The following is a 144,179-nucleotide window of genomic DNA, read 5'->3' on the forward strand; positions in this document are numbered from 1 at the left end:
CTCTGAGGACCATGAATGTCTGTACTGAAATTTATAGCAAAGCAGCCAGAAGGTCATGGGGTCTCAAAAATGATTAGAAATCCTTTATTACAATTAATATTAACACCGAATGCCATGATAGTGCTGCATAAATGGATAAGCTATTGCTATTCAATACCAATGACATGACATGTCCTTACATGTGTACTTTGGTCATTTCTCCAGCAGTTGAAATTTCTTTACAACCACAAAAGTCAAGAAGTCCCACAACACCACTCTGCAACAGCCTACAAAACAGCACATTTGCATAAAAATCTGAGTCATCTTCCTCTGAGGCGCCAGATGTTCTTCTTCTTATTATTGTTTTTTTGTGGCAGTAAGCATCCATAATGTCGCATTACCGCCATCTACTGGATTTAATCTAAAATCTCAACTGACTAAATAAAATAATAACCTCTACCCAACTTCTACTCTGCCATAACTTCTCTATTTTTAGATGTTTGAGAGAAACTAAAAGCTTCTCTCAGCAGCTGCTGCACACCTTTTCCAGAAACTCCCACAACACCCAGAAATCTCCTCGCTGCATCTACAATTATGTCAGTTTTCTCAGATTTTCTTTCTACTCCAGCAGTACAGTTAATTGCCGTTGCCAGAAACATAACCTGATCCGTGCAAAAACAAAACACATCATGTCTTCTGGCTGATTTGTCCTCCTTAGCCTCTTGTCTCACATCACAATATATCTTACCTACTCCCTCATGGTTAATTCTCTTCTTAGATCTAACCATGCTGCATGATTCCCTTTGCAAAGAAGACACTCTGGATCTTTCTCACAGTCTTCTTCATCAAAATCACTCCCACATACAAACAACCTATGATCAAACTTCCAACAATTCTTGCACTGCAAAGGTTTAGGAACATACTGCCTTACTGGGTATAACACGTGATCCAAGAACACTCTATCAGGCAAGTACTCCAAACTAAAGGGAAGCATAACAGATATGGTTTCATACCTTTCATTAACTACTTAGTCACACCTCTTCATTCTGTAGCTGTCTGTCCCCTCTTTACACTCTTTAAATCTCCTTGCATTCACTCTGTGTGAGACTCCATCAACACCTTTTATTGGAGCTTTCTTGCTAAGCAGAAAACATGCCACTGGGAACATATCCATACCAGAACCCAATGCCAAGATTTTCAAGGCTTTTTCCACTGGTACCTTTAACATACACTCAACGACTATCAAGCCGGAGCGTTTCATGTCGATCTGTTAAACTTCCCAGTGAGCAATTTTTCCACTGAAAAGATGTTTAAAAAACAGCTATGGTCACCGGTGAAAGGACGTTCAAAACAGGTTCAAAAGTGAAAGTTTTTTTTACCGACTATTTAAAGACGTTGATTAAATGTTCACATTTAGACCATATTTCACCGGTATTTGAAATGGTGGCTTTCAACTGAGAAATTAGGATGTGGGATGTGGTTTCTTAATTAGGCTCCATGATGATGATAGACGATTATTTTCACATTGTAGAGGATGAAAAATTTCACTGTTACAAATCCTGGTGAAATATGGTCTAGCAGAGGATGGTTCCTATGACAGGTCTCAAATTCCCATATCATAGAGAACTGCACTGACCAGTCAGACAAAGGTCAGCTGCCCCAGACACACAGACCGCTGCTATTTTTACATCCATGACACTGAGACAGACAGCAGAGCGGAGCAGAGGAGAGGTCCATAGACAGCTCTGTAACCTTGCTACACAAGTCCCACAATGTTTTGTTTTGTTTTTTTTCAAATATTTGTACGAAATAAGTATTTGTACAAATCCACTATTTGAACTTTTCTGAATACTGTATTCGTACTCAGGTCCACTCTGACTATATAGTTCAATATTTATGATATTTTATATGAAACTTTAAATGTGTTGAAATTACTTCTTCATGTAGACCACATTTCTACCAGTGTAATATGACTTTAGATAAATACCTTCACACAAATCAATATCCTCTCTCTTTAAAGCTACAACTGAACAAATCATCAAAATGATTAAACAAATTTGTGTTTTGTGAAACGTTGGTGTTTTAATCACATTCTAGCTGGTTGAAAAGAGGGCAAAAAGAGGTCGACGTTCAGATCGAATATCACACAGTTTTCAACTACAAATCAATGTTGAAATTCCGGTTGGTGTTCACTAGTTTCGCCCACATTCTTAATCCATCTTGCCACAGCGTGCTTTTCTGACAATCCAGCACCTTCTTTCAAACCCCGAATCTTCATTCCAACCATGTAGGTTTCTTTTTCATGTTCACTCTCACTATGACTCATGAATCAACTTTCTTCCTCTTCCCTGAGGCTCTCCCGCTTCTAAACTTCAAAAATTCTCATCTTCCATTTCCCTTGTTCCCTCTCCATTTTCCGACTCCATCCCTAAAGTTCCCCCAACGACGAGCCAGATGCGTCCTCTGCTGTCATCTTAAAGTTACACTGTATCCCGGCAGCGCGCGTCTCGGCTCTCTTATCTCTGACCCGCTGGAAACACAGCATGTTGTGATGGGACGGGCTTGGCGGAAAGCAGCCTGATTCGCTGTTGTCTCCGGATGCTGAAAGCGCTCACAGTACGTGCCTGTCTGTCCTTTGTTCATGTCAGTGTCTGTGCGTCCGGGCAGCAGCAGTCGGCGCTCGATTGGTCTAGTCTGGTGCAACCATGGCAGACCAAGAGGATAATGTTACAATTCCTGAGTTCGACAGCCTTCTCCAAATGGATCCCTATCTTAAACCGTACGAGAAGGACTTCAAGAGGAGGTAAAAAACGGCTCAAACGACGGTTTTGTGCACAAATTGTCGCCAAAATCAGTCCCCGGTGGTTCGAGCTAATGCCTGGTTTACGCTGGCTTTTGTGTTTTTTTAAATAAAGATACACATATAACAGATAAAATGAGATGTTTACAACAAACAAGACAGTCCTCTATGTGTCCGGTTTGACATTCTGAATGACCAGAGGTCGCACAGACCTGCGTTTCCCTGTCTTGCACAACAGATAGCTTGTCTTCCCCCCTTCCTAGCCTGCTGAATAACAAGCGCTTTAGAGGATGTTCAGCTTATGCAAAATTAATGAACAGCTACTAGAAAAGTCTTCTTATTTTAGGTGACAAGTTACAGAAGAAGGCGAGTTGTCTCCCAACTCGTTTGATAGTTAGGGAGTAGGCATGTTTTCCGAGTCAGCTGACGTCACGTCGCATGGTGAGATGGTGCTATCAGGTGAATGACTGTTTTGTTTTCAGGCTGCTTGTGCATCACTGTGGCCCAGCATCACAACGCACTTTCCTTACTGCAGGCCCTTATTATAAGATATTTTAGTAATGAGTTTTCTTCTTAATTCTCTGCAGTTGTTATCGAGGCATCACTTGCTCTAAAATGTGTTTTGTTTTTTTTAAAAAAAAAATGGGATTAAAGTCTGGAGTTAGTTGGAGGCTTCCAACTCGCAGCACATACTGTACAGTAGTTGATTGGGTTGCTTGCAGTGTGAAATGCCCTGAAATATAAATAACCCCTCAGACATTAATTGACTTTTTGCGGTACTCATATGCTGCATGATTTTGTTCCCCCTTCAGCCCCGATTTGGCCCCCATTCAAATTAATTATAGGGTGGAAATCTTACTCTGTTAGAGTGTGTGGGACCAGTGATTGTGCTGTGTGTGTGTGTGTGTGTGTGTGTTTGGGCTAGTGCATTTATTAATCTGGGATTATGTCCAGCACGTTTTCCAATCACACTTTTCCTGCAGTAAACAACAAGTATGATGGTTGATAGTAGGCTATCCAACTACACAAAGAAGTAGATTCCAAAATTTAATGACCAGATTAGAGTTTTTTTGCAAGATGCTTCCTCTTAACTGAGTCATACATTTATGCTCAAACCAAAGCAGGAAGTTATGATAAATGAAATAACGGTCTTTTCGGTTCACTGGAAGATGTCTTAACAGCTGTCTTTGAGATTTATATCACTGCCAGGGAGGGCCTTTCATTTGACTGCAAAATGCATGGTTCTCTCTCTCTCTATCAATCAATCTGTATTCTCCTTTTGACTTATTTATTCAAGGGCTGCAGCTAACAATTATTTTCATTATTGATTAACCTGCTGATTATATTCTTGATTAATTGTTTAGTCTATGAATTGTCAGATAGTGAAAAATGCCTGCTGTAATTTCCCACAGCTCAAGGAGATGTATTCAGATGTCTTTGTTTGTCTGTCCAGAACTCAAAGATATGAAGTTTATTGTCACATATGATGAAGAAAAGCAGAAAACCCTCATATTTGAGAAGATTGAGCCAGTATATTTTTGGAACTTCCACTTAAAAAGTACTAAAACAATGAATTGATTGATTGAATTTTCTATTGATTAATCAACTAATCATTGCAGCTTTAAATGGGACATTGTTCTAGTTCCTTGTAACTTGATTTTGAGAGCATTATATGGATAAGTGTTGGTTCACCAAACATCTCCCAGGAGAGATTAAAACATACAAAGTGTTTAGTTTAATGAACTTGAATTTCATAAGGCTCTTAGGTCTGTTTATTGTCTGTCACTTCTATCACTCAAAGGCATCTGAACTAATAAAGTGAATATTTACAGCTAATTATACAGTGAATACTTGCTTATTTTGAACACTGAAACCAACATGTTTATACACTATATGCTTAAATTAGTGCCGTGTTGCCTCACAGAGACCTGAAAAGAACCACCTGGTGTCCTTCAGTAGTAAATGCAATGACCTTGAGTCCACACTAATCTTCAAAAGTAAATAGACAGTCTGGTTGTAAGTCAATAGACTGTCGTCTCACAGTTTATTTTCTATAAAACTCCATTTAATATTCATTTTTTTTTGGTCCTTGTGTCTTTTTAATTGCTGTGAGTTCTGGTTTTAACCTGATAAACAGACTGGACTAAAATGAAGAAGTGGACTTTTAAATAACTTCATAATGGCTGAGTAACAACAAAATGTTCGAGTTAATAACACGATGTTGATTTCATAATGGTTTCTCTGTCTTTCAAAAGAACTGTAGCCTCATTTCTGAATGCAAGGGCGAGTGACTCACAAACTGACAGTGTTATTCCTCAGCTCCATTCTCCAGCTCATGTACAATTAGCCTTACCTGCTGCTGGATTTCTTTATATTTAATGAGTGTAATGTTTTTTACTTAAAATTCGACAGCGATAATGACTCACGTTGATGCGGTATCAGGTCATCGTCGGGTCGTCTCAGAAACTAGACCTTAAAACTCTGCTTAGTGGCCATATAGTTTCATCCATTTTCATTATGTGTCAGATCTTGTCTCTAATGTGGCAGGTAAGGGACCACCTGCTTTGTATTTGAAGCATGTGAGCAGGGCTCTAGCCTTGCAGAGAGATGAGCGTGTCAGTTCCATCTCAGACACAGCTTGGGATTGCTAGGCTTCACCGAGCCCTAGACGTGTCTCAAACGCTTCTCTCGCTGATGAAAGTTACACATAAATTATTTTACATATAGGAGCACTGCTGTGTGAAGGTTAATTTTTGATAAGCCCCCCGTGTTCTAAAGCCCACAGTCCAAACACCATATCATGAACACAGGCATAGAAATCAAGAGCTTTCTCAGGCTGTGGTGTCACGCTGAGTTCTCGCACCCAGCTGCACAGTGCTAAGAATTCAGCTGGCTTATCAGAAATAGACCTATGACCACACAGGCTGATTCTTTAGATTTCACCACCATGTCATGGATCAAGGCTACCCACCATCTCAGGTTTGTTGAACTTTTGCTCACACCAGGTACAGCCAGTTTAAATAAACAGGGCACTTGATATTCCTGCAGTTTTTGCAAGTCTCCCATTCTAATTAGCTATTCCATGGTTGCAGGCGGCTTATTTTATGTTATCAGGATGCTGGTTTCAGATTGATTGTGAAAACAAGCGTTGATGGTGCACGCAGGTTACAGCCCCAGTGAGCAGTGCTCTGTTGACATGCTTCATTATTTACCCTTCCTGTTGTGCAAGTCTGCAGGAAGTGCTGCTAGGATTGTGCAGCTCGTTCCACCATGTGTCTCGTAAATTGGACCAAATGAAAGAAGGGAGCATTGGGACTGTTGTTTATTATGGCAATGGGTTCTTGCAACGATTTTAGAATGTCATTACAACTTATTTCAATGTGAATATGCAGCAATGTGTCTTGAGTCTTATGCTTGTGATGGTGATGCAATATATTTGAAGCAAAACTGATTATTGACTTTGATGCAATGACTACCAATGCATGAGCTCAGATTGAAAAGAAATGCATGCACCTTGCATGGCAGCCGCTGCCATCAGTGTATGAATGTGTGTGTGAATGGGTGAATGTGGCAGTTAGTGTAAAGCGCTTTGAGTGGTTGGAAGACTAAAAAGGTGCTATATACAGTTGTATGCAAAAGTTTGGGCACCCCTCGACAAGTAACACATTTTGGTGATTTTTTTTTTTAATTGAAAAGATGTAAACACAACCTCTCTAGGATATGCAACATAAAACACAATATTTTCAGCAAACATTATTGCATTGATACTTTCTATGTCATGAATTGAACAAATATAAAAACATCATTGTGGCATGTGCAAAAGTTTGGGCACCGCAAGAGTCTTGAAGTCTCAGATTCTTTTTACAAGGTCTCAGACCTTAATCAGCTTGTTAGGCCTGAGCCATGTGAACAATTGTCATTAGGAAATGTCAGCTGGTGCCAAATTCAAAGCTTTACAAATACTCTGACTCTTCAAACCTTGTGTGAACACTCAGCAACCATGGGTTCCTCTAAGCAGCTCTGAAAATTAAAGTTATTGATGCCCACAATGCAGGGGAAGGCTACAAGACGATAGCAAAGCGTTGTCAGCTTGCAGTGTCCACAGTGCGAAATGTAATTAAGAGATGGCATTTCAGGCCAACTGTGGAGGTCAAGATGAGATCTGAAAGATCAAGAAAACTCTTGGAGAGAACTCCTCGTATGCTGGTCAGAAAGGCAAATCAAAACCTCCATTTGAGCAAAGGTATCATCAGCAAAGGTATGTTTTGGAGAAAAAAAAGGAACAGCATTTCATGAAAAGAACACCTTGCCAACTGTTAAGCATGGGGGTGGATCTATCATGCTTTGGGGTTGTGTTGCAGCCAGTGGCACAGGAAACATTGCACGGGTGGAAGAAAGAATGGATTCCACTAAATACCAGCAAATTCTGGAAGCAAACATAACACCGGCTGTAAAAAAAACTGAAGCTGAAAAGAGGATGACTTGTACAACAGGATAATGATCCTAAACATACCTCGAAATCCACCATGGACTACCTCAAGAGATGCAAGCTGAAGGTTTTGGAATGGCCTTCACAGTCCCCTGTCTTAAACATAATTGAAAATCTGTGGGTTGATCTTAAAAGAGCTGTGCATGCAAGAGGTCCAAGAATATTGCAGAACTAAAGCCTTTTGCAAGGAAGAATGGGAGAAAATCCCAAATACATGAATTGAAAGACTTTTAGCTGGCTACAAAAAAATGTTTGCAAGCTGTTATATCTGCCAGAGGGGGTGTTACTAAGCACTGACTATGTAGGGTGTCCAAACTTTTGCACAAATGCCACAATGATGTTTTTATATTTTTGCAATTTATGACATAAAAAGTCACTAATTGCATTAATGTTTGCAGAAAATATTATGTTTTTTTCCCATATCCCAGAGAGGCTGTGTTTACATCTTTTCAATTAAAAAAAAACCCCACCAAAATATGTTATTTGCCCAAGGTTTGTATATAACTATAAATGCAGTCCATTTAATAGAGCTTAAATACAGAAATTAAAGTTTGGTAGACAAAAAAGTAACTTATAGTTTCTTGGTTTTCACATTTGGCACATTTGCACAGAAGACAAACTTGAGGGAATTATTAGAATGACTGGATCACATATATAAAACTAATTGGCCTTATATGTTGTATTATAATGAGTGGATGTTTTATGCATATTCTTCAAAGGTAGCTTTGGCAGCATTTATTTTCCTGTCACCTTGCTTGAGGGTCAAAGGTATGAGGTTAGCACAGAACTTTAGCTTTCATTAATCAACCTCCCCGCAAATGTTCAGGTCCCTATTTAGCCTCATTAAAGCACTCAGTCAAAGACGGACATTAATGACAGTATTTGAAAGTCAACTTGCCGCTAGGCTGTATGGAAGCCCTTAAGGGTAGATGAGATCAGAGGGAGTAAAGCCTTTTCTTTAACTTGTTTTTCTCCTGGCTGTTGCAGACTCTCCTAAAACCTCTGTGCTTCAGCTGTCACCATCAGTCACACACAACACAACAGACCTCAACACTCACCCTAAATTTAGATGCCCGATTGTCTAACAGTCGGTGTATGAAAGGTATTAAGTTCAGCTGCTCCGTGGGGAGGATTTTAAATAAGCAGATGATAAATATAACTGAAGATTTAGAATTGTGACCATAATTTAGATTAGTTGTAGTTTATGTATGACATTAAAATGTCAAATGCTAAATGTCAAATTGAGATGTATGTCATCTTTTTTTCTATTGAGATCATCATGTAACACTTCATATGGCCTTACCATGTCTAATACCTTAATTTAAAGGTTTTAGTGCACATTTGAACACTGAAAGTTCCAAATAATTCCTTTAATTGACTTCTCTGATTCATTCAGCTGTTGTTCAATCATTTATTGATGACTGAACAACATTAATTATTTGGTGATCCCATGAAACTGCAAAAATATTCTCAAAATGTGACTCAACTTTGGCCTGATGGTGGCGCTAAAAGGATTGTCAGAAAATACACATGCATATTGTACAGGTGTTTTGAAAACACATGTATCTACTTGATTGTGAACTTGAAAGAACTGTATGCCTCTCTTCTTTTGTCTGCGTCTTATCAACCAGGTTATTTGCACATTACAGCCAAAGAATCAGGATCATTTAAATTATTGTCTCAAAAAGGTTTATTAAACACCTTAAAATAATGACATCCCAAAGATTCCTTTCATATATGTTGAAGATTGGATCAACTTTGTAGAAAAGGAAGCACAAATGTGTTCATGGTTAAGACAGGCATCCAAATGAATTGGCTGAAATTGACCAGAATATATGGAGGGAACTTGTTGACCTGAGGAACTCTGGGTAAATCAGAAGTTTGTTGAGTGTTACAGTGGAAAAAACATGTTTTAGCTATTGGTTGTGTTAGATATATTAACTGCAAAATTAGGCAGAACATCATTATATTACTGGTCCACTGTGACTTGTTTATGATACTCAATAGTATGATACCACCTTTTGTTTGTATATTTATCAATTATGGATGCATCTATATGACCCATATGTCCAACAAAATTTTGTACTTCCTTTCCTGCATTGTCTCTGTACAGCTGGTTAACAAGTGATGCTCTGACAGTCTGGTCAGGTATTTTCCTGACCTTGACATCATCCACACAAGAGCTTGGCTATCAACGTTTTCTTCTTGGACTTTTTGCCTCCAGATCATCCAGTCTGGACTTCATGCTGCTCTGTCTCTTTGCCCCCTTTATTTCTCCTGCAGGGTTTTCTCTTACCTCTGCTTTGGCCCTGAGTTAGTTGAGATCTCCTTCTGCCACTGGAGATGATGGATCATCTGCTGCTCCTCATCATGCTTCAGAGCTTAAGTCATAGTCCTCCAGCTGTTTTTGAGCCCCTGTCCTCTTTTTCAGGAGAGCCCCCCCCCACCCCTCCAAGTGTTCTTCTTTTTTGAGCACCCTCCGACCCTCAGCTTTCTCATTAACAAGATCTTTCTCCAACTGACTCATCTTCTCAAGGACCTTCACCTTTGTTTATCAGGAGAGCTTTCTATAACTGATCCACTTTCTTTGGCAGCTCCTGAACCTTTTAGGAGAGTTTTCTATAACTGAACAACTTTCTCCATTACCTTCTGAGACTTGCTTTTCTCTTATTTACTCTCAGGAGATGTTAAAAAATGTCATTGTACATCACTACTTCAAATAGAAATTTTTCGCTTACAAAATCATGAATAATACAACAGGGGGTATGAACTAAACACAATCCCATTTGAAGGCACAGAACATCTCAGAACTAATACTTCGCTTCTGCAACATTGCCAAGAATTTACAAGTTGTAGGGAATATTAAGTTAACCAGATAGTTTTGAGGAGAAGCAGAAAATGGTCTGATTTCAGTTATTTGTCAGGTGGTTGATGTCTGTCACTTACAATGATGCTGTCTGCAATAAAATCTGTAGGAGTAATTTTTCAGTGGTGCCATATGATATTTTCTTCAGTATCTTCGAAGATAAAGAACAGTTACCCAAACTGTGAGATAAGAGAGCCAGGACTGTAATCTGTGACTCACATCTATAATCGCCTGCTGCTCTATTACCACTGAACAGGGGACAGGACAAAACTCCTTTGTAATTTCTGGCTACAAGGGTTAGTAGTGTTTCTTGTCGTGTACAACCCACAGTAACAAAGAGCAGCAGGGTTTCATAGTGCAAAGGAAAATTAGAAATGATGCAATATTGCTTTGTTCTATTGAGAAGACTGGTCAAGTGGTAAAATCTCCAAAGTGGCCAAAAAATCATTCAATGCAGGTTTAAGTTTTTATTATTAAGAGAGAATGTCAAGTACTAATATTAATATTATAATACAGTACATTACAGTCTAGACATGCACCCACCAGTCTCCATATAGCACCTCTGTAATTCATAGGATATTGCAACTTTCCCAGCTTGGTATAACACTTAAATATTTTAATGTTTAACTTGCAATCGGGGAATATATTTGAGTGCAATAGAATGCAGCATTATGTGAGGAATAATACATTCTCACATAAAAACTCCCATTTTACTGAACGACTTGATACTTTAAAAATATTTCTGTAATCTTAAAGCCTCAATGTGAAGGATTTGACCATTTCTGACTGTGATGACTCCTAGTAAGATGCTGTAGCTGTCAGCAATGCACACCAAACACACAGCAGCAGAATCATTTTAACGATGGTATAATCACATGGAATTTCTACACTTTTTCATAACTTACCAAGAAACGTGACAGTTTTAGGTGAAGACAGGGAAACAGCATGAATTTAGCTCCAGTTGTGCTGTTCTAACACTGACTTGCTCGTATTAGGAATTCAGGGCCAGTACTAGAGGGAAAAAAAAGTGTTGCCATATGTGATGAAATGGTCACACTCGGAGGCTTTGCTCTTTGCAGCTTGATGAGAGAGTGTTTTACGGCCAAATGTTGCCCGTGGATATTATGTGCAGTCCCGTAAACTGAAGAATATTGTAGTAAACATGAAGAATTAGCAAATCACAAAAAGGGGACAAGATATAGAGATGTGGCACCAGTGCTGGAGGTAGAGATGAGTTCATATTCACAAACATAAAATTTTGTAGGAAAAGGGCACAGGGGAGGGGAAGGATGCTCGCAGAAAGTCTAATTATTGATAATAGCCAAATAAATCAAAGTTTTGATTTGGCCTATAGCTTCAACTCTATTGATGACTTTCAGAAATTAAGTTTGCCTTTTTTGCCTCTTTCATTGTCTGATTGTGATGTGTGGTCTGCTCTCGCCTCCTCGCTGTAATCTCAAGTGGAAACAGGCACAAGAGATGTGCAGAGAATGCTGCTTCCATACAGGATTTTGGATCACTATTCCCACTGGTCCAACCCCCCTGGAACTCATTTGTTATAATCATAGGCATGACTTTCATGCCTATTAATACTGTGGCAGTGGAGCTCTGCCCTCATGTGAATCCTCCCTTTGTCCTTCCTTTCAGTGTATTCTTGAAATGGTGACAAAGTGGCAAAGGAGGCATGTGGCAGCATTGGTTGGACTTTAAAGGTTTACATTTGGCAAGCACTGTCTGTATCCACTATGCTCAACACAGGGAGCAGCTGCTGAGAAATCGCGCTGTTAACTTCAGCCCATCATCACTAGCCCCAGGGCCTTCACAGGCCAGTCTGAGCTTGGCTTTGGGGCTATAGGGGAGAGAGTGCACTTAACTCAGCTGGCTGAAAGTGGCTTTCTGTACCAGGGGGAATCTGATATGGACACCAGCTGGCTGCAGGAACTTAAGTGAGATAAATTGCAAAGTAGTTAGTCTATCCTTCCCAGTTGAAGGTAACAGACAGAGGTTTATCTCTCAGGATAGGCCTGTAGTCACACATTCTTGAGGGAAAGAGGTAGGTTTGCATCCTGAGGTGGGACCTCAAAGAGATAAGGTTAGCATGGAAACATTAAGATGCAGTACCATGCACTGCTGCACTGTATGTACTACAATATTTGAGAAAAGTTGTACATCTGTAAATCATTTGCAAATGGAACATTTTTAAAAGCATACTGACAATACACAAATAATTAAACAGTTAAATTTGTCTCAAAATCATTCGTCTGGAGTGTGAGCACTTTTCCACCCTAAGACACAAAATGTCATTTTACAGTGGCTGAACAGGTAAAGTAAAGAAACATTCATATTAGAGTGCATATTTATGTTTGTACTGCAGCTGGATTGTATTGATTGAATTTAAAGTGTCTGTATCCGTTCACCATTATTCAAGATGGCTAGTGTTTAGTGACTCTGTATGTTGTGTGTGATCTTATTAATATCTTGTGTTGCTATTGTGAGTAGAGAACAAAAAACATTAACATCATATAATTTCCACTGTATTATTCTATGACCTGTAAAGTGTAGTAGCTGTTGGTTAATGAAATGAAATGAAGACGTGGCGCACCGTGTCAATTACGCTACATGAATATTTTACATACTTGATAATTGATCTGAAAAAGCAACGGTTAACAGAAGGTTTCGAGTCAGTAATTCAGAGTCAAGCAGTGAGTACACGTCTTCCTGTACTCACCGTATTGACAATAATGTTCATCAGCAGTCACACTGGAGAGAAAGCTGGAGAAACTCAGCCTCTGTCATCCCAGTTACTATTGTTATTTCTGTCCAACTGAATGAAATGCCAACTGAAGTACAACCTGAAAATAACTGAATTGTATTTAACATTACAGAATGATGATGTATAACAGTGTGCAATATGTATCTGATAGATTTTCAGTCTCAAGAGTAGATTTTTCATTGAATTCTTATTGTGTGCTTTCCTGTTTTTTTGCAGGTATGAGCTGTTCCATAAGCAGCTCTTACTGCTGGAAGATGCAGAAGGAGGCTTTGACAATTTCACACGCAGCTACAATTCCTTCGGTGTGCAGCGACTGCCTGACAACAGCCTGTTCTTTAAAGAGTGGGCTCCGGCTGCAGAGGCCCTCTTTCTCACCGGTGACTTCAGTAAGTGGACTGATCCTCCTCAACATCATATCCGCATTGTGATGTCCAGGTCCAGGTTGTTTTCTTAGAGTTTACAGAGTTTTATTACTGCTCATTTATTATCCTCACTTGCATTTTCTGTGTTTAAAGGTGCTAAAATTCATATAAAACGGATTCAGTATGGATGTGAACACACTCGAATTAAAGCTGAAAGTTGACATTTGTAGTTATGCTATCAATTCATTTGTAATAAGTAATCAGTGATCACTTCTTCAAATAGTGAGTCTTTCAGTGTATTGGGAAATCTTTTTTTTTGGCATGACAGCAATTCTCATTGTGTTTTAAAGAAGCGTGCAGCAGGCTGATAGATGAAAGTATTTTTCACTAAGTTCTGTAATAACAATCGAATTGCAATTATAAATCGGATTACTAAAAAGAAATGACACTGTAATATAAAGTTACCTTCACTGTTGGGACCAAAAAGGAGAAGAGATTTCAGTGCAAACAGAGAGGTTGCATATCTTCATGGTGCATTAAATAAGATATTTGACATTTCTGTACTTCTGAACACAAAAAGGCCAAAAATTAAGAAAAAGTGGAGTCAACCATGGTACAAGGGTATCAGCCCTTTTGATCAACCAACTTGGGAGTAGGAAATGTGGAAAATATTGATAACACAGGATAAACTTGCATACTGAGGGGGGTTCTTTTGAATGTGGGAGTGTTAATATTTTAGTAGCTGGTTATTTCATCATTGCCTGGAAAGTTGTTGAGAGTGCAACCTCTGTGTTTGCACTGAAATCTCTTTTCCCTCCAGTACAAACTTTGAAAGTCATTTCAGGTTAATAGCCTTTTGAGTTTTATTTTCGGTTAATGTGGGCTGTGGAAATACAACAAAGTTACTTATTTTGATCATCATTAACAAGATTAAATGAGACTTGTTCTCATCTATCAAATAGATATACAAGGAGTATGCTCTCAGTGTCAATTTGTTTCTTTTTTTATATCTTTTTCTTTCCTTGATCAAATTTATTAATGCATTGCAATCTCATTACACACACCAGCAGTATATTACTCTCCTTGGAGATACAAAAAATAATAGAGAGAATAAAAAAAAAAAAATAGACTTGTGCATGCAACTCAAACACAATTTGCCAGACCACACCACAGCACAAACACTTCCCTCTGTGCCAAAGCCATTCTGAATTAAGTAACACCCTGCAGGTAATGATAAAGGAAAGCAAATGCTAATAGTAATACCCTCAGATTGATACTGTGTGCAAAACTGGAGATTTATCCATTTGTTTATTGTCCCTACACATTTTATGGGCTAGTTAGTTCTGTTGCTGCCATTTCCTCTTCCCATATTTCTCCCTTTCCTTCTTAATTATCTTCCCAGGACCTTGGGCAGCAGCTCAATTCCAACATTCAATTCTGTGAGAGATTACATTTTGACACGGCTCAGTCATATTATTTGATTTCAATTTCATAGTAAATGTGGAAACAGCCCAGCAGCCCTAGCCATGAATATGGTGCAGGTTGGATGCATAATGCACAGTTTTTTGTAGAGGAGTTAAAGCAAAGGGAGATAAATAAATTGTGAAAAAAAAAATGACTTGGCCTGCCGATGAAAAGTGCTGGTGTTGTGCCCGGTCACTTCTGGAGCATCTCCTGTGATTCATTCTCTATCCTGCCGTTATTTTTTGCTCATGAATAGCAAGCAGATATGGATTACTGAATAAAAACAGCGTCCTAAATTGACATGCCAGGGTGGTCGCTTTATAATAAAAGTTTTGTGTCCTAATATATTCTGTCAGTCAATGACAACTGGTAATGTGGTATCAGCAGGTTATGAATGTCACACCTCAACGTTGTACCCGCAGAGATATAATTCACTGAGCAGTGAAGTGGTGTTTTTTCAGTTTTTCTTTTAGATGACTGAGCCTGCTGGTTTACTCGCTGTTACAAAAGTCACAGGATACAGGAGAGCAGTTCAGAGCACAAAAACAACAACAGGAAAGAATTATATAAGAGGTTTTAAAAGGAGAGAGAGGTGTGAAGACTCGAGTATAGAAATTATAAAAACAAAGAAGCCCTGTGACCACGGGGAATATTCAAATAGAGCAAAAGCCATAGTGGTGACTATCAGCTACAAGCTGTTTCAGCACAAGGCAAAGTGGCACCACACTGCTGTAATTAGGTTCAATGTAACTGTTAATTGTTTTATTTGCAATCAAAAATAATTAAAGCCCCTGTAGTTGGGTTTTAAAATTCCCGATGTCGGCAACTCCTAGTGGTGGTATCAAAAAAGACATTGAAAGAAACACATAGATGGCACCAATTATCACTCTTTTTTTATTGCTATGAACAAAATTGTATGTCGTAACTTTATAGGATGCAATAATCACACACATATGGTTCATAACAAAATAATAGGTAGATATCAGAAAGTAAACTGCAGGTCTGTGATCATTTTATGTCAAAGAATACCAAAAAGACAAAAAAGATTCATGTACTGACTTTGGCAGTTCAGTCATAGGCATTTTTTTTCTATACATACTGTCTGTCTTTGATCGGGCCTCATCAAATCAGAACTGATCTATGTTGTAAACCAATTATTGTTGATATGATTTGATATATTTAAATCTTCTCTGTCCACCCTTAGATGGCTGGGACAAATTCTCCCACCCTTACACCAAGAAAGAATACGGCAAGTGGGAACTGACTGTACCGCCCAAGTATGACAAGTCTCCAGCTGTGGAACATAACACCAAACTCAAGGTAGAGAACAGAACATCTTCACGCCTATTTTCACGCCCTCAGTAGGTGCCATCTTGCCTCTGCGCTACAGGTACTTGTCACTGTAATATGAGAGGGAGATTCCCTGTCATGTGTGGTGTCTTATGAACCAAGTGAAAACCTGGCGTGTCGCCGTCAACAACATGTCATACTCACAGCGCGCAGACGGGAGATTACTGTACGTACACAGTCTGCACAGTGGAGGGTAAGATACACCTGAGGAGCCCAACCGATGGCTTTTATTTCAGCTCCCATCTGTGGCAGGTATCCCTCCGGACAATGTGCCGTGTTTGTTCTGTGCAAAACATAGCTCACAGTGGGTGTAGATGATTGGTTTTTAGCTCTAGTAAATAATTCATCAGGGTTAAATGTAAAAGACACACCTCCCATTATGCATTGTCTCCCAAGCAAACAGTGTGGATGAGAAATAATCCTGAAATGAGATGCCAGGCGTGGAATGGATGGCATCGCAGCACCACTCTCCTTGGGACCGGGTCATCTTTGGCACACTCCTGCGCCCTGGACAGGCTGCCCAGCTCCCATTGTCAGCGGAGGTCAGTCTAAGGACGATAAGAAGCAGATGGAAACGTTGGCACCTGGCCTTTCCTTGTGCACCCCTGCTGCCCATGAATAGCTGTCTTGCTGTGAGCTCCACTTTAGAATTAGTTCCACAGCACTCCCTCGTGGAAGCACAAGCCTAGCTCCAATCTCTCTCCTGTAGAGCAGCTTGCCCTTCATCCCCTTTGTTCGGGGCCCAATTTGTCTCTATAAACAAGCAGTGTCCTTTTGAGTGTACAGTATTTACAATAAGCTCTTGATGCCGCGAGTTTGCGAGAAGTGAACTGAAGTGTTATCGAAGGGATCAAAAGCCGATTTTTTTCATCCACACACCTAACTTCTTGCATATCGCCTGGTTCTTAGTTGTTATTCCTGTTCATGCACTCATGCTCCTGCCTAGCAGTCTGATTTTTTTCTTTAATGTGCCTAATGCTTGCCAATTTGTCTGAAGGACCACCGCTCTGACAGGATTAATGCCAGTCCACTTATCCAACTATCTTTTCCTAATCCTATAAACTGTGAAGCATGTCATAAGGGGAGCCAGGCAGCTAACCCCCAGGTGGTCTGGCCATAATGAAAAAACCCCAGAGGGGGGTCTGGCCAACGGCTCGCAGGTAGGTGGCATTGGAACAGTCATTACTTCACAACAGTAGCCAGAATTAGTTGGGTTCTAATGCTCGTTTCTGCAGGGGACAAAACAGGGTGAACACATACTGTGGCTAACACTACAGGATCGATTTCTTGGTGGGTTTTTTTCAATTCTCGCACTGGCTTTCTGCTTTCTTATTTGAGTGATGGAGGCAAAGTAACTTGCCAGTTAGATTTCCTAACTATGCTTATTTGACCCCCTTCCAATCCTGAATTGCAGACATAATAGATAAAAGATAATGATTTAGATTTCCTGTTTTCCTAAATTGCTCCCTAGCTCAAATCTCATCTCAAGATGGGCCAGTCAGTGGCTGTTACAACCCATGAAGAGGTTGCACCCCTCACAACATAATTACCATCGAATCCAAATTCACCGCAACAAGTATTCCGATCAATACTGGAGCTTTTTGTCCACTACACCATATTATGTCTTCAGTGCTCTCTGAGAGCCCTGTACAAGTAGGATATAATCGTTTTAAAGCTGTGAGTTTTACATCGGAGAGCATTGAGCTGCTCTCTGGAAGAAGGACAGTTTTGTTGTTGACATATTGAAAAATGTTTGGTTTATTGGTTGAACAATCTGCACCATCTTTTTTGTGTAATGGATGGGGAGTAACAGCATGGTTTTATGATGTACAGTAAGCACTTCATGCCTGGAAGATGCAAATAAATGCTGACTTCAAAATCGCATACATCGAAGGAGAGAAACAGGCAGGAGTCACAGAGGCCCTTGTTGATTTGTCGCCAGGCCTCGAGGACTGGTATCTTTTGCAGCACTTTTTTCCATTTTACTTAAGTTTGGCTACTATTATCCTTCATCCTTTCATTAAGTATTTGTTCAATCCAGATTTATCATATGATCCATACCTTTTGTCTGCTTATTATACAACATATATGTGTCCTTCACTCAACTTATGTAAAGTCTTTTTGAATGTCCCCTCTCTGTGTCATTGTTTTGAGTGCCCTTGCTGTATTATAATACTCATTTGTCTTATTTTCCCAGGTGGTAGTTCACACCAAGGATGGTAAGCGGCTGTACCGGATCTCGCCCTGGGCAAAATATGTGACCAAGGAGGATAAATATGTCATCTACGACTGGATTCACTGGGATCCCCCACTACCTTATATCGTAAATACGGCTTATTATTATCATTGTTTATTTCTTTTTAGAAAAGCAATTTTTTTCAGTGTTTATTTCGATTAATTAAATACGTTATACATTTGAAATCAGTCTTACATCTGGCCAAGCCACAGCTGCTCTGGTTATTCTTAATAGGGGTACTTGAAGCTGCTGATTTGAGAGGGTCTGAATGTGTCTCAATGCTACTTTACGTCGTTAGTACAAGTGCACACGAGCAAAACAATAAGAGGCTATTAAAGACCACCTTGCTTTCTTTATCGCTTGTTATTTTGCACCATTTTTAATTAGAGGAGACCTCTCACTGGCTGTATATTCACTTTATTTACAAGTGGCTCAATCATGTACTTCAAATAGTGGGTTCACAAGAGTGGTTGGTAGCCATCAGGAAATCTACTCTTTGTTTAAAGCAAATCCCTTCTCCGTTGTGTAACACAGACAGTGTGAATCATAGATCTTTTAATATTTAACAGCCTCTGTGGTAAGATATTGGTGGAGGGACTCAGAAAACCCACACTTTGTCTTTGACCTTATGGTTCATAATTACTCACCAAATGTATTTTTAGGAAAATGGATTGGACTCTCATATGATATCTTCTCATATGAATTTTGATTTCCTCTTCAGCACGTCCACCCTCGGCCAAAGAAACCCACGAGTCTGAGAGTATACGAGGCCCACGTAGGCATCGGTTCTCCTGAGCAAAAGATCGCATCATACACCAACTTCATGCTCAACGTTCTGCCCCGTATAAAAGATCTGGGTAAGACCTCTATATGTTTATTCTCTTCCCCTTTGGCCTCTTTGGTATTTTATTTGCTACTCAAGTCTTCAAAAAGTACTCAGCAATCACCCTGCTGCGATTCTCGTCATTTTAAGTGATTGTCAGTCAGAGCTTTTGTTGACTCAACTTATCCAGCCATGTACAGAGAGGAAGTGAAGCATTGAGATGATGTTTGTATACACGTCCCTACACATCAAATCTGAGCCAACAATGTGGTTGGAAAAGCAATAGTCGAGGGCTTTGAGAGTTTTTCTTTTCTATCTCTCGGTGTCCATCTCTGTCAACACTGGTTCATACCCCAGCAGACATGCCATGCTGCTTTGAGTGCCACTGTTCCTCCAGTACCAGTATTTTCACTGGCAGACCTGTCACACTCCCTCTGCACAAAGCCACATCAGCAAGTCAGCATCCTGTTTACTGGCATGACCTGAAGGGATCACTGACCGTTGGACAGTGTTTTGTTAAGGGGGCTCCACAGTCTCAGTCACACTCCTCGCAGCCGAGAGCGGGCTGCAAAACTGACAACTTGTTTCGGTTTCCATTATCTTGCTCTATATAAGAGAGCCAATAGTGGAGAAAAAGCCATCCTTTTACACTTTGCATCATTCAGTAAAAAAGATATCATACAGACTTGTATGTACAGGCTGGACAACATGACCTAATCTTTATATAATGATACATGTTTCCAGTAACAGTAAGTATTTTTTAAGTACAGAATGATGTTTTTTTATGTTATAAAAGAAATTAAGAGGCAAACACAACATTTTTGACACAACAAAACATTTAAAACAAAGTATGTTGAGTTTTTTCAAGTGTGATTTTTATATTTGTTGAGTTTTTTCAGATGCATTTTTTTTTGTCTGTTTTCTATTTCTGCTGGTTTCTTGACCAAAAGTGTGCCTTGCCATGATGAAAATTCAACAAACTTATATCATAATGCTCCAGTCTCCAAAATAACACAGACTAAATAGTCTTTTCCCTGATGGTGGCGCTATAGTGACCTGATGAAGTTCAAAACAAATTATTGAGGACTTAATTTTCTATCAATGAATTCTGAACAATTGCTAAAACTATACATCGCCATTCTTCTTTCGTGACTAACTTGCTCGCAGCTTTGATTAAGATTATTCATACCCCAAAGAAATGACAGTGTGTGTTGCTATCAGGCAGCGTTTGACATGTTCTCATTACACATATGTCTCAATAACTGGGACGTGTGATTAATTTTCATTAATCTGATTCATAATAAAGCGCAGGATTCAATTGTGACTTTAACCTTATGGAGCAGATCCTTGTCTTGGTTTGAAATTTTTCCTCCTTACCAAATGATATGAGATGTGGCATTATTTTTGCATTCAAATACAGCCTGCTGCACTGACATTATTAAAAGACACAGATATGACTGGCATAGCAAACCAGGAGCGATCTGATAAATGCTGTTTCCGTGGTCGTGTCATCCTGTTTAGTTGGGGGAAAAAAAACCTGCCAGAGTAAATGCTGTCAAAGAATCTACCTGCAGCAGCTGAGGGAATCTGCACAATAGGATTCTCCAGGAGGCTAAACTCTACCGTCTCTAGTGACGGCTGCCTTTGCCTGCCATTTCATTTTCTTGACTGTGGAGAGAGTGTGTGTGTATATATATATATATATATATATATATAAATATAAAAAAGAGAAACTTCCTCTCACCCCAGTGCTTTGTCACACTCCTTCAAAAGCCAGAAGTTTTTTTTTTTTCTCTCTCTCTCTCTCTCTCTCTCTCTAGCCTGAAAAGAAGCTGTGATATAAATAAATAAATCCGCTCCACACAACAGTGAAAAACTGCAGGGCCTCCTTCTGGAGTGCTCAGTGGCAGTTTAAAAGCCTGTTGTTCTCTTTTTCATAGAAGCAGTTTTCGTAGGTCGTTTTGAAATGTTGTACATGACCTCCTGACTCTGATAGCTGGTGTTTCCCTGTTGCCACAGCTTGTCTGTAGGATACCAGAGCTTGTGTCAAAAAGGAAATGCCTTAGAGCTCATATATACAGTTTGACTGACACGGGTCTAATAGTATTACAGTAAGTCGTAATATCTACGGATGCTTGCTGCACCAAATTAATGTGGACAAACATTCAGATAATGTCAGTATTCATAAGAATTCAAAAATATTGTATCGTCTATCCTGCGTAGCCAACCAACCCAAAACATCACAATAATTTTTTGCAATTTTTCCTGAGATTTAGTGTATGATCCAGACAGCTAGTGTTATTTTTAAGAATCATTAAAAAAAAGAGAAGATGGCAGGAAATAATAATCCCCTGCAGTTATTGCAGGAAATGAGGCTATCCAAATACACAGGATACAAAGCTCCCCATAATAAAGAAGCACCAGGATGTCAAGCAACATTGAATCATGCTGCCATACGTATCCAACACATATTTTTTTATCATACATAATTTATTAGTTTACTCTCAGCTAATATCTGAATGGTATTAACATCAGTTAGAAAAAGTTACTTTTGGAAAAATCCAAAAACATGACATAGAGAATAATCTTTTTTGAAATATAGATATGTATTTTTCTACTCCCTCTCCTCTGTTTCCAGGTTACAACTGCATTCAGCTGATGGCTATCATGGAGCATGCCTACTACGCAAGCTTCGGGTATCAGATTACAAGTTTCTTTGCCGCTTCCAGGTAAATGTTTGACAATTTCAGTATGATTTATGTATTTTTCATGTGTTTTTATTATAACAAATCATTTTGGAACTCTTTACAGTCATCCTTTTTTCAACAATAGCCATTGAGTGTATTTGCAGTCTGTAATTATCTCTCTGTTTAATACTTTTCATTGTAATTGGCCGAGGATTGAAGCAAAAAAATCATTATCTTTTATATGATGTCAAAGGCAAAGCTGATGCATGTGCAAATGTCACGTAATGCGGAGGACAACATTTAATTGTGAGTTTGTATTTCTGTGTCAGAAGACACTGCTGACTGTCTTCTTTGGTTTTCTTTATCAAAAAAAACATGATGCAATATTTCTGTCAGCCCAGAATTGGTTGGCTGTACTGTAAGCGGATACACCACTTGTTCTTTCATTGAGTTTCTGACAGCAAAGCCCCTCAAGGCATGTTTGCTGCTTTCATTAGTGAATACTTGTGCCATTGCAAAAAAAACCTTAAAAAAAACCCTCTTGGTCCTGCATTATCAAAACACACTTGTTATCAAATCAGACACCTTTGCAGTGTTTCATATGTACGCCACCTTACCTGCCTCATCTGCCTTATAATACAAATAATTTTAGAAAAAAAAGATGTTTATTCTGAGGGTTGAGTAACTTCACACAGTCATTAAGACAAAACTGTGTGAGCAACTATCCACTTCATAAAATCAGTCACCTCAAATAAAGGTTAGGAAGCCTGACAACAGTAATAATCTCTCTGTAAATACATTTGCTGCTAATCCAGAGAGTGGAGGGACTCCTAGATAAAGTGGACGGTGGACTAGTCAGAGTGTTTATCTTCTTTCAGAGGTCCCCTTTCCTTGCTTAGAGTTAGAGCATAAACTGTATGTAATGTATATAGTGTAATTTCACCCATGATTGATCTCTCAGTGTCATTTAAAACCTGAGCGGTCGAATACTGAGAAGCGGGGTAATGCTGTTATTATGTGTCCTGTTTTGCAAGGGAGTTGATATAATGATAGCTGGAAGGACAGATGGGATATTATTGGACAATATGGGGAGTATACACAAAGATGTGCTTACATGGAGGCGTGCATTCATACATACAGTCTGTGGTTTTCTGTTTGTGTCTTGGGTTCTACAGTGTCCTCTTTACAGCACTTTGAATGGTAATAAAGAACTGTAGAAGAGTTATACTGTTCTACAAAATATATTAAATTACAAAGATTGTTGGATAGCTTGTTTCTGATGGACCATTTTAGACAAATGGCCCAAGGAAGAGATAATGTTTGTGAAATAATATACTGTTCAATACTGTCCTGGTTATTTTGAATTACAAACACCAAAAAACCAAGGCTTATTGGTCATCAACTTGCACAAGCCAGGTTTATTTTTGGGAGGGGGGCACAAGTTTAGGCCTTGGACTGAAGTTAGGAATTAGATTTACAGTAGGAGAAGTAGACTGAGAATCATAATTAGGGTTTTTTTTCAAGGAAATAACATTGTAACACACAAAATAGAAACAAGCAAATAAATAAATATGCTCGTATGCAAGTACTGTCTGTAATGTACTGTGTACTGTATGTAAGTATTGCATTTGTGTAGGTATATTAGGTTCACATGGACACAAACAGAAAAATTGGTCAGATTGTCCTAAGTTAGGACAGTGGTTTGATCAATCAATAAAGGATCATTTTAACATTAGGGCTTGAATGTAGAGTTAACAACAGAATTAAGGGTAGATTTAAGTTACACTGAGTTTATTTCATGAAGTGGAAAATCGGACAGGGTTAAGATGTAGTGAACTAACACATGTGTTTATGTGACCGCAGTCGCTATGGTACCCCAGAGGAGCTGAAGAAGCTGATTGATGTGGCTCATTCGATGGGCATCATGGTACTGCTAGACGTTGTTCACAGCCACGCTTCCATGAACACAGAGGATGGTCTCAACCAATTTGATGGCTCCGAAACGTGCTTCTTCCACGCACCTCCCAGAGGGGTACACAAGATGTGGGGCAGCCGCCTCTTCAACTACGCCAGGTACTCCTTGTCTGGCTGTGGTGTACTGTACCTCATCTTTAAATGAGTATTATCATTTCCTCACGCTGCAGTACATGTATTGATTTGGCTTGCATGTTTAGAAGGTGCATTCATTAAAAGTTAACTCAAAAGCGATCAAGGGCATATTTTTAAAAGAGATATATTTATAATTCATCGTGAGAATGTCTCCAGTTTTATTATGTTTTATAAACTGTATATTTGTCAGTTTTAAATTGGACATTTACCGTACATTACATTCTGCCACACATCAAGATGTATGAACAAAACAAGCTGTTTCATTTTAGCATAATTATGCATGAAGTTTATTGGCATCTTTGCACATCGTAGTTTAGATGTGCATTGATGCATATGGTAAAGGCATGGTGTTTAAGTCAATTTGATGCATTTTTATTGCAAATCGCAATTTACATTTTCAGTGTCAGCAAGGAGGGAAAAAAACTTTCTTAGGGAACATTAACAAGTTATTGGGAACAAGTTACAGGGGCGGCTATGGCTCAGGAGGTAGAGTGGGTCATCCACTAATCAGAAGGTCAGTGGTTTGATCCCCAACTCCTCCCATCTGCATGTCAAAGTGTCTTTGGGCAAGATACTGAACCCCAAATTGCTCCCAGATGGTTGCACCAGCACCCTGCGTGTTAACTTGCAGCCATTGGTGTGTGATTGGGTGACTGAATGGGTGAGTGAATGGGTGAGTGAGCAGCAGAAACATTTTAAAGCTGTTGGGATAAAAGTGCTATGTAAGCAGCCATTTAAGTCTTTATGGAAGTTGCAAGAGCCTTGAAGAGCATATTCAATACCGAAAGCTGTGCTTTATAATTAAATCACAATGCAATTACTTACTGATGTACAGTAGTAGTGAAAATGTACCTACTATACATTTTGTGCAGTAGCTCTGCATTTAATCATCACCATGGGACTCCTTTACTTTGACTTTATATTACTGTAATTTTAATGTAATTAAATCTGACATTCTGTTTTATTTTTCGGAGCCTTTTAGTACTGTACCCAATATAAAGGCAAAGAACTGCCCACTGATTACTGCGATTTCAACTCAACTCACATTATGCTCTAGCTGTGGAGATAAAAAGCTGCACATAATATGATATGTGACACCAAACTCATGAGACAGAGGGCTCCTGCTAACATTTAAAACCTGCCATGGCTGTATCAGATATATAAATGTTTACCTTTTGAAAAACAAGGTTGATACATGAGCACATCAGTTTTAGTGCTTTGAATTGAACTAAAATGTATAAAGACCATATGAATAGATTGATAAATGAGGCCAAATAGGAGCTGACATACAACTCTTTATTTTTTCCCGAGACTATCTGGTACGACATGATATGTTCAAGGTCAAAAGCAAGACAAATGACCATGCAGTCAGGTTCAATGTTAATCTCATATTCCTAAGGCGGAGAATGGGCCATTAATGGTGAATTTAAGTTTCCTCAAATGCTCTTGATTTCTACCTTTTACACATTTGGCCAGACAGGTGTTGAATATTAATGTGTTATGAGTAATGATTTGATGTTACAGTGCTGGCAGTCTTTGGTAATGTTCATATTTTCAGCTAATTACAAGTGTGAGGAAAAACATGAAAGGCCTAATGTCGGCAGGCTGTTTTTTTGACTCTGCTGGTGCTCAGTGTACACCAAAACTATTGATTGGTGTTGTTGTAGGCCCTGTTAATTAAGTGTCTCTCCTCTCGCCTCTGTAGCAAGAAAATGATCCCAGCACACATTAAAGAGGAACGGGTACTGTTGAGTCTATCAAATGCCTTTTTTGAACTTTCTTTTAATAAGTGTGTGTGCGTGTGTGTATGCGTGTCAGTAGTTTCCAATACATTATACAATGCTTAGTGTCAGGCATGGGGGCTGTAATAAGAGAACAAGGTTCTTCTTTCATTAGTTATTGAACTCTCCTCATATCTGAAGCACTCATTAGACACGGTGCAGACATATGCCACGGCTGGGAGGCATATGAGGAGTCATTTGTAAAAGCCCAAAGGAGCTCCGGCAATGTCATAGCCAGTTCATTTGTCTTCTCTGCCTCTCACAGGTTGTTTGGACGTGTCGTTTGTGTCAAGCTTTTCTGCTACTCCCTTTGGAAGGAAATGAACCTCGCAGGGTAGCCACGAACCTAGTGTGAAATACAGCCTGTTTTTTATTAATCAAGCAGCCCTGCTATCAGCCATCAGAGTCTGACCATGATTAGGTTGACAGAAGCTGACTGATACAAGCTATCGGAGCAGAGATATATTCTCCTAGTTGCAGCCTCTTCTGCTCAGCTTCCACTTTTTTTTATTTTTTATTTTTTTGTTGGTATGGGTCTCTCTTCAACTTTTCCTCATAAAACATTCAACTCAGTCTGAAGAGAATGCTGTTTAGATAGATGCCTTGTGTCCAATTTGTTAACTTGAGTTGCCTCGGAGTCAAATGCGTCTTCATTCAGTATTAACAATGTCTGGCTTTGCAAATATCAGTTCCAGGCTGTAGAAACGCTAGAAGTGGTTTTGCAGTTGCTGAATACCAACTTGATAGAAGAAAAAATGGGCTGCATTGAAACTATGTAAGGTCACATACTGCAGATGCTTGCCCTAGCTGACGCTATAGCTGGTGGATGTCAAGAGGTTCTTGGCATCACTTTCTAGAGAATCGTTTGTACTTCTGCCTTATAGAATTAGATGAATTATTTGAGTGTAATGGTGGAAACTTGCTTGAGCGGAAATGTTCCAAATGCCCTTGAAACATCAGAAGATGATATTCTTATTTTTCATTGAACCACCAGATAAAGACATTTCAAACTCCTTAACTTATCAGAATGTATAGTATAAATAAATACAAGTACATGTGCCTTACACCTGCTGTGATGAGCAGAAATGAATAAGGGCTACTGTTTCTTTTATAAACGTTTTCAAAGACGTCAAAGTCACCTTGAGACAGTGACCGAGTAAATGGAGCCCACGGTTTGGCGTGTCGAGGTTGGCAGCCAGAGAAGCCAAGCCTATTTGCAGATCAGGGCCTTCAGATGTGAGAGTTCTGAGAAGCTTGATGTTGGCTCGTTCTGTAATCCCCCCCACCTCTCTCAGGATCATTTGCATCCATTTTTCATCAATCTTTGTGTGGATTCTTAAGATATGAAAAATAGGCCGAGGGCCAGGATTTTGAAAACTCTTTTTAACTCTTCTTTATGCTCTCATGCTGAGCGATCAGCCCTGTGTTTGCAGACCACAGAGTGATAATTCTGTCTTTGACAAGATTATTCTATACATATGTTTTTATTACGTTCAAATATTTGTTAATTATGTGTGTATGGGGCAATATAAGTAGTGAATTTATCTGTGCCTCTCTGCTGCTGTTGATCCTAAATGAATGGTGACAAAAGATAGCTTTTAGACATTCACTAAATGAGATTAACACTGCTTGGATTGTACTATAAGTATATTCTATGGGAGCTTAAATAAGGCAGAATCAAATCACATGGGTTCTCTGATATGTAATATAGTGCTAAAACCAGTGATCAAGCTATGTTTTTAATCCATAAGCTTAATGTCATGAAACCTTAAGGATTCATCATTACAAGCTACTGGCATGTATAATGATATATTCTTTGTATTATATAACTGTTACACATGGTGTTTTTAAAAGAGCAATCTAATGAAACATGGGACTGGTATCATGTTCTCAGTATGACTTTTGTAAAGTCTAAAATGTGCCAGCATTTAAACTGCAAAATAAAGGAATATCAGAAGTTTACACAGGGAAGACATGGAGGCAAGCAAAGAATCTTCCTGCTGATAAAAGACAGGCTTTTATTTTAAAGAAACAGAGCAGAAACAATCACAAAAAAACAAAAAAATCTATTCCCCCTTGGAGCATTTATGTTTTTACATTGTCGGACCTACTTTGGACTATAGCTGAGGCCAGGCTTCTGTCTGATCGATCAATGAACTCACACTTGAAGTATCAACTCAGTCCAAATTCAGTAATTTCAGTATTTAGTACCCTTGAGTTATTCCCCCTGCCCCATCAACTCACACAGCAAGGGGAAAAGCTGTTTTTCCCCTCTGGTGAGCTTCAGCTAATGAGCTCAACTTGGCTGTAGGTGTGCATGGCGGTTGGTTGGAGCTGCCTGTAGTGCTTCCAGTAGGTGCTGGATGGAGCCAGTGGTTAGGAACGTATAGCTTCTCTGCACCTTCATGCCCCTCAGCCCCTTAAAACTATCTGACAAATACCAAAAAAGTTTCATGGCCGAAAATCATCTCGATCTTAAATGTCCATCTATGTATTATAAAACAATACATTCTTACAAAATCTTGTTAATTAGAACTCTCAAAACTCAAATTATGTGAATCATAGAAACATAATACACACAATATAGGCAAGTTACAGCATGAAAGTTCATTCTTTAACTTGGAAATAGTAGTTTGACAAAATTATTTTAACTTGTAAAGAGGAAAGGTGTTTTTCAGTCATACAGGAAATGTTCATTAAGATCAAAGTTGAGGCAGCTTGTTCACTCAGACACTCTTGGTTTCTCACGTGATAAATAGACATGTTTGTATTGTTGGTGAATTGTTTCATTTGCAACTAGTTTGAGCGAGCAAGCCTTTTTGTAACATATTCTGAATTCCATACTTATAGCCAATACTAAGCAAGCAGTACGTGCTCTTTAAGCCGCCTATCACCAGTTAACAAATAAACAGAGTATTTCTCTCTCAGTAAAGCCTGTAAGGCAGTGCCCTCCCTCAAGCCTGGCTGCCAAGTTCTGCCCAACCTCTTTTTGTAATTAACCAATCTCAGAAGGTGAGTGCATTGGAACACATGTTGGTGCTATTAGCTGGCTAGCTAGAAGATTCAAGAGATACAAGAGCTTTATTGTCATATTCACAGCAACACAGCAGATGGCAACATTGAAGGCAGTGAAATTTGGCTTTTCGAGCTCTAGTTCCAATTAGAGTATATAATTGAAACAGAATCAATATTTACAATGTTAAAATGCTCTGATGCTTCTATATTGTTGGGGTCCGTGATGATTTTTCCAGCTTTCCTCGTGCTCCTCTGCATGTAGAGGTCCTGCATGGATGACAGTTCAGACCAGGTGATGCACTGAGCAGCTCTGATGACTCTCTGCAGGGCTTTGCAGTCCTAGTTGGAGTTGCTCCAATACTAGGCCGTGATGCAGCCAGAGAGGACACTCTCAAAAGTGCATCTGTAAAAGTTGCAGAGAATCCTCCTGTCCATGCCAAACCTCCTCAGTTTCTTGTGGAAGAAGAGGTGCTGGTTCACGGTCCTTACCACCGACTCAGTGTGAGCTGACCACTTCAGGTCCTCGTTGATGTGGATTCTGAGGAACCTGAAGCTGCTTACTCTCTGCACAGGCGCCCCCTGGATGTAGATGGGGAGTGTGTGCTTCCTGTACCTTCCTGAAATCTAACACCATCTCTTTAGTCTTGCAAATGTTGAGATGGGTGTTGTTGTTCTGACACCATGATGTCAAGGCTCTTACCTCCTCTCTGTAGACTCATAACTCCCGGTGTTCAGGCCGATGGTGGTGGTGACGTCTGCGAAGTTAATGATGGTGTTGGAGAATAGCTATAATTAGCTGTGATTTTGGAGACATGCCTGTAATTTACATGCTTTCTTGGTCATTAAGGTCATATCGGTTAGTGACTAAGGGTGATTGGGCATTTGCTATTAGAGCTCCCACACGATGAAACTCTGCCTACTGAACTCACACATACTAATTCACTAGCTTCTTTTAAACCTTTTCTTAAAACTTTTCTCTTTGTAAAAGATTTTAGAAATTTTTGTTATTATTATTATATCACTTAAATAACTTAAGTGATTATACATGAGAACGTACTGTACACATTTAGAGGTATTCTGCCACTGTTAAAATATAGCTCATTGGAGAAAACTCCTATGGGGCAGCTTTGGCCTGCCAGACTGCAATTGATTCCTGAAAGGCAGTAAGTACAAGGTGATACTAATTACAGGCTGCTAAACGTACAAACAGTCTCACAGGCAGCAGAATATCCCTCCTAGGATGCCAAGCAAGAGCAGCTAGCTGCCAGGCAGCCTAAAGAATGCCAGACAAATGGCAGATATCTGACACAAAGCACAGCAATACAGGGACAGTCTGTCACACAGCTAGATGAGTTTACCTTGCAAGGCTGCCAGCATCACCAGACTGCCTTGAGGGCCGCTTAACAATGCGGTGAGAAGTATAAAGACATATTTCTTATACATGTCCAGCACAGACCACAATTGTGCATTTTAAGACATACCTAATTCTGATGGGTCATTGAACCATTTGCTGAACTCTGTTGTACTGGACTGCAATTTAGTTGGTATTTTATGGAGGGATTGAGAATGTGTAACAACTAAACATGATTATTTTTGTTACATTCAGACACAAAAGAAACGCAATATAAGGCATACCCTTCAAGAATTTACTTTGCATATGTGTTTGTAATTTATCCATAACTGATGTGCTTGATGAAAAATTCCATGATTCAGTAAATAAATAAATCAGGATTCAACCAAGAAATGTGAATTTATTGCAGGTGTCACTCCTGTCAGTGTCTCTGTCCTGGACACATTAATGGCTGCAGGGACTGGAGAAAAGTTTGAAATGCGTTAAATGAGGCACCTTATTTGTCCTTTTTGGTCCAACAAATGCACACCATCCATCAGGCTGTCTAGCACCGTTGTTTGAGCATCACACTTCTTGTGGAATGACCTGTCAGCTTCTTAAATTTATTTGGTCTTATCTACAGCTTACCTGTGATGTTGTGAAAACAGGGACTTAAATCTTTCTCTCTGCCATCATGACAAGTTGCCTTGACCCCTTATGCAAAATTGACTTCCAGAAACAGAGCATTTTGATATCTGCTCTGCTTGCAACCAGATGTAAATTCCATAATATGGTTTTCTTTCATTTTCAGCTAGAGGAGGAAATAAGCTCTGATAAGAAGCAACTAAGCATGAAGATGCTCTGGAAAAAAAAAAAAAGTCTGCTATTTGAATTTGCTTGGTGAGTTTTATAGCGGTGTGTGCTTGCAGGTAAAACAACAGCACATATGATAGATTACCTTATCTTACTCTACAAGCAGCAATATTAGAGCTTTACTCTATTAGGGCTCCCTAACCAGGTTTCACTGTCACTGCTGAGCTTTAGTATGAGGACAGTGTAATATGCAATTTGCTTTTGTATTAACACCACAGACCGAGTGATAACTTCATTGAACTGCATAGATAAGCGGTGTATTGCATCGGGTATAGAGATCTAACTTTCTCACTGTAATTGGACTTGATGATGAATGGCATTGTGGGTCCTAATGTGGCAGTATGGTTTCATCCCGAGCCTCTGGCTCTCACTGGCTATTATCTCCATCCCGTGAGGATACATTGTGTCTGAGCCTTTGTTGGCTCTGCGCAGTGGAGTGGAGGACCTAATCTATTTATCACAGGGTCTGCGTGACCACCCAGCCAGGCTGCTATATCGGATCATACCAGGCTCCCTTGTGCTCTTCCTCAAGGGAAGGAGGAAGCACCGATGTAACATGCAGCTTCACACCTGTCAAACAGTGCCGGGGTTGGTCGTCCCTGAGGGATGGAGCACAGAAGGCAACGCATTTAAATGTATTTTGTGTCATGGCTTACTTGGCAGTAAAAAAAAAATCTGGGATTCTATCTTTTGCCATGGAAGATGTAATCCTCAGCATTTAGTGTTTGAACATGCATGGGATGAATCGGTACATTTTAAAGAGGACGTATTATTGAGAATGAGAATTGTCAGGTGTTTGGATGGTTTTGCCGTTTGAGATGTTATTGAAGTTCTGTTGAGGCATGAATCTATGACTCATCACTGCTTCAACGACTTTTTGAAGGGAGGAAATTGCATCATTCAAGCAAAAAAATGTTAGAACTGCTCCTCAGTGTGGTGTCACAACTGGAAAAAAACTCTAACAATATTCAATATCTAACTTCTCTAATTCAAGGTCTGAATCAGGTTTGCAAACTGCTATGTAGATATAAAGAGCTGACCCAAACCAGAACTACATTTTTATATTTTTAATAACACAAATCACTAGAAATCCAGCCCTGCAACATAACCTTACTCAACAGTCATGTTGTGTTTTTGTTTTGGTAACTCAAATGTCACCAGCTCATCATGCTGAGACTAGTCGAACGGTGTACTATTGTCAAATTTCACTTATCCATCCACACATGTAGAAGGGTATAACAAAAATAGGCATAAATGTTTTTTAGACTGCAGTAATAACTCAGAACTCAACATTTGGACATTAGAAGACATTGATGACTTGGATGATATCAGAAAAGAACGTTGGTACATGTAGTGTCTTAACTTTATTGCAAATGTTTTTGAATAGCATACATTGGTGAAGAAACTGTTACAACAATGTATTATGTGTGCTGCCATGCTGGTAAAACTTGGTAGGAACAGTAATTTTTCATATTTTCTAAAATCCAGTACATCTAGGGGACCATTCTCTACTGCTGGTCCATAACACTATTATTACCCAGGTTCATTCTTACAAATACTTGAGTGTACATATTGACTGTAATCTGTCTTGGAATGTCCTTGTGAGTATATGCACTGGGCTCCAACAGTGACTCTACTTTTTGCGCAGACTCAGGGTGTTTGGGAACAGGCAGAGGGTAATGATGTTCTTTTATCATGCTGTGATAGAGAGTATATTATGTTATGGAATCTCAGCTTGGTTTGGTAACATATCAGTTAAGTTAAAATCACAAATAAACAGACTGATCCACACAGCAATGAAAGTGATGGGGGGTGAGGGAGCATCCCTCCCTCCAAATTCTCTTTGAGAAGACTTTAGCTAAACAGGCTAGGAAAATTATCGCTGACCCCTCTCATGTCCTGTCCTATCCTCCCATCACGTAGACGCTACAGGGCTCCAATTAAATACAGGAAAAGATGCCTGCATCGGTATAAAAAATCACTTTGATCGCTCCATCAGTGAATCTTCTAAACTCAGGACTTAAGGAGGTGATGAAATGAGGGGTTGTGTTGCACGTATTTAAATGCACTTTATGTTTGCACTTGTCTGTGTGGTGCACTTTATGTCTGTTACTGCACTATAATTTTATATATTTTTTATGTGGCAGCCTTTATGTCCAAGACAAATTTCCTCAGGGACAAATAAAGTAATGTTGACTCTTGAGAAATCATAAAATATTCAAATTATATAGCAAGTGCTGTAGTAGATACATCCCAGAAATATATTTTTTTAGAAAGAACAATAAAAGAAACCCTTAATGAAAAACAACCTCAATGTTCTTTAGCTATGGAAAGTCATGGATCGTGAATTATCTTTTATTACATTCATTAACCTGAAACCATCTCTTGGCCATCATTAGGTTGGTGAAACCAAATGTTTGATAAAGAAAAATCTCATCATTGTTCCTCATAGACATACAATAGATACCAATATATGCAAAATAATAGTAAATAATAGGAATACGTATTATGTACATTTGTTTATAGGTACATTACACATATAACCTCACAGCCATTGTTGGAGCTGAGTATACAGAGAGCATCTGAGATGTGAATTTCAGCCTAAGCAGAGACAGCAGCTCACGTTTAATCAGTGTCACAAATGTGTCATTCGCCTCACATCCTCAGTGCTTTGCCGCTGCTTTCCTGCATGGCATCCATGTGTACAATGTTTCATTTGGTGCTCATTACGCACACCACATAGAGACAACCAATCTAGAGTTTTAAGTGACGTTTCCATGGCAACACACCACTGAATGGGAAGAGGTGAGGTGTATAGTGTGCTTCACCTTGAGTGGCTGTTCAGATCCGGATGACTTTCCCATCGCTCAGTCAGGAATGGGGACTGGGGCCATTTATGGCATCCACCTCCTCCAGCTTCCACCAACTCAGTCCAGTCAACAGCACCGAGGGCTACAATACACAGCCAGAAGTTACACTTTCATACTCAGATAGTTTGTTGGTTTCCCCCATTTTTTTTTTTCCCAGAGTATTTGCCCTCCTGCTTGTAGGACAGAGGAGCATGTCATACATTGAAGATGGAAGCCAAAGCGAGAAGAAGCGTATGATTTATCTCAACCTCAGGAGAGGGAACTCAATTCCCCTGCATGGTGTTTGTTTACCCAAGTGTAGCATGAAATCCTATCAGTTGAAATACACAGGGATGGGCCCGGCTAGACTAAACGCTTGCCCAGTGGTCATGCAAGTGGTCTGATAGAAATCAGAAAACTTCTCTGTGTACTGTAAGCAGCTGATTTCTCATCCTGACAACTGGATATGTGAAAGACAGCATCTCCTCTGCGGTGTACAGTAGTTAATGAAAACACCATCTCCAGTCAGTGACACTCCATCTCCAACATAATGAAGCTTTGCTTATCAATATGTGAATGTCCTGTAGCTGTGAAAATTAATCTGTGGTGCCTAAAGTGCATGATGAGATGTGTGAATAATTCACAGCTTCTTGTTTATCTGACCTTGAGAGTGTGTGTATGTGTGTGTGTGTGCCTGCATGTTTGTGTGTTTTTTTTCTAGCTGGGAAGTGCGGCGGTTCCTTTTGTCTAACCTGCGCTGGTGGATGGAGGAATATCGCTTTGACGGCTTCAGATTCGATGGCGTTACCTCTATGCTGTACCATCACCATGGCATCGGTAAGGCTGGTGTATGTGCATCTTGCATTTCAGGACTGAGTAGTGTGTGTAAATGTACATGTCATCCCCTTCTCCTGTTAACCCCAAAGTGCAGTTTGACTTTGAATTTACGTTAAAGAATAAGGCCAATAAGAGTTTAAATGAGAGGTCCTACTGATCTCAGCCGTTTATCATTTTTTTATTATCTACACAGGATGTGCCAATTAAAAAAACATATGGTCACTATTCTGCTAGTGGCATTTTTAGTTGTACAGTAGTGTAAATGCGGCCTCATGAATTAACTTCACATGAAAATGTTTTCAAAAAGCTCAAGGTGAAAAACATTTTTACAAATGATGACAAATACATTTTAGTTGAGTGAAAACATATTTATTGAATTTAAAAATGAGACCCTCGCAGGCAGAACAGCCGCTGGTCGGTTGACAAAAACCAGCTCCTCTGTTTTAAATGAAGTAAACCTTCTGAAAGGAAGTGTTATTTTATGTGATACAGTGTGGCTTGTTAGGAGAGATTTGACGAATTATTTAGAGAGGAGTGTCAATCAACTTTAGCTCAAAAGTCGGCCGAAAATTTTTTATGAGGATGGAAATGCGTTTGAAATATTAGTCAGGGCTCCAGGATACACACAATGAGCCTCATGCAAGAATGTATTTTGTATTCTTATCCTAAAACTCTTTTTTTTTTTCTGTGAGGTGTTGCAAGTTGGAGCAGGCTTTTTTAACTTCAACAAACGTGTTGTAAATGGCTTGTTTCAACCTGATGAATGCCAACTGTTCATAAGCAGGGGCACGTTTGTGAGATGTGATCATTAGCATGATACATGTCACTAAAATGACTACATAAGGTGACCTGTTCTGCTCTGTTTGTGCAAGTTTCATTCGCAAAAGTGTTACCAAAGAGTAAAAAGAAGAATTTTACAAATACAAAAAAATCTATATCAAATAATATTAACTGAAGGCAAAATCATAGAAGTAATATGGGAATAGCATGCAATACAATATTGACTGTGTAACAACACAAAACACAAACATAAACTTATGTATACCTGTCATCTTTACAAATGTTATTGAACAATTACTTTTTTATTGGAATGGACACGAAAATGAGAAAAATCCTTATAAATATACATAAAGGATAAAAAATAGATTCAACACTGTTACTGTTGTAGTTGTCACACAGTCTGCAACATATTATATTCTGTTGAATCTCACTGAGTATATTACTAATGCTGGTATGTGCTACTTTGCAGTCCTTGAAGTGGCATCTTACTGTGTACCTTTTGTACTTGTGAACAGGAAATAGAAGTATATGTGTATATAGTGTCTCTGGCTGTATCCGATATAAATCCTACCTATTATTATTATTTTTATTACCTATTATCACCTATTATTGAGTGTGAAATACATGCTTTATAAAGTGCCCTCAAAAAAATTTCAACAATGACACGAAATATGTAGTGTTAATGGCATTGACACCACTTGCTGATAACAATCCCACAATTCAGTACATCATATTTAAAGATATAAAAATTACCTGTGTGTGTGACTCATACCTGTTAGTGATTAAAATGGGGATTTATACGTGTCTGAAGTCTCAAGTTAGGGCTCACTAAAGAAACCTATTTACTGTATAAAGATTGAGAGAGTGACTTTGGAGGCAGCCGCTGTTTTTGCACAATACAATATTAATCCAAAGGTTAGAACAGTGAAATAAGGTCTTTATAAAAATGTAAGTGAGCATTGTTATTATAAAGTACATTTATGTTTTAACATTGAGTATAGTACAGAAATGTGTCATACTGTAGATTTGAGTCAAAACAGTAGCAGCACTTATAAACAGAGGAGTGAAGGATTTCATAAGTTTAGTATGGGTGGAAGACATGATGTGTGTTGACTGTGGATGTTTTTCTCCTCAGGCATTTCCTTTTCAGGGGAATACAGTGAGTACTTTGGCCTACATGTGGACGAAGACTCTTTGGTTTTCCTGATGCTTAGCAATCACATTCTTCACACCCTTTATCCTGACTGCATCACCATCGCTGAGGTAAAAAAAAATAGACTCTGTCACACACACACATTCAGCATCCTTTTACTTTGCAATGACACTGCCCACAGCTACTATTAATTAAAAGCACTTATTCATTAGGCATAGCTTACTTACGTATTCATTGGTGCAATTAAGAAGTAATGCAAAAGGAAATGGGATGTCACTCTTTTTTTGGCCTGTGGTGTTGGATTTTCACCTGATAATATGTGAGTTGTGGAACAGTATTGATGTGATCTTCGCTGACTACTGGAGAAAAAAAAAAACTGTGCGCACAAAGAGAAAATGTGATATGACATGTTGTGACTTCTCTGCAGGATGTGTCAGGGATGCCTGCTCTCTGCAGAGGCGTGCAGGAGGGAGGACTTGGTTTTGATTACCGACTGGCTATGGCCATTCCCGACAAGTGGATTCAGGTGAGATGATTTGCCTCTTTTTTTTAATCTACCTCTTTTTTTTACCCCCAACAACTTAATAGACTCTTAACTTTAGGTATGCTCATACTAAAACTTCTGCAACAAATCAAGAGAAAAGTGAAAGTGTTTCATTTCAAAACGGGGATGAAAAACAAAAAGAGAGACAGGCCATGTTAGGAGGCATTATACACTCTTGTGCTATATTACAGCTGTAGATTGTTGCGAAGCTTTTGAGCCGTTTAAGAAGCTTGTGAAAGTTTAAAACTCACTTAACGATATACAGTAGTGACACGAGGATCTGACCTTGTATTTTCCTAGAAGAAAAAGAGGAAAACACGAAAAACCATATCAACAGACATCTTGCTTAAAAAAGTTTGTGCTTACATTCACTGACTAGAAAAACTACAAATGCCTGCAAAATGCACTTCACGATGTACTTAAATGTTATTCAATACAAAGATGATCTTTTTGAGGCCTATAAAATTTGTTTTTTGTTGATTTTGTGGTATAAAGGTATTTATGTAATATAACTTGTGGGACAGCAGTTGCTGGTGTTTTTTGTATTAGATTGCATTATATTAAGAGGGTTAATGTTGCATTGTACACTTTTCTGGTCACTTAATGTATATGCCAAAAAATTGACTATAATACTTGAATTATTTTACGCAGCCATAGTCTGATTTTCCTCAGCATTCTTCTTGCATGCTGTAGTTAATTTGGTTTTTGATTTGAACATAATAGTTGACAGATTAACTGTATCTGTAATACCAACAATACTATACAATAAAAAGAAAAGATAATGCAATGCAAATCAAAGTGCTTTGCATAAAATTTATTTAAAATATCCCCATTTTTAATACAATACAACAAAGTAGAATACATTTTTCAATAAGCAAGGCTGCAAAAATGTAAATACCAAACAAACTACTTACTACAAAGATGGATTAAATGGCGATAATATACTGTATTATTTCATATTTTTAAGCTATAGTATTCAATTCCTATGAAACGGGTAACAGTTAACATATTCCTACAGTTATTTTCAATTTAACGGTCACATTCACATGACATTCAGAGAGGGACACATAAATATAAACAGGTCACATTGTTTTCAGAGAAAAGCGGTCTAAAGTCTCTTCATGTGTGAAGAGACTCTGCACTTGAGTCTTGATATCAAGCCAGAGCTTTGAGAGCAGTTTTTTTTTTTTATCAAACTGAAGAAGGTCTTTGTGCTTTTTCTAAAGCAGCACTAATTTATTTTTCTTTTTTTTTCCCTCTTTAATCCTACCTACTGCATGAATGAGAAGGTCATTATTTATCCCCTCAAACACAGAGTTATGAATAAATGATGGAAGAGACATAATTGTTACTGAAAATAAAAGTATTTGACATATTTATTCATGATGACCTTTTTCTTAGATCAGTAATTATTCCGAGTCCTTTACATGGATGTACAGTGGCGTCCAAAAGTCTGAGACCACATTGATATCTAATATTTTTACGTAAACCACGAAATAATCAGATTCGGAAACATTTAAAAACACAGGAAGTCATGACATGGAAAATGAAGAAGAAATATTTAAGATTATGCACTATTTTAGATCAGTAATCAAATTTGTGGTACTGACCAGCTTAACTTCTTTGTACAAAAGGTAAGATTTCCTTGAGTTGTATCTCTTTCATTAAAGCATGTATTCAGATGATACTTAGAGGCTCGTTCAGGTAACTCAACTTGCGGCCAGTGTTCACCTATTATAAATATGGCTGGGTCTCGAGATTTCAGCAGATGATTGATTAGTAAGTAGCATTGTGATAATGGGAAACCTGGCATCAGAACTAAGTGAAAGTAACAGAAGTCAAATTGTTGTTCTTTGCAAAGAGGGGCTAGACTAAAGGTTTCTAAGGGGGCAGTGCATGGAATTCTAAAACACTTTGCAGAAACTGGATCAGTTGTATCCAAAGCATGATCAGGCAGACTAAAAGTGAATACACCATCAGAAGATCAATACATCAAGCTTAGTTCCCTGAGAGATAGAAAAGCAATTTCATCACAGATACAGAATTTGCTAAATAAAGAACGACTCCAATCAGCAAAAGTACTGTCAAAAGAAAGCTGTATTGTGGTGGTCTCAGAGAACGAGTAGTAGTTTCTAAACCACTTCTCAGGAGGGGAAACAAGGCCAAAAGCTTGGGGTGGGCTAAGAAATACCAGGATTTCACAGTGGATGACTGGAAAAAAGTCCTCTTTACTGAGAAATCCAAGTTTGAGGTGTATGGAAGTAACAGAAGGGTGTATGTAAGGAGACGAACAGGACAGGGATTGAAACCGCAGTGAAACATGGTGGTGGGAATATTCAAGTCTGGAGGTGTTTTGCCTACTCTGGAGTTTGACACCTGTACCACATTGACTCCACCTTGACCAAGGAGAAGTAGCACTCCATTCTCTGGTTTGCATCTTTGTGGAGAAGTATTCATACTGCAGCACGATAATGACCCCAAACACACCTCAAAGCTTTGCAAGAACTACTTGAAGACCAAAGAAGACAAGGAGTCCTGACTGTCATTGACTCTCCTCCAGAGTCGTCTGACCTCAACCCCACCGAACATTTATGGAGGCACTTGAAGACTGAGAAAGCCAAGCATACTGTGACATCACAAGAAGCTCTTTTGAACATTGTTAAATCATGCTGGGATAAAAATGGGTCATCAGGTTTTGCACAAACTTTGGGAGTCCGTGCCAGCTCGAGTTCATGCTGTCATTAAAGTAAAAGGAGGACATACCAAATACTAAGATATTCTGAAATTCATGTACATTTAAGATACAAGATGCAACTTTTCACTCAAATTGTTAAGCTGATATTATTATTTGTAATGAAAAAATATAGTATTATAGTCAAAACAAATGTAAAATAGAAGTATCTTGACTAGTGGTCTCAGACTTTTGGACCCCCGCTGGTAAATTTTCATTTGATGCGAGCGGGAAGAAAGACAAGCTTTAATAATGCTATCATGAAGGTCATCTATTCACTGATCCAGGCTGAAATGTCTTTTGTGATGTTTTTTTTTTTTCTTAAGTGGAGCATTTGAATAGGTTGACAGTCAGCTTAACATTTCACTTTGATTCATTATTCAGTCTGAAATGTCTGTCCTTGCCATAGCTTTATATGATATCAAAGCAAAGGTTATTTTTAAGTTTGAATTCAATGCTCTGTTTATTCTCCCCAACCAGTCAGACAATCTTTATGAAATCAAGAACATTTCATCCCCAACAACAAATCCTCGTCCTCGCAGGTTTATCATCATCCATTCAGTTATAGGGAAAGTACAGAGGATAATTTCAGCCATAATAAACAAGAAGAGGAACAGGGACAAATATTTTTCCCTACTTCTGGGGAGAGAAAGCAGTAAAGAAATATAAAACAAATGTAAGTTTTAAATTGAAATGATGGGATTTCCATGAATAAATTTCATGAAATGGCAACAGAGTGTCACAGTTTATGGTCATAAAATTGGCCATGAGCAGTGAGCACCAGATTTCTGATTCTTTTTCAAGCTTTAATGACTCAACAATGCTATTTTTGTTAATTATGGGTGAGGTTCTAATATGGTAAACTAAAAATGTGTTCATTTGTGAAGATTATCTTGTAACAAATTGAAAAAAGTAGAGAATAGTGCTGTGTACCAACATATTATGACTCTAAATATTTCAATTTTTCCATGAAATGTTCTTTTTTCATATTTAATTTTAGTTTCATTACTCCTACTGTAGTAGAAGGGTTAAATCACTATTATTACACTTATTATTATTACATATTAACCACCTTGTTTTTAACCTTGGTTTTTGTTTTACACTATGCTGAGAAAAAGCTTGTTTGGAAGAGTGATGTCTCGTGGGTAAATGTCCTGCTGGGCAGACCGGTTTTCTCGCCCACTGTCAGAGCTTTTGAGTTTTTCCCATGTCTTGGTAAGGTTACTATCAGTCATGCTATACAGAGTACGGTGTAGATATTTGCTCTGCTGTCTTTCACACGAAACGTGTGTGTACAGTCAAACACAAAAAAACATATAGACAAACACCTACTGAACTAAATACACTGAACAGCCAACATGGCAAAGTGCAAAAGGAATTGTTGTACATGTGTTCACTTGGGGTGTGTATTTATCAGGACTGACACACTTAAAGTGTATGATATGCTGATAAATGTCAAATCACATAAAATATTGCTTCATAATGAATGTCCCACTGTTGACTTGCAGCAGTGCATGCAAGAAGTTAAAGAGTTATGCTTGTAACCATTTCTGGGTTTACGGTTAATGTGACACTAACTACCTTTTACTATGTTATTATTTTATTTAATCTCTATAATAACAGCAGTTATACTAAATTATTATTACAGTTATTCTCCTGTCCTTCCTTCAGTTTCAGAAATTGGATATCTTTGAACAGTAGTAGCTCAAAAAGCCAGCAAGAGGAGACTTGAGAGTTGTTCATTTTTAACTTAAATACGTAAAAATGATATAATGTGGCTTTACTTAACAGCGCATACAACATTAAAAGGAAAACCTAATCTCTGCTCTTTGCGTTTATCTTATATCTTACATTTAATACGTACTTGAAACCAGAATTTAATTTGAGCACACCTGCTGGAAAAGGTCTTGATCAGGGAGGATGTGACTTTTTCTTTTTCATTCAATGGGGCTATGAAGTGGAGCTATAACATTAGATTTACCATATAAAATACACCGTCACCCAGAACAACAAATGATGAGAAAATGAACATGTTTTTTTTTTGCTCATTTAATCTCAGTCATACAAATTTTGGAAAGGTGATAATAAAATCAGAAACTTGACTTTTTAGAAGGGTAACTTTACAAAAACAACTTAAATATTCAATATCAATACTGAAATAGAAACGGCACTTTCTACCACCGATCATAACTAGCAAACATGAAAACATCATTGAGTGATGTGTTACCATCCAGTACTGCTTCAGACTGGATGGGAAATTCTGGGCACCAAATATTCTCCATCCTTCCACAACAACCGTTGAAGCACCCTTTAGCTTGCCACTTCAGCCCAAACTGCCACTGTGAAAGTACTTAATGGCCCACAATGGGAAAACATTGTTTATAACAGTGTAGCCATCAGGTATGAAAGTCCATAACTGTATCATGTTGAAGTCTGCGTAGCACAGGGAAAGTGCACGCCAGCCATCCATCCAGAGATAAATAAAGGCTATTATATATATATGTCTTTACCTGATAGTTTGTTTTTTCTTCCTGTCTGTTCTGATGGCACCAACATCCCTCTCAGAAAGCTTTGTTGCAACCCTGTTCTGGTGCAATGTTTACTTCTTCTGGAGAACTTGGATACATTCACTGTACTTGGAATCTGTACATAGCTCATAATTTATTTTATTGCCCCCCCCCCCCCCCGGTGTTTTCCTCAAAGCCTTTATTGATAAAGTTAAAAATTAAAAATGCATTCATTGTCAGTATGCGACAGCGTTTTTATGGAATCAGCAGATATTATTTTAGAAAGTACATTTTAGGGCAGCATACAGGCCGAAGGTGATCTCTGGGGGATGTGTGTGTGTTTGGGTTAGCTGGTGGATGAATGTGGATTGTTTCGTGTCCTGTCTTTGTGTGTGCATGTGTGTGCGTGCAAAAAAAAATGTTGTTTTCAGAATGCCTTAAGAGGTTATCTGTTGCAAGATTCATGTAAAGCTTTGCCTTTTTATCCATCAGCCCAAACTGAAAGTTATATTTACTCATATTTTGGTGAAAAAGCAAATCAGAGTGTGTGACCTCGGCACCACATGCATCCTCTCACACTACAGTTTCTTGTGTTTCTCGATGGGGGAAGTCTATGCATCGTTAATCAAGTCTGTCTCTCACAGCAGTGGGTTTTACTCAGTAGCCGGGATGGAGGGAGGAGAGGAGAGGAGCAATAGAAAGGAGGGAGGGGGAGAAAGAGAGATAGTCCCAGACTTGACCTTCCTCGGTGATGCTTGCACTAGCTGTGCGGCAAACAGTGCTGTACCGCTGAGACACAGCCTCCTCCACGGTAAGCAGAGGTTTCACAGGATTATTCTCAGGACGCCTCTGGAGAGGTTGTTGCTGCTTTTACTTTTCAAACAATATTGCTTGCAATGCGATATTCGCTTAGATACTTCTTCTGGTTGCATTTTTTCAATTAAATTTGTTGCCTCCCTGAGGAGACTTGACTTGAATCGTAAAGCTGAAGGAGAGCAAGTGAGCAGCGAAATTCATGTATTTCTGTGCAGGGGAGCATTCATATGAACATGCCTTGGTATAGTCAGTGAAGTGCACTCAGGGCTAGCCTTGCCTCTTCTCACAGAGTGTCAATTAGGGAGGGATTTGAATGGACTGAAGTGGAGCCTCCAGTTAGGTGTGTGTTGCAGAGAAGGAGACATGGAACAGGGAGGACTGGCATTCAGGAAGATAGACAGACAGACAGACAGACAGACAGGGAGAAACAGAAGGAAAGAGAGACAAAGAGTCAGAGCCACAGAGCTGTGAGCTTATTTATAGATTCACATGTGTGCACGAATGAATCTCTTTCGGTTCCTCGAGCAGGGCCTCACGCTGTGTTTTGTCCTCAGCATGACTGATTGATATGACTCATTTACTGGCTGCAGAAGGCTGTTAGGACCAACAGGCTGTGAAAAATTAAGATATCCTAATGAGAGGACCAGATAAGGCGCACAGCACAAGTTTGGATGATTCAATCTGATTATAACCATAAAATGCTGTCACTCCTAATGGATAATGTTACAAAAGCCCTCTAATTTAACAAGCACCCTTCCCTCCAGCTACAATGGATTGAGATGTAATTGAAACAATTAGAGGCGGAGGAGGTAGAGGGCTCGCTGGTCGCAGCTAGAAAAAGAGAAGGCGATGCAGAGAATTCTCCGGCATCCCTCTGCTTCTCTTAGCTCTTCAACTTGAATGACCTATGAGTCAATTGTCCCATTTTTTGTTTCTTTTCCTCTGTTTATTTTAATTGAATGAAAATATAAGACTGCACAGTTCTCTCGTTATTAGTCTGAGAAATCCATCTCTGGTCCAGATACTTTGCTGTGTCCATCATATTGGAAACGCTTTCAATTAACATAATTTAATGAAATTCAGGCCTCTGGCAAGTGATGATGGACTACAGCTTGTTTACGTAAACATGTCAGCGGCTTCACCGCCAGTCTTTAAAGGGCGCCCACTCTCTTTGACCCCCTCGCCTGGCGTCACCCGCCGCTCGTCTCCTTTAACAGCAACATTACAGCTTCATCTTGCTTTATTTTATCAGCTAATTGCCCTCTAAGGCTTTCCTGTATGGTGTTAACCGGTATGCAGGATTTAGACGGCACGCGCTACTGCAGCAAGGCTTATTACAGGAGAACTGAGGTGAGCTAAAGAGTGCCTTTCAGCTGAGTGAAGACTCCGGCAAAGACATTTGTGTGGGCAGAAAGTTCATTAATTTCCAAAACTGTAAAAATATAAATATAGGGAGGCATTAGCTTGATCCATGGGATTGAGCATACACCTTGGTTCTCTACTCACCTCTGGGGGCGGCGCTGTATGTGTAGAGAGAGGATGTCCCCATAGCAACACAAACTCAAACACAGTGTTTGCAAAGACAGGAGAGGCAGGATGCTCAGGCAAGAGCTTTACACTAAACACATCTCTGCCTCAAAGTCCTTCCCAGCAACATGTGATGGTAGTAGAGAGGCTCTTGAATCAGTCACAGCATGTCAGTTTGCAGTTAGATGACCTCATCTTGCACTGCGAGATTTTTTAAATTTTATTTCTGGCTCTGCCTAATTAATCTGGGCACTCTGGTTGGCTCCTGACAGCAGGCTTGTAAAGTAAGATTTGTGCACTTCTCATTATCATTGATGAAGTGGAGTGTCAGTGGTGCCAGGGAGCTCGGCTGGTCGGGGCTGATGTGGGTGAGCTGGTGGTAGGGTAGTCGTCAGCCCAGTCACTCCTGTCTCTGCGCCGACACTCCCACTCCCAAATTAATTGCTCCCAGACCACTTTTGCGGTTGAATTGAATTGTAATGATTCATAAGGAAGTGTAAAGTGTCTGATTGCACGTGGATGAGGAGGCAGCCAGGATGATCCCCGGGGTATATTCTGCAGATTCAGCTGTTTAGCTTTTATATTGAAACTGGTGGGGGAAAAAAGAAACCAGCATTTTTATTTGCATATTAACCTGGGATATTATCTGGGATGCTACCAACTCATCTGCCTTAACAAGATACTTTTCATTCAGAAAAAGGTCTTGAGTAAGTCCTGACCCATATCTTGATGTCTAAGAAACAGTGTTGATATTTTTCACACCTGTGTTCCTGTACTTATAAGATACTTATAAGTGTATGTATGTATCTCATATCTCCCTGATGGTTTCCTAATTTTTGGCTGGACCGCAACAGCGGGGCCAGCCCTGACTGAGTGATGAAATCACACCACTGGTTGGCTGAAGCTAAGTATCTCAGAATGCATTTTGCATCAACAGACAGCCAGCAGCAATGGCAGAGATTAAGCTGTTATAATTTTTGCTGTAGGGCTGTTAATTTGTCACTTTATGTTTTAATATTTTTTCAGGCGAGAGTAGTGCCACCTACCAAAGGAGACGGTTGTGTGACATTTAGGTGAGAAAAGAGGATCTATGCGCTGTCACCAGTGTGACTTACTATCAATTTCCATGTTGCATGCGTTTAGTGTCTTCTCAAAATAAAGCACTTCCATGTTCATGATAAATAAAATAAAAGCAATATAACAAATACATTCACAAATGCAAACTTTACACACATGAAACACACTATATTGGAGTCATTTACACTTAGTATTAATGATTAACTTGATAGTTAATGCATTAAAACAATTTTTTTGGTTGTGGTGAAGTGAAATAATATATAAAACATATAAATAATAGCCTAAATCTTAACTCAACCATTCTTACAACAGCACCATATAGTATACACCCAAAATCTGGTGCAATGTATTTTAAGTATTTTTAATGTTTTTCTTATTTGTACAGCATATTGATTTACAACTACTGTATGAAAAGTGCCATACAAATAAATAAACTTAAACATACATAAAAACAACCATCCTAAAAATGCTGCAATGTCCATGTCTGATGGTAACCAGGCAATGTACACATTAAAAGCCCTCTAGTGTTTCATACACAGTCCAGCCATATACGAGGTTTTGACCTGGCCTTGTTTCAATCCATTTTCAGACCTTCATTCATGTTCTAATAGGTGTTCAAAGGACTATCATTTACCTTATGGTCATACTTATCATTAGCAATATACCATTACATCAAATATAAAGCCATTTATTTTGTCTTCAACATCAATTTTAAAAAGCAGCTCATTAATGATGCCAAATAACATGCTTTTTAAAACATTTGATTCATTTTTTGAATCCCTTTTTTTAATTGTACGATATGTATTATACCTGTCTTTTTCCTTCTTATTTTTTACATTCTGGAGAGGACTTTGTGTAAGCCCCATTGGCATTGTTCTTCCTTGCACATATCCAATTAGTTTTAATATTGTATGTCTTTTTGGAAAAACATCTCCTTTTCAAGACCTAGATTCAGCACTACATTATTTTTCTAAAATATTTACCCATACTGCTGACAGTCATGCTCCTTACAAAACGTTTAGAATAAAAAATTGATCAAACCCTTGGTTTTCTCCTGAACTTGCTCTAGCTATACATAATAGAAATAAACTTTGTTCCATTGCTAGAGCTTCTGGCACAAACACTGTCTGGCAGAACTTCAGACAGCAGAGGAACGGTGCCTTTATAAGAAAAGCTAAATCCGACAGTTACCTATCTTCCCTCTCAAAGTGCAACTGTAATGGAGCTGCATTCTGAAAATACATAAAATCCTTAAAGAACACACTGCTCCCACCAGTAATTATAGGTGAAAATGAGCCCATTATTAATAAAAGTGACATGACTGAAGCTTTTAATAAGCATTTCATTGCAGAATGTGACATGAAAACCTGTCCATACACACTGTCAGAGACAAAACTCACAAAATCCTAACTTGAACCATAAGAGCAAATTTTCACTTGGAACCTGTCACATACAGTACTCAGAGGTATATAATGCACTGATAAACTTAAACACAGGAAAGTCTCCTGGTAAGGATCATTTTGACCTTGTCATTACTGCAGCGCGTGTACACATTTTTGATTCAACCTTTACTTCAGGTAAAATTCTCGAACCCTATGGAAAGCAGCTCCCATTGCATGAAGTCCTATCTGTCCAAAATCACAACTACGTGGTCTCCTGGAGGATAATAATGTCCTTCAGCCTCAGGAGTCAGGCTTTAGACCGGGTCACAGTGCAATAACTGCTGCAACTGCTATTGCGGAAGACATTATTGACCTGCTTGATAAAGAGCAACACTGTGCTGCACTCTTTGTAGTATATGTTGTAATGCTGCTGACCACAAAATTTTGTTTAATGAGCTGCTTTCTGTGGGTTTTGATGTTTCTGCTTACAGCTGTTTGAAGTCATAACTGTTGGATAGAGTCCAAACTGCTGTTGCTGTTGGTTTCAAATCAAGCCCCCAAATTGTTGATAAAGGTTTCCCTCAAGGATCAATATTAGGTCCACTGCTATTTACTCTTTACATAAATAATATTTGTTTTCTAATTCAGCACTTAAATGTTATTTTTTATGCGGATGATACCATCCTGCATGCCATCAGCCCTACTATATACCAGGCCTTTTCTAGGTTGCAGTCTGCTTTTGACAACCTCCAGTCCTCTCTGTTTAATTTCAAGCATGTCCTAAACTTTAAAAAGACAAAATGTGTACATTTCATAAGAGCATGAACCTTTGATGTTCCCACACCTATCCGTACGTTAAATAGATAGGCCTTGCTGAGGTTTTCTGGTGGCATTGGCAATGACAAATATGGCCACACATGGCTAAGGTGAAGAAGAGTGAATGTGAACAGATGGTGATGTATAGAGTGGGATAGCCTCTATTTAGGTGGACCAGCCAGTTCATCTCAGACATATTGATCGGCACAATTTATTCTCTTTACTCGGAGGATTATGGCTCTGTAGAGTAATATAAAGGTTTCCTGACATGTCAATCAGCTGTCATGGCCAATTCCACTGAGCAGACTTAAGCCTGTCACTGAGATGGACTTGCTGACTCCCCCACCAGTCAGACAGGCTGCATGTCTATCACCAAGGGTTCTTGGAGGGCATAAGCTCTCAGTTTTCTTGTTTGTTTTTTTTTCATTTAGGAATGATATTGGTATTGTGGCTTTCTAGCTTCTTAGTAGTTTATTAAAGGGGACCTATTATACTCATTTCCAGCTCATTTCCAGCTCCATATTTTTATTCTGGGACTCCACTAGAGTAGCTTTGCATGATTCACTGTTCAAAAATCTTCTTATTTATATTATACTGGCCCTTTATGCAGCCCCTCAGTTCAGCCTCTGTCTCTTAACAGGCAGACTTAGCTCCTGTCTCTTTAAGACCCCCCTCCCGATGAGCCCGATCTGTTGTGATTGGCCAGCTTTCTGGGAGCCTGCTGAGGGGCAGCCATACCAGAGTCGAGTTAAGTTACCCCCGATGGAAACCCAACTTTTCCTGCTTTACTGCTTCATATTAAAACCATGGACTGTAAAAAATATGGACATAATCACCGTGAGGTCACCCATTGGTTTGTGAACTGCCGTTTTGAAGCCCCGAGTGTAGCGATTTGAACATTGCCATCTTGGTATTGGCCGTCGCCATGTTTGATTTTTGGAGCCAGAAGTGACCGTATTTGGACGAGAGGGTGGCACTGACCCTAGCGCTAGCTGCTAGCTTGGTTAGCATGTTGCATTCACAATATAAAGTTATGCTAATGCTAATTTTCGCTAGTGAAAAACAGGTCTAAAACTGTTAAAACAAACTGTACTCAACAGAAAAACTTATTATCCAACTCATTGATGGGTCTTTTATTACAACCAGACTTTTTTTAACACATTGTGAAATAGCAGCAGCTACGCCTATACACAATGGTTACGTTACATAAGCAACGTAACGACGCTGTGGTAACGACTTGTAAATCACAAAGTAGCCACACCCTGAAGCATATGCTGCTTTATTGTATATTTTACTCTAAATCGGTCCATAATGTACAAAATGAACACCATGCTGTATTGAAGGAGACTTGAAACTAGCAATTGAGACCATAAACTCATTAGGAAACAGTTTACTTAGGTAATAAGAAGTAGGGTCATTTTCTCATAGACTCCCATACAATCAGACTTCTTTTTACAGCCAGTAGAGTCGCCCCCTGATGGTCATTTGATAGAATGCAGGTTTTTAGCACTTCCGCATTGGCTTCATTTTTCAGCCCCAGAGGTTACCGCTTGATTAAAACCTTTTAAATTACTAAATAGCGGGAGACCTTTATTGTGAAGAATTTACAGGAAATGAAACGTGTTCCTCACCAGATTCGCACACCTTCGTCAGCAGTGCAAAAAACCAGTCAACACAACATCACATGGAGATATTTGGAGCTCTGTTTAGCGGATCAGTTAAAAATAATGCAGGGAGGAATAGTACAAGCAGAAACAGCCACAGTGATAATAATGTTTGATGAAGAGCTGCAGACAACCAGCACATCTCCGACAGGTAAACAACTTATTTACTTTGCCGTGCAATGTAATGGAAAAACACTCACAGCATGGCAGCTCAACTCGAGTCATGGCTCAATGTGACTACCCCCAAAACAATGGAAAAACACCATAACGTTGGCAGAGCGGAGCAGTGAATGGTGCACTGTGTGTGGAGCAGATGACCATATAAAGAAATCTGTCACAAACCGACATCGGCTCAGGCTTAAAGTAGAAAAAAACGTTGGAAACCGAGCGTTCAGAGCAGTCTGAAGCCGATGCTTTTTGCTGACAGGGATTACTTCTATATACGTTTACCTCATTATTTGACATTTTGGCTATGTTTAATATGAACATCCAACATTGTAACATTATATATATGACAATATATATATATGAGGTCCCCTTTAAATCATGTTTGTGCCCACTGCTGTACACATGGTTATCTTTACTTTGCCCTGTGCTCTCGTCTGCTTGTGAAACTGTGAGTGATTAGGAACAGCTCTTGTGACCATATAACAGCACTGTGTGGGCAGATGTGCTCGAGATGCGTATTTCGGTGACCCTCTGTTTCCTTCTGACCTCTGAAAATGACTCCCTGGCAGGAAGTGTGCATGTAGACTGGCCAGCGGCAGGCATTGATTCCATGGTTGGATTTATTGTTGAATCCCTCCGTTTGGATGAGAGGCTCTGACCTTGCCCATCTCAGGTGGGGAGAGCTGATGCCTTACTACCCATGGGCTGTGGTGAAGTTATTAAAAACTCCATTACCGCCATTCAAAGGTAGACATAACTCACAGTGCGGATATAGAGATGTCAAAACAGAGATTGATCTGAGAAAGAAGTGTAACCCAGAGAAAACTTAAGAAAGGTAGAAAGACTGCCAGAACTGAAATACTGAGCTTTAGACATCAGTCAGACCCTGAATGGATCTCTCAGCTGCACATCTATCATACCCTTTTTCAATAAGCCCTCTCTGTCACTGTGTAGATCCTGAAGGAGTTAAAGGATGAGGACTGGAACATGGGCAATATTGTCCACACACTGATCAACAGGCGTTACGCAGAGAAAAGCATAGCCTATGCCGAAAGTCATGACCAGGTAGGCTATTTTCTACCTGATCCTACTACAGCATCAATACAGTCTGCATTATCCCACTGTGATTAATAGAAGATGACCTACCTTTCCAGGCTCTGGTTGGGGATAAGACTCTGGCCTTCTGGCTGATGGACAAGGAGATGTACACCAACATGAGCTCCCTGACTCCCATGACACCCGTCATTGAGCGTGGCCTGCAACTCCATAAGATGATCCGCCTCCTCTGTCACGGACTGGGTGGAGAAGGGTACCTCAACTTCATGGGTGAGTCATCACGGTAGCACACAGACAATCTGATACTCCACTTACATATAAATGATGCTGTATGTTACAATGGATAATATTAAGTAGTCATTAAGTAATATTTTATTAGCCTTGTTATCTGCAGTTCAATAAGATCCTGTTTTTGTATAGTGTCTTATTGTATATTTTAGTGCTGAAATGATCTGTTCCTTGACAGAAAATTATGATAATTAATTAATAATTCACATCACTTGGCCAACAAAAATGCCATTTTTTTTCTCCAACATTATATAGTCTAAACAATTGTTGTCAACAGTAAAATAATTGTTTCTTGCAGCCATAATATACTGTGGTTATATTATATATTATATTATTTATATATTTTGCATGGCTGAATTTGATCTGCACACATTCAAACTGAAAATTCTGCAATAAAATTTGCAAAATAATGTACATACTGCATCAACATAATCATGTCAATTTCGCTTTACATCATGTACTATACACATTTGACACAACATATCAAATTGCATCATATTAGATGCCATATTGTCATTTGCGGTCATATAAGCATATATTATGTCCTACAATCATACAATCAGATCATATTTCTGTATAAAACCCAACCACGTCTGTGTGGTTCAGATGACATTGAAATGCTGAACGGTCAGGAGGCAGTGTCCCTCTGTTTGGTTCATTTTTTTTTTATTAAAACAGGTGAGGGGAATCATTTCAGATCCCTCTCATGCACTGTATTCTTCTTCAATTTTAGATTCTCCCCTCAGGCAGACACAACAATCCCTAAGTGTTTACCGAACAGATATAAACACACGTTTAATCGCCTGTCCATCCTAGTCCTCCACAGGCAACAGGCAGAAACAGGCTGCAGTATAAATATTTAATTGATAAGACTATCCCTACTGTGTTCATTTGCGCTACTGTTAGAGGTGTTATCTTTTGTGCTATAATGTCATTTATTTTTGGACATATCATTATGTCATAGTGTATATGTAGGGTTTTTTTAGCTTCAGGTTAAGACCAAAAAAAAAAGCTTTACCTTTGAAATCCTAATTCATAAACTCTTAAAATAGCTTGACGTAGCCCTTGTAATGTTTTTTTTTTTCCATTTGGGGAAAAGTGCTCAGTTATTAGATTTGTTATATTTCTTTCATGGATATATCTCGAGTAGTTCATCACCAATGAGTCATAGCTGAAGATAAGCATCAAAGGAACCTTTTGAAGTGGGGTTGACATTGGTTAATACTCACTTTCCAGAGCTGATTGTGAAATACAGGACAAAAGATGTCTAAGATCAGATAGGCTCTTTTTTTAATGGATCTAATTCCCAGTCAGTGTTGAGATGCTCCTCATTTTCAACTCATCATCTGAGCTATGGCATGGCTCTATAAAGGCCTGCTGGTAAAGATAATAAAGTGATAATTAATGATGTTAGAAGCTGACCTTGGATGAATGTGTTTCCCTGCTTAATGTAAATACAGCCTACACTTGTGATCCACAGCATTTTAGCTCCACCTGGTGACTAGGTGATCGGGTCAAACTCTGAGTCCAAAGAATGTATATATTTCTACAACATCTGTGCTGCCTCTGTAGATTCATTGTCATTATTCACAACAGTGTACAATCTTACATGAGGATAAAGAGAAACACCCGTTGAATTTCCGCCAAGTGGATTGATGTGTGTGGGGGGGGGAGGGGGCAGGAGCACAAACAAAGCAGCTGTTCTCGATGGACAGTCATAACAGGGCAGCTCATAATGAACAGGATGTCAGAGAATTGACCCCATGTGGGCAGCTGAAGGACAGTTGAGAGTAATTACATCTGATTCTCTTGCTAAAGTATAGCTAAAAGGCACACTCTGCTGTACTCAGTGCTTTGTCTCCTGTGGATTTTTGGTGCCACATCTGCTCTCAGACAATCAGTGCAGCATCTGAGTCACCGGGAGTTGATGAAGCAAGTGAAAAAATACTTGAACTGTCAATTTGACAATGATATTATTAAGGCAATAAATCATCTTTTGTGAAAAATAGATAGAAGGATTTGTCCATTCACCATCCAATCCTTATTTCGCCAAATCACATATATTATTACAAATTCCATAAACATATACAAGTAGCAAAAGGATATTCTCTTGTGTGGATGTGTGTCAACATATTAACAATGTATAATGACACCTGTTTTATGTTGCTATTTCTAATTTTACTGCAGGAGCTTATAAATACTCTATGACACATGACTGTTTCTATTCCCTCAGTTATTCAAATTTCTTTCAAGGGGTTATGATGACCTGTATGCTCTTTATTGTAGATAGTTAAGCAATTCAATTGGGCAGTTGTGACTTTTTCATATCTACTTTTGTATAAACCTTTAATGCATCAGTTAATTTTGCCAGTTTTTGTTCATAGGTGTTGTGTCATAGATTTAGGGAAAGGACAGGCTCCTCTGCAGTATTAATAGGGAACAGGAAGAGTAATCAAATATAGTGAAATAAGATGACCCTTTTCAAAGCAATTATGGCTAATTGTTTTTCATTTCATCAAATAAGCATTTGCAGATTTACTCAGCCAAATAAGGCAAACTCCCAATTCAAACTTTAATTTACCCCATTCTATCTAGCAATGCTTAGCAGTTTGAAGAGCAGAGATATAGAAAGGAGACCAATATTAAGGACGCAGAGAGAGGAATATTGCTCTCTTTTTTTGAGAACTGCTGTCTGGATTTGTAAATGAGTAGTGCCATCGTATTTTGATGATAGTAATAATGTATGACAGTTAAAACTTTTTTTCTCAAGAACACAAAATGAAGGAGCTGGGAAAAAAAAGTTAAAATCTGCAAAGACACAGTGCACTGAAGTTCAGCCCTGAGAACTTTCCAAAGTTCAGGCCATTGGGTGAGCATTAGGGAAATGCTTGAGAAAAAAAAAAGTAAATCCAAGATGACATGCCGTGTTAATGGATCAATGACGGCAGAGTCATTTAGCCAGTGCTGAGTAAGAGTAAATTGTTTGAGCAAGCAAATCAATTTGAAGTGCCGAGCCTAGAAAAACCCATTTATTTACTCATGACCAATAGCAAACACAGCACAGCAAAAGGACAGAGGGAACATCAGTATTTGAGATGCTGAGAGATGGATACTGTAAAGGATGTTGGAGTGTCAATGACATTAAAGCGCCAAGTGGCGTGGCAGTAATGAAACGCCTCAGTGGTTTTATCATTACATCAGCAGGGACAGAATGGAAGCGCTCGCACTTCCTGACTTTCAGGCTCACAGAGACTCAAGATAACCTTGCAGATTTACAGTCTAAATTATTGAGCTCAAAACTTCTCCCAGCACTCAGTATTCATGAAATGTTACAATGCAACAGGCAACCATTATACTGCAGCCTTGGATGGTGAATTGAAAACCAGCGCTTCCTCCTCACACATTTCAAATAGATAATCTCACTGAGAGCTACAATAACTGGGTTTTCAGACTGGTGGTTTTGGATGAACGTGCCAATCCCACCTCTGCTGTTGGACCAGTAACACTTATTTAATGTGTAAACTGGGAGTGGGAGTGTACATTCACACTGTAACAAGAAATCAATCTAGCAAGTGCAAATAATCATTGCATCACTTCTGCAGCTTTTTTTTGGCACTGCATCTAAAACCTTCTGTGACTCTCGCCTTCCCATCCTCTCTGATTCCCTCATTGATCTTCCTTTACCAGAATCCCTCCAATGGAAAACACATTGATCCTTGGCTCCTTCTTGTGCTGCTAATTACTGAGGGGACTGTGTCACTGTCAGGCCCTTATCTCATGCAGGGCTGTGTAGAGGAGTAATGGGATGTGCCAGCTGAAAAGCTGTCTGACATAACCTTGTGTAAACATGGTTGCCCCGAATTAATCATATCATTATTGGAACCACCCTAAATTTATGCATCAAATATCATATGAAAGCAAAAAGTCACATAAAGTGTACATATTCTTTTTTATATTTATAGTTCTAGCTATTATTGTTATTGCTTACAATAGCTTTTAATCACCAACTTCATTGCTGAGGCCTGGTGACATCATTAGATCAGAGTCCAACAGGGCAAGGACCACATGCAATCTGATGATCACAGGAATTTTTATTTTTATCATTCAGATGCTGCTTTTATAAAAATCTAAACTAAATCCTAAACTGCAAACTCTACTACCCAAACTATGTTTGAAGTTAAGGACATCAGATTAAATTATCCCTATCCTAGTTTCCCTTATATACAGTGATTCTTTGGTTAAATAAGCAACTCTGAATTGTTTTTTATACCTCCTTGCCAATGACAGCCATGGCCGGAGGCATTATGTTTTCGGGATGTTTGTCCGTCTGTCTGTTCGTCCGTCTGTCACATTCTCATGAACGCGATATCTCAGGAACACCTTGAGGGAATTCAATTACATCCGGCATAAACATCCACTTGGACTCAAGAATGAACTGATTCAAATTTAGTGATCAAAGGTCAAGGTCAGTGTGACCTCGCAATACACATTTTTGGCCAAAACTCAAGAATTCATACGCTAATTACGACAAAGTTTCACAGTCTCTAAGTTATGACAGCATGTGAAAATTATTTACATATGAGGTGGTATTTCTAGGTTTTTTATCCCTTAAAGGATTACTCAAGTTTGTGACAACTTGGGTCTTACTTTTATAGTTTTGGCCATCATCCCTATTGGTAACATTAACATTATACTCACTGTTTATTGCTGAGATCTGGGAAAGCAGCAACATCCCTAAAAAATGCTTTTGATTGAGCAAGAAACATGAACATTCTCATGATCAGACTGGTTTTAAACAAACCCTTTGATTAGGCAAACCTACTAGGAAGAGAAAACAAAGATGAATAATTACATTTTTACCTTTTCAGTTCATGCACTTCAACTTTGACCTGTTGTGCTTACTGTAGTTGTGCACACACATAGTTTTCCTGTGCAAAGAGGGATTATTACTGATATTTCATTACTAATCATAATTAACTGCATGGTAATTAACTGGAATTATCCTTTAATGATCTCTACAAAGAAAATTATTTGTATATTTTATACAAGAACCCCTCATAGTATTTTGTTTCAGATCACAGAGCTTTGAGTATATTATGAGACACAAATGATGAATTTATTTATGTGTATATCAGGGTAGGAATCCATCATCCTTGTAAAGAATGTGCTATCTGGTTTATTTCAGCTGTGAGGAAGCAGAGGAAGGTGATTATCATGGTGATTAATGCAGGCATATGGGAGGAACATTACCGTATTATCGAAGAGGAGAGGGAAATGATTACCTTATGGAGGTGTGTCCAATGTGTTTCTTTAAAGCTGAAATGAAAAGAAGAGTCAAAGGCCTCCATGGGGCACTGAATCAAGCTGTACAGGGAATCAATCATCTCCACTAGTCTTTATAAAATAATAACATCGGGAAACTGAAAGTAAATACAAGTTAAAGAGGCTGGTGCACTTACACTGTTAATGAAGTGTAGCTCTTTTGAAGCTTTTATCAAAGTACAGGCCTGTATCTGAGTTTGCCATCTTGGACAGAGATTAGCAGGTAGACCATGCTGTTTTTGTTTGGGTTTTTTCCTCTAACCCTAGTGTTTGCGTGTTAATGTGCCTGTATACCCGACACACACACTCACAGAGCAAGTGGATGGTAATAGCATAATGGTGCCTGCTCATTAATGGAAAGGTCCAATTACAGTAAACATTTTCACATTGTTAAGTAACTGTTACTTTGCATTTCTGGGTACATTTTGTTGTTTGGTGGTGGTCCTATTTGTGCAGGGCAAGTGTAGGCCAGTAGATGACTTGACATTGTGTTGAAATATTTCAAGTGCAGCATGGAGTAACAGCTTCTTTATACGCTCATTATTTTGCCCTGACTGTGCTCACATCTGTAGTTCAGTTACCTCCGTTTGAACCAAAGAAAAAAAATGATCCATTGTTGCCTTTTGGTTCTAGACCATTAAGGGTTTATATTGACTTATTACAAACAAACCAAGAGTCATAAACTTAAGTCACATGGACTGACAGGTAACTTATTCATTGGACAGTTTTGGTGACCTATTCTGCATCATCAGTGCTATATGGGCCTGTGGGGGGAAATGAAAACAAAATTTATTTCAATGACTGACAGCGAGTGACGCTGTGCTTACCGGCGCTTGAAATCAAAACTTATTTTCCCTGGTGGTCACAAAAAGCATGCACTAATAGCAATAGCTGGCCATGAGCAATAGTTCACACTGTAATTTGTATTAAATAATGACAAAATGCGTATTGTATTGCTGTATAATTGGGGGAAATTGTTGCCAACAGCAAATGAGTGATGTGAAATTGTTATTACATATCTGTTATCAGTATCTATGATCACTATGGCTGCGAACATAGACCAAAAGTAATCTTTTCCATCAGAAAGGTTGTCTTAGAGGATTTATCACATAAAAACATTGCACACATAAAAAATAAGGTGCAGGGAAACCAATGGCTTGACATTGGCCTGCAGGGGTATAATGTGTCATGGAGATTTCTGAGGGACGAGGGCAAACTCCACACAGAAAGAGCCCATCCGGCCCAACCTTTTTACCACTGAACAACAGTGCTAACTACTGCACCACCATGCCACTAACTGTAAATCCAACTGGATTTGCAGTTAGTATCCGATAAATCAATGTACTTTCCCATTCTGTCCTAATAGGAAGGGATAAAAGGCAAGACAGCTGACAGGTGTCAATCAAACCACAACTTTAAAAAGCTGCTGCCAGTTAAACTTCACAAAGAGAAAGCAAACTGTTTTCTGCATATTTAATACTTTTGTTTGTTTCCTGAGATCATACCGAAGTTTTTTCGTCCACCATCCACAATTTGTTTTGATTTTTATGCAGCTGCAAATAGCTCCTTCATTTCTGCTGTGCATTGCATTTAGGGACAATAGAGTCCATAAACAGCATACATCTATAAATCAAATAGATTCAGTATGCACTGCATTGAGAATACTTAATTTTGTCACTTTTCCGGTGTGGATGCACTACATGCTCAAAATCTGATTAGTATAAAATACACATGGCACATGGTTGAATCAGTGGCATGTGGATGTTTGCCCTGTAAAGCAGTTTGTAATTGCTGGTTTTGATTAGTTCTGTATGAATAAACTATATATTACTATTATTATTATTATTATTATTATTATTATTAAGTACAAAAACCTCCCTGATGGCTTGTCCTCAGTCTGAACAGTTCATTACACACTGCTATATTGATCCATTTCTCTTTTTTTTTCTTTGCCAGAAAAAATGTACAATGCCACTGTAGTTGCTCTCACTCTCGCCACCTACACACACCATATGCAATGCAGTGCAACACAGAGAGCCCATTTCCCTAGTGGATGTCCGAAGTCATTCTGAGAAATGTAGGAACTCAAAAGTGCTGTATATGTTGATGTGACAGTGAGGGACAGTGAGTGTACCAAAATAATAAATTATGCATTAAACATCACATATTGATATCTGGCAGTGAAAGCGTGTCTGAATGTAGTTTTTTTTTTTTTTTTTTTCTCTTGAAAAATGAGCTCGCTGAGGTAATCATTGAGCTTATTCCTTAGTTGCTACTTAAAGGGTGGAGCCTCTAGCACAGGGATTGACAGTATTCTTTGATACCATCGCTTCCTCTTGACACATCTTGATAACATGTGAATGCTACCTGCATACAGAGAATGCCATGCTTACAGTGACCTCGTTTGTAAAATAAAAAAAAAGGTGTCACATTGTAGCATATCCTTGAAATATTTCATTCAACATAGTTCCCGGTTTCTTACTTGCCTTTTTCAAGTGTTTTGAAAAAGTAGACTGTATAGTTTTCCATTGCAATTCTAATTCTACGATTACAAGTGGAACACTTATACCAGGCTCTGTAGGTTTAGCCACTCATCCTCCCTGTTCTACAGACTGAAATGTGCAAGTATGTGCCCAGCCTATGAGAATGTGCTTATTCAACACAATGGGGCAGCACTAATGAAATAGTAGCATTGATACAATACAACTCCTCATCAAATTAGTCTTCAGTGGCTGATGGAGGGTAACTTGTTACCAGGCTCTTCCTGCCAGCTAGAGTTGTCATGTGTCCTGCTGTTATAACTGTTGTTAAACCTCACACAGGCTTTTCCCTCTAACACAACCAGTAATGATCTGCCACTCACCTGCCCATCCCCCAGCCCTTTCTTCAAAACAGAGGAGAGGCGACAGCCAGACCCCACAGTATGCATTAAAACCAGATTGACTGTAGACATAAAAGAAAGGTGGCTAAAAACTTGGTTTCTTAAATGCATAGACACGCACTGATTTAGCATTATAGCTTTAAATTATTTACTGTGCACCTGCTTCTTGGATGTGCACAACAGCTGCTATTAATCCTGTACACACCACTTTGCCCCTGTCAGGACCTTTGAGAGGCAATCTTGCCATTGTCACCACTGGCCTGCAACAATGCCCCCCCATTACCTGCTGTTGTACATCTCAGCACCTGAGTCATTGCCACATACCACAGGTGCAAAGGGTTGCTTTTTCAGGGCTAGGTTCTAAAGGTCTCAGTATGCTTTAAACTAATTAGGTCTGATAGCCTTCACATGTGTCTGACCATGTCTGAAGGTGAAATTGTCTGTACCTGCTCTGAAAAGCCACATGAAAAGCCTGTTGTTATAAAGAGGGGCAAGATGTTATGGATCATTCAAATGAGGATAATGCCCTTTGAGACAGTTTGTCAACAGTCAGTGGTGTTGTACTCAGTTGTACACATGAAAAGTGATGGAAGAAGTTACGTTAACATGAAATGAGAGCAGTTCAAACCTTGCCTACATTCATACCTCTTCACACCTGTCCCATCCCTGCGTGAAGTGAGCGTGGTTGTCAGAAACATACTGAGCACACAAAGGCTTTAACAGTAAAATCAGGGGTAAAAGTGGGCTGGAACGCTCCAGAAAGGCATTCCGGCACCTTTGATTAATAAGTAAATAAATCTGATTGGCAGTTTCATACATAATAATGTCAAGCGAGTTCATTTCTTTGTGTGCTGCAGCCTGGCGTTCCTTCCAGCAGATGCCATCAGGATACTCGCTCAACAAATCAGAAAGTAATGTCACCCGACAGCCCCGCCCCCACACTCAACACTTCCTTTTTCCGTTCTCATCCCCTCAGTGGATTCATGCGTGGAAATTGGGATGAGCACTTCCCAGTTAAGAAAGTACATTATTAACATTAATTTGTGATAACTTCACTCTCAAAGATGGAGAAAGATGGAAGATAGAGAGGAGAAAGATGACAGATTATTTTCAAGGGTAAGGACTGAAAGAAATTTAAAGCTTGCATACAGTAAGTAATGTCATTCATTTTAGAATTGTTTTTAATCAGACAATGGATATGTGTTGTTGATGTTATTCCCTTAATTCAAGTGCTGCACAGCCCAAAGCCACACCAGCAGCAGCATAGCCAAGAGTAGCTGCAGCTAGGGCTGTGATGATAACCGCATTACCGTAATACCGCCGTCATATGATGCCTACCTCATGCCATGCTCATTACGATCATCACTGCATTTTTAAAAAAAAAAAATGTCAACCACAACTGTCACTACACTGCAGTCTAATATGCTTGTGCATATACTGTGATATATGGTAATACAGTGGAGACGTAGGAGGCTATGTGATATGTTGGAGAATCTGCGTTCCCTCGGCTCTCTGCGGACACCAGGTCACAAGACCTTGGCATCGCCCCCTGAGAACGACCACCCTAAGCTAAACCCAATTGACCAGCTCTCCTGTCAGTCTTCCTCACCAACATCCACTCCATTGACAATAAACTAGACAACCCAAGACTGCTTCTGACCTCCCAGAGAGAAACCAGCAGCAGCACAGCCCAGAGTAGCAGCACACACACAGAACAGAATTTGCCAGATTGTTGGAGAGTTTCTCACTATGACTATTCAAACAAGCATATCCATTTATTTTTGCCTCTAACAAGAAGTTAGGATGCTCTATATGCAAAAGTGCTACATCACTTGGTGTTTTTTAGAAAAGGATCACAAAGGGACTCTTTTTCTGGCGAATGTCAAAACTGCAAAATTTCTTCAACAGAAGCCACACAATTGACATCATTGCCAAAAAAAAGAAAAAAAATACATGAACACCGGTTTTCACAGAATCACAAACAGGCAGTTGCAATACTTGAAAAGAGATCAGAAAAAGTGTTAGATTCAAGTTTACTTAAGGCACAAGAGGAGTTAATAATTCTGAGCCAACTACTTCTTTCAGACTTGGTGGAACTTGGATATACAGTTATAATGCAGAAGGCATTACTGAGGCTCTTTTGAACTGTTTAATAAGTCATAATACTGAAGGCATTACTGAGGCTCTTTTGAACTGTTTAATAAGTCATGGCCTTGATGATGCCTTTCTAAATGAGTGTTTGGTTGGATTTTGCTCCGATGGAGATTCGGTGATGTTGGGGAGAAAGGCTAGAGTCTTTACCAGGCTGAAAAGCAAGTTCCCACATCTGATTGCCTGGCATTTAAACCACAGACTGGAGCTGTCTGTTGGGGATGATTTCAAGCACTGCACTGAAATTAACAATTTTTCAAGTTGTATGGACAAATTATATTGTCTCTACCACCAGTCCCCCAAAAGTCTGAGAGAACTGAAAAGCACCAAAAGTGAAGATACTGAATGCAGTTCAAATAACAGATGCATGTTTTAGGGACAAAGCTGTGTTCACGTGACTTCATAAAGAACATGGGTCTTATGCTTGATGCTCTGGAGGAGCTAAAAGATTTGTCTAAAAGTTTGCAGTCAAGGGACATAACATTATCTCATGCTGTGAACATTATTAAGGGACAAACTGATGTTTTTCTGGCCAGACAACACAATCCTGGACCACACTACAGACAGGCTGTTGAAGCTGTTGAATTTGGAAGCTTCCACGGGGGAACACTGAAAAATGCCTTAAGGCAGAAATCCATCAACCTCCAGAAATTTTATAAAGCACTCACTGACAGCATGTGCACACAAATGGTGACTGAGAATGAAACACCATTTTTTGACCAAATCAACGTTCCTATGCCAAAAGCAGGGGCCATCACCTTTACCAATGTTTTATGGGTAGGGGGACATAAGACAGCTCTGTGACCTTTTTGACATCAGATTTTCTGGTGTCATACAGAGATACAGAGATTCAAAGGAGCATCCAAAAATTCCTGTGACTGATGGGCTGCTGAAACTGTAACAAGCAGTAAAATCACTTGCTGTTAGCAGTGCTGACTGTGAAAGAAGATTCTCTGAAATGAACAATAACGCCACTAAGGAGACAACTACAAATCAACAAGGTCTTAGCACTGATGTTCATTGCTTCGGTTGGGCCTCCTTTGGACCAGTGGGCTCCAGAAAAATATGTCAAGAAATGGGTGGGTCAGCTGATCACATATCTGTCCATAAAGAAAACAAGTCCACCGGAGCTCACAGTACAAATCAATTTGGGAGTTATTTTGAGGTGAGTCATTTTTCCCCGCTGCACTCTACATTGGATCTTAGGGATCCCCCACCTACCAAATCCCACTTTAACCCCTGAGTACAATGTATCCTATTATATTGGTCGATGCAAGGCTCTCGGTTCAATACACATTGAAAAACCATGTGTATTGTTCAAACAGTGCAGTGATGTGGTTGTGGAGCAGAGGTGGAGGATGATTTAGACAGCTTAGAAAGGTGCTTTAAATTGGTTATTTGATCCTCCAGTCTCTTAAGACACTGAGTTGTTGGGGAGATTGTCACTTAAGACATCCCCTAGTGGCAGCAGAGCACTCAGGAGATCTTCCGTGTCTTTTTCCTTGAGGACAGTCATGCCCAGCAGACCCATCAGTTGTCACCTGTAGGTAGGGCCATGACATAGTGCGCAGTGGCTGCAATATCCCTGGTGAAATAGCTCATTTGCTGTGCAACAACTCTGTCAAAGATGGTAACCTTAATCTGTTAAAAAAAAAAAAAAAAACTCCTGTTATGTTGCCTTCACACACTCTTAGATTTATTCAGGCTTATGGGTTATGAAAACTGGCTTGGAGGTGCCCTCTAGAAAAAAGGTTTGCCCAGTGAAGAGAGCCACAAAGGTAAAGCTTACTGTTGATGGTGTTAGACACAGACTTGAAAACACAGGGAAAGTTCTGCCTCACCACCATCCCAGCATGGGAAAAACAAGAAGGTATTGTCTTCAGTCCTGAAGTTGTGTTCATTTACTAAGGTAGGGCACACTAGCAAGGATCTGGGGGGTCATAATTGCTGCCACACTACAGTGCAGTGATTACACCTGAGCTTCATCCATGGGGAATGCGGAGAGCAATTATATCACTGCTGTCTTTTTGTAATTTGATGACAAAGCCAGGCGGTCCATATACTTCAGCATGTGCCAGTGGCAGCAGGCCTGAGGTGACACTAGTGAGCAAACCGGGACGGGATGGAGAAAAGTAGATGAGGAGCAGCGCAACTGCTGCCCACTCACAAAGGATGGTTGAATAAACTCATCCTGACTGGCTGAGCACATGCACTATAGGCAAATTTCAGTCTACTGTGAAGCAGAGAGGCTTGAAAGACATAGCCTGTCTGAAACTGAACTATGGTACCTTATGGTATCAGCCGATCTTATTATTCTTTGAAAAGGAATCAAGATGATCACACCAAAAGGATTCATGGCCATCCATGGTAGATGCTTAAACACTGTGGTATTCCTTCATCAAATATGTTATGTTGTAACCTCAATTCTTGGTTTGTGACCATCATATTGTGAAAACTAATGGTCAGATTGGCATGAAACCTAACCCAAGAGCCACACAGTCCCAAAAGCCATATCCATGCGATCTACAATGTTTGACTTTTTTCCACAAATCCTTAACTAAATACAGTATACAGTATTGTAACTGTGCTTGGTAAGATTATTTCCATGGGAAATAACAACACAGGAATTTCACATGCACAATGAATGTGTAGTGTACACATTCCTCTTGGTGGAGTGCAGGGAAGACAGTCTGCCTTTGACTGCCAGTGGAGCAAGTCTGAGGTGTAATTCTCTCCTTTACATTTCAAGTTCAGCTGTGTGGGAGGCTTGTTATTCATGCAGATGTCACAAGAAAAGGCTCTCTCTTTCCCGCTCTCCTCTTCTCTCTCTCTCTCTCTCTCTCTCTCTCTCTCTCTCTCTCTCTCTCTCTCTCTCTCTCTCTCTCTCTCTCTCTCTCTCTCTCTCTCTCTCTCTCTCTCTCTCTCTCTCATGTCTTTGCTGCCCTAATTCCTAGGCAAGTGCTGCAGTAGGCTTGTTCTGTTGGCAGTCCAGGCCTTATTGTTTGATACTTCTTTAACACCTACGTAATGTATTCCATTAGAATTTGCTGTCAGTTCCACTTCATCCCATCACTCAGATTTTTTTAAAGGAGGTAGGGGCTCTTAGCACCAAATAAACAACTAGCCTCTATTCTGTTGTCATGCATCTTCCTCTGTCTCTTGTCTAAGTGTTTCTTCCTCTGCCGGGAATTCAATTATCCCAGCTGTTGTTTTATGATGTTGTTGTGACATCCGATGACGGATTCATTATCTCATCTCCCGGTGTGACAGGATAGTACCATCAGGACGGTTGTTTCCTACACTTCTGCAGTATGCATTCAGCTGTACATCTGGACTCTTTCTCTGTCTTTGATGCTAGTCTGAAGTTTTTACTCTAGCCCTTGTTTGCTTCCCCTCTCAATTAAAAGAAGATGAACAATCTTCTGGAGTAGTTACATTCAAAGTAAAATAGTAGTGGTCATAGTGAGGTGGCAGAATATTGTGGAAATTTAGATAATGTTTTGATAAACATGAGTTAATCAACAGTGTGATAAAGACAGATCTCCTGACTGATTTGTGTTTACTTTGTGTCAGACTTGTGAATAGTTCTTTGCAGTTTCTCCTCATTTCCAGGATTGACTTGAAGTTGCTCTCTGTTGTGAAGAAATATTATATAAATATAACCTGGTGAATTATTTTTACATATATTAGTTGAAAAAGTGAGACTTAAATGAAAGCTATAGGATTTCTTTGCACAGTATTTTCACTTGTGTTGGCTTTTTTTAAGTTTTATTCATGAAAGGGCATGTTCCTGTGTGACAGGAAGGTTGGCACTCTGCAGTTGGTGAAAATGTTAGGAGAGCTTTGGGGCTCTGTTTTAATATGGAAAATACTAACCTCTGCTGGGGTTATAAAAAGGTCGCAGACTGTCACAGACTGTGGTCTCTTTGATCTATGTCTTTTTTGTCTTGTTAAAAATTGAACAAGACCTGAAAAGAACCTCATATAGCACAGCATGGTACTTTAGGGTATGCTAATTTACAGACACTCTGCCTTTCCCTTCATTATGTACATTCTTTAATAACATTCTCTGTGTTGCAGGGAATGAGTTTGGCCATCCTGAGTGGCTGGATTTCCCCAGAGAAGGGAACGGGTATAGTTACCAATATGCCCGGCGGCAGTTCAACCTAGTGGAAATGGAGCACCTCCGCTACCGTCAGCTCTACGCCTTTGACCGGGACATGAACCGTACAGAAGACAAGTACGGCTGGCTGGCTTCAGCACCTGTAAGAACATCACACACTCACTGTACAGTTGGCTCTGTCCAGACACTCTCAATGACAAATTCACACGAACATAATGTCACAGCACCATTTTTTTGCCACATATGGAATGGACGCAAATGTCTGTCCCAGACTGACTGAGTGAGTTTTAATATTTTGTTCAGTCGAGAAAGTAACCATTTAGATTGCAAATATGTAGTCAGTCAGATGTGAGGAGCCGCTGGCAGCATGAGATTGGCGTCATCTCAGCTGCTAGCAGCAGGACTCCTGTATGGCGAGTGGATAGTGCCACAATTACCTACCAAAGAAGACTATTGTGTGACATTTACATGAGGAAAGAGGATCTATGTGCTGTTGTCAGTGTCACTTACTATCAATTTACGCATGTTACATGTGTGTAATGTCTTTTCCAAATAAAGCACTTCCATGAAAGCACTTCCATGTTCATGGTAAAACTATTTGAGTTGTGGTGGGTAAGTGAAATAATATATAAAACATATTAAAAAAGCCTTAATCTTAACTCACCCCTTCTTACAATAGCACCATAAAGTCTGCTGTGGAAAAATGCTGGTGATGTCCATGTTTGATGGTAACCAGGCGATGTACAAGGAGACGACATGTTACATGACATGAATCACACAGTTTTAAGCTGACGCACCAAGTTCAAACATATTTAATAGGCATATTTTTATACAACAAATTATGATATACGCTGTCGTCACGCTGCCGCCAGTAGATATTCATTCCATGCACTAGCCTTAACATCACTGCTGGTCCCTTGTCAGCAGTCCTAATCAATCTCATTCAAAACTCGGTCAGTCTGGTGGCGACGGAAGGGTAGACTGCTCGTTCTCCTGCCGTAGTCCTGGGATCATCGGCTGGTCAACATCCTTTGATATTGACAGATGTTGGTATTGAGAAAGGCCCTATGTCAAATTGACTTCAGACAAAGCCCAGCGCACTTACTGGGGACTTGGTCACCACATATCACTGCTTCCTGTATCCATCATTTGAAACTAAAAGTCCTCTAGTTTTTCATACACAGTCCAGCCAAATTGTAGGTTTTTACGTAGTCTTGTTAAAGAACAAATTGATTTCCAAGTGGCCACTGTTGCACTGTTGCATTGCTGTTTCCAAATTAGAGAGTACTCTAGGTCTTAGGCAGGTGGAGATAAATGCACCATAAAGAGAGTTTATTTTGGAAATGCCTTCTTTCTGTGGCTGCTGTGAAGTTGAACAGACATCACAGATTTCACTCTCATCCAGCAGCTTCTCTCTTTTCCTGCAATTCAAGCCTACGGGAGAGAAAAAAATATGTTTTTCTCCCTCACATCCCAGAGAATCAGTCCTCAGATTAGAGCTACTTCACCTTGCTGCGTTACGCTCTGACCTGTGTATTCCTCATTGGCAGACAGAAAAATGCAGCAGAGGATTAAATGTATCAAAGAGCATAATTACAGACATGTCTGGTTCCAAAGGATCATTTCTGCATATTGGTCCATCAATTAGAAGTGTGTTCTGACTTACTGGAACCTTTTCAACCCTTTACAACTGGGTAAATCAGCTTTGGAGGCAAAGAAACAGCAGAGTCTGAGTGATTTCTGTGCTCCTTGTTGGGGTAATGAGAGGGAATAATGATCCCTAAGGTTGCTACTGGCATGGAATATGTATACATTTGGCATCAGTGCTTCAAGACTGTTTGTATTCCTTTTTATGTAAAACCATATAGTGGATTACAGCTCTACAATGCACACTTAAGACATCATTTAATTATGTTCTTGAAGTTGTTCTGGAAGGTGTAGGGAGCAGGAATACCTCTGACAGCAAGAGTTTACCCTGTTGAAGTGTTCTTGAGCAAAACACTGAATAAGGGCAGTATTTGCTTATGACTTATAGAAGGTTGGAGAAGATGTGCGTGTAATTAGTTTTCATGTTATGTATTCCTGTGATCACAACATGACAGGCTCTATGTGTCTTCGATCACACGTGAGAAAAAGTTATATTAAGTTGCCAAATAGTTCATCGTTATTCATCCGAAAAGGTTTAGACAGCCTGTTGTCTGGATTTCAAAAATCAAAAAATCATCACTGATTAATAAGACAAAAAATTGTTCTTAAATGATAATTTAATTGTCTCAGTACAACAAGGTTGTTGTTTGAAATTTAAAAAACAAATTATCACAAGGAAACAAAATATAAATGGCCCTTTCTGACCTTCCAAAAGGTACCTTTGTTTAGTCCAAGTGAGTTGTATAACATTATTAAAATAAGACAATTCCTATCCTTGTGTCCCTGTGTAATTAAAGACCAGTTGGAGATTAATATTTTTAAAGTAGAGTAGTTCGAGCTTTATCATAGTAGACACATGTATCAAAGTAAGCACTATGTTAAACTAAACCAAAAGTAAGGTATGTAATTGGTGTTATGACTAGCTGACCCTGCATTCTCAGTACTCTGAAGCAGCTTAAATGAACATTTCTCACTCAGAGATTGATGCAATATCACCAAAAGACTTGACCTAGAACATCACTCACAGATTATGCCAATAACTGCTCAAAGATTCTGTAATAACCAGATGAGTCTGAATCCTTTGTACCGCTTATCAATGACACTACCAAGGTAATCGTGCTTAGTGGGAATATTCTACATCTCCTTTCAATAGTTCACCATGGTGAGAGGGTCCAAGGGCGTTTTGTAGTTAAAATGGTAATCAGAAGAGGGGCTGTCGGCAGTTCTCCATGTTGTCCCACTGTAGGCGTAAATGAACTAAGCGGAAAGAGGACACATACAGGGACTTTTCTTTAAAAGTATGATCTGTAACCATGTCTTTGAAGATGTGCAGCTGTGGGCTTTAAAAAGTCAAAGTCTGAACATGAGCTAAAGCTCCAGTTGGTGCAGAGATGGCATCACTTGAGGTGTCCAACCAGTACACACTAGCACGCAGACTGTGGCATCACTGTGCAGTATGTTCTATTTATACTGTACCAGCATTACTCAACTGGTGACACACAAAAAGTGCATGATGGGACCATTACAGCTGCCCATAAGATAGTTTTGTTTATTTATGACAACTTAATTTGAAATAATAAAGGCTCTCTGTGACACTCAACATTCAGATTTTTGATAACATAAAGGATATACTTCTAATTTTCTAATATTGAGGTCATTGGAGGTCTTGGGATTTACTCTGCTTTCATTGCCTGGCCAAGTTTCACTTGATACTGTTGTTTAAGGTCAGCATGATGCTGCAGTGACAGAAACAGAAACTTGTCAAGCCCTCAGATCTCACCTCAAACTAGAAGACATTGCTTTCACATCAAATGACCATATGTTTACATCTTAGGGGGATATATTTCATGTTGCACACTAAAAATGATCATTTAGATAACAAACTGACATTTTCTAATTTAATCAGAATATTTTTTTAATTAACACCAAGTCAGTTGATTTCATTTACATTTATTTATTTAAGTATAAATATGAATTTACTATAAATGCTAATCGGGTCACAAATTGATACTTGCAGGTTATATTTGTTTTCTAATGCTAAAGCAGTTAGACCCATACAGATGAGCCTGATGTCACTCCAAATTTGTTGACTTCTCATGTAGAAATAGATTCTGTAAAAGACTTTAGACTGTCAGCTCCTTTCTTAACCTCTCTGCCGGTCCAGTTTCAGGGGTGCTTATCTTCTCATTCAGCCGTGAATATGCTGCCCTGAAATTGGCTTGGGGAACAAGGCACTAAAAATAGGGGGTTGGGTGACATTGATAATCTCTGCTAATGACACGTTAATAGTAGCTCGCTCCACAGGAGAGTGGCGGCTTTATCATGTGCAGCTGTCTAAAGCTGACAGCGTGTGCATCGCACCTCCCTGGGCCACTGCTTTCTGCTGATGAGTGCCACCTGAAATTTGATGTGGAAATGTTACTCAGTCTATTTAGAAATGTGTAGTCCACTGATATGATGTGCCCCATTGTAACTCTCTAAATCCAAGATGAAAAAAGGTAATGATTATTCATGAAGAAATATTTCATTAACTTTTCTTTTCTCTCTCTTTTTTCCCCCCTCCAGGCCCAAGTCAGCATTGCGCATGAAGAGGACAAGATCATTGTGTTTGACAGGGCAAATGTGCTCTTTATCTTCAACTTCCACCCCACCAAAAGCTACCAGGGCTACAGGGTGGCTGTTGAAAGTCCAGGAAAGTATCCTTTAAGATCCCACATGTGACATCACTGTTTGTTTTCTTTGAATCTTCAGACATTGGCTTTTCCCTTTCACGCCACAATGCACATTTGCAGTCCCTCTCCAAGTAATGATGTCTTTGTTAGTGGCTTCTTTTACACAATAACATGATTTATCTTTTCAGCTTGACAAAAATCTCTGAAGATATTTCAAGCAACAGAGTAAATGTCTGTTTAAAAAAGAGCAGAAATGAGACAGAAATGGAAACATGAGAATAACATCCATGTTCATACAGAGTATATGAACTTTTTGGGGAAGTCATCTATTTTTGCTCTGGGTGAGAATGACATGTAGATTGTGTAACTTTTCATCTAACACCCCCAACAAGTCCAAATTTCTCCAGTTTGGATCCACCCATTTGCTCCTCATAAAGATGTAAAACTTGAAAAAAGTGTTACTCAAACAGGAGTAAGTTGTGCATTTGCAGGGAACTATTTTCATGCGAGCATGTCACCCAGTGCAACGGCTTTACTCACTGATTTGTTTTTAATCGTTTTTGGACAATAAAGGAGCTCTATGGCAAAGCGGGATAAGCTATATCAGTCTTTGGCTACACAGACAATAGTAGGATTAATTCATTGTTGTTTTGTTCTTTTGATGGGATTTGTAGGCAACAAGAAAAATATAGAATGTCACCAGACTTATCCTTTAAGGGCATCTGCTGCGTCAGGATATGCAATTGTCCTATTTGCTAGCATCAATGCATGCCAACTTTTTTTTTAAAAAAAAGCAGACATTTTATTTCAACACATCTCAGCTCATGTACCTTGACTACCTCCTCTGTCTGTACAGCTTGTCCGATGTGTGCAGCGGGTGTCGCCTGATCTATAATGAAACACTATATGATATGGCCAGTGTATGTTGCACTTAAGTCCTGTAAGAGTAAATTTAAATGATAGAGTAAAACGGGTTATATAAAGATATTTTTACAGAATCCAGCATCAGACACCATCAAGGGAAACGAGTAGCTAATCTCCAATGTGTGGACAAGAGTTTCTTAATCGATCAGATGGTTTTGTGTACAGTGTATGAAATACGAGGGTTGTCAAAATACCTCACCTGTCATCTTCACCGCTAATTATTGATCTGTGTTTGAAAGCTGGACATGGCTCTAAATGAAACCACAAGTACGCTCCTCAGGGGATTGAGGAAAATAAAAATCACTGCTGAGGAGATGCATTCTCCCGGGCTGAGAAATGGATCAGGGATCTAAAGACTGTGTCAGATGTGTTTAAAGGAAGTGTGACTTGTAAAGACCTGCGATTTTAATGGAGGTGTTTTCTCCAGGGCTAATACTTTTGTGATATAATTTTGAGCAGTCACTGTTGAGAGGAATATGAGTCAATTGTTTATAGTGGTGTTGTTATGCTATTAGAGAGAAATAATAGCAGAGCCCAGTGATTCAGAAACCGCTCTCTTTAGCAGCATTGGCTGTCTGTCTTCACAGCGAGCAGCGCAGAGGAATTTAATGAGTCCCACAGTTGTGATTACAGCAGGCTTAATGATCAGGGATGTGAAGGGGGACAGAAAGCTGACAGATTTGTATTTATTATAACGGACATCACTCTCTTCTGGGGCCCACTGTAGCTCATGCCAACAGTTTCCCAGATGGATACGAAGCTGTGTTGTTTTTTCAGCTATGACTTAAATAATGTGATGTTGAGTCAAAACCAGACAGAGCTTGTTAGTTTTCTAACGATGACGCCAGCGGTTCAAATCACTACACATGAGCAATTCAGTCTCAAATTATTATGATTCAATTGGCTGTTAAAGAGCAGTTGTTCCTTTGATTTTCACATATTTTCTTTTTGTTTCATTTAAAGTTGAAGCTTCTAGCTAATTGTACTGAAATAATAATAACTCTCTAATAATTCTGAAAACATAATGTCATGAAATATTCTGAAGGAAAAAAAATACAGTATCAGCATGATGATATTATTACCATTTCTAGTGGTTTAATACAGCAACATGCTGTATCACATTTCAAACCATTTCAAGGGGCATCTTATTAAATTTTTCCCGGTTATTACTGTACATGATCTGACAATTATTATATTATATTATTGTTAGATAGATGATTAGATTATAATGTCACTGTTTCATAGTGGCTCTCTGGGTAGGATGATTCCTAAAGTGGATAAAAACAATGCAAAAAGAACATTTCTAATCTCTATGCCAAATGTTACCAATCAACAATAAAATATAAAGACAAAAAAACATGTCATTAAATGTGGAAAGTAAAAGAGAAATAATAATCATGTTTATTTGATGATTAAAAAACAACAGTAACCCCTAATCTCTTAATATCATGCGTTAATTGTAAGCTTGTTTGATGTGCAGTAATTGTACGTTCTGCCTCGTGTTTTCAGCTCTGCCTTGATGGGGTGAAACTTGGGTACAGCACTAATAGCCTTGCTGCACAGTGTCTGTAACACCGTTTTTGAGGGTTTATTTTCATTTAGGATGGAACCGCATCTTTTCCTCCTGGTGCTTCTTTTGATGTTTAAGGAGAGGCCTCAGACACTGGGTGGGTTGAGAGGAAATGCAAATAAATGTGAGGGCAAGGCTCTGGCTGTCATTATACAGAGAAGCAGTAAACACATAAAGGCAAATGTGCCATGTGTGTGAGCAAGGTAAATGCGCCATGTGTATGAGGAGATGCAGATCCTCCGATGGGAATGTGTGCAGAGGATCCAATTAGGGGAGAAGACAGATGAAAGTGCCACTCAGAGGCAGAGGAGGTAAACAAGACAAGCTCAAAGAGTCCAAAAGTGCTTTTTCATTACACTCAACTGTCATATGCTTAAACTTTCTTCTATCTGTGTGAGGGTCAGGGATGCGAATGCGGAGCCCCACACCATGTGTTGTATCTGAAAGAAATAGCCAGATGTAGCTGACCATGATGTATGCACCACTGAAAATGGATCCTATGCTGGGTGTCATTTCCTTTGGCAAAATGGCAAGCACAGTATAATATCAGAGGGTGTCCCTCACCAGCAAAAAACAGCATTAATTTAGCTTTTGGTGCCCTCTGTCACATGCTGTATGACCGCATGTTGGTCTGGATGGATCATCAGGTAGTTTCTTTGTGTTCTTGTTGTAAAACTTTTATAAATTTTGTCAAACAAAGCAAAGAAAAAATGACCAGCAGCAGCAGCACTGGTTTGAAGAGTGTAGTGCTGTTCTACATAACACTTCAGTGTGTTGGTTAATTTAACATAGAGACTCGAGGAAAAATAGTTGTCAGTATAACACTGAAAATAATATACAGTTGCTGTTGTTCAGATGCACTGCAGCTTGATAACTGCTGTGGTTTTAGTGTCTGGGGTATAATGGTAAAGTGAAAGTCTGCTGTCTTAACTTTGCAATAAATAAATAACAACTCAACTGCAATATAGTCATTATCCCTTACTACCAGTCCTTAGTTTGAGGCTCAGTGACTGTTTGGCCTCTTCATATTTTTAGACAAGCTCTTCTTTTGCTTCTCATTGTCCTCTTTTGAATGTGTTTTTTTTCCTCCTTGAGGAACAGGAGAGGAAGTGAAGTGAAGCACCTCACCAAAAATGTTGGCCATTAAAATGCAGTCAACGTCAGCTTTTCGACAGGCACTCAAACCATCAGTGTTTTTTATTATTTTCTCTCTGACTCGTGGTGGAGGCATTCTTCAGGCAGTGGGCTTTATCTGGCTGGTTGGAGTATTTGAAATCCCAGTTGGATCCCGTCATGAAAGCTGTACCTGTCAGGGCAGATTGGTCTTTGATTTACACTGTGCCAATAGGTAGTTGAGATTGTGTCAGGTCATCATTCTCCTTTTCTGTCTGAGACGTTCCTTGAATGCCGTTTGGAATAATTCAACTACAGGTGCCGTGACACTAACTAACTAGAATTGAGAATAAAATACACACTGTCGTACATAGGTGACAATAATTTACTCTGATATTATCTAGAATGTATCAGATAGGGTCACTGAAAATGAAAAATATGCATCTATTTGTTTTTACAGCTCTCTGCAGCATGCTGTAAGATACATCAAGATGGATTGCATCCACAAAGTTACATTACTTTTCTCTGTGTGTGATCCCATTAGGCTCTAACTCCACCAGATATCATCTACAAGCTTCCTCATCAATCCTGAAGCTTAATCTGTGATTCCAAATTTTTTCATCTTCAAATGGTGTAAACAAACAGAGCAGCTGCTTTTTTTCAGGCTTTGAGTTGTGTATTACAACTTGGATTTTATTTTTATTGTTTTAACCTTCAATTCTATTGATTATTATGACATTGTTCTCACCAAAATCCAAAAAACAGAAGCAGTGAGACGATCAGACAGTTTTTAACAGTCCTGTTAACATCTATATTTATGCAGATGACACAGCCATTGTGGGTCTCATACAAATAAAAATAAAACACACCAGCAGATACAAGTAAATCAAGCAATTACCTGGTGCACAGACAATCTGCAGTTCAACAAATCCTAAACATATTGTTGACTTTAAGCATCCTTAACTGGATATGGGACATGAACACATAAACACAAACAACATAGTCTAAGAAAGACTCTTCGTTCTCTCACCAGCTCAAGAAATTTAGAGTGAGACGACACCTCATGTTCTTGTTCTACTCTCTAATAATTGAAAGTATTTCCACATTATTCATAACAGTCTGGTACAATGGTTCAGACAGTCAAACCTATAAAAGACTCCAGCAGATTGTCACTCAGTCATCTAAAATCATTGGCATCCCGCTTCCACCAATTAAATCTCTCTCCCAAACACTAACTATAAAAAGAGGACATAAATGTCTGGCATTTCAATAGTAAAACTGTTTGTGCAATGCTAAATAAAGTACATAACCAAGAAGTCAGTCTGTAAACTTTGATGAATGTTTACAACTGAGTTTGGGTAATAATTTTAATGTTTCCCTAGTTTGGTCAACAAGGGGATTTGTTTAAATCATGTCTGATGGTTTAGCTGCTCGTCTTGCCAAGTCTGACAAGTTACATGGTAATTGTAAGGAAGACTAAAATTATGAAAATAAAACCCATGTTTCACCACTTATAGCAAATTCAACAATACATAGCATAGGAACCCTCTGAAACAATGTATTTTCTTTAAAAATATATTGCTTTTATTTGTAAGGTTAATTTAAAAACAAAAGGATGTGCACTACTTTGTATAAAGAGTTTGACAAAGGTTGGTCTGCATCTCCTCAAACTTCTAACAAAACAAAGCAACATAGTATAAAGCAGAACTTTGCTGAAGGCTGTGAAACGGTACTGTAGGTGTCATACTCTTCACACAAAGTCATGGACATCCCTTTATCTTGATATGAATAGGCTTTAAGGGCCCCATTGGGTTCTTTGAGTTTCATACAGCGGCTGCTGGTTGGCTAGAACCATCTCTTAGTCCTCTGTAACAGAAGCTCTTTCTTCCATTTCTTCCACTGACGTAACTTGTACAGGCTGAGCAGAAAGCATGGAAAAGCCGACTCTGAAAATGCATTTAGAATGCTTACAAGGCCATGCCACATTCTTCAGATGTGCACATATATCTCGTTCAGCTCTTGTTCACCCACGCCAGGGTGCTATTACTTTCATAAAGACAGAAAAAAATGACAAGCTGATGGAGAAACCAAGTGGTGGCTTGGTCTGCAATCATGGTCATGGCCAGATTGTTTTCAGGTCACCAATGGCTCTAATCATCAAGCTTTCAGATTGACTTCTTTTCTTTCTACTCATTGGGCAAAATTGATTGTGTTCTTAAATCTTCTCCTTTATTCACAAAGGTTGTATTGATTACAATAGTTTACAGCTGAACTGCAAGCATTTGTTGCAACCGTCTGTAGCTACTAACAAACACGTAATCGCTCAAAGCTTCCAACTGCCAATTTATGCTGATTTTTGCTTCCTTGCAGAGAAGTTTTCCAGGGAACTCTGAATTACTGTAACTATGCTTCATTTCCAGCTTGTACACATGCACATGCAATCCACAAGACTGGAAATGCACAACAAGGGGGTGGATTTAGTAATTTGGTGGCCCTACTATAGGCAAACAGACTTCAAGCCTCCATTGTGCCTTATTTTCAGCCCTAATTGAGAATGCTGTCATTGGCAGTGGTAGAAGAAGTACTCTGATCATTTAATGAAGTAAAACTATTAGTACCACACTGTAAAAATACTCAGTAGACTGTTGCATAAAATGGAAATATTCAAGCACAGTACAGTACCAGCCAGTATTTAAGTATTTAAATTCAATTACTTAATGACTTGATTCATATATTTATTTTGTGACGTTATATTTCTACTCCACTACACTAGCATATAAGGATTTTAAATGAAAAATATATTGTACATCAATCTTTCTCCTTACAACTAGAAGATTTACACTTTCATATACCTGTTGCCCTGATATTTCCATTGTAGTGTACCACAGATAAGTCTGTTCATTATGTAGTTATTTTGTTTATTTGTTATTGACTATATTGGATGGAAATTGTCTTTAGAATTGCCCACTTGGCCCACAATAATATATTTGCTTGTATAATCTGTATATAGTTTTGTGAAGGAGCATTGTAGTGTCACTAGCACCTCAGGTCAATTCTAAAACCTTTTATTGGGAAATATTTACAGTTAAAATTAGAATTAGTTCATGTAAAGGTCTTTATTGTCTGTAGTAAAGGACTTAATTCTTAAATTCAAACAGATTATTGGTTTCCCTGAAGCATCATAACCCCTGAAAGAATATTTCCATATTCCATCTGATAGTTATTGTAAAACCTCCATAGCGAAATGAGTTTGTTCTGTCAATAAAACACCATAGCAAGCGAGCGGAGCAGAGGAGGTGTGGAGGAGGGGATCTTCCTCCTCAGCAGAAACAATGCACAGAGCAGCACTTCTTTTTAATCATCACTATCAAAGCAGACAAGCAGGCAGCAAAAGCGGAATTTTTTCCGGCTCTGGGGCAGAATGAGGCAGTGTTTGAGGATCACACTCAAACTCTGGAGTATCGCCTATGGGGAGATAAGGTGATTATTCAGCCAGCCAATTAGGGGGCTGTTTGCATGTCTGCTCCTCTCTCCTGGTGTTTGTTACAGCACCACTCCTTACAGCTCACATCCCTGAGAGACAGGAGTAAATAATGCACTGCACAGATGTTTACAGTATTGACATATCACATGGACATTGGGGTACTTGTGTACGCTACTAAGCATTTCTGACTGACATGAGCAAGGCTAAACTTTGCCCCTGCAGAGAAGTTTTTAGATGAAAACGCATATTTATGCACATGCTTGTCAAAGTGCACTTTTTTGCATTTTAAATTGGGCTTTTAAAATGTCTTAAATATTTCCTCGGACATTGATAATTACCTTCTGACATCCATTCGTTTTTTCAAGCAACAAGATGATTGAATGTACTAATGTCAATCAGTTTTAGAAAGGGAGGAAGGATTTTCTAAAAGTGTGCCATCTAAATTGTTTCTTCAGACAGACATTTGGAGCTCTTTCCCAACAATTTAGATATCACATTAGACATTATTCTCCATTTCCCTCAGCTGAAGGACATAATTAATCATGTAATCAATTTGATGCTGCACTTTTGTAAAAGGTGTACAGTATATATGCTAAAGCCCTCACTGAAGCATATGGCATGATTTGCATATTATATTTCATGTGGTGTCTTTCCATCTTGGTTCCTCTTCAAGAACACACATATTTCATCAAACTGTACTACCCCTTTCATAGAAGCTGCCAACAGTCAGCTCTTCAGTGTCTGAACATCCTGTTCAGAAACACAGAAGAGAGATTGTGCAAAAAGATGGAAGAAAAAGTGTGGTCCATTACCCCTCCACCACCCACACGAACTACACACATAATACTGTTTCTACTACTCCGACTCTCTCAGTGGAGTAAAGAAGCATATGGTGTCTTTTTAAAAAGTAGTCATCCACCACCCTCCCCCCACTCCCCCCCGGAATGGTTGTTTTACAACTTTGCATCACAGTGGATTCACTAAGGTTTTTTGACAGTGATCAACTGATAAAGACTCTTTATGTCAGAGAAAAAAACACTAATCATGTGCATGAGCAACATACAGTTTACATACAGCACAGTATATGCAGTATTCGTTTAGGATGTTTAGTCACAATGGATGTGATGCTTGACACAGCTTGAGTCACTGCAGAATCCAGATGTGATTAAAGTTGCCTCTACTAATTATCAATGGTGATGAATGCCTGCACAGTCTTTTCTTTTGTGTGTTATATTGGTTCTTAATTTAAATAAACTATGTAATATCCTCAAAAAAAAAAAAGCTCAAGCATTTCATTGTGATTCAAAGTTGCAAAACAATAAAACACAAAAAAGCCCAAGAGAAGTGAATACTTTTTGTAGACGCTGTATCTGTGCGTATTTGTTGTCACTCATTTGGATCACTTTTTTTGATTGAATTCATTATTTATGCAGTGAATTAGATAAATTAGACAGGCAGGCTGGATGGTTGAGCCATGGCTGAATCACTTTTGTATTTATGTTAATTTCAGGCAGCGTTCTCTTTGTCTGTTAGGGCTCAGCACTGTCACATTGCAGTGCTGTGAGGGGGTAGATGAATGCTGATGGATGTGAGGATTTCAATGAGTATAAACCAGCTGAGCCCTGCTAAACCAAGTCTGCACACCAAAAGCACTGGTGATAAAACCTTCTCTCATGCTTCTTTTGTCTTAGATCATATAATCTAGTTTCCCACTGTCCTTTTGCCTTAACCTCCATCTTTGTCAGATACAAAATCAAGCTGGATTCAGATGAGGCTGTGTATGGCGGTCAAGGACGGCTGGACCACAACACCGAGTTCTTCAGTGAGCCCCAGCCCCTCCATGGTCGCTCCAACTCCATGCTGGTACATATTTTCAACATCACACTTTTGACTCATCAAAGTTAATCTTTTGTTGAACATAATCAAGTCCTAAATATGGAGTGTACTCCAATTACCAGTCCAGGGCCATTGTAGTGGAGTCCAGTCTCTAGACCACTTTTTCTGATGAGCTGTATCACCAACCCACTCTGCATACTAATTCCAACATGGTCCTGAGGATGTGGTACATTCACACTGTGAAAATGACAAAATTAAGTAGTACTCAAAAATGTCAGCATGCATACTAAATGATTTTTCAGAGTGCTGTCGATGGACACTATTGTCCCACAATGCAATGCACATATATAATGGAGGAGCTGCTCACGGCTGAAAAACATCAAAAGGAGTTGTGGGCGGTGATGAGACATCTCAGGAAACAAAACAAAAAAAATTAAGTAATAAAAACATCGGACTAACATTTTTCTCTCTCTTGGTTGTTTCCAAATTGACTTAACCAACAGATATACAAAGTCACATGACTAGCATAATTTCCTAGCTGCCAGAACAGGTAGAATGGATTACTTAATTAGTATATACTTGTGGTTTTAATATATAGTGTAGTTTTGGGGCACAGCTTCTTTTTTCATTTCAAGTTGTCAAACTCATGTGCATTAATAATGGCTGCATTCTGTTTAAGTGTGCAAGTCTTGAGATCCAGGTATAGACTTTTTTTTTAATCATATCAGGAAAACACATGACATTAATGATGGCTTCCTTCCATTGAAGTGTCCCAGTAGACCACATCAGTGAGTACAATGGATCCTGACACTGAAGCATAATGCTGCCATTATTTATGATATCAGCTGCTCCTGTGTTTAACAACTTAAAATGTCTACTTTGACAAAGTGCTGCTGTGCTTTTTCCATCACTGGCATGGCTCACTGACACATTTAAAGCTCATGATACACAAGTGTACAGTACCTGGAAGATTAAAAAGTATCCACCAGACAGAAGATAAAGGCTGAATCATGGGCGACACTCGAGAGAGTTTCTATATTGTTAATAAAGTAACGGCAGGCACAATGGCAGCAGCAACAAACTCTTTTTCTTCATAACTTTCCTAGTGTTGTCATTTGTTCAGAGTTTTACTTCACATCCTGATACACTCCCCCCACCATTCATGTGATTTATTGCATCTTGCAGATACACACATACACGCTTTATTTAAATGTTCTTTTGCAGCACTGCCAAGAGTTTATACCTGAGTATACATTGTAATGTTCCTCACACTTGAATGCATTAATCAGTCAGTTCTTATACATTAATCAGGGGGATTTGTACATTTATACTTTAGAAAATAACTTATGCAGAAATAGATCCCTTAGAATAAAGTAATAAGAAAGTATTAACACACTAACTGCCTGTAGCAGTATAAAATGTGATGAAATAGCTGTCAGTTTATTCATGTTTTGTCCATTTTATGTTCCATGTTTAATTTCACAAATCAGTTTAATTAACCCAGAACGGAGTTTGTAGTGAGAGGATCTTTTAAAGCCATTCTAATGAGGTTTAAGTGTGTTGCCATAAAAGAGAGCTGTCTGTTCTGGCACATAACCACCATCTCCCTGGTCTGGACCTCTCAGCGTATCCACTGCTCTATAATTTAGTATCTCCTTCATTAATATGATTTTTAATGCAGAAACCAGAAAATGATCAAATATGGCTAGATCTGTTTATCAGGGGAAAGTATCGATTGTTTGTGGTATCTCGACATCATTAGACTTTGTTTGTGAATATCATATCTGGTGTCTATGCATTTTACTGTGCTCAAGCCGGCAGTTATCCTGGAGTCACTGAGAGTTATGTGAATCTAATATCTACCGCTTTTCAGATTCTCCGGCAAACAATTTGCATTATTCATGGTGTTAGAACTTACCTTTTCATGTGCACGGATCTTAAACTCGCACAGCGTCACAGAGGGGAGGAAAATATCTCGGAGAATGAACCACTGGGCTTCCATCATGGAGACTGCTTAAGGCTAATGGCATGAAATGGGTCGGCCCTTGAAATATAGAAGGAAACATTGATATGCATTTTAAGCATAGCGCTCGAGGATCTTCCTCATGTTTGCCTCCTTTTTTTCTGATGTAATTTTTTTTCTTGATTAAAATGCTGAAAGGCAGTAAGATGTTTATGAATAAAATCAGGGATGCATTAGAAAGGATCACCACGGATACCCAAACACTCCAGCTATAAATCAGCTGATTGCAGGCCATAGATCTTGTGTTAATCAATCCAATTAATGCATGAGGACAGTGATATCTGTGAAATCGTCTCCACGGTCATGATCTCCCACCGTGGTTTCACAGTTAGTTTAGTAAAATAATAAATATTTCGTGGCAATACACTTAAACTGTTTCTGTTAGTGGCAGTGTTGACATAGCACCTGATAATGGTTTGTTTATCTGAACTCAACTTGAACCTCTTCAGATCAATACTGAAAGCGTTGGTGCATTTAATAGATAGCAGATATTTTTCTATATTAAGAGTTGGACGGAGCACTTTAATGCATCAAAAATGTGTTTGGCAAAGCTCACACTGCTATTAAGAGCATCAATTCAGCATTATTTAAGAATCCGTCCACCCCGGTTAAAAAGCGTCTTCCTCTCTCATGCAGACAGTGATCCTCCATCGTATTAGCTTAGGTTTCATCAGTTAAGGAGTCATATTCCACATTCTCTTAAATCTTTCCTAACTCTTATTAATTCAAGCACCACTGCTTCCCCCATGTCCCTCTTGGCCAAAATATGAAGTTTAGTTAACAAGTCATCTGCTAATGTTGGCACCATCTTGGATTAATGGGGAATGAAAGAGAGTGAGAGGAATGAAGCCGACAGGGAGGGAGGAAGGAGGCAGGGTCCGGACCTTTCTGTACATACTGTATCTCCTTTACAGGCTCCCTCATAGAGATTGCACAGTGAGACTGTAGTCTTGCATAAAGATGCTTCTTCCTCCTCGTCCTCCTTCTCCTCCTCTCACCTACCTTGTTATGACAAGAATAATCAGACAAGAGCCTCTGCGGGGGCTGTGAAAGGTGCCCACACTATCCATGTTTTATTTAACAACTGTTGCTTTCAAAGTCTGCGCAAACTTCTTCTCCCCTGTCTTTTTAATGGGTCTGTCAGTTCTCCTGCTTCCTCGTTACTGCATGATAATAAACTCTCATATCCTCCAAGAATGCATCACTCCTCCGACCGAGAATGCGCATAATTGGATGATGCCAACAGAGTCTATGGTGAATACCACTGTAATGCCCTGTGTGTACAAATATGGTCTTAGATTTTTGTCATGTGGTATCTGTTTAGCCCTTTCAGTCATGTCTTTCCCTTCAGTCTAAAAACAAATCAATAGAGATTAAAGAACAAACAAACAAACAAACAAACAAAAGATGGTAAACAGGTTCTACAAAGTATGCAGGAGAATGCTCCATACTGCGGTAGACATTTCTAATATTTAACCTTCACATTACAGTATACAGTATGAGCTGCAGCTTTTACACATTCTTCGCTAAAACAAACTCATGTTCTTGTGAATATTCAGATTTCACAGTTAAAAAAAAATCTGTTAAATAGCAAATTAACACTCCATATTTTTGACTGCAAAATAAATTCAACAATTTGTTGCGAGTTAATACACATTAGTGCACAAACTTATGATAAAATGTAAGTTAACCTGTTCTGTAAGTTGTCACATTTACAGTTTTGTTTGAGTGTTATAACGTCAAAGGGATAGCGCGAAGAAACGCTGATGAATAATTAGCTTCTTCAAAACCTTTTGATAAACTTTGCGTGCATCAAAGGAGTTGTCTCCTTTGACAGTTTCACTAAAAGAAATTATGCTGAAGTGAGGAAGAAAAAGAAAGTGAGGGAGACATAGCAGGCTGGTGGCAAATGATCAAAAGACGCACATTTCCATCAGAAACATCTGAGGCCTGATGTTGAAGTGTGAACTAACAGAGTAAAACTGTGACAGAACGTGGAGAACCTGCTTCATACTTTACATTCACGTACGAGAAACACACATATACTTAAAAATCCTCATGTGGCTGCTGTGTATATTGTACATATGTACTATAGAAAGATAAGAGCTTGCATTGATTAGTATGTGTGAGTTATGTCTTTTGTATTTCATACAGACAGTCATTGTTCCCAGTGATGTATCCTAATGATCCCCATCAGTGATCCCCTGACTTTTCATCTAGCACCAGTGAGGTTGACATTCGTGGTTTCGAGAAAAATGTCTCGTCAACTATCTGATGGATTTCCATTCAATTTATTGCACACATTCATGTCAAGCAAATGTTAGTATGCTAACATGCTAAACTAAGATGCTGAAGATGGTAAAGATTGTACTGTACCTCTTGACTGCAACATCAGCATATTAACAATGTCATAGTGTGCATATTAGGATGCTGATGTTAGCATTTATCTCAAAGCACCACTTTGACTAAGTACAGAGCTAGCATGGCTAATAGAGGGGCTTAATGTACACATTTTTCTGTCATGTAAGCTTGGTGATTAGGCTGACCATAAATTAATCCAAGGTAAAATTAGATTTCTTTAACCACCTGGATGTTGTAATTTTGGTCATATTACTTGAGTTAACATATTACTCACCAGTTTAAGTGCTGATATGGAATAGTGACATTGCTACAACAGACTTAAAAGTATTATAACCAATGAAATTACAAAAAGAAGACCCAGGTTGTAAACAGAAGCAGAATTTTCCTTTAGATGAGTCTTAACTCAGTTATCCACCCAAGTCATGTTTGTGTTGTTACACTGTCAGATCCTTGGTTTTTGCCTAAGATACAACCAGCATGTACAGAAGTGCTTACAGGGAGCTGATCCTTGTTAAGTGAGTAATGGAGCTGAACAGAGACATGTCTGGAGAGTTAAAGTGCATGGGTAGTCAGGCTTGCCAGCAGCTGGGGTCAGGAGACAGAAACCTAGTGGATGATATGTTCCTGTGAAGGACCTCATGAATCCTTTATCAGCGTGTTTGAACATTGATCAGATTGAGCATTAGCCCGAAGGCTGGACTCTGCTCTTGTGAGTGAGTCAAAAAACAAATTCTCACATGTGCTTGTGATACAAGATGATCCAAGAACATCCATGAGACAAAAGAAGTCAAAACAAGACTGGGTCAAAAACTAGAATATGGCTGGAAGTGGAGACACTCAGCTGAGGCGACTGATGAAATTACACTACTGTCAGTCAGTCAGTCACAGATTTTCGCATTTGGCCCCGCTGGCCCCCGCTGTTGAAGTCCAGCCAAAAGGGACTAACTTTCTACTAATACAGTAGCTCACAAAAAACTGCTTTGCTTCCTCTTTATCTCATTTTTGTTTTGCAGCTCTGATAATAACACTTACAAATTGTCAGATTTGCAAAGGTTCTGTTGTACAATAACCGTTGTTGGATCTGACTGCTGGTAGAAACTGCCGTTGCTTAGATCTGAAATGTCTGCCGGTGAAGGCAAGGCAAGGCAAGTTTATTTATATAGCACATTTCAGCAACAAGGCAATTCAAAGTGCTTTACACAAAACATTAAAAGCATCAAGACAAAGTGCAAAAGAAACACACCACAAAAGGACACCCAAATACAACCAAAAACAGTCATTAAAGAGCCCAAAGACACAAAAACAAGCTAAAATAGAATGAAACAGGTATAAAATACAAGAATAAAAGTTACAGTGCAGTGTAAGAAATGAATAATTATTTGATTTAATCAAAGGCAGCGGCAAATAGAGAAGTCTTCAGCCTTGATTTAAAAGAACTAAGAGTTGCAGCAGATCTGCAGTTTTCTGGGAGTTTGTTCCAGATATGTGGAGCATGAAAACTGAACGCTGCTCCTCCATGTTTAGTTTTGACTCTGGGGACAGAAAAGCAGACCAGTCCCAGACTACATGAGAGTTGTAGTTGGTTCATAACGTAGCAGCAGATCAGAGATGTATTTTGGCCCTAAACCGTCAGCGCTTTATAAACCAACAGTAGTATTTTGGAATCAATTCTTTGACAGACAGGAAGCCAGTGTAAAGATCTGAGAACTGGAGTGATGTGATCCACTTTATTGGTCTTAGTGAGGACTCGAGAAGCAGCGTTCTGACTCAGCTGCAGCTGTCTAATCGATTTTTTTTAGGGAGATCTGTAAAGACACCGTTACAGTAGTCGAGTCTACTGAAGATAGTGAAGCAGTAAACACCTACTCCAAATGACTCATCAGAAAGCAGCAGAGGCTTTATGGACATATTCAAACAAATTCAGTCAGATGCTGGAAGACAAGGGTTGCTTGTTGCACATAAAACACTAGCAATAAAATTAGTACCACACTGATAAAAACTGCCTGACATTACACCTAAACATTTTTTTTTTATTAATATTGAGTGACTGGAATTGTGATCTTTATTAAATCATATTTAAGGTTCACGAGGAACGTGCAGTTATTAGCGCAGATGCGGGAGATCAGCAGGGTGATGGGGGTTTATTTCCTGGAGCGCTGAATAACCTTTTCATTCACATAACAGAGTTATCTACTTAAATAACCAGCTCCACACATACTCTATACTAAATGCTAACTACTAAATGATATTCATAGCTACAGTGGAAATTGCAAACTGAAAATGAACCATCCACCACCCCAGACAGCATCTATATATAGATTTAAGTTGATTCATGGACTTTCATACTTAAAGGTTAATACAAGTGTGTTTGCAGCTTAAGCTCTTTACCTACAAACTTTCGTATACTTTACATTTTTTGCGAATCATTTTCCAATGCATGCTAAACTATTTAAACTAGTTTTTTGATGTATTTTTCCTTCTGTTTAGAGCAGGCATTGGCTTCCAATAATTTCTGTGTGATAATAAAATCCATCACAGTGAACACCAAGCCACTCACAACTGAAAAGTTGAATATTACACACCCTTGCTCAGTTTAGTACACTCAGGGATTTAGGCTGTTACAGCCCACTTGGTCTGGTGTGACCATCAGCTTATGGTTGCTAATGTCAGCGAGCATTAGGTAGATGTTGCTGTAAAATGTACATTACTGAGTCAGTTCACTGACTTTATGAGCCTTCTCCACTTGTACTACTGTAACACTACGTTTTAGCATTTATGATCTCGTGTCACTTGTCCATAGTGGCCTCTGTTCTTTGCCACAAAATGATGATGTTGCATTGACAAAAAATAATACTTGATGATCGTTGTGATGAACTATACAACTCAAACAAGTCCTATTTGCTTCTTTTAGATTTTAATGTGTATAAATTAATGGAAGTCTGGAAGAGTAAAAAAAAATTCTTAAACACAGCAGCATACTGTAATTGTTAAAACAGTTGGTTTTAATATCACTAAAGTATATGTGATTTTTAGTAAATGGACTAAAACCTTCACAACCACTAGCTGGGTTCAATGTAATATTTTATCCCCACTGACCCACTTGGCCAGTAGATCAGAGTTACTGGCCTGGCATGCAGAAAATGAAAATAACTTTTTTTTTTCCATAATTTTGGTGATTTATTATACATAATATGTACAACAGTGAAGCTCCCTTTAGATGTGGTTGTCTTCCTTTAGTTATTGATATGTAATGTTTATATATGAGACAAATATGCAAAATATAAATTTAGGCACATATTGGATCAGTAAATGAATGATGTATAAATGTTTCTCTATATTTTCTGTAAAGCAAGATAGTATGAAATACATAGGGAGAAGAGAACAGAATTTATGATAATAACATTTCAGTGAGTATGGATGACCTTCATAATAAACTCAATTAAACTAATTAACATTAACAACATGAACATTAAATAAATGCTGAGAGATCCGCAGAAATGTACCACTAGTGAACAGTGAGAGAAAGAATATAATGGCATTTGTTTGTGTTCAGTCTAGGTTAAACCTCAGTTTAGTTACTTTAGGTTTAAACCTGTATTAACCTCAGTTACACAAACAGAGACACAGCAACAGCTGTAATGTCTGTACTTTTGAGAGAGATTTCTGCGGTAGATGTTGACAAAGCTGGCAGGAGCCACAGATATGAAGGCTACACAATAATGTCATAAAAAACACTCCTGGTGATCAGCAGCAAGCATTTTGTTAGTTATAATTTAAACTGTATATGTTTTTGCTTATAAACCTTGGTGATTAACACTTAAATAGAGAGCTGTGTGTCTCCTGCAGAGGCTGATGCTGTCAAAGTCACACAGAAGACATACACATAACTATGCAGTGAGGATGCTAACCAGCTAGCAAGTTAGCCGGCAAACTGTACAAAACATCACAGTCGCTGCCCATGAATATTATTGCTTTCATGAAAGTAGAGAGCCCCTCTGTGTTCTCGTAGCCTTGTAAGTTTCTTTTGCTAACATTTTTTTTTTCAAGTACCGGTGTTGCACCGTATTTGGTGACCCATCAGATTCACCAGTAACAGGCTAGCAGGCTAAGAGCACAGCCTTCCCCACGTGTATTTCAGTGAATCACGATGCATTTCATCAGTCACGTGTCTTGAAAACGATGACACCTCCTAAACCGCACTTCGCACGTCGCAGACTCTTGCCCTTGAACCCTTGCCTTGTTTACACCTGGCATTAACATGCGTCCCGGGTGATCCAATCATAAGCAGGCAGCTCTAAGTACAGGTGTGAGCACACCCAAGACGCATTGCAATGCGATCACTCAGACCACATTTGGAGGTGGTCTGGGCATGGATATATAATAAGAGCTGGATAGGGCGCTACCGCTCAGCCTTGCAGCCAATTTTTCCCAGTGGCCACTCACGGTATTGCAGAGAAAAATCCCCCTGCGGCCCAAAAAGGATTTTCCCCATAGACCACCATTGTAAAAGAGATGCCTGTAAAACTGTTGACAAGACACCTCGAACTGCAAACAACGTCAATTATGACTCTTTCTATTATGAACTTTTGATCCATGGAGGTTTTCTGTTTCTCAAACTTTCTGAGCCGAGAAAAGTCTGTGATCATAATGTAAAGTCTATGAACCGAGCGGGAGCTCGCGGGCGGGGCCAGTGGGGGAAACACTACTGCGCAAAATCAGTGGGCCGCACAACACGGAAGCAAACCCAGAAGCTAGAAACTTTTTTTTGGCATATGCACCAGGCGAGCAGTTCCTATAGGACTGAATGGGCGCCATTTTTAGTCCGGTAGCCAGCTCTTATGATACATCCATGGGTCTGGGCCGCATGTGGCCACATCCATTTAGCAGTGTGAACACAATGTGTCCTGGGCCACATCAAAGGACCGCCTACTCAACTGACATCCTCTGTTTTCTGGCAGACTAGGCATGGGAATTGAATTGCTGCCTCCTGTGTTCAACTTGTTTGATAACAGGATAAAGAAATGCATTATTTTGTTTTTCCCTTTTTCATGTGAATTAAAAAAAACGCAATCCACCTCCCGTTTCTGTTTTTCCCATTCCCCTAACCCGTTTTCCTCTTCAAATCGACAATTGGAATAGAAATTATACGAAAACCAGAAAATAACTTGTTTTCGCTTGTCTGTCTAAAAAAATATTTCAGAAGCTAAACGTTGCTGGATAGTTTCCTCTGTCCTGTCAAGTTGATAACTACAGTTTTTAGTTTTGCTGTGCTGCTCTACATAATGGAGCACAGGATTTATCAGGTGGACGGCTGCTTTACTCCAAACAGTATGAACCTGGACTGTGTTTGTGTACCAGCTGACCTTTTGGATGTGTAGAAGAACACAGAACATTAATTAACATTAGATCCTGACCGATGCTGTCGGTGTGTTGGAGATTTAAATAATCAATGAAGTTATGCTGCTGTGCCTCATGCGTAAATGGGGACAGCATCTCTCAATGGGGAGATGCACCTGCGGGGAGATCGTTGCATATAACTCTATATTTGTTATATATATATATGTGTGTGTGTGTGTGTGTGTGTGTTCCGACGCAGTGCCAGAGCAAATCAATAGGACGGGCATTTGATTTTCATGAGGGGGCACGCAATGCATTGTATATTTGTTTATCCTCTTATCGAACAGGTTGATCACAGCTTTGGACAGAGGGTTCATGGACCCCCGGTCTTCCTGCCAGTTAAAAACAGACAAATTTGGTCTTTGCAAACCGAAATGATGTACGTGTCTATTTGCATATAGAGCAGGGAAGTGAGATTCGATCACAAGTGGTCACTCAAGACACATGTGGAGACGCCTGTTAATACCAGGTGTGAACAGACATACTTAGAGCTGTCCACTTGTGATCGGATCACCCAAGATGCATGTTAATGCCAGGTGTAAACAGGGCCTGTGAGACAACAGACAGCTGTACCTTTATCTCAACCATCAAGTATGTTGTCTTGTATGATTAGATAACTCTGAACAACAGCATCACTCTGCAGCTCTTTGAGTTGTTGGCCGGACCGGCCACCGCCCAGCCCTATAATCGCGGTTGTCCGTGAGCGAGTGAACGAGTGATGAAGTTTCACCATTGGTCAGCCAGCCGAGTATTGGCGTTTCCCCATTGGCCTTTGCTCTTTCAAAATGAATCAGCACAAGATGATGGAAGCGGAAGACAGCAGCGCCACACAGAGTGACTGTGTTTCCTGCTCCGAGCTGACAGCGCTGTCAGCAGCCGGCAGGAGTGGATTTTATAACTGAACTAATACCATGACGTATGCTTTTTATTTTCTCCAACATTTCCACATCATAAAGAATGAACAACAGCGTTAAAACACGAGTCTTGCAGGTAAAACATGCGACTCATGTAGGCTGTTGTATCAGGTTAGCGTGGGGCGGCAGCTCTGCAGGTGCGCTTGATTTGATTGTAACTGCAGTAACTGGGTGGAGGTAAGCCTCCTGAATTTGCACCCAAAATGCTGTAAAACTTTCATTTATAATTTCCACCGGAGCCTCCATGATCATCGACCGGGAAAGAGGCAGAAAAAAGGTCCATTGAGGCATGAGGGTGAGCGTTCAGTTAAAGCACCTCAAATAACCATTACTCTGACAAAACACTCAATACAGAGTGAAAAACGAGAGACATCCACAGAGTGAAACAGATGAAAGAGCAGGGGGAGTTAACTGATAATTAGAATAGTTATAATTAGAATTAAAATAAGTTCTCTTTCAAATCAAACATCCCAAGATATGAGTGGAAAGTATTGTTCTTGCAAACTGCATTTATACCCTTTTTTTTGACTCAAACATAGCTTAACCATCTCATGTGATATTCTACTTCAGTAAATATTACTGAGACAACTACAGAAAATTGCAGATGAACATTTAATATCCAGGAATCCTCATTACAGACAGTACCACCGACTATCCCTGTAACAAGTTGGCCTCAATTTCACACATTGACAATACAAGGTCCAACCATATACTAGGTTTTGACCCAGTCTTGCTTGTTTAGCTCAGCTCAGTATCTGGCCCTGTTTTTGATGACAGTGTTTCTGAATGAAATGTACCATAATGCAAAATACTTTATCCCTTTTTTAATTGTGTCTTCTCTGAATTGTAAGCACAAGTGTGCAACAGGTCATTTACAGTACTGTGTGTACCATATGTATCTATTTTATACCACCACATGTCGTCAGGAGTAATGTGTTAATTAGGAGGTCTCCCAGTAACTGCCGCACCAACACTTGGGACTATCTGCTGCTCTTTGTTCACAGATTGATATAGAATTTGTCACCATTGCTATCTATTTGGTGGAAATAAAAACTGTTGACATATTCCAGGTTAGGCACAGTGGTAGCTTTGTTTAAACAGGTGCAATGATTCATTCTGCCTTTCCTCCTCTCTGCGGTGCTTCTGCATGGAGACTCTCCCACTGAGACGGTTTAATTAGTCACCAATGTCTGTGTCAGTGTTTCAGCACCGGGCTGCTCAACTCCCTCAGTGACAAACTGTTGCCAAAGAAACACATCCACAGCAAGCTCAGATCCACTGATGCCGAGGGGCGGCTTGAAGAGTTCAGGGGGTGATTGAATTGTTTACAGCTCTGCTCTCTCTTTCAGTTTTCTGTTGGGAAATATAGCATCATTTATGTCTGCTTGGCTTTTCCTTTGGCATAAATCTAAAATGACTAATGGTACACTGTTGTTCCTTGCCTCCAAATGACACTGAGAATATCAAAAGGATTGATCAAAGACTTTATTAGCTTCACCGCTCCAAACTAACACCCTCGCTAAGATTTCTATATAAGGAATCTGACATTTCAAGACTTAGTTTCTTCTTTTTTTGTGGTGTGCTTATTTTTTGCTGACATGTTTTTTCTTCAGTCCAGCAAAACTCGGGAGATTCTTTCAGCTCAGCTTATGCCCACAGGCGGACTCCATCTTCACAGAATCCCAAATTTACAGTTGATGCACCACCAATATTTAGAGATGATGAAACACAGTTATTGCATTGATTGGAGAGTTTTGAATTGAAAAATTAGGATTTTTTTTGCCCCCACTCGAGGCAAAATTGCTCATTTGAGGATTGTTTACTTCAATGCGCAAGCTTTTAATGGAACAGAATGTTAATGATATGAATGTGAGGCAGATTAAATCACTGATCAGGAATTTTTTAGCACCAACTACACCAAGATGTATATTCTCCATAACTCAAAGCTTAAAATGAAATGCTACAGCATCAGTTCACAGGCACAACTTTAAGCAGTTGTGACATCTAAGCTCACAGCAGATCTGCTGACTCCAGTGCCACCCAGAGGTCTTAATGCAGCTGCAACTCTGTCACACTTTAATTATACCTCTCTAACCTTGACGGTCCTCTTTGATCAAGGCTGTGGTGTTTGTGTACTGTCTCCACTGAAGAGTTATTTTTCTGCTCAGATCTGAATATTCCTTCTAAATACACCCCTATCCTCTTCTTCCCTGTCCCGTCTTTTTTTTTTTACCTCCCTTTTTCCGCCTCCTCTTCGTTTATCCATCATGTCGACCTTGATTGTGAGGAGCGATCACTCCTGATCATCAAGGCACCACCAAGTGCTTCCATGTCTCACTTTTACAAAAGGCTAAACCAAAATCAGAGATTTGTTAACATCACTAGTCTTCAATTATCATCTCACTTTTCTCCCTACTTTCTTTCCTCTCTTTGTCTCTCTTTCTCTTTCTTTCCCTCAGGTCTACATCCCCTGCAGAACAGCTATTGTCCTGGCCAACGAGGAGATAAATTACTGTTATTAGAGGATGATTGTCTCCACAGAGACCAGGATCGAGAATGGATTCCAGCCTCAAACTGTGTGTTAACAATCACCTTCATCTTAAAGTGTCAACCTTGCACACCACCCAAACCTGCTTTTTGTGTTTGAGTCTTTTTCTAAATGGAAAAAAGTATTATTGTGAGCTTTGCTGCTTTCAAACACCATCTGCAACCTTAGATGCTGTGTAACCCCATTTACTACAGATTGGTCCATTTGGGAAGCGTCCAAACTAACCAGCAGCTAGATGCTAAAACTCAAAGCCCTGCCTGCAGAGTCCGTCCACCAGTAGCCAGCAGCCATTTATAGGCTCCGTTGAATTTGGCGTGTCATCTGAAACACATGACCAGTGACTGTGGCAGAAGAAAGCAATGCAAGCATTAATTTATTCTTACATGGTTATAGCTCAGAGATTTTTTTTTTGATGTTATAAGTGTTGAAATACATTTGACTTGGTTTTAATTATTTTGTATTTAAATACAAATAATATTATAGTCAGCGTCAGAAACAAAGATATTTACAGTCTTACCAGCACTTGAAAATCTAAATGTCTAGGTATTTAATCTAAGTCTAGGTCATTCATCTTTGTTAATTTACATTGTGGGACATTGTAAGTATAAAAATATTGTAATTTGCACAAAGTAATAAGCTGCTTTGAGTTATTATACTTCTAATGAGTATCTAAAGCAGTTGCGCTATAATGTTTGAATTTATGCAGCTACTGGGAGCATTTATATCGTTATTTATGGCCCAGTTATTAAGCCATTAATTTGCAGCTAAAGCAAAGTGATAAAATCACCTAATTTAGATTGTTCACAGTGTGTCACATAATATACAGTACACAGTAACATTTTTAGCTGAATTACAAGGTTTTTCCCTCCACTTTACAAAAACTAATGCATAATTCCCTCCACTGTAGACTATTAAAGTAGTTTGTGTCAAGAATTCACTGTATTTTTGCTAAATTCTACTAAGAGATGATACTGATGATTGACACATCATTTTGTGTGGGAGAAAACAGTTTCGCAGGTATGACTCACACACCTCACTGCTCTAAGATGCTATGATTTATGTGCACCATGTTCATTAGGTACTGTAGTGCTCCCCTGAGATTATTGCAAACGTTCCTGAAAAACACAAGCAGCGTAAATTCACACGGAGAACAACGTGTGCCTCTCCCAATTAGCTGCGACCTATGTGACTTTTGTCTCAACATACATGAAGATTGAACATCTCAAAGAACAGCTGCAACGCTCATCCTTTGTTCCCCATAGCTGTTATGTGAGAAGGTTATTGATTAACTAAACTTTGGAAGAACTGTAGAACACCATTGATGGAAGGTGACTGTTTTTATGGCTACTGAACTCACTCACTCAGGCAAAAAAAAGTGCAAATCATTAAAATGCTCTTTTGTATGACAGCTTTCATCATATTGTAAGGTTATGTTTCGCAAATGACTGTGATAATTGATAAAAGACAATCTGCTTCCAGCCTCCCTCTGAAAATCTCTTGTTGCCATATGAATGGATGTCTTTTGGACAATTTTCAGTATTCTCTGCACGTTTTATCAAAGCAGTAAGTGAAACGAGCTGATTTTGGTTATCCTAGTAAAAAGCTAATGCCTTGATTTACTGCCATAGACACTGTAATTCTATGATGTACACCTACAGCATTAGTGCAGATTCTCAGTCATTTAAGCCAGTGTATTGTATATATGCTGTATTGTAGCGTGGGTTTTGATCTGCCTTCCCTGCAGCTGAAGAAAACACATTTATATTCAGGACCATCCTCTTGTGTTTAGTCAAAAGTATCATGAACATGTCATTTCTTTTTGTATAACACCAAAGCATTCAAAATGCCCTTTTCCACCTCTCGAAAAGCACAGAGAGGATCACTCTGCATAAATTTCAAGCAACGAGGTTATGAGACTGAAGTGGAGTGTTTAATCATCCCTCATCTGACCCAATGTCATTGTCGTTTTACCACTGCCAAAATTAATTGTCTGCATTTATTCTCAAAAGTAAAATTGATGTCTGATGCACAGTAACTATTGCGGCATATTTCTTTCATTATTACTAATGATAATACATCAGTGTCTGTCTGGTTGCAAGAAAAATGTGGATGAACTGGATGTGCAGCCTGACTACTGATTCTGACCCATCACACACTTCTGGAAATCCAGCATCCTCCAGAGCACAGAGTATTTGATACAAAAACTGTTCTTTTTGGCCTTAATAGTTTTAGAGTTTACTCTAATTGTGAATTGGAGCCTGTCTGTCAGTTTCATTCTTTAGTGAGAGTTCCCTCATACACTCACCTGCCACTTCATTAGGTACACCTGTGCAATCTAATCCAATACAACCGCTCTGCCAAAAATTCTACATTTACAAAGCTTATACATTTTCAGTTTTTGTCGACATAGTTAGAAAGGTGATAATTCTACTTTATGTTTATTATTGAGGTTGTAGTGGGTGATGGTGGTGTACCGGATTGCTTTATATTGAATGGTGCTCCTAATATTTTGCCCTCCTCATGTATGTAAATGGAGTGGACAAAATATTAGGAACACCATTCAATATAATGCACTCCAGTACACCACCACCACCAGCACCCACTACAACCTCAATAATAAAGTAGAATTATCACCTTTCTGACAATGTCAACAAAAACTGAAAATGCATGAGCTTTGTAAATGTAGAATTTATGGCAGAGCTGTTGTATTGGATTGCTTTAGATTGCACAGGTGAACCTAATGAAGTGGCTGGTGAGTGTGTGTACAAGGCTGCATGTAGCTAACAGAGATGTCTCAGTTACCTGAAATATTAAATTTACACTGTGGCCTTAAATTCATCTAATGAGATGTCATGAAAGAGTTTGATAGATCAAATGTGTTTACTTTATTTAAGAAGGGACAATGCACATCAAATAACATGAGCACTTGGGTCCATATATATATATGCACACACACACACATATATATATTCTATGATTCTTACAGGAAATGATACACAAATTATGGGAAAAAGTCATATTGCAAATGGAACCATTAAATAAGGTTATCTTGAATGAAGAATAAATATTTTACAATCACAATTATTTTCTTTTTCTTTTTCTTAATGTATTTTTGTCATTTTTGCCAGCGAATATCTAAAATATTGAATCATTTTTTCAAGAAGAATGTTCTTTTGAAACAAAACTCTTACTCAAGGTGTAGTGCGTAGGTTTTTAAATTTTACCTTTTGTGTGCAATTTAAGCTTTGATACCTTACTCTTTAATCTTTTTTTACAAAAATCATGAGCAATAGTGAATAACTGTTGACAATGTAACATACTGCACAGCTGTGAACAAACTAAGGGAAACTACAATATATAAATAAATGAACTTTTGCCTTTTAAAGCAGCTTTAAACATACTTGAAATGCCATCGTATACAAGTCCTGATCTGTGTGTAGAAGGATACTGGACCAGTCTCCAGCAAGGAAAGCCCCCAAATATTTGGGATGACAAAAGAAGTAATGTACTCTGCCCTGTGAAGTTTCAGTTTCAATTTGGTGACCAGGGAAGCTGTGAAATGTTGTTACGGGACCGTACAGAGCTGCCTCAGTGATTCCCACACCATATATAAGAAGGTTGAAAGACAACTCATGAGACCATAATACTTCAATTTCTATTTTCTAGGCATCTACACTTTGGGTTACACTTACACCAGATTATGTGTCTTTGTGCGCTGCATCAATACAAGCAGCTTCTTAATGGTAGCAGTGCCATGAAAAGCACTTTGGGAAGATCACAATGTAGCTTTTGTTGAGGCTGTTTCAGGTGCTGATTCAATTCTGTGGTAACGTTTGAAGCTGCATTTTTGTGGTTCAGAAGTGATTTTTTTTTTTTCTCTCTCTGAATACATTTTCTCTCTGGTTTATCTGGTACTGGTCCATACAGTACTTAGGGTTCAGCTGCATGTTTTGAAATAATATGTTTTCTACAACTTTTCAGTCTCTCATCATTGTCAAGTATATAATAAAGACAAATCCCAAAAATCCTTTTTTTAAATTAATGTCCCGCAACTATTTCATAGTATAGTATGTATGTGTCACTACAAGGGATGGCCTGAACAGTATAATGCAGTCCAATCCAGTTACCAAAATGAAACACTTTACAGCACAATGCAACACCAACACAAGCTACAGCATCTGTGATTACCAGAGTCAAACCAACACCTTTCTGAAAGACTCAGCAGAATAGAATGAAAAAAAAACTAAACTAAACTGCAAGCTTCCAAAAGTTAAACCTTACTGTATGACTATTTCATGTGTATTGCACTGAATTATAGGTGTTTGTGTTGTCGTGAGTACCTCCTATAGACATGACATGAAATATGCAGGACATATACAGTACATTGTGTTGTGCATGAAAGCAATGATATAAATGCCAAGAGGAAAGATTTCTGAGAATTAAACAATGTCTTAGTCAGAAATGGGGGGGTATGAAATGTGCAAAGAGGGTGTTTTCAGAGTCTGACCCAAGAGACTGCACAAGTCAGGAAATGATTTCATAATGTACGCTGCTGCAGCTTTAACACAAGCTGCCTACAATGATATTCGATTGTGTTACTTGTGTTTTCCAGATAATTGCGTAATTGCTCAGGCCAAAATAGGCACTATTTGTACCATTTCTACCACATACATCTCATTCTCAAATATCAAGTTAATTACATCAATAAGTGAAATGTTCTGTGGTCATGTGGTATTTCATCCGCTGGCACAGAAGGGAAACAATTGCTAAATGGCAGGCAGGATATGATATAAGAACTCGGAATGTAGTATGAAGCAATAAGATTTGAAAGGCAATGATCTAGACTCTGCATGAAATCACATCACTTCCCTGTCTTGCAGTTTGTATGTGAATATCAGAGTGTTCAAACAGCAGGGAAAACCAGTATCTGAGAAACCAGTTTAATGACATATATCCCCCCAGAGAACTTCTGTCAGGCAATTTGGTCAAACCTCTGGTTTGGTTAAATATAAGCATACATGTTAAGAGTTAAACTTTCTTAAACCCTTAAATTTTAAAGTTTTGTGCACAATACACTATAAATGTCAAAAGAACTGGCAAAGGTTAGATTTTTTTAATCATTATTCATGAATTTCAGCCTACAGAAAGATTGCTTGTTTTGTCCTCTCCTGAATATGTGGAACAGGTAACAAGAGTATGTACTCTTCAGCATCGACTTTAACGAGAGGTACTGTAGCCTTTGGCTTTCAGGAACAATCAGCTCCTGCAGGTTCGACCACCTGGGGAACCTGTTCTTTTTTATACCAGCTAGTTGTATATTTCTTGAATGTTAAGTCGCTACTGTCTTCCATAACTTTAGCCTCCTATATGATATGTTCAAAAGATGCTCAGAGGAGCAAATCATAGGAGCCTTAATGATTTGTGTTTTCTGCATTTTATAGTCATGTTGGGAATACAAAACTGGAGTAACAATAGTGCTTAATAAAAATATTAGCATGTATGAGCTGCAACATTTTTCTGTACATCAGAAGTCATAAATTGTAAAACCAGAGGATACAACATGTAAATAAGGTAGTTTTGGAGTTGTCCCAGTTTGTACTTCTCATGTATTAGTTACATTCCAGTCACAGAGCTATGCAACCTTTTCACTGAGAAATAAATACCTAGTGATCTTTAAAAAACCCAGAAGGTCGTTTATAATATCACTTACTAAAAGTATTTCCAGAATCAGCAATGACTCTTCTAACCATCTAAGGAAAAAAATATTCAGTCTGCTGTAGGATAAAAAGCACTTTAAACCTGTTTCCAAAGTTTCATATGTATTTCTGATCCAAGTTAGTTAAATATAATATTGTAATTATACAATATAGACAAATATACACATCACATGGCACAAATCGAGTACGGACAGTTATTACTGGCTACCATCTTTTTTTGGGAAGTAGACTCAAAATCCTCTTTATTGTGAGGAATGTTTTTTTTATCCCAATGGTTGGAAGTCTTTGAGGATTCTGTTTTTTGAAGCTCACGTGGTATTTATTTTTCAGAGAATGGGATGCTTAGATGGGATGTATTGATAATACATGAGAGGCACAAACTGGGGCTAGTTTTGGAACTGCTATAACATTTTGGGTTTTTTTGGGGCTTGACAGAGGCTGAACTGTGCTTCCAGTGTTTGTGCTAGAAGCAAGGCTAAATATACAACCAAGCTCATTACTGAAAATGATGAAATTGATACCAAATTTTCATGTAATCCTCGGTAAGACAGCAAACAAATTTCCAAAAAAATGGAGTAATCCTTTACTGTCAGTATCGAACCCTTGAGAACGAGGGATCCTGTGCCTCCTGGGTCAAACCATTTTGAATCTTTATTTATCTCATTGTGATTGGTACGACTGTAAACCAAACTGCCTGATTCAGGCCGTCTTAGTGAAGCACTCATCAGCAAGGGAGAGAGGGGGAGATCGATGTTTGTGGTGGGACTGTTGACAGGCCCAGCGCTGAACAGAGTGTGCTGATATTCTTTTTGTCATCACTCACATTTTTTTCATCTTTATGCAGAACACTGGCAGTGACTGGTTCTAATGCAGATCATCAGGACCCAAAGTGGCACTTTGGGTCCACATTTTCTATTTTACAAGGTAATTAACTGCATTCTCCCCGTATCTCATTCTCAGTCTATTCATTACTCATTAAACAGCTTGGATGAAAACCATCAAGCTCCTAAGGACGAGCTGGGAAACACTGGCCTGCTGACACAGAATGCGCTCAGGCCACAGGTTTTATGAAGGTGCTTAACATAAGTTCAAACCATCCACCAAAAATATTAAGATATCGTAGAAGCAAAATGCAGAGATATCAGGTGTGAGGGGAAATGTGGAAGTATTTCTTCTGAAGTACTTCCTTCTCTGAGTCTCACAGGTACTGCATTACTTCAAAATCACCTTAGCACACTCACTCCCATTTATCAAGACGATCCACAATTGGCCCGCAGGGTGAGCAGCAGTCAACCATAAATCTAGAAATGTCAGATAAGGCAGCATATACAGCACTTCTCTAACCAATTATGTCTTAGTAAGCTGTGATACATGTAGTAGTTATAGTCAAAGCAAAGGAGGGAATCATGAAGCAGCCCAAATATCCAGCAATCCTTCATACATCTCAGCAACTTCTGCAGCTATTCAGCAGGGCCTAAAAAGTACCGATCTGGTTGAAAGGAATCTCTCCATCCTGTATGGAGCTTAGTCATGACTGGTCTGCCTTCCATTTGTATGCTGAGCCGTCTGTTCTGACTATTGGATCACCTTGTGTTGATAATCCCAAATCCTGGTGTAGATTTTGGGCCTATATAACAAGAATCAGGCTGAAATAAGAGGATCACGACATGGTAGCCTACCGCTCCACAAGCCACGGCAGCAAACTCAGAGAATGAAGCGTAACAGCTTTGTATTCCCCCACTGAGGCTTTTGCAACTTTCCAAGCAATCCATAATCACCCTGTGCTGATGTGTGATGTGTTTGCATGCCTTGATTAAAGGAAGGAGGAGCAGCAGGATAAGATGTCAACATATGCATACTGATATAGAGCCAAATTTAAAATTAAGATGACAACCCAGGGTGTGTTACTGTTTCTGATCACCATTTAGGATGCCTTAAAGGTAGCTACAGGAAAAGCTGGAGGGGGCATTTGCATGTAAAGACCGCCATCTAATGGTTTCAGGTGGTCTTTGCAGAGGCAAGGGCGGATTTGTAATCTAATAGCCTTTTAAATCATTGGGTGGAGCCAGAGATAACTGGGTGGCCTTTCCCGCTTTCCGCGTGTGTGTATACGTGTGTGTAAACGTGTGTGTGTGTGCGTGAGTGAGACCTTCCCAAGAAACCATCTGGCTGAAGTTCCAGGCTGATGAAAGTGTTTCATGCAGCTGTTGTCGGGATAACTGAAACGGGCAGCAGCTTTTTTCTGATTACAGAAGGTAAGATGTTTAAAGTTTTATACTTTTTTTTTATACTTTTTATACGTTTTTCTTTGATATTTAAGCTATTTCTCTCTATTTCTCCTGAATGTTGCATTTATGTTTCTATAGCGTTTTGTTAGCGTTCTGTAAAGGGGGGAAAAGGGAACAGTTCTGCCATGCGTTTCCTGCAGTACTCCATCAGGAAGGAGTGCACATGGTCTGAAAGAAGGAGCGATTTGGCTGATGCAATATAACCTGAGGCTGTCTGAGAGCGGCCACTGTGTACTTTTCCATTCATACCAACAGACAGAAAAGTTGCCCTGTCCGGAGCAAAGATCTTTATTATTGATACACGGCTGTACAGTCGATCAGAAATAGTTTTGTGCGGATGTGCACCGCGCTTAATGACTGAGCAGTGAGCGTTCAAACATTGCCTTTTATAGCATCAAATATTTTCAGTAGTGTCATTTTCACCAGTGGTGTGCGCGAACTCATCTGAACCCACTGCAACTAAACGGAAATTCTTGCACTTTTTTGATCAATGTTAATAAAAACCACATGTAACATGCTTTAATAACTTGGCTCATAATACTCAAAACGGACAACGTGGGTAGATGATGAAGACTATGACTAAAACACGTTTTTCAGCCTGCAAATGCATGTTATCGTGTGAAAACTGTGAGCAGCTTATATTTACCTAAATTTGATGTGATTGTTCAAGATATTTTCATTCAAATGCATTTTTTGCCCATTTTTGAAGTTTTAGAACATCTTTGAAAATTCTACCATGTATGTAAAATTATAATTAACTCATTAATCATGCATGGTTAAAACTAAGCCAAATACTCAAAATCAGATTTAAGTCCACTTGTGATGTGTGAGAAAGAAATTCACCAAAGAAATTCAAAAATTACACATTCTTAACATCTTACCTAATTAGGCCTGAAAATGTTCTGAAAACATATGCACATGAAGCCAATCAATCATCTTAAACACACAGTGTGTGATTGCCTGTCAAATAAAGGTGAATGTATGATTTTTGTTAGCAGCAATATTACTGACACAGAACCAGCCAGGGGTCAGACACTTTATCTTAGAGTAAGGATTGTTCCTACAATTCAGGGACACTCGTATATATGTAATGTGTGTGTGTGTGTGTGTGTGTGTGTGTGTGTGTGTGTGTATATATATATATATATATATATATATATATGAGTGAAGATACAGTGTGTGGAATACCAACTGGAAGTGTTTTGAGGATAAAAGTTATTGTGTAGATGCTGTATTTGGTGTCACCGTGACACATTAATGATTTTACATCAGGTCACAGAGTTTAAAATCACAGTGAAGGTACGTAATGTAAACACTGAATCAGTCAGAAGCCTGCAAGGTCATGTCAGCTGAGCTCTGACAGGGCGACTGTTTTTGACACTGCACCTGGCTTTAAACCAAGGTGTCAACATCTCACAATCTGCATCATGGATGATACTATTATTGGCTGTACTGCATGTGTGTACAGTATGTAGCCCCCCCATACTGTATGTGAATACCTTATCAGTTTTTAAAATGCACTTGCTTGATTACCCAAAGATATAGATGGATTATATATTCTGTTTTTATTATGTGATGAAATACAGTTATTCATCTAATCTTAAAACACACATGCAAGATGTTTAATATCTCAAAATGTGTTCACCACACACTCTCCATCATGTAAGTGAAGCATCTCCTCGCAGAGTTTCACATTCAGGTATTAAAGTGTTAAGAAATGGAGATATTCAGCCCTCGGTGGTCATTAATCTGTCTACTTGCCTCATGAAAAGGACTCCGTTTTCTCTCTTTTTCCACAAAGGCAAGAAACAGAGCCGTGGTGTTCAAGACCCACTCTAAGGCTTCTGTCTGTGAAGTTATGAACATCTCAGCAAAACCCAGAAAACAGTGAAAGCTGTTGTTCTTTGTCTATCAGATCGGTGTGATTAATATTACAAGGTCATTTTGGCCCTAGAGATGTCAGTAAGGCCTAAATTCTTGGAAAGGAGAGTGTATTTGGCTTGTGTAAGCTCTCTGTTTTATGATGGACCTCACGTGGCACTTTGTTTTGCTCCATCCCCTGTCACACCACAAGAGCAGGTGGGCTTTTTGTTGTGCTGCTAAATACCCCTTCACATGCCAAGTGGGAACCCACCGGCTTTCTGCCGTCCTCTTCTTTTAAATTCAGGCAGGAAAAAATTTGTAATTAAAGGCAGTCAGCGGCTTTTTGCAAATTCATGTTAGAAAAATATCACGTTGTACACCCGGACCCTCAGATAATGTGTTTTCCCAGACACAGGTGCTTCTGCAGATGTTGGTCTGTTGTATGTAATGGATGTAACATTTGCAGCGTCATTTGAATGAAGCCAACACAGACGTGCAGGTCCAGTATTAATGCAGGATTGAATGCAAGTCAGCTGTATTTTAAGGATATATCGTTAACCTCAATTTACATAGAGAGAATGAATGAAACTGTAGTTTTTTGTATTAGCCACACAGAAGGTTTGACTTTAATACTAATATATATATAAAATACCAATATGTCTATGCATCTTGTGGCTTGAAGTTACACTGTTCTACTGTTCTGGGATAACTGCTCTTGTACAGTATGTTAACTAGATTTATTCCAGTGGTGTACTTCTTATGGGGATTGAATTTTGATCTTTCACTGGTGATACTTTGTTTCTTCCTGGCACAAAGCGCAATGTAACTTATTTTACAGCGAGTCCGTACTATTGTGAATACACTTTTCTTGTTACTTTACACATTTTAACAATACCTTTTGGTCTAACTCTTGTTTCTGGAATCCCATCGTTTCCTTACTCGTAATCACCACCATCGAACCAGTTTCACAATTGCTTCCCGTAAAAACCTGAAAGGCGACCCGCAGTCTTCACCCTTCATTGGAAGTGTGTTTTGCTCGCTGAGAGAGCAGAACATACACAAATGTATATTTTCCATAGGTTCATTTCTGCTTTTAGTTTGAAGCGTTATTGTGACTTTGCTGCCTTCCTCGTGTGTGAATATATACAAGGTCAAGGCTACGATGAAAGGCATTTGAAAGAGAAAAGGTATTTCCACCCCAAATACTGTAGTGAAGAGCATGTGACTGACTGCTATTCCAAATTCACCCGCATGCTCCTGTGTGTCACAAGCAGGTGTCGAGTTCGACGATTGGCTAAGAGGAAGGCAGGCCCCTCTCCTGCCCACACTCCTTTTTTAGCTCAGCCACCGTATGTCACATCACGGACATGCTGTGGTTCTATGCTGAGTCCTGAACCACTGACTGTTCTTGCCCCTTTTGCCCGGGTTGCGATGTGACAAATGTTCTCCCTTGAGCAACATATAAGGAGCCCTACTTCCGTTCACATTTGTGGTCGACGTGAGAAGTACACATCAGTTTACGGACACAGTTCTTCTTTTTTAAGTTTGTGTGCAATGTCTTTTAATAGCTTCATGCGCATTCAGTCAGAGTTGCTTTGGCTTCTGCACGTTGGTCTTATCAAACTGATGGCGCAATGAAATGTATTTCCCGTCCAGGTCATCATAACCTAGACAGACAACACAAACCCGTCCAACAACACTATTGCTCATTTAGTCCTTGATTCTTGTCTCCTTTTACAAGAATGTGCTACACTAATCCAAACCTCCTGATATGTAGTGGAAATACTACCTAACAGGAAGTACATACACTACTACTAGCATCTGCACATTCACAAAGCACGTGGGTGATATTCTCTTATTTAACTACACTTCCTAATACAGGCAAAATTTATAAGCAAGTCCTAGTCAAGTTTATATTTTATGCAAAGTGAGTATTTCTGCTGTAAAAGGGTAAAAAAGGACAGCCAGTTCATATTTTCCTTGTTGTCTGGTATTCATGACTTGATAACAAGCAGAGCCTGCCAGAATGAGTCAGTCTTGCACCGGGGGAGGACAGCTATCATCACAGCTGCTCCGAGTGTCTTGAGCCCCCCCGGGCCATGTGATGTGTCACTGTTCTATTTGAGGGCCGGACACCTGAATGGTTTGTACACTAAGAGGCGTCTGTGTCACATGTCAAACAGGACTTGTGAACGTTTCTTTCAGCGCTATTCATTTGAAGAAGACTGGAAATGAGTCTGTAGCTACACTCGGGAGAAAGCGGTCGAGTGGATTTGTAGACTGGGAGAGTAAGTGTGCATCTGTGAAGAAAGGGGATCTTTCTGTGTTGTGAGAGTGAGTACTTGTCGTTACTGTTTGGCAGATCTATATCTGTCATTGCTGTGCTGTTTTAGCAGAGGCTTTGAAATTGGAGCTTGGACTGCCAGAATTATGCCCTGCACAATAATAATTATTTTTAATTGTCTGGCAGATGATGCTGTTCTTAAATTACTGGCAACATCATGCTTTGATTCAACTATTTTTCTGTTTTGTCATATGAGACATGAAAAATATGCATAGTAAATCTATTACTGTGCCTTTTTTATAATATTGATACTGCATTATTTCACATTATAGTTTCTGAAGAAGGTATGACTGATGTGACTCAATTTGGCATTTTGCCATTTGATGAGAGAAAACTAATTTCTCTCACATAAAACCATTTTAAATCTTAATTGGCTCATTCATATGGGATGAAATGTAGTTTTAAAGCTGTCTGCATTCTTAACATAGAGTAAAAGAACATAATAAGATCAAAGTAAACGAATATGAGAGTAGAATTTATTTTGAAAATAGTAAATATGTCTTGTAGTTTAAATGTAAGAAGTGCCCAATTTAACTTAATTCATTCTACATACTGTACATAAATTGCAGTATATTAATGGAGCATACTATTCAGAATGTAGAACGTACGTAAATTCAGACTAAAATCTGATGCTATGTTAGTATACAAATTCAGCAGCGTTACATATGAAGGTGATGGTGACGACCATTGACTCTATATAAAGATACATATTTTATTATTTTTTATTATTACTTTATATGCAGTCAACGGCGCCAACAGTCAAAACTTTCAGCCTTAAAAACAACCCAATCGGAGCCAGTTTTCATCTTAAAAACAAATATGATGGAGAACAAAGTGAGTGACAGCAGATTGGATAAAAAAATTCAAATGTACACAATGTTAAATAGTTCTAATGTGATAAAATATTTATGGCAAAGTAAAAGAGAATGAGAAAGTAAATGGGGAATTGACAGTTTGTCCAGTGTTTATAAAAGGTAATTTCCATCTGGATCTGAAACTTTGTGCGAATTCACAGCCTGTACATACAATACTGCATTCCTGTATATGCTAATAGAATGAAGTGTTTATTCAGTACATACTTTACTGTAAGTATGTAGACTATCTGAACATGTCTAAGCTATTTCTTATTGGCTCCTGTGGTAAATATGTTACAATTAGGTTTTAAAAAAAAAAACACAAAAAAAACATACACTTTAACTTACTTATGCCTCATTACACAGAAAATGTCCCTGAGTTGATCATTGTCATGGGAATTTTGATGTGCAAAGAATTATGGGAAGATTTTGACTGCATTCTGACAGCCAGACCCAAACTTAATATTATCCTCTGTGGTAACGTGTTGTATGCAGACTCACACTTTTTACAAACTGTCATCACACATACTGTGACACACCGTCAGTGTGAAGAATTTAAACTAAGCTGTAAATCTAAGGTGATGTTTTTATGTTTCTCTGATTCTGATTCAGAGTTTGTTTGTTTTTTTAAATAGTGACAGTTTTTTTGCTACTTGTGACATTTAAAAGGGGAAATTAAAAGAAGTCCTCTGTGACTTATGTTGATCTCTACAGGCAGTCAATATGAATTTCAACAACATTGACGGGTCTCTGGAAAATCTCCCACCAGACACTAAATCCTTAAATTCTGTTTGCCTGTCATTGCAGTAGGTTAATGCCCCTCATGATGCAAAATACATCAATAGAGTATGTTCTCATATTCTTTTTTCTGCATGGTGACATGGTCCAGATGCTCACTGTCCTCCATCACTGAGCAGAGAGTGCAAGTAGGTTGAGCAGAGGAATTTGGGAGTGTCTCTACTCTAAATGCCAATAGACAAGAAGCTTTTGTTCTAAAAAAAAAAAAAAAAAGAACACAACAAAATGCGAAATGAAGTCATTTATTGGTATTAAACAACCAAGTATTCAAAGTTAGAAGCTCAAGGAACAAAGAATTGCTTAATATGGGACTGGAACAATACCATAGTTTTTGCTCTTTTCTTAAGTCTACAAATACATAGTAATTTCAACACTGACACTCTTGTCTTTTTTTTGTCAACAGGCCAGTTATCCTCTCTAGAGCAGTGAGAGGGCCAGGATGATTCTGACGACATTAAAAGGCATCGGGAAGCAGCTTCTGCGAGTTAAGGTTGTGGACTATAACATAGAGGATTCCCACTTTTCTAGATGCCTTAACACGTTTGATCTGGTGGCCCTGGGCGTTGGCAGCACTCTTGGCGCTGGCGTCTACGTGCTAGCTGGCGCCGTGGCCAGAGACAGTTCTGGACCTGCCATTGTCCTCTCCTTCCTCATTGCTGCCCTTGCCTCTGTCCTGGCGGGTCTTTGCTATGCCGAGTTCGGAGCTCGTGTACCCAAAACAGGCTCTGCTTACCTCTATAGTTATGTCACAGTTGGAGAGCTGTGGGCTTTTATCACTGGCTGGAACCTCATCCTCTCTTATATCATCGGTGAGACCATTTTAAATAAGGGACGGAAAGGATTTGGCTGCTACATGTGATATTGTTCAGTTACGTGAATACTTTCTTCCACAGGAACTTCAAGTGTGGCCAGGGCATGGAGCGCAACCTTTGATGAGCTGATTGGAAGGCACATCGAAGTATTCTGCAGACGATACATGACCATGAACGCCCCGGGCTTCCTGGCAGAGTATCCAGACATATTTGCTGTCTTCATCATAATCGTTTTGACAGGTCAGGGACAGCTCGGATAGTTCTCTAGTGTTTTATCTCTTTTTTTTTTTTTTTTTTCCTCTCTTTGTTACAGTTAGACGCTTTCATCTTTCACACTGTCTTACTGCTCTCTAACTGCTTACAGGTCTGCTTTCATTTGGAGTGAAGGAGTCAGCCTTAGTAAATAAAGTATTCACCTGCGTTAATGTACTGGTGCTGCTGTTCGTGGTCATCTGTGGCTTCATCAAAGGAAACCTAAAAAACTGGGACTTGAACCCTGAAGAAATCCTCAGTGTCACCAGCAACTCTAGCTTGAAGTAGGTAAAATGAAGAGCTTAGTCTCAAAATGTATAACGTGTCTAATGATATAAGAAATAAGAAGATGTTTTCTTCCTTTCCTTTCTTTCAGTATATCTGATTCCTTACCATCAAAGGAAAGTCTCGGTGAAGGCGGCTTCATGCCTTTTGGTTTTAGCGGAGTCCTCTCTGGTGCTGCTACCTGTTTTTATGCCTTCGTAGGGTTTGACTGCATTGCCACCACAGGTGAGAAGAAATACATGGAGTTAATAATTAACACACATGACCCCAGTTTTCTGACATCTCTACTTAATCTTTCCTCCCCAAGGAGAAGAAGTGAAAAATCCCCAGAGGGCCATTCCTATCGGGATCGTGGCCTCGCTGCTTATCTGCTTCGTGGCATACTTCGGTGTGTCCGCCGCCCTCACTGTGATGATGCCTTACTACATGCTAGACAAGAACAGCCCTCTGCCGGTGGCCTTTAAGCATGTGGGCTGGGAGGGAGCCACTTACGCAGTGGCCATCGGCTCTTTATGTGCCTTGTCGACCAGGTAAGAGGCTGTACTACCGCCTCCCAGCAGAAGAATTCACAGAGGACTTGTAATTATTCAGCATGCATTTAAGGAATGAATAATTAATGTCCAGCACACTATTTATAGGATTTTATTATATTCTCTTTCTCTGTTTAATTCAGTACTGAATGTTAACTAGTTGTAGTATTAAAAATAAGTGGCTTCATACCACCTTCATGGTAACAATAGATGACATCGTCTGGAGCTGAAAGGTTATTTCTTTTCTTTTCTTTTTTTTTAAATACTTAAATATAACTGATGTTATTTGTTTTATGCAACAGTGCCCTGTGGAGTTTTCTTGTAAGCAAACACTTCTGTTTACATTTAGTGTTAGTCACTGAGACCTATTGTGTGTATCCTTGAGGTCTAACAAACATGCTCACTGCATTTCCTTGATTAGAAAACACTTGAAAAAGCAGAAACAGAAGTTTGAAACCTGCATTTTTTTACATCCACGTTTACTTGCAATCTTCTTTTTTTTTTTTTTTTATTGCCTTTGTTGGCACATCGCTGTGTTTCTTAATGTGTTACCACCACCTGTAGATCAGTGGAATAGTGTAAAAACCATTGGCAGGAATACACATTGCTTCTCCTTAGTGCGTGCACATGTGCGTCACTGTGCTCGTGCACGTGAGCAAACAAAATACTACAAGTGACCAAAAACTCCACAGGTTACCTTTTAATTCAGCTTCACATACTTTTTGGGACTAAAATTAGTCTAAAAATGGGGATATAATTAGAGATAGATATGTTTTTGCATGTTTTGTTATATTGTTTTAACAAAGCCTAAGACTATTCACTGAATTTTATATATCCTAAGTTAATTTGAAGTGCTCATCCTTAAATGGTCTTTTGGCCAAAAATATGTGGACGTGTTTACTTTTGGTCTGGTTTTTCATGGCTTGAGGTCCTTAGTTCCACTTAAGGGAAATACTATTTTAAACTATAGCATGCTTCCAACTTTGTGGCAACAGTTTGTGGCAGGCCCTTTTCCCATTTCAACACGAGATTTGGTGTAGTTTGGTGTAGAAGACCTGGACTGGCCCGCACAGAGCCCTGACCTCAACCCGATCCAACACCTTTGGGATGAATTACGATGCAGACTTATCAGCCAACAACAGTGACTGACCTCTCTAATGTTCTCGGGGCTGAGTGGCAGTAAAACCCAGCAGCCGTCTCATGGAAAGCCTTTCCAGAAGAGTGTAAGCTGTTACAGTGCTTTAAATGAGATGTTCAAGAATCACTGGTTCAGGTGTCCACATACTTTTGGCTTGCAATCTATGAACCTAAAGTTGATGCACATGTAATTGCTTAAAAAGCAATTACTGTGTTCTTTGGGGCATTTTTTTTAATAGTTTTACTTTGTCCACACACCGATCCCCTGTTAAATGTTCTAACTGTGTGAATTCACCTGCATGGCATGCTTTTCTCTCTCTCCCCTACTAGTTTACTAGGCTCCATGTTCCCAATGCCGAGAGTGATCTGGGCCATGGCGGAAGATGGCCTGCTCTTCAAATGTTTGGCTAAAATCAGCCCACGAACCAAAACCCCTCTAACAGCTACAGTAACATCAGGTGTTGTGGCAGGTGAGCTGACAACCTTAACCTACTCACTGGTTTGGTTCCCTTCAGAACCCTACAAAACACTCTTGGTACACATGGCCTCAACACAAGCACTCAACCAAAACCAAGATGGACATACAGCATAAAGATAGTCCTGCAAATTTCAAACTGATTGATTTACGAAGCTGGCACAGCAACATCCTGAGCACAGCATCCTGTGTTGTTCATCAGGATGTCAGGCTGGGCATGGCAGCAGTTGAGGCCTTGTGTGAAAACCAGAGTTAACAAATATTTCTTTTAAGTTATAAATCTTTGCCTCCTCCTCCTCCTTCCTTCATCCTTGGCTCAGTCTCCTCGGCTCCATGTTTCCGCTGCCACGCATTATCTTTTCTATGGCTCGCGACGGCCTGCTTTTCTCGTTTCTGGCGCATGTCAGCGAGAGGAAGACGCCCATCATCTCCACCTTGGTGGCAGGGCTTATGTCTGGTAGGTAGCTGAGATGAGGCCAGAGGTAACAGTGCTAAACTGTGGAAGGAGGATGTAGAAGAATTACATAGGGTTGTAAATGAATTGAGCTGTACAGTAACAGTTTTATACCCTTACTGTACAGCTACTATGATATAGTTTTATATAATACTTTTATAAGTATGAATTATCTTAAAATATATACAATGTTTGCATACTCTGGTGATTGTGTATTGTTTAATCTTTTGGATTAGTTTGAAGACGTCTATCTTCTTACTGACGTGTATTTTTCCCTTGTGTCCTGCAGCGGTGATGGCCTTCCTGTTTGACTTGAAGGACCTGGTTGACCTCATGTCCATTGGCACTTTGCTGGCCTATACTCTGGTGGCTGCCTGCGTGCTCGTCCTCAGGTGAACCTCATCTCTCAGTTTATATATCAAGCCTACGGCTGACGGTACACTAGAGGATTACCAGGTTGAATAACACCTTATTTGTCCATCTTCTTACTGGGAAGGAAATCCCCAGTCAGAAGCTAGTGAGACCAGTCAGGCCAGGCGTGTTTAAGTATTTAAGACACTTACAATTTCAGCTTCCTCTAGATCAAACATGCATTTTCAAACACAGGATCATAAAGTCTTTGAGGATGAGAATAGACACTGAGAATTTACACAGGTCAAATATAATTTTAATGATTCAGATAGGTTTAAACGTGGTTAGGATTTTAAAAAGCTACTGGTGAGTCCTCAGCCTTAGTGCACAGCAGTTTTAGGAGTCATGAAGTTTCTTTGACTGGTTTTGACTGTTTTGCCATCTAAAGGTACCAGCCTGAACAGTCCATCGCGGCCTACGAGATGGCCAACACTCAGGACGAACCTGAACCTGAGTCCTTTAACGAGGGGAAAATCGACATGTTACCACAGCCGGAGGATCGCTTCACCATCAAGAACCTCCTTTTCCCTTCAAACACAGACCCGTCCCCTCTGTCCGGCTTCGCAGTCAACATTTGCACCAGTATACTCGGTGAGACACTTACACATACATAGCTCAGAGGAAACTGGATGGATAATGATACTGGATACTGATAAATCTGTCTTATTTTTCCCTCCAGGTGTTTTGATATGTGTCTTCAGTGTTATAGCTGTTCAAGGAGGGCTGGCACCCTGGTCAGTGTCTGTCCTCACTATCATCATGGCGCTCTGTCTGATTATCACCTTCATCGTGTGGAGGCAGCCACAGAGCAAGGCCAAGCTTGCCTTTGAGGTAGCGTGTTCTTCCACTAAAGAGTTTTTTTCATATTATTTCATAGTTGCGTTTACAAAATGTGATGAGCGTGATGTGTAATTACTCTGCAGATCTCAATGACTCATCTGTACACTGAACGTTTCATAAAAAGCCTTTTTTAAAAAGAAACAGATTTATTGCAGTTTAACAGCTGTTTGACAGTGAATAGAGCAAACATCAATAAGCAAACAGTGAAATGAGGAGTATTTGCTCTTCAGACTCTGTTATTGATCCTAAACTGACTAACTGGTAACTTAAAGCTTAAGGCAACAAACTTTGTGTACTTTACATCGTTGCAGACTGTTGACGAAGTACACAGTAAGTTTTTAAAATGATTGTTGACTTGTTTCAGGACTCTGCAAGTTGATTGCAACAATTAACTTGCAGAGTCCTGAAATGCCACCATAGTGAACATTTCATCACTTTTATTTCATTGTATTTCAATGCAGTCAGATTCTGTGCATCTGCATCACTGCTGTATGTTTTCATGCTGTAATGAAATGAAATGAACGGAACCTAATGGCTGCCTGGAAAATATGAAGAAACCTAAAATTTCAAGCTTTTTAAAGTGGTTGACACAAATGTAAAGTTGTTCATTGTTCAAGTCTATGCAACTTTAGTTATAGTGGTATAGTGGATATGTCCAGGCTGATTTTAGTGGAAATGTCCTCTATGTAAAATGATGCAATATGCTGTAGCCACTAGAGTTTTAACAAGCAAATACAGAATGTACATTAGATGTCGTCAAACTATGAAAATGCTTCTTTTACTTTATATCTATTTGGATGAACATTTTAAGGTTTAGGTGGTTAATTGATTAAACATATGAAAATCACTGGCAATTTTATCTAAGGTTGTTGTGTCAAAATTAAGAATACTTCAACAGTCTTTCCTCCAATCCTTGATTGCACAGTCAGAAAAGATGTGTCCATTGTGTTTAAGAGAAGACACAGAGTTAAATGAAGTCTGTTTCCTCTGGAAAGGTGCTGCAGCAACAGGATTGATTGTCAGGAATTTCCCTGCAACATTACATTACCCACTCAGCCACCTATCTCTCCGTTTGTCACTATACGGTTTTTAGAGTATTTTTTGAATATGTATGGTTTTAATGTAATTAAATGCACGCTCTCCTCACAGGTTCCCCTGCTGCCGTTCGTTCCAGTCATCAGTATGTTCATCAACGTGTACCTGATGATGCAGCTCGACAGAGGAACCTGGATGCGCTTTGCCATCTGGATGGTTTTAGGTGCTTTGGATTTAATGCCAACGATACCACATGTTATCTCTACTTAACTGATTGCTTTGAAAATGAATTAACATCTTTGCTGTAATATTTCCGCACCATTTGTAGGTTTATTCATCTACTTCGGCTACGGTATTCGCAACAGTGCAGAGGCAGTGTTGACTAGGTCTGACACCTACGTTCCCCCATGCACAATAAAGGGAGAGCCCATGGCCCCGGAGAAGGAAGCCTTCCTACACAACACAAACGCCAACGGAGATGACGACGATTCGTGAGGAGGCAGGAGGTTCACTAATCTTCTCTGGCTCTGTTCTTCATATCAACATTCACATCTGTTCAATTCTCTGAAATAGCTGCAAATCCAGGAGACATGCGGAGATTCTTTCACCCCCCTCTAATCAGAACTTTGAGTTGTTTCCTAAACGCAGCCAAATATGTCGTCTAATTTGGCTGTTTTGATAGAAGCAAAAAGGCTTATTAGAACTTTAGGGGAAAGAATCTCTTTACCGCTGAAAGCCAAGATTTTATCTCAGACTTCTGTTTATTCTCTTGGGAGTTTTTATATGTTTTGCACTTTGATAAAATCAATTTCAGAAACACAGCTCAATCTGTAGAAAGCAAAGGCAAAGCACAAGTAGTTTTAACGAAATGGAGGTTTTATCAAAGCATCTGTTTTTACATTCACCTATTAAACTTTTTTTAGGGTTCTTGAATCTGCAGAATATCAGAATGATGACCCCTATTCATTGTTTTGCAATAGTATATTTGACGTCAGCTTATTTTTTAATGAGAGTTCAGTTTTTGAAATTGCTCAACATGTTGAAATGTTGGCCGCTCACATTAAGAACATTACGAAAGACAAAACCTTTTGCAAAAAAAAAATGAATGAGGCTCATCATTTATTTTGGCATGTTTGCAGACATTTAGCAAATGTTCCAGTAAACGTCTTGGTGCGGTAGGAGGCACAGTGCTGGCTACTGTGTCCAAATCCCATGGGAGATTATTTTTTCAATCCACATCCCTTTTATATCACACTGTAATTGATTTGCATTAATTAAGAATAATGTGTCGAGCAAATAATGATTCTCAAACACATCTGAGAATTTCTGCATCTTCAGTGCCTTTTGTGATACATCTATCTCTCTTTCTAGTGGTACTTTTTTTCTCAAAGGTACAACTTCCTGTGTTGAAACAATGCATTTCGTTATTGAGCAAGTTAAGAAGAGCGTATCTCAAAGAAATGCAGCATGGTGCTCTGAATAATCAGCTACAGTACTTTGTGATCAGTATTTCTCTGCATGAAAGAGTTGATAAAAGGTGAATTTGTCTTTTCACTGATGGAGAGTTTCCTCGCAGCACACGTTCTACCAGAGATCAAATACAGCAGTGATGTTTCCATCAGGGAGTTGCACTTGTCTCATTCAGCAAAAGATAAAAAAAAAAAAGCTGCCAATGTGAATGGACTTATTAGAAACTACAGAGTACATACTGTATGTTTTTTTTAAGTGCCTCCTTTTTCAAATGAATGTTACGCCTTTGGAGATATAGTGTTACTCTCTCACCAGCTAACGTTGTGAAATATAGATTGTCTGTATATAATGTAAACTATGGATTTTGAAAAGCCTAAAGTTTAATATATAAGAGAAATTTCACCTTAGTGGACCATTTTCACTGTTTAGTTTGCATACATCTGAACGGAGTGAGGCACAAGAGATACTGAACACTTGTGGTTTCTGTTGCTTTCATTTTTAAAAGCCAAAAACTGCGTTATTCAGAAACTGCACTATCTGCAACAGCATGCCTCAAGCAGTTTAGATGTACAATATATCTGAAAGTGGCTCTGCCCGCCAGTCATTATTTAATGACATATGGAAATGAAAGCTGACTGTGAGTGAGTACAGATTCCCAGGGCAGCTAAAAGCTCACAGTGACATATCGAGGTATGTGTGCTGACTACAGACTGGAAATGCAACAAGGTAGCATTTATGTTGCATTGGGAGAAACTATTGATGTAACTTGAAGCTAAATTTTGTAGGATTTTAATTGGATTATACGCCAAACAAACACTATTTATTCACATAGTTGGTATAGATTTTTTCTAAAGATAGAATTAAAGTTTTAAGATGGCTTTGTATATAAATACAATGTATGTAATTTATTACATTTTAAGATATCAAAGCCACATTGTCGGATGAGATTGTGCTGCAGAACATAAGTTTTCCGTCCACAATTTTGTTTTGTAAATAACGTTCACTACACACTATGTTGTCCATTGTTTTCAGTTCCTCCGTCCTTGCATCGACTAGGCTTCATTTTCAACTTGGAGATGTTTGGATCTGTGAGACGTAATCTGATACAAGCGTTTTATTGCTGCTTTATTTTCACCTGTAAATACAGTTTTCATTTTGAAAGTCACTGCCCATTTTTTGCAACTTTTGCTTATCTGTAAGTAAACCAGCAAACAGCTTTAATCTATCAAATCTTCCGTTGCAAGCGTGACGGAAAGAAAGAGTCGCCCATCAGGTGAATGTCATCTCCCTTTTGAGTTGGATGTAAAATATTAAGCCAGGCTTCATCTTTGTCAGTGAAACCACAAGTTGTTTGATTTTTTTTTTTTTTTTTTTTGTCCATGACACTGTTTCATGTAAAATTTTGCATGCTGCACTAAATGTTTTCCAAATTTTATGAAGCTTGAAAAAAGATGTAAAAGATGTAGATTTTGTTGTACTGCTAAGTTATAAACATGTTTACAGACAATATATATATATATGTATATCTTTTTATATATATATATATATATATATATATATCATGTATATGAGTGGTGAAAGTCAGCTGCTGAGCATGGTTGTGGTTCCTGCTGTAAATAAATGCTGAAAGTTAAAACCACTGACTTTGCCTTTGATTTTTAAGTGATAAGTGCACACCTCCCACTATAATGTTAAATATGCTGTTTACGTCACATTGCTGTTTGTTTTCTATACATTTTCCTGTTTTTCAGTATGTGTTGAGGCAGAATAATATTCACAATACATGAAAAATATTCTGTATTTCCATATTACAAAACAGTTTGGAAAGAAAAGTTGTATCGTATAATTTTATCTAGTTGTTTATTATAGTAATAATTGAATTTTATTTATGTAAGACGTTTTTGTTCAAATTTAAAAGATAAAACATTAATAAAAAGAGGCTATAATATTATCCAGAGGTGAAACATGGGCACATATGGGTTTGGATTTACTTTTCTTCTTCAAAAAAAGTTTATTTTTGTGTCAACTGCTGTATGTTACTGAATGTTTTTTGGTCTAAATAATGATGGAAAAATAAATGGAAGCTTTGGCCTGCAGGGGGCGACCTGAGCCTGTGTTGGCATGGGCGTTGAGTCTCCTCTCCTCCCTGTTTTCCAGCGATGCTGCAGACTCTATCCTCTTCATCACGGCTAGAGCTGGATGTGTCCCTCCTTCCTCTTCCTCTCTTACCCTTCGAGCTCTTCACCAGCGGATTACCTGAACCCTAAACGGTAAGGACTTCCATTTTCAACACCGTGGAGGGCGGCTGTTCTCTCTCTCTCTCTCTCTCAATCTCAATCTCAGATCAACGGCAGTCCTAATTGGATTTATTGACACTGCTGCATCTGCTGGAGAGACTGCAGATGATCCTGTTGTTGCTGCTGTTTGTATATTAACGTTGTTATTTCCAAGTCATTGTGTAATTATTTCCAGGAGTGCAAATCACAGTGTAGCTGTTGCATACAGTCAAGCTGATTAAAAAAAAGGGGTAACCTCTCTATAGGTGGTCTCACCTCAGAGTGTATGTTTGTGTATGTGTGTGTGTTGGGGTCAGACCTTGCATTATGTTCTTTTCACCTCTGCTAATGTTTATTTTCTAGTGTCCTCCATGTGAAGAGCAGAGCAGCCTGTGCTTCCTCTGTTTTGTTCTGTTTGGGGAACATGTGTGTTCATGCACTTTATATTTAGAAACTGTAAAATGAGGAACAAGGCAGCATGCATTAAATGAATTGACACCAACAATAGTGAAGTGACTGTTTTCTGCCTGTGTGGTTTGAGTGACTTGAGGATTGTGGGCTTTTTCTTACATTATGTAAGATGTCAGGGTCTCCACAGCTTCTCAGGCCTACATTATCTATCTGTGGAAGCTTGCTGATTACACTAATTTAACACAAAAGGCGTTAATATTACATATTTTTGCATTTACATAAGGTAAATGTACAGTATCATGTCACATGAACATGTTTCCGGTATGCATGTTGCCTCTGTGCTTGATGTGCCTTATTATACACACACACACACATACACACACACACCTTTGCTTCTTCAATTTGCCCAAGTCACAACAACGGGAGATCTTCTGTAAGCTTTGGTTGGCTACACAAAGAAGGCAGGCTCGCTGAAGCGTTAAAGTGGGAGGGAGACTGGTGCCTCCATTTTCATTCATCCTCAATATTTCATGAGGACTCTAGTTTAAGCATCAAGTGAAGCTTGGTGGACAAATGAAGGCCTGGCTCTGCTTCAAAAATTGGCCTGTTACAGTATAGTAGATCTAAAGATTTTTATCTCACAGAGAGAATCAAGTTGTTCGAGCACACACACAAGCACTCGAGCAAAGATGCACAGATTTCATAAGACGCCCTGATGAAGGTCTCGCTGCATATCAGGAGGCAGGTGGCAGGGTGAGTTGTTCAACAATGGGGGGATGGGGAAACATGTTCAGGGAAGCATGTTGTTGGGGAGAACATAAATTTCCTCAATGTCGCTCGTGCCATGATGGTGTCACAGCAGGAACATTATCAGCTGTTGCAGCAGCAGGGAAACCATGAATGGAAAAATACAAAGGAATACTAAAGGATAGAGGCGACAGGGTCAATGCAGGAATGAACTTATCACATTGACAGGCTGCATGGACATTTGTATATGGCGTGTGGGTGGAAATGGCACATGGGGTGGTAAAGGAAGTGAGGAAAATCACTTCAGTCACTCAGTCTACTTGCACTATTTCAGTCAGTAAAAGTGGAAGCATGCTGTTCTTTCTTGCCTGTACTATGATGTGCAGCACTCCAGAGATTTGTGAGGAGAAAGAGGTTGAAATAAATTAACAAGTTTAATTATCTCTGTAATGCTTTCATTTCATTTATACGAGAGACTGTGAAGCAGAAAATGATGAAATGCACTGAGTAAGAACACCGTCACTCACAAATTGAGGCAGGTAGGAAGAAAAAAATCTAATCTCTTTCAGATTACTTGAAGCAAGCAAAGTTTATTTGTTTCTTTAACTTCCATTTGTTGTCATTTGCAGCTCCTAATATTATAATATTACATATATAATATTGAGTGTTCCCAAGTTTACCGTTCTATTGGTAACCGAGTAATGTGCCGATGTGTGTCATATGATGTACAGGACTGTTGTATCCTTGCAGTGGTCTGCAGTACATCGATTTGGAGTCAGAAATCGATTTAAGGGATGGTGAAACAATCATGGCTGCAGCAGAACTGATCCTGTCACTAAACTGCAGCATCCGTCTTGAAACTTAATTTTTCCAATTTGTTATCGCTTGTCAGTGTGATATAAGAATCTGTCTTTAAGTGTAATCCGTTACTCGGTCACCCAGAGGGAGTTTTGTGGCTTTATGTGGTCGACCAGCAGCACAGTGACTATAGAGTACCTGATAGGGAGGCGGGGGGAGACGCAGGTGTAAAAGAACCTGATTCATTGGTCTCCGTTCTGCAGTGCAGGTGCTGAGACAGCGTTTAGTGTGTTAGCCTGTGCTGCGAAAAACAGAAATTGAAGTATTAAGACCCTCTTTGCCTTTACGGCTAAGTCCACCTCCAGAAAAGTAAAACTGAGAAAAGGAGAAAACAAGACTGTAGCCTGTATCTTTTGAAGTCATTAGTATTTCACCTCCTTGCTCTAAGCATGCAGCTTATTATCACACAACAACACAGTTTTATTTTCATAAGAAGGGAAATGAGATGACGTTTCCTGCTGTGTAAGTGAATTTATTAGGAGATACAGTAACTGTGGAGTGAAAGCATGAGGTGGAGCAGCAGTCAGTCAACTTTCATGCTAATCAGCCGATGAGTCTAACAAACAGAAAAACAAAGAATTCACCAGTTCAGCTTTGCTTTTGCCCTGAGCTGTTTAAATGCTCTTCTATTTTCAGTCCTGGTGGTATCCTTTTTAGCAACAAATATTACTGCATAACTGGAATAAAATAGCTTTTACTTCCTTCTGTTTTTGTATTTTTGTGACATGAAATTAGAAGCTAGACCCAAAACCTATCAAAGCCTTTTTTTTTTTACAGTTATGACTACTTCAGTTGAAAAATGAGTGACATCAGGTGCTTTTTATGCTTGGAGGTTAATTTATGGTACCTTGCTGACATGACAAGCAAAGCTGAATAACTACAGAGACGTGGCGAGGTGGGAACTTCATGTGCGGATGCTTTTGTGAGAAAGAGTCGCTGCCTGAGATCTGAGGGTCTGTCAGAGCTCTCTGTGCCGTACAAGAGTCCGCTCAGGAAATAGGTCAGTTGCAGACCTCCTTTATTATAAGCTTTTAGTTGACGAGATGAAGGGAAGCAGCAGAGAAGAAGCACCACTGATTTCTTCCAATTTGCAGTATGGGTCTAATCAGAAACCCTCTGTGCTAAATAGCAGAACAAGTGAACACACCTGCTGGCTGCTAATAATCACTGGGTGGTTTTAGCAATTAGTAAATGCAGTAATGCAGAGTGACCAGACTTTGGGTCCATGTACAAAAAGACCTAAAATGTATTTTGACAGTCTTAAGCTCTTTGAACGTCCAAAGTAGTTCCCCTAATGATCTCAGCTGGGCAAGTCAGTCCCACATGCTCCTGACTCCTGGCATATTTTTTTCCACCCTAAGAGTTACACACCAGTATAATTTGGTCTTTGACCAGTTCCTCATGTGTTTTATTGGAGAGATCACTTGATATGGGACTAATGGTGCACTCCACTGTGACAGGCACTTGCGGAAGTTATAAAATACACACAGAGAAAGTCAAATCACCATAGGAAAATCCTAAGGAAGAGAGCACCAGTAGTACTCAACAGTTCACAATGTGGCTCGTCATGAGTGTTTTTACATGTAAACACTGCAAATGTGAACCCATTCATAGCGATAATATAGGAGCAAACAGGCTTAACTACCACCTGCTCCCCCCACAGCACAGCATGTCAGTGTCACAACCACATAGCTCCTCTTCAAGGACAACAAAAAGATGTTCTCATGTCAAACAGTGACATGCTGCTATATATGTTCTGGGATTGGTAGCATTTCATGTATTTACATGAGTATTTCAACTGTGAATGCAACAGTATGTAGTGACTGATGCCAAGGGAGAATGCTGGGGATTACAGAAATGTAGATCTGCCGCAGAATGAAAGTGTTCTTGTTGTAGAGACGGTTGATAGTTGTAAAGAGACAATCCCAGAAAGTGATGGTTAAGAAGAAACTTAACCAAAACAAGCGGCCCCACAAGACACATATCAAAATCTTCATTGTCACATTAGTTCTCTCTCTGCTACAGTAGTCACAGCCCCAGTTGTAAGGTTTTGTTTGAAAGCCATGCAATCACACATGCAGGGCATCTGATACTGAATCAGACATTCTGTCACACAGATGTGAGAACATGTGTCACGTTGTTCCCAGTGACCTGATTTACTTCTTAGACTTACTCATAGACTGTATTGTTTCACTTGTTAAGTATAGGATTCAGTTACATGGTGTAAAATACACTTCAGATAAGGAAGAAGCCAGACTTGAGATTCAATTTTCTTATGAAGTTTCCTTTTCTAAATACATTTAAGAAGCTTTTGCATTTTAAAAAGGACTGGTCGTTTGAAAAAGTAGTTCCTTCTCACAGAGTTTGTGCCAGAAATTCTGGGCCTCCTGACAATAGTTCATTCAGGGCTCTGAAACAATAAATTAATATAATCTGGACATGTTCCAGGGTTTATCATGTTGTAAGGTGCTGTGATGTCACTGCTGAGTGATAAAGCCTGAAAAACAATTATGAATTCATAGTGACAGACTAAAGTAGACCAAAAATTAAGTGTTTACTGTATTTTGTTGGATTTTAGAAGAGCTTACATGTTAAATACTTTCTTGTCAAGTCATCTGTCATTTTGTTGATCTTTTTATTTGTTATCTATTGTTTTTATGCAGGATAAGGAACCCAGATGCAATGAAGATCCATCTTCCAAATTAGATATGATATTCAACATTCGGATTACTGGCATACTGGAAAGAAATGTGAACATCAGTTCTAGGCTCCTGCTGCGCATTAAGACTCTTTGATGGGTAGACAGACTGTTTGGTAATTGATGACATGGATGACTGATTTTTAAAGTGCTCTTGAGCGCGGGGTAAACTCAGAGCTGTTTCCAAAATGTGCGAGCCCTTCGGCCAGGGGGAGTTAAGCAATAATAACCGGGAGGATGGCGAGCTGGCTGACGGTGATGCCAATGCAAATGATATCAGGACAGAGGATGGCAGGAGGACAGGTGATACCAGCACTCTGTCCGGGCTGATGACTGAAACAGCAGACCAAGATAAGGTCATCATCTGGGGTATGGACTCCCAGTGCGATGACCCCGAGCTGGCTGAGTTTGAGATGTTGGAGTGTCAGGAGCTGGAGGCGTACCTGGTGGAGGACGGAGAGGATTTTGTCGGGCTCGCAGAACGTGAGGAGCTTCAAGATCAACCTTCCTCATGCAGCAAAGCCACAGTAAAACAGGGGACAGATAAAAAGAGCAAGGAAGAGAGGAAAACTATTCTACATGGTGCCAGTGAACAGGAATCCAGTCATGTATCTGAGAGCAGAGAAGTGTCCAGGACTGAGTTAAGCTCTGAAACTGATGTCTTTGTGTCCTGTCTGTCCACCATTTCAAGCATGGCAACTGCTATGGACACTGCTGGCAGGACACAAACAACAGACTCCTGGCACATTGCCTCTGGTCCGTACTCAACCATCTCAGAGGACCTGACTTTGGCTTCCCAGACTTGCAACACTATTTCCGAGAGAGAAAAGTCCTCTCAAAGAGCTGAACACCATTCCACCATTTCAGGAAAAAGCACAATACATCCAAAAAATGTGGATATGAATTTGAATTCAACAGTTCATTCAGAGGATGTCATATCAGAAGCACAAGTGAGCAATGTTCAGTGTAAGGTGCAAATTGAAGATGTCAATGAGAAGCACAGGAAGAACAATAACCAGCTAAATAAAACAGGGAATACTGTTTCATTAGAGGGAGGGTGTGATAGAGGAAGAAGCACTGAACATAAGGCTTTACCCATTGCAGAAGAAAGCAACACTAAAATGGATAAAAGCACACAAGCTGATGAGGCCCCCGATGTGAACTACAACCCACCCAAAACAGGTACAAAGGGGACTCAGTCATCAATTGAATCCAAAGCCATAAAGAAACAAGTACCATTTGATAACACAATGAAGAAACAAAACTCTTTTGACAAGGGTGTTAAAAAACAGCCTTCGTTTGAGAATACTTTAAAGAAGCAGCTCTCTTTTGATAACACTTTAAAAAAGCAGGGCTCTTTTGAGAACATCGTCAACTCCAGCTCTTCGAGTCTAGAGAGGAGGAAGCCATGGGGAAGCCCTAGTCGACCAGCAACTCCTTCTTCCCCCAAAACTACCTCCTGTTCGCCCAAGAGACGACCTCCTGGTTCTCCAGCCAAGGTGCAGGGCGTCAGGGCACTGAGCTTGGAGCGCAGCAGCTCCCCTCAGAGAGTTTTAAGTCAAACAATCAAACCACCAAGTAAGACAAATTTGAGCAGTGGCATCCCAAAACCTGTCATGTCTCAGCAGAGGGAGCCTGAAGCCAGGAGGTCCTCTCCTCCTCAGAAACCCAAAAATGTCCGACCAAAAATCATCACCTATGTTCGGAAAAATCCTCAAGCAAAACCACAAACTGCAGATGCCCCACTCGAAGCCTCTACGCACCCACTTAGACTGTCTTCATACTCTAGCCCACCAGCTCATAAAGATCCGAAAGTTGGTCCTCAACCCAAAGTCGCACCGGTGCTATGTTCCTCCAACCTGCTGTTTGACAAATATCGCCAGGAAATGCAGAGGTCTGGGTCAGGGTTGAAGCCTCCGAGCAGCACAGGCTCTCATTCTCTGAGCGGGAAGTCGGACAGCTCGCGTGAGGAGGTGACTGAGAAATATCACCAGGAGGTGAGAAAATGTTCTTTTGAGTTAATGTATTCACATGATTTTTTTTTTCTTTTTTGACCTCTTAAAGGACAGGTTCACAACTTTTCAAGTGTGTCTTAAAACAACTGTCAGGTGCCTGTGTGAACACTGACAGAGATTTTCCTTGCTGTAATCATTCCTCCTGTTCATACTGGCCTTCCCTTCAAATGTGCTTTCAATACAAGTGATGGAGGACAAAATCCACAGTGTGTCCACACAGTCATTTTGTGCAAAAAATGCATTTAAAAGTTTATCTGAAGCTTATATGAGGCTTCAGCAGTCTGAGTTAGTCATATCAAGTGGATATCTGCCAGATTTACAGTCTGTTTAGCATCAAATTCTCTCTTTGTGTTTCCTCAGACAGTGTTTCCCTGTTGAACTGCGGTGGAAGTACTTGATTTAACAAATTTGGACAGCTGAAGCTTCATATTAGCTTCAGATAAACTTTTAAATACATTTTTGCAAAGAAGAAGGCTTGTGGATTTTGGCCCCCATCACTTACATTGTAAGTGCATTATGAAGGGATCCTCTAATGGCCAGTATGAACAGGAAGAATGATTATTGCAAGAAAAACCTATTTTAATGTTCATTTGGGCACTTGACTATTGTTTTAAGACAGAAAAATTGTGAACCCATCCTTTGATTGTGAAGAACCAAGGTATGTGCATCTAAACAGTAATGCTAGCATTGCAAGTTCTAGTTGCCAAATGCAGAAGAGGTCAGTTTACTTTAACTTTACTTTTATCCATATCTGAGACTTGTTGTAGAAACAGGCTATCAGTGACCTCTCTGTGACTGTTGGGGCAAATCTGCGGGGTGATGGGATGCTCTTTGCTGTTACCGCCAAAACTATATCATATCATCTTATTGCCGTCAGAAGAAATCATATTTGTCATGACAGTGACTGGATGATCCGATCAACTGAATTGGTAATGTCTCTCAACAGCATGTTTCCCAAGACGGAGGCAGTGTCTACCGCTCCCCCAGAGCTCTTAGACCTCAGCTGGGGTTAGGGGCGGTTACTAGGCAGCCTGCAGCGAAGACAAGAGTTCAGCAGACAGGCCAAAGGTCAGCACAAGGCCTGAGCCAGTCTGCTCAGGCAGCTGGAGCGTCCACTCAAGGTCACCAGGACCCGACAGGTGAGATGGCTTCCTGCTGTCATAACAGGTTAAAAGAGAAATGTATTTAGTGGTAGGGCAAACACTCTGCCCACTTCAAATAAGGGAACACAAAAGCTCATTTAACATATTGTTTACATCTGTGCTCATGTTGTTAAAAAAAGTGTTAGACTATTATGGGAAAATAATTTTATAGGACATTTCTCTGCATGCTTTTCTATTTTGTGCACATCCCCTTGTCGTGGAGCTGCAGAGAAGTTATCCTTACCCTAGTTTTACCCTAGTTTACTTCTGTCATGCTTATGGATGAGGCTTAGCTTTTGGCACCTAAACTCTCTTTGAAGTGCTAAGTATTTGATAGCAGCGTAACTCACATATCCTAACAACTTGCATTGCATATTTTTACCTGCTCACTTCATAAACCACAATCTAACCAGCTTTTTTTTTTTTACTCCACAGCAGATTTGACTCAGTTCTCTGAATATTCCTTTTCAAGATACTAGTGCTATTATTTATATCAGAAGACAAAATCACATTGGGTTTTACTTTGTCATTACAATCAATAGGAGTCACTAACTCTGCAGCTACAGTTTGAATAAAACTAGGATCCTGAATTTATTTCTGGTCAGATCTAGTAGGGACTTTACTGGTAAATTGAGTCAGTGAACTTCATTAAAAGGTTGATTCTTACGCTTCCAAGTTGACTTAAAGCATTCTGTTGTGATTAAATGATAAGATCAGTGCTTAAATTATGATTCACCCACTGCTACTGTAATATTGCATGTTCTCCCATCTACCTCTAGGAGAGCAAAGGAGGTCAGGTCCAGAGGCCTCCCCCAAGAGCCTCCTGCTCAAACCAGGCCAGTCTGGTCTCCGTCCCCCAGGCTTCTCTGCCCTGCCAGCTGCCCGTCTGGCTTCCTTCGGCTTCGTCCGGAGCTCAAGTGTCTCGTCTGTGTCCAGCAACCAATCTAACGACAGCAGTCACAGCGATCCTTGCCGACCCTCTCAGCGTGAGTTACGCTCCGTCTACCTCAGCTTAACATTCGACAGACTAAAGAGAGTCTCAGACATCAAGCAGATGATGTTCAATCTGATTAAAATGATACTCCACATTTGTGCTTTATCCCAGATACATCTCCTCATTAGTTCACTGGCAGTAGTGGCTGCTCCTACTATCCTCAGTTACTATAGTAACGGCCACTCGCTTCCTTTAATTCTTTCATTCATTTATAACAAGTCAGCGCTGAGAGCTGCTGCACTACAGAACCTTTGATGCAAAAATCTTAAAAGTCACTCTCATCTCCTCCCTCCGCCGTCTCTCTTCAGCCTGCGTACTGCAGCATTTTATCTAGATCAGATCCTGGTGCTCAGTCTGACGCCACCTCTCATAAGCTTCCTGCAGCCTTCATTTAGAGAAATCAGTGATGTATGTAAAACTCAGTTGACAAACTGATTATCTCTGCAGGTAATAGAGATAGAGATAGGAAAATGTGATCAAGCTGGGAAGTTAAGACTTAAAAAAGAGAATTATTACAGAGAAAGTATTTACTGAATATAAACAGTGTATATGTGTTGAAACCGTTTATTGTCTGAAAAATGGTTAGACATACAATACAAAAAATCCTCCTGAAATTTCCCCTCCTGTGTTGTGACATTTATGAAAGAAAGAGGGACGAATTCAAACAGGAATCACTCTTAGTTTATATAAACCGATCCAAATCAGATAAAATGTATTTAAACCATCCCAAATATATACCCGTGGAAAAGCTGCTTTGTAAAATCGAGCGCATTAAAAGCACAAGTGGGTCTGTGGCATCTGTAATGAGTGCACTGATTGGCAGACATGATGATGAGTTAATGCTGTCCTCTGCTCAAGTGTCACTACATTTGTTTCAGTAGACAGCTGGGGAGCTTCTGACTGCTGACTCTCCCTGCTCACCACTTTTTTGTCTTCTACCGACCTGCTGCTGCTGGTACAGGCAGGATCCTCAGACTGGAAGAAAAAAAAAAGAAAACAGCTGTTGTCTTTTGCAGGGTGCGCCCCCCAGCCTCAGCCTCAGCAACTACTTCACATGTCTGCAGCAGTCTCCTCTTTCCTATTTATAATCTCTGAAATGGAAAAAGTGGTGCCGGCAGCTATAGTATGTGTCGAAAAGAGAGTCAGGGTGTGGTATGACTGCATAATTTGTGATGCTGATTTTACCCTGGTCACCTCTGACCAGCCTGTGAATCCCCTCCTCAAACTTTAAGTGCATTCAGGCCAGATAATGATCTCTCTTTCCGCTTCAGCATCCATCAAAAAAAGGCTCCAATGTACACTTTACTTGGTTATTTTGTACCATTTTTAACACTCATTCTTCAAAAAACAGCCACAGCTCAAGATGATAACCTGCAGTCATGTAAGTGTGGCCTGATCTGTCTTTTACTGGCATCGTTGTCTTTGTTTGTTAGCTTCTCTGTTGTTCCATTATCATGAATTTGTAAGCCTATTTCAAATTCACATGTATTCTTTTCAACAAAAAAAATGTAATGCTAGTTATGCTGCTGTGAATAGATGGGTGTCTACCAGATAGTAAATCAGTAGGGGGTAGCTCAGACAGCATATACATGACTGGCAGCATGCATGGCAGTGTTTCCCTTCAGGCTGTTGGCTCAGACAGCGCTGCTCTATTAGTATGCCGCCGTATGCCTCGAATGCAGCCACATTCAATCGGGGATGCACTCCACCAAAACATTGTGACTGGGAGTGAGAACGTCCTCGTAAGAGTAGCCGATGCTATGATGAATTCATCTGTCCAGTTAACTCGGTGGGAGCCTTTTATGAGCGCACAGAATGCTCATGTGTCATTCATGCTGTACGCTACTTGGCTGGCAAGCAGTAGGATTCCTGTGTGTTTGGAGATACAGTTTGTCTGTCAACACTGAGGGTGGAGTTGTAGTCACAGTAGATGAAACAGAAAAAAATCATTGTGACATGGTATGAATATTGTACAGTAAGCCTCTATTTCAGTTTTTGCCCGCTCGACTGTGTGAATCAATCAGGAAAAAAGACACTATTTTCCTTCAAAGTGTATATGACCAATATGGTTACTGAAAGGGTTTTTTTGTTTTTGATCTTTTTGATTCAAAAGAAAACTGAGGTGTAACAGTGTACACATTTTTACTGCAGTTTTACTCTGCTTTTTCACAAAGAGTTTAAAAAATGTGCTTCTCAGTCCAGTTAAAAAGTCATTTGTTGTCTAAAATGATGCTTGATTGATATGATCTCCCACAATGTGCATCATTACAGAGTTCACACTTGTTTCTTACTGCAGTTACTCAGATCCAGATTGAACCTTTGTAGCATCTTGTGTCACATCTTTAATCCTGCCACTTCCAAATTGCTAATAAAAAAAGAATGGTATCAAACTAATCTGACAAAAATAAGAAATTACAAATAATCAACATTATTCTTACGATATCTTTTCTGAATTTATATACAGCACCGGTCAAAAGTTTGGACACGCCTTTTCACTTGAATGACAAAGTGTGTCCAAACTTTTGACTGGTGCTGTATTTCAAACTTTAATCACCAAGGTAAATGAACCTCATTGAGAAATGCAGATAGATAAAGGGAGATTATTGGGAAATGGACGATATGAGAATTGTACATTCAGTGGATGTGATAGGATGGATGTGAAGGATACGCTTGATTGCAAATGAAAGACCAAAAAGATTAGTATGTATTCTTGACCTGTCTGTTCTTGCTTGTTGTGAATTAGTCACCTGCGGAGTCGAGTCGTTCCTGCTTCTTGCTGGTGTAACACTTATCACTGATCACAGGAGACTGGCAGCAGGAGAAGGATTTATTCTGAACATGCAGGCTAGAAACAATCGTTCACCAGTATGAGTCAGCCTCTAACCGTCTCCCCTCAGCCAATGTGATACCTGGTCCAGCCTGCATTTGGAAAAAAAAAAAAAAAGGAGGCTGCTGACTATCTCAGGTAAATTCACTCTATTGCAGTGAGTTCCTACTGGAGATCTCACACAGGCTGTGAGCATTTTGACATCAGAAGTGATTTTGTGTTTTTGGTGATACACCGTCAAAGAAGCTACTGTAACGTCAACATTAAAGCAAAAATCTTTTAAACGTCTGCCCTTTTTTTCATTAATTCCTTTTTGCTCTGCATGCATAAATTCAATTAGATTAAAAATTTGCCTAAAGATCTGAAAGATGCACACTGGAACTGTCAGTATACTGTATATTTCAGCACAACAGCTCTGTGTTTCATCTGTGATTTCAGGCACCTTGAACCATCTTCTGATTTATCTGGATACTGTATGTTGACTGTGAGTCTCAGATCAGAATAGTGTTACTTTAATTCAAGGGCACGAGCCTGTTCTTCTTTCCTCTGACAGAGTGCTGAGTTACCTATAGGTGCAGCTTGTGTCAGCACTGTTATTGATTGAGGAGCTGAATTTTTCATGATAAGTAATTGGAGCTATCGGATTTGCAACACTTTTACTGACGAAGTAAACCCAAATGCTGGATAGTCTAATGTACTAATAAATATGGAGGGAATGTTTGTTCTTGGTGATGTTTTTCCATTGGACTACTCGTTGCTATGGCCTCAGTTTGTCTATGAATCAAAGCCTTTCATTTCTGCAGAGAGCTAGAGGCGTAATAACAGCTGTTATGAATAATTAAAATGTTTTCAGCATCCTGCTTTTTGCTAGTCCTGGTGAATTTCTGCAGTTAAGAAAAATTACTCTCCAAGGAAAAGTAGTGATATTCTGATACTTGATCCTTAAAATACAAAAGAAAGACACAATAGTAAAATCACTGACCTGCTGTATCAAGGATCATGTGATCCTTTCAGTTTTACTGTCACTAGTGAGGATACTCTGGACAAAACATTTTCAAACAGGCTGTCAGCATTTGCTCAGTATTACCAAACCAAATTAAAGCCTTGATTATTAGAAACAAGACCCAGTGTGAGAAGTACAATATCAAGAGCATAATTATCAGGTCAGATTGTGTACTAATTTCATAGTGTTAATACCAAATCACTTTTCCAGGAAACGTCTTACGAAATTATTAACAAATTGCAAGTACTGTTAGAAATGTTTTTGCAGTTTGTGCAGCCAAATGTAGCCCAATACTTTTCCATCCACTGAGATGTAGGCTGGTGGTCAGTGTGTGGTTCAGTCACCACTTCATTGATGTGAGGCAATTATGCAAACTTATGTATTTATATAAGCCAAATTCCCTTTAGATTCTCTGTTAAATGTCTATCAAAATGATTATCAACACTACTTACTCATGCCTGCAACTATATCAGTTTCAGGTTGTGAGAAAATCAGGGTGGGTTGTTTTTTTTTAAATATAGAACATATTTTTACATGTTCATACATGTCGATACACTAAATTTGAAACCTGATAAAGCCACTGTCACTGATGTCATTCCTCTGTTCTTTGACATCGTTCCCACTCTGCAGATCCCAGCAGCGGCAGCGATGACACACCTCTCCACAAAGCCACAGCTGCCCCTAGTGAATCTTCCTATGGTCAGAGCCGCCCTCAACCTCCCAACGCCCCCAGCCTGCAGCGACGCTCTCTGCCACCGCACTGCTCCCCACTCGGTAAGTCCCTGCAACACTCAGCCGGTTGAAACAAGCATTCGGCGCTCTATTTTTGATTACATGTGTATGCGGTGTTGGTGCTGTCTCATGGAACAACATACTTGTACTGTAGCTGTTTCCACACCTCCCTATTCAAGGTCACTCCGTCTGGTGATCACATGACCCTGAGATTGGATGTGCGAGTGTGTGCTGGCAGGGTGTCAGAGGGTGGTGGCAGGTGGAATGCAAGAATGTAAAAGCAGACTGCTGTCAGCACTGATCATAGACTTGACTTCACTTGTTGGTATTCATTGCACAGCAAGTGTCAGGGGAAACTGTCTCTGTAATGACAGTATTGCAACACCTTTAGCATATAATTTACAGACATTTGAAATTGCTTTACCTTATTAAGGTAACTGAATTGCATAATAGAGCAGGAAGACAGTTGGAGTAGTTCACAGATGCTGACAGAGTGTAATTGGACATGTCTTCTATCTGCGTCTTGCTAGTAGTTTCATTGTACTATCCTGCGCTTTGTCTAAAAGTGGACTGACCATAACAGTGTTGCTGAGGCAGAAATTGGGCTATTTATGTTTTTTAGTGCTGACGTCTGGAAGTGGTTTTAAATGTCAGATGCTCAAGCTAGTATAAAATTTAAGTATGTTTAAACGGCTTCGTTGACATCTCACCTTTCTTGCCAGCAGGAAACCAGAATCAAAATGTAAACCACAGTACCAGTCAAACGTTTGCACACAACTTCCCATTCACTTAAATGAGAAAAACGTGTCCAAACGTTTGACTGGTACTGTATATTCAACAATCTGAAAAAAGGCCACTTTAAAGCTGTTTGTATAATCTATTTGTTCAAGGCAAAGATAAATACGCTGACTCCCATTACAAACATTACTTAACATTTCATCTACGAGGTCTTTGTCAGAGCATTATACCCTTTCTGTTTGTGTGTAAAATGCAAGAATTATGGCCATCTGTGTTACACTGAGTTGCCTCTGTGAGATGCCTTAAAATGAACAGAATAAATAGCACATCTGTCTCCTCCTGCACGTATTTATACAAAACAAGTTTATTTATTTATGCAGTCCTTTAACACAAGAAAATGTCTTTTAAAAAAAGGTCTTTACGGGTAAAACAGGGACATTTACGAAATGACTATTTCTGTATTTAACATAATAATAAAAACTGCAAAACTGAGCCAGATGAACGTGAGGCTGAGCTGGATAACATTCTTTTTTTTCTTTCAGTGGCTAGAGTGTCTTTAACCACAGCTATTTTTATAAAGAAATGTCTCTAAAAAGCTCTTTTACAGTGATGAAGATTCTAGGGCACTGTGATTGAGTGTGCCCTTAGCATCCATTGTTCATCTCACTTTCCCTTTGGGGGATTAACATTGGAAGAAAAAAAATTCGGAATGAGGGATTATTTACCCCAAACTGAGACCTTCTGTAATGTATGTTAAATGTTGCCTAGCATTGCGTCACAGCAGTGATACTGTAGCATATTCTCTGCTGATGTAGGCGTCTTTGTTGTTAGTTAGTGCACCTTTGTGCCAGTGTTGGCATCTTTGCAGAAAGTGTGATGTTTCAGCAACATCCAGTGGTCACAGAGTGTACTACTATGAGAGGCTGATCCTCCTACCAGAGAATCTGTGTGAAGTGGAGCAGCAACTCCAGCTAGTGGTCACTATACCACACTGTACCGCACTTTATCTTTTCTCACATTTTGTCAGCAGTTCAACCAAACAGTGTGATGTTTCAGTCTTATTATTATTATTATCATCTCACATCCCTTCAAACCTCCAGGAGGTTTACACAGAACATGCTGAGTTGCAGAATCAAACATTTACAATATGCAGTAGCACTCAAATGACCTTGAACTACTCATGCATGTAAATTACTATATATAACAGTAGTGGAAGTATTTGTATCTTTTAAGTAAAAGCAGTGATACCATAGTGTAAAAATACACTATTACAAATACAAGTACAGAAGTATTATCAGCAAAATGTACTTGGAGTATCAAAATTTATGAGTTTTTTCACTAAAAGGCAGAGCAGTTGAAGTATAAAATAGTATAAAATAGAGAAAACCTTAAATGGACTAAGCTACTTTCCTCCACTGATTTCACATAATATTTATGAGAGAAAGAATAAAAAGGTGCATTTTTTTGCTCTTTCACTGTTCGTATTATAAAAAAAATAATAACATACTTGTTTACTACACAGCTTCTCGGAAGGAGGCACAAAAGGACCCGGAGGCTGCGCTGCCACCAAAGTCCTCCCCTAAAAGGTTTGCAGTGGTTTCACCCAAGCCTCAGTCCCCTGGTAAGACTTAACATATCATATTACAGCATGTGCGTGTGTGTGTGTATACATGTGACATTACTGTATACACATTGATCAGATATTATGTGTTTGGTTTGTTCCAATGTGGTACAAAAGCAGGAAGCAGTAGTCAGAAGTGCAACATTTTCAGCATGTATTGTGTCCTCAAAATGTGCAGTCATTCTCTCTCTCTCTCTCTCGCTCTTGCTCTCTCTCTCTCTCTCTCTCTCTCTTTCTCCTACACTTCATTACAAGACCCATGGCAGCCTGCTGTTGTCATAGCGACGGGCTACAGTAGCTTTAATGCTAGGATGGCTCCTCCAGCAGTAATCCTGCTGGGTTAGATTGCCAACAACAAGTCAGCATTTTGTCCTTTACTCAGAGACCAGTCAGACAGAATATCGGCTGGTAGAGTTCCAGTGCAGGAGAACTGCACACATAATGCACTCGTACTGGGATTGATTGGTCTGAACAGTGAACAGACTTGAGTAACAGTAAGTTGGAAAGACTATTAGTGCATGTGGGAGGATATAAACCACCAATCTGAGAGCGTAAACCAATTAAAATTATTTGCAGTGTAACTCAGTTATTGCTAATTAGGCTGCAGCTAATCATGACTGTCATTATCAATTAAGCTGTTGATTATTTTTCCTATAATTGTTTAAATTATGTCAAAAATGATTTTTTTAAAAAGTAGTGCAATATTGAACACAAGCAGAAGTTTCCAAACCACAGGTGACATTTCATGATCGCTAATTAGTCAGAACAATCCAAAAAGTCTTCTTTCCACATTAGGAAAAGATTAATTATCGTGTATACATATGATTTCATCAAGTCTCTTATGATTGAAGATATTGCAGTATGTTTTGTTCATCCCTCTGTTCTCTGTTTCTGCAGTTCGTGGGCGGACAGCAGCAGTCCATGGTGGTGTTCGGACTGAAAGGGTCCAGGAGTTGGACCGGGCTCTGATCCAGCAGCTGCGTGAGCGCTGTGAGCAGCAGGACCTGCAGCTGCAGAGCCTCCAGGCCCAGTTAAAGAAGGCCTCCCTGTGCCTGGACGTTTTCACCATCACCACTCAGCACTTCTGTCACAAGGTAGGCTACAGCAAACCTCGGGGACCTCACTAGGGCTCACAAGCTAGAAGATTTGGTCTTGCTTTTACTTTGAGAGCAACATAAAAGCTTTTACAATCAATTTAATTTGGTATATCTTTGCTTTAGAGCTGCACTGAAGAAAAATAAGGTTTTCCAGTCTAAATAACAAAACAAGGCTGCAGCCGGTATCACATCCTCTTCTTCTCCTCCTCCCTTTATGGAAGAAATGGGAGGAAACTAGGAAACTTCACAGGACATATTTAATGTTTACTGGAATGGATGGATTGATTAGCTAAAGCAAGTTTCAAATCTCTGCAAGTTGTTTTTCATGCCACACTGAAATGAACAGAAACACTGACTCATGAAAGTTGGTACATAAATCTGCTTATATAATGTGATGCCTTAAAAAATGGTTGGCAAAGTATTCACAATTCACAAACAGGCTAAAAAATGATCATTTAGTCTCATGCAAACACACAAAACCTGTATCCTTTGCTTAAAAGTGTGAATCATGGTTAATCTGGCTAATAATTAATTTTGCAACCATCTTTTGAATCTAGAGAGTGAAAGCTACATCAGGCTTCAGGTTGCAACTACAAAGTGCGATGCTTCCACTTGTACGTGTGACACCTGTAGCATCTGGCTTTTGTTGTTAGTATTACTTTATTCACAAAGCCAGACACTTGCTTTAAAGCCTGACTGCGGTGGCCTTTTGAATATTTTGGGGACGACTTTGAAGCTGCAGGATATTCAGTAAAACAGATTTCAAAAGGTTTTTCAAGCTCGAACTAAAAGAATTTGTTTCTGGTGCATTAAAGCCTCTTATACATCCAAGTGTATGTGGACATGCATGAGACAGAGCTATGGTTGACTCAGTGGGATGTAAACACAGTATTCTCCTGTTGTGTAAGGTAATCCCTGCAACCGCCACAAAGTCAAAATCAAACATATTATTTCTTATACATCTTATATTCTGCTTCTCAAAGCTAGATGAAGTATTTGTTTCTTGTCCTTTCCTCTTGGTCCTCTGCTTCTTTTTCATCCATTTCCCAGCCCCACCCACATGCTCTGCTCCACAGTGGGATATGATTAATGAGATTAGAGCTGCCTGCCTCAGCCTGGCTGTGCTTTTAGTTTGACCGATTGTCAGACACGAGCGGAATACCCACTAAGGTCTGACGACATTGAAATATACTGTATTCATCTGAGATATATCTGCAAATGAGAACTGGAGGGACAGGGCGCTCCTTTAAAAACGTTCATTAAATTTGGTTTTCAATTCGGCAGTGTGAGTGTTTTATTAGGATTTTTTTTGTGTGTTTCTTGTCTTAAATGATCATCAAGGATTTTCAGATGTAGGATCTTGATAGACAGCCTTAAATGTTTGTTTGTTTCCTGTCCAGTTTTGATGGAATAAAGCCAGTAAATTATCCAATATTGGTAAAAAATATTTTATTTGTGCTGTCAGATGTTCTGATAGGTCTGTGTAGGCTCAGATACTTTGGTCATACATCTCTCTAAACTCTGGATTTGAAGGAGTGTGCAAGCAGTGACAATATATGTTGATGAAGTTTGTATTCAGATGGATTGAAGTAACATTGAAAGGACCGATATTCTACTGAATGAGAATCATCAGATTTTAGGTGTTTTATACGTATGTTGATTGAGCTGTTAGATTTTTTTCAAGAAACTTAATATCCAAAGATATTATCTGGACATTATTGCCTCAGTCAGATCTATGTAGAATGAATTAATTTCCATTAAGCGTGTCTGTGTGTGTGTGTTCTGTACGTATTGAAATGCCTGCATGTAGCTATTCTTCCCTGTGCTGAGTAACAGAGCAGATAATTGGCCACTTATTGATCATTTCCCTCCCCCATCTTCTCCTGCTACACTCTTTTCGTTTTTTCTCAAAGATGCAAAAGACCGTACGTGTGTGTGTGTATGTGTGTGTCGTTGTGTGTGTGTGTTGCTGCCTGCCATGCGTGTGAATGTGATATAGAGCGTATTGGTGGGAGTTTAAGGGGTGGGCAGGCAGAACTGGGCTGGGGCTGGCAGTCTTTGTTCCAGCAGGGATAAACGTCGGTCGCAAACCAGGAAACGAGGTGAGGCTTCGGTTATCCCGTCTCTCCTCCCCTCTCCTTCCTCCTCCGCTTGGCTCCCTCCCCCTCTTTCTCTCTTTCTGTATCTTTCTGGCACTTGCATCTGTCACTGCTGCCTCCCTAGCCGGCTCAGGGATGCTGCTGTCTGCTAGCATAGTATGGGCCATTGCTGCTGTAGGCATTTCCTCCCTCTGCGCTGTCTGGACCAAACGGTAAAGCCAGCATCTTCTGCAGGCAGCAGGCTTGTTTCAGCACCGAGGATTCCTTTTATGTATGTGTGGTTGTGCGCATGTGTGTGTGTTTGCTGGTGGGGGTGGGTGGGGGCTGTCTGAGTGTTTCTGTCTATGTGAGCATTATATTCACTTGTTTCCTAGTGACAGAGCCAGTGGAGAAAGTGGAAAGCTGTGCATGAATATGCTGAGTCAAAGCAGGCTTGTCTGTCGCACTGTCCCTCTTTCTATTCTCTTAGAGTTTGCAGGGATGTTACATAACACACTATTGCTGCTGTGCTATATTCTTACACTTTTTTTTTTCTATTTTAGTGTGTATGTTGTGTCCTTACTGCATGTATGCTGGTTACGCTTAGGATGTATTATCCCCTTGTTTACCTGGTAGTGCTGCATTTCTTATCTCCGAGAAGTCACGTGTTTGGTCTCCATACTGTAGTTACAGAGTCTGGTTCTCAACAGGACAAAAACATAAAACATGAAGCTGGACTGATTGCATGGTTTCAGATTTTGGAGAGGTTAATTAACTCATTATCTCCTTGAGAATGAGCAGCCTTGCTATAAAAAGCCATATTTATTCTTTCCCAGAAGGTCAAATTGATTGAAAAGATTGTTACAGAATTAACAACAACAACGTGTTTGATAATTCATTAATTGTTTTCGATTTATAGCATGAAAAATGCCAATCATCAGGTAGTTCCTGCTTTTCAAATGTGAAGATTTTCTGCTTTTCTTTGTTTTATTTCATTGTAAATATAACATCCTTTGCTTTAGGACTTTGGGTCAGACCTATCAAGCAATTTAAAGATGTAACATCTGGCATTCTGGTTATTTATGATGGTCGTTCTCACTATTTTCTGCCTGCTACAGACCAAACGATTAATCAATGAATTACAAAAATGATCAACAGCGTTACTGATAATGGAAATAATCATTAGTTGCAGCCCTAAAAATGGATTATGTTACCTTGGTGAGGGATGAACATCAGATTAGAAAATTAAGATGCATGTCACATTCTGTAACTCCCTGGAGATCCCAGTGGGGGGGCGTCTGGGCAGGACAGAGGGAATGATGGGTAGGAGCAGAGGTGGAGCTGAGCAGTAAGCAATGAAAAAAACCGCTGACCATCCTTCTTCCCTCGTGAGGTCACTGCAGTCTCTCCCTGATGACCGTATGTTCCAAGCATAACCTTTTAGGGCGATGACATCACTACTGCCGAGACATACTGTATACTATCTCATACATATTTTACCTGCTGCTCTCTGACTCTCTTTGTTCCTCGTGAGCACATGAGCTTCGTGAGCTTTGCTTGATCTGGAAGCAACAACGCGTGTAGCCATCTTACTTCATGTTTAGAGCTGTGATCAATAGTAATTTAACTGTACGGCGTGTCTGCCTCCGCGAGTAAGATGTGCTTTGAGGTTGTCACATCATGATGAGTCCCCGGTGGATAGTGGAGAAGCCTTTGAGCTGTAAGTGTTGGCTTTTTCTTTTTAAAATATTAACTTTTTTTTGATCGTTGATTCTTGCAGGATGATGTGAAGACTTTAGCTTGCTTTTCTGATCTATAGTGAACTAGATGATGCACTGACACAAAATTGTTGTACCACACAGAAAGTGGTGCGTATTTTTGTCTGATGAATGATAAAAATGAAATTTACTACCATCCCTTGTGTACTGCTTGGATCTACTGTGATTTGTGAGCCCCAGGCAGCACACAGTTGTTGATCATCTAACATTATCAAAAGTGCAACAGAATGCATCTGTGGCAAATTATCACATAGAGCTTTTATTGTCATGTTTGTCATTAAATCATCGGTTCAGCCAATCTCATGTGAATGACTACCAGAGGAGAGACAACATGAGAAGTTGTATTTTTTTAATTCAATGAGAGGAGATACTGTAGAAAGTGCTGGAGTTTGGTTTGTTAAAGGTACAGTTTGGTTTGTGGTTACTGTGAATTGGTTAAAACATGTTTGTGCTGTTACAGTATAAGGATCAATGTCCACTGTTACAAAACATAAGCATGGTCAGAATTAAAGATCGTCAGGCTGTTTTCCATATGAACATACTGTGTGTGTGTGTGTGTGTGTGTGTGGTGGAAAAACACCAAGATATCTAGTAGTAATGTCCTTTTGGTCTGTAAACCATCTAATGCACATATACCTGCAATATTCTGGGTTAAATCTATTTTCTGATTTCAGCCTTCCTTTTTTAAAACCAATAAATAAAAAATGCCATAAAAATAATCTTAAAAGTGCAGCACAACAGCACCACAAACTGAATCCTCCAAACATCATCAGATTAAACCACAACATCTTTAAAACAGCTTCAATTAAAAACTGTAACCCTCATAAAGGTAGGAGGGCTGTTATATTAGACAGCATGAGTTTTAACTAGGTGTACTTAATAAACTGGCAACTGAGTACATAACAATATCAAAAATAGCTCTTTTAAATATTGTGTGATGCTAATTTCAATCATATAGCTGAATCATATTCAGCTTCACCAGACTTGTGCCAGAACTGTCACATTAATTTGACTATCTGGGTCACAGCAGTACTGAATCTGTTTGTAAGAAATCCATGTGTGCCGTTCCGAGGTTTTTCACTTCACTGCTGTATGTGTTTGCATTTCAGAATGAGAGTGCTATTGTGAAAGAGAGGGAACTGTCCCTAGAGCTCGCCAGAATCAGGGATGAAGTGGGTAAGTGGGATACAGCGTGACAGATATGGCACTACAGGGAGGAGTGCAGTGAGTCACTCTTACCTCACAGCGTATCATGTATAATACAGAACTACCAGCACAGAGAGGAACATGTGTCCCATGGGACTCCACTCTGCTGATGAAAGTCTGGATTTAGTGCAAGATTGAACACCATTTATCAGACACTGTAATAACGTTGCCCTGTTGTCATTGTATATATCAACATCCAGACATTATAATACAATAGTAATGATAATAAAGCAATAAATCAAGAGTTAAATTAACTTTGGCATGCTGTATCTTCTTGAGACGAAGTTCTTTTTTTGTGCTTAGTCCGTGACCCAAATTTTGGATCAAGTGAAGGAAACTTCACCTCTTCATTATGTTCCAGCTTTCAGTGTTGCACACTGGGAGCAACTGCAGCAGGAGAAGGAGGAACTGGAGCGGCGTTTTGAGGCTGAGCTGCAGGGATTGCGCGCTCAGCAGCAAAAGGAGCTGGGAGCGCTGGAGGAGCGGCTGAAGGCACAGCATACGGCTGAGTCCAAGAGCCTGCAGGCCCAACAACGCGCTGAGCTGGAGGAGCTACGGGTCAAACAGCAGGAGCAGGTGTGTCATTTTCATCCACTGAGAAGTTAAGGATGTTATGTCACTGCTGTTGCTGTGTATAAAGCTTCCAATGAAACCCTGCATCATCCTTACATATTCTAAATATCCTCTGTATATATCAGCTACTAGCAGCTTAAAAGCAAATCTTTAAGTACCACAATGAGCACTCTAGAAACTTTGGATGTACAGTCAACTCATGAAAGTAAAATATAATCATAATACATTTTTGTAACTGTTCATTATCTCCATCTTGGCTCAGATTGAGGAGATGTTTGAGGACCATGAGGAGTCCTTGATGGAGATGGAGACGGCTCACAATGACACGCTGGCCACTCTGCAGGAGGAGCATGCCAGGACTGTGAAAAGTATGAACCAGTAAAATGACTCTCCTTTTACTGGCTCACTCTTCTGCAGGTCAAAATACTAATAATGTTTGTTTTTCTTGTGTCAGATCTGAAGATGGCCCACGAGCAGCAGAAGAAGTCTCTGGAGGAGGAGTTTGAAAAGATCAGATTGTCTCTGCAGGTTAATGGTTCCTCCTCCTGATGATTTATGTTTTCTAAAGATATACTGTATGATACATTTTGTGGTCAGTGACAGTGACTAACAAGTTCATAATGTCTGTTTGCTGACCAGGACCAGGTGGACACGCTGACATTTCAGAACCATAGCCTTCGAGACCGAGCAAAGCGCTTTGAAGAAGCTCTACGAAAGAGCACAGATGAACAGATAGTGGTAACTGCTGCATGATACAGTACAGAGAAAAATGTCGGCTACTTTGGTGACAATGGCAGGAAAGATCTTGAGAAATTTTGTTTGCTTGCAATGTTTGTTGGCTCTAAAGATTGATGATGATGGTTTTCACTGATGCTGTCTGCTGTTTGTAGGATGCTTTGGCACCATATCAACACATTGAGGAGGACCTGAAGAGTCTGAAAGAAGTGCTGGAGATGAAGAATCAACAAATCCATCAACAGGAACTGAAGATTACAGAGCTGGAGAAAATAGTAGGCTTAAAATTTCGGACTTTTCTTTAGATCTGTTTGGTTGTTTTTTTGTGTTTTTGTATGTGCTTCACTAGTTATAGATTTCATCATTTGAAGAATTTAATGTCGTGCACATTTTCCTCTCTGTTTTTGAGCAGGCTGAAAAGAATGTGTACCTGGAGGAGAGAGTGCAGGTGTTACAGCAGCAGAATGAGGACCTGAAGGAAAGAATAGACAAGAACCTTGCTGTGTCCAGGTCAGATTGTACAAACGCATACTAATGTAGATTCAAGACCCAGTTAAAACCAGTATGATTAAATGAGCTTAAACTCCTAATATTGATAAAAGGGATACAACTGTAAGAAAAGAAGAAAAAAAGTTGTTATTGTGATAACATTGTTATAATACCTTGTTATTAAAGTATGTTTATTTTTTTCTGGATCTGTTACTTTTGTAATGTATCCAGTAATGTTGTTGGTGGTTTTATTCTTATTTTAACTCTGGTATCGCAGTGACTTTACAGTTTTAAATATAACTCTAGTTCGTGTCACTACAGTATGACTCTCTGACCACTCATAATGACATTATGGAAAAAATGGAAAATTCGTGCTTCCTACAAGAAAAAATGTAATGCAGTTTCCCTTCAACTTGAACATTCAAATGGACAAGATACAGTCATCTGGTGTCACAGTGGCCTGCACTGTAAATGCTGAATTATTATAAAAAATATTTTATGTTAACTGAATTTCAGGAGTTAGATCATGATCAAAAGTTCCCATAATGACTTTTAACAACCCAAATAGGATGGGTTATACTGTATTTGCAGAACAATAGAGAGAGTTTAGAACGAGCACAAACATACTGAATAAAATATATCTTATGGCAACATTTAATTATACATAATGCATAATGAATGCATCTACTTTTTGCTCATTACCTTCTGAAAAACATACACTTCCAAAAAAACGAACAAAGCAATCTAATACTTGTGTTTTCTTTTCATTATTGCAAAATCTAAATCTACCCAAACACATCTATGGTAAACAGCTAAACCTGGAATATAAAGCTAAATAGTATTTTACACTCAACAAAGAAAATCTTTGTCGAGTTTCAATTTGCTTTCCTGTTTTTTTATCTATAACTGTAACCTTGCAGCTGGAAACCTGACTTCAGTCTTCAAAAGGAACGCAGCACTAGTACGTGGTATTTATGTTTGAACTTTTGTCCCTATCAGGCAACTCTCTGAGGAGAATGCCAACTTGCAAGTGAACGTGGAGAAGGAGAGCAACGAGAAGAAGCGGTTGAGCCGCACCAATGAGGAACTGCTGTGGCGTCTTCAGACAGGCGAGCTGAGCCCTCGTATGTCCCCCAGCTCCTCCCCCATCCATCGACCCCCCTCTGGACCAGGCTCACCTGCCCGTCCGCACTCCTACCATCAATGACATTCTCAATGGAAGCTCTTGTATCAAAAATTTTCTTTTATCTGGCATTGGACGCCCTGATTATTTTTTAACTATTTGTTGAATGTTCCTCTCCATTTAAAGTGTAGGATTTTACACAATGTAGATGGACAGACTCATGTTAGTTTGTCTCATAGGAAATGCCGCACACGCGTGTGATGCGTTTCCAAAGCCAAACCCAAGGAATTTTAATCTCTGACGTAAAGAATTGTATTAATGATCACACCTCTTGTTGTTCAAAGGGAATTCTCTGCTGTCCACTTTTTTCTATTCTACATGAAAACCCCTCAAAACAGATGCACTGCAAAGCTGCAGTAGATGAAAGACCTGGTCATTGTAGACTTCAGAGAGCAGGATCAGACTCACGGTGCCTCATTTCCATGTTTTCGCCTCCATCTCCATCTCCACCTTCTCATCCAGCGCTCAGGATGATGGATGTACGAGACATAGCGAGCATCAAAAGTGCAACAACTAACACAAGAAGCGCCTTTGCCGTCCATTCTCTTCCACCAGCAACGTCTATCAAGGCACAGGAAATACTTTGAGTAAAATCACAAAATCCTAATTGAAATATTTCATATGTCAGGAGTGTATGAATGACTACCTAGCCAATTTAACCTCAGTCATCCACCCTACTTTCTCCATCAACAGCTAGATATTAGCGTCGACCCGAAATGTATGATTACAACAACATAACAACTCATAAATCCATTGAACTGCCAACAAAGTATGACTATATTATGGATTTCCATTTGTAAAAACTGTACATGTATTGCTCTCTTTAAAGCATGTTCTGTCTTCCGGTTATATCAACTTTATTTTAGGATTACCTACAGTGTGATGATATGAAGTAGAAGGGTGAATGGGCAACACAAGTTACCTCCTATTTCTAATAAATCAGAGCAGGATCTATTGAAATCAATATAATTAATAGATCAATACGTAATTATACAATCCACACATAAACTTATCTCATATTTTTCATGTGAGATGGTGCCCCTCAAGAAAGTATTACCATTTCCTACTAAACAAAAGTGCACAACAGTTCACCATGTACTGTAGCTGTCATCTCTGGAGTTAATTGCAGCAAAATTAGCCATAAATGGTGCAGACACTGCAGTTCTTGTTAAAATGTATTAACCTGTACACATTTAAGTCCAACATCTGTTCATTATGTTCCATTCGTACAATTTAACATTACCAATTTGTATTTTTTTCTGCACTTTCTTTAAGTGTTACTTATCATCGCTCATGCAGCTGACTGGCATTGTTGCTGTTTTCTGAATTGCTGATTAACTGAGTTGTTTTCTGTGTTGTTTGAATTACACCACAGGAAACAAAAAAACAACTCATGAGCAAATGTAATGAAAAAACACTATTATGGCTTCCAAACTTTCCGTTTGTACCGCCAATTGACTTTTAGCAGAATTTCTGATGAGAAAAAAAATCCTAAATTTGACAAATAGTTTAATCAAAATAAGAATGAATCTCTGCAAGCTGTTACCTCATTTCTCATTGTAGAGAATAATCTCAGGCAAATTAGGATTCATCAAAGGGAAGCAACTGCCGTAACTTGGTTGACAGGATTTTGTATTAGTTGTATTTTTTTTTTTAAAGTTACGCACATGTTTATGTAACCATTCAGCTCAACTGTCTTGTTTTGCAAGATATCCTTTGTACAACATTATTTTGGATGTAGAGAATATGTGTAAATATTTTAAAGAGCAAAGAGTGGTCAGCGAATATATGAAATAGGTTGGAGTAATATTACTTTATTATAATGATAGAATATCCCCCCTGACACATAAAATGTGGAAATCTGCTCAAACAGGTATTTGGTTGTAGGTGAGTTGCATTTGCTGTTATGACAGTAAGTTGATTATGTTCAACTTGGTGTTCTTTACTATTTTCTGAAAGGTAGTGGAAATGATATTTCTCTCCATCAGGTATTCCGATTGCACTGATTGCCTCTGTGTCCTGTGGACATGACCCAGTACTCATTTACTGAATGTTTGTTCGACGTGAGAATAAGCGTTTTTGTTTACAGTTTACATCCAATGTCAGAGCAGGTTGATGTATCATGTAGCTGTTAGTACTTCTGTTGATTGTTTACAGGACTTCTGTTGTAAAGATTGTATTCAGTATTTCAGAAACCCACGGATACGTTTATATGAAAGCATGTCTTTATAAGGTTGTTGTGCTTGATTTATTTGTTTTTACATTTCTTGTGCATTTCATATATCTATTTATTTGTCCTCCTCCAGAACTGCAACTGTAGCTTAGCTGGTTAAAATAATTGTGATCAGTGATGAGACACTAATGTCCATACTGTATATGTTGCACTTTGTATTTAAGTATTAAAACACATTAAGAAAATAAGTGTGCAAAAGTGAGAGTTGGTGTGGATATACCTTTAATACATAATCATTCTACTTTATTTTTGCCATTCATATATATGGTGCCAAGACATAGAGCTCTTCCTTTGCTGTAGTAAAAACAGAATACATTTTATGTTTCAGAAGTGCAAATCAGCAATAAACATGCAAGGGTCATATCAAAAAGAGATACCACTGTAGCTTATAACAGTAATAATAACAATATAACTATAATAACGGTACAAATCTGACTGAATGTAGCTTTTATATGACTTGAAATTTAAATTCATCACTTCCTCTGTATGAAATTCTGCAACATATCTATAGGCAGAGGGAAGACGATGGTGGAGTTCTTCTCTGCTGCGATGGTGTTGAGCGTCTGCAGGTATCGTAGTTGGAGGCCAGAGGGTGACTCAGAGATTACCAGAGAGGCTTCTTTCAGAGCCCTGGAGGCCTTCATCTCTCCCTCCGCAGCAATGATCTGAAACACAGACAGACAAACAACATTGTTCCAATGTTTCCTTCGCAGCCTCCCTTCTTTTCCATGGGTGGAGTGTATCAAGAAAAAGTTAGATTTAATCTTCCGTGGCCCTCTTCACCTTAGCCCTGGCCTCCCGAGTGGCCTCTGCTTCTGCTGCCATGGCTCTCTGCAGCTGCTGAGGCAACTTCACATCTTTGATCTCCACACGCTCCACCTTAATACCCCACGGATCAGTGGCTTCATCCAGAGCTTCCTGAAGATAAATATTGCAAATTAAATATTCCAGGCACTTTAAAGCATTACTACTACAGTTTTTTTATGACTATTTTTAATGTAAGAGATCGCTCGTATTGATAATCTTAAAGAGACTTAACACCCAGCTCTTCAGCTGTATGGAGCTTTTAGCCTTTAGTAGCT

At 39.3% G+C, this 144,179-nt stretch overlaps 4 protein-coding genes across 10 annotated transcripts in view; 3 read left to right on the forward strand and 1 right to left on the reverse strand.

The window, feature by feature from the left end:
• The first annotated feature begins 2,593 nt into the window (after window positions 1-2,593).
• Window positions 2,594-94,133, forward strand: gbe1b (glucan (1,4-alpha-), branching enzyme 1b). Its single transcript, XM_067595223.1, has 16 exons — window positions 2,594-2,782; window positions 13,124-13,293; window positions 15,938-16,053; window positions 18,281-18,406; window positions 19,041-19,176; window positions 21,781-21,871; window positions 23,693-23,902; window positions 34,508-34,623; window positions 36,539-36,666; window positions 36,984-37,082; window positions 50,743-50,853; window positions 50,943-51,114; window positions 65,567-65,751; window positions 69,822-69,952; window positions 78,765-78,882; window positions 92,010-94,133. The coding sequence occupies exons 1-16, from the start codon at window positions 2,685-2,687 to the stop codon at window positions 92,070-92,072; spliced, it is 2,070 nt and encodes a 689-aa protein (XP_067451324.1). The 5' UTR covers window positions 2,594-2,684; the 3' UTR covers window positions 92,073-94,133.
• Window positions 94,134-99,964: 5,831 nt separating this feature from the next.
• Window positions 99,965-115,189, forward strand: LOC137186356 (high affinity cationic amino acid transporter 1-like). 4 transcript variants are annotated; one of them, XM_067595226.1, is made up of 12 exons: window positions 99,965-100,070; window positions 106,366-106,771; window positions 106,856-107,014; window positions 107,139-107,310; window positions 107,403-107,536; window positions 107,619-107,841; window positions 109,309-109,448; window positions 110,197-110,299; window positions 110,707-110,909; window positions 110,998-111,149; window positions 112,308-112,416; window positions 112,522-115,189. In XM_067595226.1, exons 2-12 carry the CDS (start codon window positions 106,402-106,404, stop codon window positions 112,686-112,688), a joined length of 1,932 nt encoding a protein of 643 aa, XP_067451327.1. In that variant the 5' UTR covers window positions 99,965-100,070; window positions 106,366-106,401; the 3' UTR covers window positions 112,689-115,189. The 4 variants fall into 4 exon arrangements, with proteins under 4 accessions (XP_067451327.1, XP_067451326.1, XP_067451325.1 ...); XM_067595225.1 differs by lacking the exon at window positions 99,965-100,070 and adding an exon at window positions 104,051-104,254; XM_067595224.1 differs by lacking the exon at window positions 99,965-100,070 and adding an exon at window positions 104,052-104,300.
• Window positions 115,190-115,767: 578 nt separating this feature from the next.
• On the forward strand, window positions 115,768-143,285 carry mtus2b (microtubule associated tumor suppressor candidate 2b). Of its 4 annotated transcripts, none has more exons than XM_067595228.1 (16): window positions 115,768-115,933; window positions 120,619-122,650; window positions 123,615-123,807; window positions 124,590-124,796; window positions 129,265-129,408; window positions 131,627-131,725; window positions 131,981-132,064; window positions 132,623-132,819; window positions 137,788-137,854; window positions 138,246-138,460; window positions 138,720-138,825; window positions 138,912-138,985; window positions 139,097-139,195; window positions 139,348-139,467; window positions 139,602-139,702; window positions 140,681-143,285. In XM_067595228.1, the coding sequence occupies exons 2-16, from the start codon at window positions 120,842-120,844 to the stop codon at window positions 140,886-140,888; spliced, it is 3,723 nt and encodes a 1,240-aa protein (XP_067451329.1). In that variant the 5' UTR covers window positions 115,768-115,933; window positions 120,619-120,841; the 3' UTR covers window positions 140,889-143,285. The 4 variants fall into 4 exon arrangements, with proteins under 4 accessions (XP_067451329.1, XP_067451330.1, XP_067451331.1 ...); XM_067595229.1 differs by having other exon boundaries at window positions 139,605-139,702; XM_067595230.1 differs by lacking the exon at window positions 131,981-132,064.
• The window catches only part of stoml3a (stomatin (EPB72)-like 3a), a 5,140-nt gene continuing 4,244 nt past the window's right edge, over window positions 143,284-144,179 (reverse strand). The window contains exons 6-7 of the mRNA XM_067595233.1: window positions 143,881-144,015; window positions 143,284-143,762 (exon numbers count right to left, since the gene is read on the reverse strand). Coding sequence (XP_067451334.1) covers window positions 143,571-143,762; window positions 143,881-144,015 — 327 coding nt within the window. The 3' untranslated portion in view covers window positions 143,284-143,570. The remainder of the gene's footprint in view (window positions 143,763-143,880; window positions 144,016-144,179) is intronic.

The sequence above is a fragment of the Thunnus thynnus genome, chromosome 7 (genome assembly GCF_963924715.1).
Source record: "Thunnus thynnus chromosome 7, fThuThy2.1, whole genome shotgun sequence".
Lineage (NCBI taxonomy): Eukaryota > Metazoa > Chordata > Actinopteri > Scombriformes > Scombridae > Thunnus > Thunnus thynnus.

Coding starts and splice junctions, on each gene's coding strand:
- LOC137186356 (XM_067595226.1), top strand. CDS start 106,402: ATGATTCTGACGACATTAAAAGGCATCGGGAAGCAGCTTCTGCGAGTT. Junction 107,311..107,402: donor ACCAGCAACTCTAGCTTGAA/GTAGGTAAAATG, acceptor CCTTTCTTTCAG/TATATCTGATTCCTTACCAT. Junction 107,537..107,618: donor TGACTGCATTGCCACCACAG/GTGAGAAGAAAT, acceptor TTCCTCCCCAAG/GAGAAGAAGTGAAAAATCCC.
- gbe1b (XM_067595223.1), top strand. CDS start 2,685: ATGGCAGACCAAGAGGATAATGTTACAATTCCTGAGTTCGACAGCCTT. Junction 50,854..50,942: donor ATGCCGAAAGTCATGACCAG/GTAGGCTATTTT, acceptor CTACCTTTCCAG/GCTCTGGTTGGGGATAAGAC. Junction 65,752..69,821: donor GCTGGCTGGCTTCAGCACCT/GTAAGAACATCA, acceptor TCCCCCCTCCAG/GCCCAAGTCAGCATTGCGCA.
- mtus2b (XM_067595228.1), top strand. CDS start 120,842: ATGTGCGAGCCCTTCGGCCAGGGGGAGTTAAGCAATAATAACCGGGAG. Junction 129,409..131,626: donor ACCGCACTGCTCCCCACTCG/GTAAGTCCCTGC, acceptor TTTACTACACAG/CTTCTCGGAAGGAGGCACAA. Junction 131,726..131,980: donor ACCCAAGCCTCAGTCCCCTG/GTAAGACTTAAC, acceptor CTTCATTACAAG/ACCCATGGCAGCCTGCTGTT.